The sequence below is a fragment of the Phocoena phocoena genome, chromosome 3, assembly GCF_963924675.1.
Source record: "Phocoena phocoena chromosome 3, mPhoPho1.1, whole genome shotgun sequence".
In the NCBI taxonomy this organism is placed as follows: domain Eukaryota; kingdom Metazoa; phylum Chordata; class Mammalia; order Artiodactyla; family Phocoenidae; genus Phocoena; species Phocoena phocoena.
The window spans coordinates 122,915,667-123,050,985 of NC_089221.1; the positions used below are offsets into that span (position 1 = coordinate 122,915,667).

The following is a 135,319-nucleotide window of genomic DNA, read 5'->3' on the forward strand; positions in this document are numbered from 1 at the left end:
TGAACCACCGTGTGCAGCCAAATAGAACGTTACTGTCGTAACATCCCAAGTGCAAGGCAGTTAACCAACAGCAGTCTGCTGTACTCAAAACACGCCTGAGGGCTTCCCTGGTGGCGCAGTGGTTGAGAGTCCGCCTGCCGATGCAGGGGACACGGGTTCGTGCCCCGGTCTGGGAGGATCCCACATGCCGCGGAGCGGCTGGGCCCGTGAGCCATGGCCGCTGAGCCTGCACGCCCGGAGCCTGTGCTCTGCAACGGGAGAGGCCACAACAGTGAGAGGCCCACGTACCGAAAAAAAAAAAAAAAAAAAAAAAAAAAACACGCCTGGGATTGGAGTTTGCAGACTCATATTTTACCAATTATTTTGCTACTTGGGTAATTCACTTGGTGTCTCTGAGACTCATTTTCCTCCTCTGTAAAACGGGAGCAATTTAATGAAGTTGATACATTTTGAAGTAGCTGTGTAATTCACAATTACCCCACCTAACTCTCCCCAATTTATAGAGGCGCCATTTTGTAAATGCTTCCCCAGCAGCTGTTTTCTATGAAAGTTACAGGTGATCGGACCAGTAGTAAATCTGGCCAATACTAGGCCAAATACATTACTCTTCCTCATAATATTTAGAATTGGGCCCAAAAGGGAACAATTAAACTCCTTCAGAGTGGTGGGGCCAGTAATGCGGAACCTCATACTATTAGCAACCAGAGTCCACTTGTACTGACCAGCAGAGGAAGACGATCTATGCAAAAAGATTAAAAAGTAGACACACAAAGGGGCTGAGAGGGGACAATGAGACTACTTTCCAGGCCCTTCCAGCTATAGCCCTGCTCCAGAGTTCCATGGCAAATCCCATAATTTTAAATCAGTCCTCCTAAATCCCCTTTTCTTGTTTAAGACATTTAAGTTGGTTTCTATTACTTGCAAGAAAATGATTTTAATGAATTCATAATGTCTATCTCACTGGGTGGCTGTGAGAATTAAATGAGATAAGAATGCCTTGTAAATGGAAGGTACTTATAAAAACTGGTAAGGACAATAAATATAGTGACTGACAAAGACATAGACCTGGACAAAACAAGTGTCCTGTTTTGCTAATGAAAAACAAATTATTTTGGAGAGAGGAATTTCTTGATATGGAAGGATATTTAAAATAGATCATTAATCAATACTCTGTAATAACCTATATGGGAAAAGAATCTGAAAAAGAATAGATATATGTATATGTATAACTAAATCACTTTGCTGTACACATGGAACTAACACAACATTGTAAATCAAATATACTCCAATATAAATTTTTTAATAAAATAAATAAAGAGATGTATCATTAAGCAGGTGATCAGGTTGCCAACATAGACATTACTTATATCAGAGGTTGGCAAAATTTTGTGGTAAAGGGGAAGACAGTAACTACTTTATGCTTTGGGGGCTATACAATTCCTGTCACTACACTATTGTTTCATCTAGGAGGCAGCCATAAATAGTATGCAAACAACTGAGTGTGGCTGTGTCCAAAAAGATGTTTTCATGGATGCTGAAATGTGAATTTCATGCAACTTCACATGTCACAAAATAATATTCTGTTGATTTTTTTCAACCATTAAAAAATAAAGTGTAAAATATATTCTTTGTGCACTGTACATACACAAAAACACACACGACTTTGAAAGTCCTACTTCAATAAAAACAAAAATAAACGGGACCTAATTAAACGGCAAAAGCTCTTGCACAGCAAAGGAAACAGTAAACAAAACGAAAAGACAACCCTCAGAATGGGAGAAAGTATTTGTGAACGATGCGACCAACGAGGGATTAGTCTCCAAAATTTACAAACAGCTCATGCAGCTCAATATCAAAACAACAACCCAATCAAAAAATGGGCAGAAGACTTAGACATTTCTCCAAAGAAGACATACAAATGGCCAAGAGGCACATGAAAAGATTCTCAACATCACTAATTATTAGAGAAATGCAAATCAAAACTAAAGTGAGATATCACCTCACACCAGTCATCATGGCCGTCATCAAAAAGTCTACAAACAGGGCTTCCGGGAAGATGGCGGAAGAGTAAGACGCAGAGATCACCTTCCTTCCCAAAGATATACCAGAAATACATCTACACGTGGAACAACTCCTACAGAACACCTACTGAATGCTGGCAGAAGACCTCAGACCTCCCAAAACGCAAGAACCACCCCCCCACCACCACGTTCCTGGGTAGGGCAAAAGAAAAAAAAGAATAAACAGAGAAAAAAAAGGATAGGGACGGGACCTGCACCAGTGGGAGGGAGCTATGAAGGAGGAAAGGTTTCCACACACTAGGAAGCCCCTTTGCGGGCAGAGAATGCGGTGGCAGAGGGGGAAAGATTCGGAGCCACGGAGGAGAGCACAGCAACAGGGGTGCGGGGGGCAAAGCAGAGAGATTCCCGCACAGAGGTCCGGTGACGACCAGCACTCACCAGCCCGAGAGGCTTGTCTGCTCACCTGCCGTGGTGGGCGGGGCTGGGAGCTGAGGCTCGGGCTTCGGTCGGAGCACAGGGAGAGGACTGGGGTTGGCAGCGTGAACACAGCCTGAAGGGGTTAGTGCACCACGGCTAACCGGAAGGGAGTCCGAGGAAAAAGTCTGGACCTGCCGAAGAGACAAGAGACTTTTTCTTCCCTCTTTGTTTCCTGGTGCACGAGGAGAGGGGATTAAGAGCGCTGCTTAAAGGAGCTCCAGAGACGGGTGCGAACCGCGGCTAAAAGCACGGACCCCAGAGACAGGCATGAGATGCTAAGGCTGCTGCTGCCACCACCAAGAAGCCTGTGTGCAAGCACAGGTCACTATCCACATCCCCCTTCCGGGTAGCCTGTGCAGCCCGCCACTGCCAGGGTCCCGGGATCCAGGGACAACTCCCCCGGGAGAACGCACGGCATGCCTCAGGCTGGTGCAACGTCACGCCGGCCTCTGCCACCACAGGCTCGACCCGCACGCAGTGCCCCTCCCTCCCCCCCAGCCTGAGTGAGCCAGAGCCCCCGAATCAGCGGCTCCTTTAACCCCGTCCTGTCTGAGCAAAAAACAGATGCCCTCCGGCGACCTACATGCAGAGGCGGGGCCAAATCCAAAGCTGAGCCCCTGGGAGCTGTGAGAACAAAGAAGAGAAAGGGAAATCTCTCCCAGAAGCCTCAGAAGCAGCGGATTAAAGCTCCACAATCAACTTGATGTACCCTTCATCTGTGGAATACATGAATACACAACAAATCATCCCAAATTAAGGAGGTGGACTTTGAGAGCAAGATTTATTATTTTTTCCCCTTTTCCTCTTTTTGTGAGTGTGTATGTATGCTTCTGTGAGAGATTTTGTCTGTATAGCTTTGCTTCCACCATTTGTCCTACGGTTCTATATGTCTGTTTTTTTTCCTCTTAATAATTATTTCTGTACTTTAATAACTTTATTATATTTTCTCTTACTTTATTTTATTTTCTTTCTTTTTTTCCTTACTTCCCTCCTTCCTCCCTCCCTCCCTCCCTCCTTTCTACTTCTACTAATTCTTTCTTTCTACTTTTTCTCCCTTTTGTTCTGAGCCGTGTGGATGAAAGGCTCATGGTGCTGCAGCAAGGAGTCAGTGCTGTGCCTCTGAGGTGGGAGAGCCAACTTCAGGACACTGGCCCACAAGAGACCTCCCAGCTCCACATAATATCAAATGGCGAAAATCTCCCAGAGATCTCCATCTCAACACCAGCACCCAGCTTCACTCAATGACCAGCAAGCTACAGTGCTGAACATCCTATGCCAAACAACTAGCAAGACAGGAACACAACCCCACCCATTAGCAGAGAGGCTGTCTAAAATCAAAATAAGTCCACAGACACCCCAAAACACACCACCAGACATGGACCTGCCCACCAGAAAGACAAGATCCAGCCTCATCCACCAAAACACAAGCACTAGTCCCCTCCACCAGGAAGCCTACACAACCCACTGGACCAACTTTAGCCACTGGGGACAGACACCAAAAACAACGGGAACTACGAACCTGCAGCCTGCAAAAAGGAGACGACAAACACAATAAGATAAGCAAAATGAGAAAGCAGAAAAATACACAGCAGATGGAGGAAGATAAAAACCAACCAGACCTAACACATGAAGAGAAAACAGGCAGTCTACCTGAAAAAGAATTCAGAATAATGATAGCAAAGATGATCCAAAATGTTGGAAATAGAATACACAAAATGCAAGAAACATTTAACAAGGACCTAGAAGAACTAAAGATGAAACAAACAATGATAAACAACACAATAAATGAAATGAAAAATACTCTAGATGGGATCAATAGCAGAATAACTGAGGCAGAAGAACGGATAAGTGACCTGGAAGATAAAATAGTGGAAACAACTACTGCAGAGCAGAATAAAGAAAAAAGAATGAAAAGAACTGAGGACAGTCTCAGAGACCTCTGGGACAACATTAAATGCACCAATATTCGAATTATAGGAGTCCCAGAAGAAGAAGAGAAAAAGAAAGGGACTGAGAAAATATTTGAAGAGATTATAGTTGAAAACTTCCCTAATACGGGAAAGGAAATAGTTAATCAAGTCCAGAAAGCACAGTAAATACAAAGAAAACATATTAAAAGCAGCAAGGGAGAAACAACAAATAACACACAAGGGAATCCCCATAAGGTTAACAGCTGATCTTTCAGCAGAAACTCTGCAAGCCACAAGGGACTGCCAGGACATATTTAAAGTGATGAAGGAGAAAAACCTGCAACCAAGATTACTCTACCCAGCAAGGATCTCACTCAGATTTGATGGAGAAATTAAAACCTTTACAGACAAGCAAAAGCTGAGAGAGTTCAGCACCACCAAACCAGCTCTACAACAACTGCTAAAGGAACTTCTCTAGGCAAGAAACACAAGAGAAGGAAAAGACCTACAATAACGAACACAAAACAATTAAGAAAATGGGAATAGGAACATACATATTGATAATTACCTTAAATGTAAATGGACTAAATGCTCCCACCAAAAGACACAGATTGGCTGAATGGATACAAAAACAAGACCCATATATTTGCTGTCTACAAGAGACCCACTTCAAACCTAGACACATACAGACAGAAAGTAAGGGTATGGAAAAAGATATTTCATGCAAATGGAAACCAAAAGAAAGCTGGAGTAGCAACTCTCATATCAGACAAAATAGACTTAAAAATACAGACTATTAGAAGAGACAAAGAAGGACACTACATAATGATCAAAGGATCAATCCAAGAAGAAGATATAACAATTGTAAATATTTATGCATCCAACATAGGAGCACCTCAATACATAAGGCAAATACTAACAGCCATAAAAGGGGAAATTGACAGTAACATATTTATAGTAGGGGACTTTAACACCCCACTTTCACCAATGGACAGATCATCCAAAATGAAAATAAATAAGGAAAAACAAGCTTTAAATGATGCATTAAACAAGATGGACTTAATTGATATTTATAGGACATTCCATCCAAAAACAACAGAATACACATTTTTCTCAACTGCTCATAGAACATTCTCCAGGAGAGATCATATCTTGGGTCACAAATCAAGCCTTGGTAAATTTAAGAAAACTGAAATTGTATCAAGTATCTTTTCCGACCACAATGCTATGAGACTAGATATCAACTGCAGGAAAAGATCTGTAAAAAATACAAACACATGGAGGCTAAACAATACACTACTTAATAACGAAGTGATCAGTGAAGAATTCAAAGAGGAAATAAAAAAATACCTAGAAACAAATGACAATGGAGACATGATGACCCAAAACCTATGGGATGCAGCAAAAGCAGTTCTAAGAGGGAAGTTTATAGCAATACAATCCTACCTTAAGAAACAGGAAACATCTCGAATAAACAACCTAACCTTGCACCTAAAGCAATTAGAGAAAGAAGAAAAAACAAACCCCAAAGTTAGCAGAAGGAAAGAAATCATAAAAATCAGATCAGAAATAAATGAAAAAGAAATGAAGGAAATGATAGCAAAAAATCAATAAAACTAAAAGCTGGTTCTTTGAGAAGATAAACAAAACTGATAAACCATTAGCCAGACTCATCAAGAAAAATATGGGAGAAGACTCAATAGAATTAGAAATGAAAAAGGAGAAGTAACAACTGACACTGCAGAAATACAAAAGATCATGAGAGATTACTACAAGCAAATGTATGCCAATAAAATGGACAACCTGGAAGAAATGGAAAAATTATTAGAAATGCACAACCTGCCAAGATTGAATCTGGAAGAAATAGAAAATATGAACAGACTAGTCACAAACACTGAAATTGAAACTGTGATTAAAAATCTTCCAACAAACAGAAGCCCAGGACCAGATGGCTTCACAGGCGAATTCTATCAAACATTTAGAGAAGAGCTAACACCTATCCTACTCAAACTCTTCCAAAATACAGCAGAGGGAGGAACACTCCCAAACGCATTCTACGAGTGCACCATCACCCTGATACCAAAACCAGACAAGGATGTCACAAAGAAAGAAAACTACAGGCCAATATCACTGATGAACATAGATGCAAAAATCCTCAACAAAACACTAGCAAACAGAATCCAACAGCACATTAAATGGACCATACGCCATGATCAAGCAGGGTTTATTCCAGGAATGCAAGGATTCTTCAATATATGCATATCAATCAACATGATACACCATATTAACAAACTGAAGGAGAAAAAACATATGATCATCTCAATAGATGCAGAGAAAGCTTTTGACAAAATTCAACACCCATTTATGATAAAAACCCTCCAGAAAGTAGGCACAGAGGGAACTTTCCTCAACATAATAAAGGCCATATATGACAAACTCACAGCCAACATTGTCCTCAGTGGTGAAAAACTGAAAGCATTTCCACTAAGATCAGGAACAAGACAAGGTTGCCCACTCTCACCACTCTTATTCAACATAGTTTGGGAAGTTTTAACCACAGCAATCAGAGAAGAAAAGGAGACAAAAGGAATCCAAATTGGAAAAGAAAAAGTAAAGCTGTCACTGTTTGCAGATGACATGATACTAAACAGAGAGAATCCTAAAGAGGCTATCAGAAAAGTACTACAGCTAATCAATGAATTTGATAAAGTAGCAGGATACAAAATTAATGCACAGAAATCTCTGGCATTCCTATACACTAATGATGATAAGTCTGAAAGTGAAATCAAGAAAACACTCCCATTTACAATTGCAACAAAAAGAATAAAATATCTAGGAATAAACCTACCTAAGGAGACAAAAGGCCTGTATGTAGAAAATTATAAGACACTGATGATAAAATTTAAAAATGATACAAAAAGATGGAGAGATATACCATGTTCTTGGATTGGAAGAATCAACATTGTGAAAATGACTCTACTACCCAAAGCAATCTACAGATTCAATGCAATCCCTATCAAACTACAAATGGCATTTTTCACAGAACTAGAACAAAAAATTTCACAATTTGTATGGAAGCACAAAAGTCCCCGAATAGCCAAAGCAATCTTGAGAAAGGAAAACAGAGCTGGAGGAATCAGGCTCCCTGACTTCAGACTATACTACAAAGCTACAGTCATCAAGAGAGTATGGTACTGGCCCAAAAACAGAAAGATAGATCAATGGAACAGGATAGAAAACCCAGAGATAAACCCATGCACATATGGTCACCTTATCTTTGATAAAGGAGGCAAGAATATACAGTGGAGAAAAGACAGCCTCTTCAATAAGTGGTGCTGGGAAAACTGGACAGGTACATATAAAAGTATGAGATTAGATCACTCCCTAACACCATACACAAAAATAAGCTCAAAATGGATTAAAGACCTAAATGTAAGGCCAGAAACTATCAAACTCTTAGAGGAAAACATAGGCAGGACACTCTATGACATAAATCACAGCAAGATCCTTTTTGACCCACTTCCTAGACAAACGGAAATAAAAACAAAAATAAACAAATGGGACCTAATGAAACTTCAAAGCTTCTGCACAGCAAAGGAAACCATAAACAAGACCAAAAGACAACCCTCAGAATGGGAGAAAATATTTGCAAATGAAGCAACTGACAAAGGATTAATCTCCAAAATTTACAAGCAGCTCCTGCAGCTCAATAACAAAAAAACAAACAACCCCATCCAAAAATGGGCAGAAGACCTAAATAGACATTTCTCCAAAGAAGATATACAGAATGCCAACAAACACATGAAAGAATGCTCAACATCATTAATCATTAGAGAAATGCAAATCAAAACTACAATGAGATATCATCTCACACCAGTCAGAATGGCCATCATCAAAACATCTAGAAACAATAAATGCTGGAGAGGGTGTGGAGAAAAGGGAACCCTCTTGCACTGCTGGTGGGAATGTAAATTGATACAGCCACTGTGCAGAACAGTATGGAGGTCCCTTAAAAAACTAAAAATAGAACTACCATATGACCCAGCAATCCCACTACTGGGCATATACCCTGAGAAAACCATAATTCAAAAAGAGTCATGTACCAAAATGTTCATTGCAGCTCTATTCACAATAGCCCCGAGATGGAAACAACCTAAGTGTCCATCATCGGATGAATGGATAAAGAAGACGTGGCACATATATACAATGGAATAATACTCAGCCATAAAAAGGAACGAAATTGAGCTATTTGTAATGAGGTGGATAGACCTAGATTTTGTCATACAGAGTGAAGTAAGTCAGAAAGAGAAAAAGAAATACCATATGCTAACACATATATATGGGATTTAAGGGGGAAAAAATGTCATGAAGAACGTAGGGGTAAGACAGGAATAAAGACACAGACCTACCAGAGAATGGACTTGAGGATATGGGGAGGGGTAAGGGTAAGCTGTGACAAAGCGAGAGAGAGGCATGGACATATATACACTACCAAACGTAAGGTAGATAGCTAGTGGGAAGCAGCTGCATAGCACAGGGAGATCAGCTCGGTGCTTTGTGACCGCCTGGAGGGGTGGGATAGGGAGGGTGGGAGGGAGGGAGACACAAGAGAGAAGAGATATTGGAACATATGTATTTATATAACTGATTCATTTTGTTGTAAAGCAGAAACTAACACACCATTGTGAAGCAATTATAGTCCAATAAAGATGTTTAAAACAAAAGTCTACAAAGAATAAATGCTCGAGAGGGTATAGAGAAAAGACAACCCTCTTATACTGTTGGTGGAAATATAAATTAGTACAGTTACTATGGAGAACAGTACAGAGGTTCCTTAAAAAACTAAAAATACGGCTTCTCTGGTGGCGCAGTGGTTGAGAGTCCGCCTGCTGATGCAGGGAACACAGGATCATGCCCTGGTCTGGGAATATCCCACATGCCGTGGAGCGGCTAGGCCTATAAGCCATGGCTGCTGAGCCTGCGTGTCTGGAGCCTGTGGTCTGCAATGAGCGAGGCCACAACAGTGAGAGGCCCGTGTACCACAAAAAAAAAAAAAAAAAAACTAAAAATAGAGGTTCCACATGATCCAGCAATGCTACTCCTGGACATATATCCAAAGAAAACCATAATTCGAAAAGATACATGCACCCCAATGTTCACTGCAGCACTATTTATAAGAGCTAGGACATGGCAGCAACCTAAACATCCATCGACAGGAGAATGGATAAAGAAGATGTGGTATATATATATGATGGAATATTACCCAGCCATTAAAAAGAATTAATTAACGCCATTTGCAGCAACATGGATGGACCTGGAGATTATCATACTAAGTGAAATAAGTCAGACAGAGCAAGACAAATATCATATGATAGCCCTTATGTGCAGAATCTACAAAAAACCAAAATGATACAAATGAACTTATTTACAAAACAGGAACAGATGCACAGACTTAGAGAACAAATTTATGGTTACCAGGAGGGAAGGAGTGGGGAGAGATAGATGGAGAGTTTGGGACTGACATGTACACACTGCTATATTTAAAATAGATAACCAACAAGAACCTACTGTATAGCACAGGGAGCTCTGCTCAGTATTGTGTAATAGCCTATATGGGAAAAGAATTTGGAAAAGAATAGATACATGTATATGTATAACTTAATCATTTTGCTGTACACCTGAATCTAACACATCATTGTTTTTTGTTTTTTGGGGTTTTTTTTTTTTTTGGCTGTGTTAGGTCTTCATTGCTGCACGTGGGCTTTCTCTAGTTGCAGCAAGTGGGGGCTACTCTTCATTGAGGTGCACAGGTTTCTCATTGCAGTGGCTTGTCTTATTGCAGATCATGGGCTCTAGGCACATGGGCTTCAGTAGTTGTAGCACACAGGCTCAGTAGTTGCGGCACGCGGACCCTAGAGTGCATGGGCTTCAGTAGTTGCAGCACACGGGCTCTAGGGCACTCGGGCTTCAGTAGTTGTGGCACGTGGGCTCAGCAGTTGTAGCTCGTGGGCTCTATGGCACAGGCTCAGGAGTTGTAGCACATGGGCTTAGTTGCTCCGCGGCATGTGGGATCTTCCCGGACCAGGGCTCAAACCCGTGTCCCCTGCATTGGCAAGCGGATTCTTAACCACTGTGCCACCAGGAAAGTCCTAACACAACATTGTTAATCAACTATGCTCCAATATAAAATAAAAATTTTAAATAAAAGAAAGTACTACTTCAAGCTCTTAATAGAAAAAAATGTTAACAGAATTTATTTTAAAGTGTTGAGTTTCAGGATTACTTATTTTCTTCTTTGTGATCACCTATATTTTCTATTTTTCTAGGATGGGCATACATTACTTATAAATTTATTTTTAATTTAAAAAATTTAAATTGGAAAAGAGTCATAAAATATAGTTCATGAAACATAGGTAAAGGAGGAGGCATGAGAATGGCAGGATCGGAGGCCCCCTGGAGCCCCAGCACTCTCCCTGGGAGCTAGGCTGGATGCATGTCTCACCGTGAACCCTGATTACACTGCTGGGACAAAGCAGAGAATCCTGTCTGAAAGGAGCCTCCCACATCATCACAGAGTCACCTTACCAACCACACCAGCCTCAGCTAACCTGGCCTCCAGTTCTAGAAGTTATAGTAAGAACCCCACAGCCTCGAATCATAGTGGTTTCCAGAAGGAACAAAACAAAAATTAATGGCATCACTCCTTCTTTTTGGTCCCAGATGACTGATAAGTAGTTGGTTTTGCTTATAGAAGGGAGCTCAAGGGACCATCCACCTAAACTCTCAGCCTGGCCTGAATGCCTCCACATAGCAACACTTCCCAGTTCTCAACTAGCCTCTGCCAATATGAACATCAAATGTTCAGAGGAAGCCAACATCTGTGCTTCACTTCCTACGTGCCAGGCACTGGGCTAGTCACTATTCAAAGGATGTGCTCCCTTCACCTAGAGCTGCAGGTCATGTTTTCTATGCCAGTGTTATTAGCCTTCAGTTTAATATATTTAATATAAAAGTAGCAAAAATAGTAATGGTGCTGTACTCCTGGTACCCACTATCTCATTTTAAATCTTCACTGTACCCGTGATGCATAATCACCCCAGTTGAGAAAGTGAGGCTCAGAAAGGTGAGCCTCAAGATCACCCAGCCAGTGACTGGCAAAGTCAGGATTCAATCACACGACTGACTCCAAAGTGACCAAGCATATAAAGCATATCCAGGGGCTTTGTATGCAGTTACTACTTGGAAACCTGTTGGAAATGCAGACTTTCAATCCCAACCCCCAGACCTGCTGATTCTGATTTTGCATTTTGACACAATCCCCAGGTGAGTCTTGTTCCCCATAAAGTCACTGTCCTAAGAAATTTATTCTTAGGAAAAGAATAAATTCAAAGTAGAGATTCAAAGGAAAGGGAGGAAGGAAACAAGATGTATTATGCGCCCATCTGTGGGCCAGGCACTGTGCCACTTTCATAAAATTCTTTTCCTTTTAATCACACAATGACCCTGATTTCATGCCCATTATATTAATATATAGGTAAGGAGCCTGAGGCTCAAGGAAGTTAAATCACTTGCCCAACATCCTCAGCCAGTGCAGGGCAGAGCCAGATTTGACCCCAAGGACCCCAACTCTGCTCTGTCTGCCTTTTTGCTTTGTGTTGGGGTCTAACGGGAGGTGAAGGACCATGTAGCCAACTTGCAAGAGGCTCAGTTAACCTTTGGGATTTGGGATTTACTGCTAATGCTGGAAAGAGGGTGATTTTCTAATAAGCTACATTAGGTGACAATTTCCCCCAGAAATGAGTTTTGTTTTTTTTTAACTTCTGTTATATTAGGATGTGTAGTTTCCTTACAAAATTTGTCGCAAAAATGCTAAAATGGAAGCCTTTGGAATTGACAAGTTCCTCATCCCTAATAAAAGTGGAAGCAGAAATTAGTCTCAGGGCAACGCCTAAGCCCACTGTCAGAGAAATGGATGGCTGCTAATGAACACTGAAGAATGTTGCATCTTCTCAGAACAAAGGAAGACCAAACAGTTATTCAAACCAAGTCAGAAAAAATAGGACTTGAGGGATGTTTTAGATCAACTGTTGTCCCTGATTCAAATGATAACCGGTATCTAAAACTACACAGAAGGAACAGAAAAGTCTGCCACGGGTCAGCAGAGGACAGAGCCCAGGAGAGAGAGCCTACACACGCTACACCACCCCCACTCCCTGCCACACATCCTGTCTTTTTTTTTGCCTGTTTTTGTTCAAGACTGTATGTTTTCCTTTCACCTCAAAAAGTGCCTGGCACATAGTAAACACCCAATAAATGGCTGGTGAAAAAAAATAAACGAATGAATCGTATCAAGAAATGATTATTTATTGTTTCTTGATTTTTTGATGATGGCCATTCTGACTGGCCATCATCAAAAAATCAAGAAACAATAAATGCTGGAGAGGGTGTGGAGAAAAGGGGACACTCTTGCACTGCTGGTGGGAATGTGAATTGGTTCAGCCACTGTGGAGAACAGTATGGAGGTTCCTTAAAAAACTACAAATAGAATTACCATATGACCCAGCAATCCCACTACTTGGCATATACCCTGAGAAAACCAAAATTCAAAGAGAGTCATGTACCAAAATGTTCATTGCAGCTCTATTTACAATAGCCAGGACATGGAAACAACCTAAGCGCCCATCATCGGATGAATGGATAAAGAAGATGTGGCACATATACACAATGGAATATTACTCAGCCTTAAAAAGAAATGAAATTGAGCTATTTGTAATGAGATGGATAGACCCAGAATCTGTCATACAGAGTGAAGTAAGTCAGAAAGAAAAAGACAAATACCATATGCTAACACATATATATGGAATTTAAGGGAAAAAAATGTCATGAAGAACCTAGGGGTAAGATAGGAATAAAGACGCAGACCTACTGGAGAACGGACTTAAGGATATGGGGAGGGGGAAGGGTGAGTTTTGACAGGGCGAGAGAGAGTCATGGACATATACACACTAACAAACGTAGTAAGGTAGATAGCTGGGGGGAAGCAGCCGCAAGGCACAGGGATATTAGCTCGGTGCTTTGTGACAGCCTGGAAGGGTGGGATGGGGAGAGTGGGAGGGAGGGAGACGCAAGAGGGAAGACATATGGGAACATATGTATATGTATAGCTGATTCACTTTGTTGTAAAGCAGAAACTAACACCATTGTAAAGCAATTATACCCCAATAAAGATGTTTAAAAAAAAAAAAAAAAAGAAATGATTATTACATGTATCATATGTTGCCCCAGAAAATCTGAGGCATTCTCTTGGGGTATCTCCAAAGAATTCTGAGGGTCATGGGAGGTGGGGAGAATAGACCTGCAGCTCTCCCTCCCCACCTGCTCCCATCCACCACAAACATCTTTGTTTTATATGTTGGGCTTCTAAATAAGATTTGACTAAAAAAAGAGTCTCATCACTAAAAGGGAAAAAATTAAAATTTCACAAATCCTGGTACAATAAAAACATATTAATCAAAAAAGAAGAAGTTTCTAAGTCTTCTTATTATTAGCCATGTGACCTTGAACAAGTTGCTTAACTTTTCTGAGCCCCAGTTTCATCCTTTATAAAACAGTTTGATGAGTTTAGTTTATTTCTAAGGTTGCTTCCAGCTCTAACATAATCTTATTTCATCTGTTTAATTACCATCCAATTTTTTTTTCTTCTTTGTATTTTTTCCAATTTGTTGTAATTTCTTTACAATGAGCATTTTTTTTTTTGGTAGGGAGAAAAGATTTTCAACCACAGATAAATTAAACTAAAAAAAAAAGGGACTCCCAAGTACTCCCTGCATTTGCTTTTTCTTTTTTAAACATCTTTATTGGAGTATAATTGCTTTACAATGGTGTGTTAGTTTCTGCTTTATAACAAAGTGAATCAGTTATACATATACATATGTCCCCATATCTCTTACCTCTTGTGTCTCCCTCCCTCCCACCGTCCCTATCCCACCCCTCTAGGTGGTCACAAACCACCTAACTGATCTCCCTGTGCTATGAGGCTGCTTCCCACTAGCTAGCTATTTTACATTTGGTAGTATATATATGTCCATGCCACTCTCTCACTTTGTCACAGCTTATCCTTCCCCCTCCCCATATCCTCAAGTCCAGTCTCTAGTAGGTCTGTCTTTATTCCCGTCTTACCCCTAGGTTCTTCATGACCATTGTTTGTTTTTTTTTTAGATTCCATTTAAATGTGTTAGCATACAGTATTTGTTTTTCTCTTTCTGACTTACTTCACTCTGTATGACAGACTCTAGGTCCATCCACCTCACTACAAATGACTCAATTTCGTTCCTTTTTATGGCTGAGTAATATTCCATTGTATATATGTGCCACATCTTTATCCATTCATCTGTTGATGGACACTTAGGTTGTTTCCATGTCCTGGCTATTGTAAATAGAGCTGCAATGAATATGCTGGTACCTGACTCTTTTTGAATTCTGGTTTTCTCAGGATATATGCCCAGTAGTGGGATTGCTGGGTCGTATGGTAGTTATTTTTAGTTTTTGAAGGAAATTCCATCCTGTTCTGCATAGTGGCTGTATCAGTTTACCTTCCCACCAACAGTGCAAGAGGGTTCCTTTTCTCCACACCCTCTCCAGCATTTGTTTGTAGATTTTTTGATGACGGTCATTCTGACTGGTGTGAGATGATATCTCATTGTAGTTTTGATTTGCATTTCTCTAATGATTAATGATGTTGAGCATTCTTTCATGTGTTTGTTGGCAATCTGTATATCTTCTTTGGAGAAATGTCTATTTAGGTCTTCTGCCCATTTTTCGATTGGGTTGTTTGGTTTTTTGTTATTGAGCTGCTTGTAAATTTTGGAGATTAATCCTTGGTCGGTTATTTCATTGGCAAATAGCTTCTCCCACTCTGAGGGTTGTCTTTTTGTCTTGTTTATGGTTTCCTTTGCTCTGCAAAAGCTTTGAAGTTTCATTAGGTCCCACTTGTTTATTTTTGTTTTTAGTTCCATTTCTCTAGGAGGTGGGTCAAAAAGGATCTTGCTGTGATTTATGTCATAGAGAGTTCTGCCTATGTTTTCCTCTAAGAGTTTTATAGTGTCTGGCCTTACATTTAGGTCTTTAATCCATTTTGAGTTTATTTTTCTGTATGGTGTTAGGGAGTGTTCTAATTCCATCCTTTTATGTGTAGCTGTCCAGTTTTCCCAGCACCACTTATTGAAGAGGCTGTCTTTTCTCCACTGTATATTCTTGCCTCCTTTATCAAAGATAAGGTGACCATATGTGCATGGGTCTATCTATGGGCTTTCTATCCTCTTCCATTGATCTGTATTTCTGTTTTTGTGCCAGTACCATACTGTCTTGATTACTGTAGCTTTGTAGTATAGTCTGAAGTCAGGGAGCCTGAGTCCTCCAGCTCCATTTTGCGTTCTCAACATTGCTTTGGCTATTCAGGGTCTTGGCGTTGAGATGGAGATCTCTGGGAGATTTTCGCTGTCTGATATTATGTGGAGCTGGGAGGTCTCTCGTGGATCGGTGTCCTGAACTTGGCTCTCCCACCTCAGAGGCACAGCCCTGACACCTGGCTGGAGCACCAAGAGCCTGTCATCCACACGGCTTGACAAGGCTGCCTGCCATCAGCTTCTTCTTGACCCTCCCAAGGACTGTCAGCTCCTGTTCAGTAGTGTCTTCGCCACCCTACTGTAAGCTCTACAAGACAGATTCTGTTTGGTCTTCTTCACCCTGTATCGCTGGTACTCGGCATAAAGCCTGGTGCATCACAGACATCCAATAAATATCTAGAACCAAAGAGCTTTCTGACTAAGAGCTTTCAATGTATATATGAATTTCAGCTCCAAAAAACACATCCTATCAGAGCCCCTGTGGATAGGTGTGTGGCACTTTGTAACTTGATCCTGCTTAAAAACTCAGCCAGAGAACCGCAACAGCTGGGGCCTCAAAAAACTTGGCGGCAGTCATCAGGAAAACTGTAGCTGTCTTTTTAGTATCCTCCTCAGGTTTCTCATGAGCAATGTCTGGCATCCCATTCAAGATCCGCCCTCTAGTTCCCCAGCTCCAGGGCTCCACATCCATTCAGTCCAGTCTCCACATAGAGCCTCCCTGGCTACCTGCATTTGCTTTTAACAAAAGCTAGAAGAGATGTTTTCCACATTCTCGCCTGGGGAGAACAGAATTTAAAGTCATGCTGTAAGGAGAGCTGGAGCCTTCAAAAGCAAGTGATGCTTAATCTGTTCTATTTCTGAAGCACAAATGAAACCAAACAAAAAAGGAAAATAAGCTACCGCTTCACCAGTGCCAAGTTTCCTCATGCATAAACAGAACTATCCAGAAAATCAGCTTTCTCAGTCGGGTGGGGCAAATCCTCATGTGCTTTTGTGGAAAATTTCCCAGCAAACTGGCATCAAGGACACTGTCTACAGCTGCCTCCAGGTATGGCCAGAAAAATGCACAAAGGTAGTGAGATGCCATGAGCTATGCTGGGGCAAGTGCCTGTGTGGGAAAGTTGCCCTATCTCTGATCCCATGGAATAAATATAACTGACACCTCCCAAAATAACTACAAGACCATCCTGAGCAAAACTTCTGTAGAACAGGTTTGATTTTAGACCTCCAGTCGCCATGTTTTTGGTGTCTTCTCCTGGCCCAAGAATGCCCTTCCCCCCATCCCACCCACTGTGAATCTTAGTGCTCAGTTCTGCTTCCCCATGGATCTATCATTAATCCTCTCTCCCCCTTCCTCATTAATATCTTACTCCAGAAGGGACCGTAGCCACAATCATTCAAAAATAAAACGATGTGGCTTCCTGTCATCTCTCTCATCAGGAGCAGGGGGAGCTTCTGGGTCCATCTGAAATCTCACATCAGAACTGCCTCACTATGAAAGTACAAGACAGGACCTCTTTTTCTTCTTTAGCTACACACTCCCTCTAGCTGAGCCCACCCAATCCCCTGGTTTTAAATACCACATCTGCCTTCAATAGTAAATGGTAAAAAAAAAAAAAAAAAAAAGCTATGGTACATACAATGGAGTATATTCTGGGATAAAAAAGTAAATTAGCTATTAAGCCACAAATATACATGGTAGATTCTTAAATGTATGATTTCAACTCTGTGACATTTTAGAAAGGCAAAACTATAGAGACAGTACAACTATCAATGGATGAGAGGGTTCAAGGGGAGGAAGGAAGAGCTGAGTTGGTGGAGCACAGGGCATTTTTAGGGCAGTGAAATTATTCTGTATGATTCTGTAATGATGGATACATGCTATTACACATTAGTAAAAAGCCATAGGACTGTAAAACACGAAGAGTAAATTATTCTAACTATGGAGTTTAATAATTATGTATCAATATTGGTTCATCAATTGTAACTGCACTAATGTAAGATATTAGTAACAGGAGCAACCATGTGTGGAGGAGAGGCAAATGTGGAAACTCTAATTACTATATGTGCAACTTTTCTGTAAACCTAACACTTCTCTAAAAAATGAAGTCTGTTAAGAAAACTAGACTTAATAAATAAATAAATACCACAGAAGTATTGAGGACTTCTGTATCTCTCCTGGAAATCCATATCATATAATCAAGTCTCCATTTGTCATTTCTATTTGCATATCTAATAGGAATCTTTACTACAATCAAAACAGAACTTTTTTTATTCCCCAGACAGTCTTCAGTTTTCTTCAAAGGAAATAGCATCACCACTTACTTGTTTACTCAAGCCAAAAATCTAGGAGTTGTCTTTGGCTCTTTTACTTTCTTCATGCCCCACAATTCAGGTGCAGATCCAGGTAAATGTCTTGAAAAGAACCACAACAACCATTTCTTCTCCACTGCTCCTACCCTATCCTGAGTCATCATCATCTCTTGTCCAGACCGTTGCTATACCTCCCAACTGATCTCCCTGACTCCATTCTCCCTAAAATCGATTTCCCAAAGAACAGGCAGTTAGATGTTTTTTGAAACATAGATCCAAGCAAGTCACTCTCCTACTTAAAACCGTCTAATGCTTCCCACACTTAGAATAAAATCCAAACTCCCTGCCCTAGCTTACAAAGCCCCACACGATCCGATGCTTGTCTTCCTCTCTGACCTCATTCTTCTCCCACTTTATCCACCACTATCCAGCAACACACACACTGGCCCATTTTCTGTACTGCCCACCCACCAATTTGGTTTCTGCTCTAATGCCTTCAGGTGTTGCTATTCACTCTCCTGAAATATTCCTCCCCAGAACATTCCCATGGACGGCTTCCTCTTGTCATTCAGGTCTCAACAGGTAAACTTCTCCACAGAGAAGTCCTCTTAACCACCAAACTAAAGTAGCCACCCCAGGGACTTAGCCGGTGGCACAGTGGTTAAAAATCTGCCTGCCAACACAGGGGACATGGGTTCAAGCCCTGGTCCAGGAAGATACCATATGCCGTGGAGCAACTAAGCCCATGTGCCACAACTACTGAGCCTGTGCTCTAGGGCCTGCAAGCCACAACTACTGAGCCCTTGAGCCATGACTACTGAAGCTGCATGCCTAGTGCCTATGCTCTGCAACGAGAAGCCACCACAATGGGAAGCCTGCACACCACACGAAGAGTAGCCCCCACTTGCTGCAACTAGAGAAAGCCCACACGCAGCAATGAAGACCCAATGCAGTCAAAAATAAATAAATAAATTTCTTAAAAAAAAAATAATGTAGCCACGCTGTCTAGTATCATCACATCATTGTATTTTACTTATCTGCATAGCACTTATCATTGGTATTTTCTTATTTATTTGTTGGTATAAGTCTAAGATTTTTTTTCTAATGCACAACTCAAGAACTCTCCATTGTTCAACATAGTTCACTAATGTCCATTCAGTGCCTAGAACGCCTAGCACACAGTGGGCTCTCAATAAATATCTATTGAATGGATGCATAAATGAATAACCAAGGAGATAAAGCAAAGATTTTTACAATGAAGGGAGAGAAAACCACGAGGAAGCCTTCACAAGATGATGAAAACATCATGGTGAGCTACCTTAGTCTTGACTCATTCCTGTCAGAGCCACATTGTTTTGGGTGGGGGGCCCCAGCAGGAAGATGCTTGGGAACCTCTTTCTCACTCAAGGGCAAGTCAAGATTTCTTCTTCTCTCTCCACATTTCGTATCATTTTATACTGACATAACATTTTGAAAGACATTCTGAAAACATAAAAAGGCAGCCCACAATACCATCATCATAGCAAAGCAATTCTTTCCACATATAAATATTTCCTTTGAGTTTTTATTCATAAGCAGATGTAGTTATCACAAAATTGCAACCGAAGAATATATACTATTTTACTGGGTTGCTTTTTAAACTCACTACTGTATCATAAACATTTTCTATGCTACCGAAGATCTGAATATTTCTGTAATATTAATAACAGCTACCACTTATTGAGAGTTTGCTATTTGCCAGGCATTGTTCAAAGCACTGGTATTATCTTGCTTTATCTGCACAATAAATTTTTAAGGTGGGTACTATTATTATTTTGTAGATTCCCCTGGTAGACAAAGCTCTTGTACATGTACATTACATGTATCAAAAACAAATTTCAGTATGAGATTGTTGATAATATTGACCGGCTACAACCCATATATCCATCAATAATGGAACACGAATAAACTAGGATGCATCAGGTCCGTGTATGCTATACTGCCACTAAATATAATTATGCAGAAATATATAAGATGATATGGAAAAGATACTAAGAGAAAAAAGAATCAGAATGATGTTTATTATGATCCCATTAATACTTATTTTAAAAAGTCACATGCAGCTAAGTAAAAGAAGATCGCATATTGTTTGATTCCACTTATGTGAAGTATCCAAACTACACAAATCCAATGACTGAAAATATATTAGTGGTTGTGCGAGGCTAGAGGAAGAGAGAGATGGCAAGTGACTATTAACCGCTATGAGGCTTCTTTTGGGGTGATAAAAATGATCTGGAAATAGATAGTGACAATGGTTATGTAACTTTGTGAAAATACTGAAAACCACTACATTATACACTTTACAACAGTGGAATTTATGGCATGTGAACTGTGTTTCAATAAAGAATATATTTAAAAAGTAGCTGAAGAAAAAAGTTGTGTAATAGATAAGCATATGTATTTAAATATAAAGAAACATGATGAAAGATGCACCCAAAAACTGTTGATAGTGATAGAAGGAAGGGCAGGTGGACATATGAAATAAGATAAAAGGAGGGGTTTCTATTCTGTCTAGTTCTACATCATTTGAATACGATTTGAATAATTTACAATGAAAATGTTTTAATTTATTACTTATGTAGTTTAAAATAATAAATTGTGCAATAAAAATAACAAAAAATTTTTAATTCAAATCAAGTAAGTAAAATAGACAATGTTTGATTTTTGTTAGTCAATTCACCAAGGTATTAAGATCAATAGATATCTAAAAAACTAAAAACAGAACTAACATATCATCCAGCAATCTGACTCCTGGGCATATATCTAGAAAAAACCATAATTCGAAAAGATACATGCACCCCAATGTTCACTGCAGCACTATTTACAATAGTCAAGACATGGAAGCAACCTAAATGTCCATTGACAGAGGAATGGATAAAGAAGATGTGGTACATATATACAATGGAATATTACCCAGCCATTAAAAAAGAATGAAATAATGCCATTTGCAGCAACATGGATGGACCTGGAGATTATCATACTAGGTGAAGTAAGCCAGAGAAAGACAAATATCATATGATAGCACTCATATGTGGAATCTAATTATTAAAAAGTGATATAAATGAACTTATTTTCAAAACAGAAACAGACTCAAAGATTTTGAAAACAAACCTATGGTTACGAAAGGGCAAATGTGGTGGGGGAGGGATAAATTAGGAGCTGAAGATTAACATACACACACTACTATATATAAAACAGATAACAAACAAGGACCTACTGTACAGCACAGGGAACTCTACTCAATATTCCGTAGTAATATATGGGAAAAGAACCTGAAAAAGAATGAATATATGTATATGTATAATCGAATCACTAGGCTGTATACCTGACACTAACACAACATTGTAAATCAACTACACTCCAATTAAATTAATAATAAAAAAAAGATCAGCAGGTATCATATAAATGAGAGGATTTCAGAGAAATGTTTCTCCTCCTCAGTACATGTGGTCTTCAGAGGCTGAATATTTTCTTCTCCATGATACAAAGAATGACTTTTTTGGACTCATAATGAATCTTAACATAATACTACATACACATACACATACACACACACACACACACACACACACACACACACCTACAGGTGCTGCCCCAACTCTCAAATAATCACACTGGACAGTACAGGTAAGAATAATTGAAGCTCATGTACAACAAAGAACAAACCTGACACTGCTATATTTTCTTACTTTTATTTCACCCAAGTACAAAAAAAAATGCTCAAAATGCAACAGTGAGTAGTGGAAGCATTACTTATAGATTATATATGGCTGTCTACTTAGAAAAACCAACATAATCTAAAGACAAACTACTAGAAAAAAACCAGAGAGCTTAGCCATGTTGTTGATATATGATTGACCTACAAAAATCAACAGTATTTCTCAACACCAGCAATAGCCAATAGAAAATATAATAATAAGCAACAAACATATTAAATATTTAGGAATTCAGCTAAGCAACAAATCTCAATACCTCTCTAGAAAATAATTTTAAAATCCAATAAAGGACAAAGATGAGCGGAATAAATGGAAATTATAATAATTTTTAAAATGTAAATTTTCCTATAACTAATCTATAAATTCCCCCCAAAATTTCAACTTGAACACCTTTGAGAAAGTCATCATATTTACTCTAAAATTTACATGGAAGAAGAAAGGTCAATGCATATCTAAATCAACTATAAAACAGAAAATTAAAAAGCTGGCCACCATATATAAAGACACACAATAAAGCCATAATAGCAGAAAAATAGACCAATGGAACAGAATAAATATCTTAAAAGCACAATCATGTGTATATGAATACCTCATATGAGAAAATGCAAATAAATATATTTGACAGAGTAAATATGATATAAATAAAAAGTAGAAGAGAACGGAGACGGAAAATGAAAGGAGAATAAATTCACTAATGTTGCACGAATGTGGGATTTGACCTCTCAAATCCTTGCACTTGTAAAATTTGGAAATCTCAGAAAGTTTTTATTTATTGAATTATAGGTATCAATATATCCCATATTACAAATTAAAACTGAGAAGCTATTTATTTACTTACAAATAATAATAAGCCTATTACACAGAAACATAAATAACATTTTTATGAAAAACAATGCTTTTCCCAAAAAATATAGTTAGAAGAGTGGCATCATTTCACATTTTTGCAAATCCCTTTAAGGTCTGGCTTAATAGAAGACACCTGAATTTTCATATGTGTTTCACACATTTCATTAGCTATCAAAGGGATAATATCATCACATATCATGTAGCCCCTGGAAAATGTTCATTTGCATTCATGACAGAGTGAGAGTGGAAAAGCAAAGTAAAGTCTTAGTATTATTATGAAAACAGTTTTGACATCACAGATCCTCTGAAAGGGTTTCAGGGGCCTCCAGTGCACCACACTTTGAGAATATCTGTTGTACAGATAAAAGGGAGGAGTCAAAGGATACATTAGAAACTGACACACCAGATAATAAAGGTTAACTAAGAAAACAGTAGAGAAGGGCATTTAAAAAGGTATAAGTACAGAACTTATCAATAGATACCTAATCCTAATTTTTAAAAAAATGTTTTGTTATTAAAGACCAAAGCAAACACGTCATGTAGAGAAACAGAGAAAATTTAATAAGAGGAGATAGTAATTATAATTAAAATAAACTGACAGAGACCCAACAGAACAAGTATATTAATAAATGTGAGTTAGCTTAACTTATCTTTTAAGAGAAAAATATTTCCAAAATGACTCATAAAGAAATATCGAACCTTTGGTATACAAGAGGCACACCTGAAAAAAAAAAAGTGATTCTGAAAGGCTAAACATATAAGGATGGATACAGGCACAACAGGCAAATGAAATCAATACGAAAGCAGTGTTTGCAATCCTGATATCAAAGTAGGATGCAAGCCCAAAATAAAAAACTATTAATGTGACAAGGGCACTACTAATGCTAAAAGCTGCAATTCAAAATAGAGCTATAATATTCAGAAGTGTCTACGCACCAAATAACAGAGCAATCATCTTCATAGAGCTGAAACTACAAGAGAAGCACGTAGAAGTACACAAAAATACCCTGATAATAGACCTCAGCAAACTACTGTCATTATAACACAGGTGAAGTAGACAAAAAGTTAACAGGGCTATAGAACACCTAAACAACATTCTCAATAAAATAGATCTTATGGAAACATAGAAAACATTAAACCCTGATAATGAAACATACATTTTCCTCTCAAGCAGCACAGAACATTTACAAAATTGACCACTCAACTCTTAGGTCACAAAGAAAGCATCAGTAAGTCCTATGGAGAAGAAATATTACAAACCCACTCCCTAATTATAATGCAATAAAATAAGCAATAAATTTTTCTCTTAAACAAATACTAAGTGAAAGAGGAAATACAGCTCCAAATTTCAAAATTTCTAAAATATGATAATGAAACTACTACATATTAGAATTTATGGAATACATTCAAGCAGTAATCAGAAGAAAAAGAATTGATTTATATGCTTATTGCAAACTAAAAATATATCTTTTTAGAGGGAACCCAGACATACGGAGGCCCTCCACGATATTCTGACGTTTACTCTCAAAAATTATTTTTTAAAAGAACAGTAAAGTTAACCAAAATAAAGCACAAAGAAGAAAATAATAGGTAAAAGTAAAAATTCATGTAGTAGATACCCAAAGCAATCTACAGATTCAATGCAATCCCTATCAAACTAGCAATGGCATTTTCACAGAACTAGAACAAATCATTTCACAATTTGTATGGAAACACAAAAGACAAAGATAGCCAAAGCAATCTTGAAAAAGAAAAAAGGAGCTGGAGGAATCAGGCTCCCTGACTTCAGACTATTTACAAAGCTACAGTAATAATGACAGTATGGTACTGGCACAAAAACAGAAAGATAGATCAATGGAACAGGATAGAAAACCCAGAGATAAACCCACGTACATATGGTCACCTTACCTTTGATAAAGGAGGCAAGAATATATAGTGGAGAAAAGACAGCCTCTTCAATAAGTGGTGCTGGGAAAACTGGACAGGTGCATGTAAAAGTATGAAATTAGAACACTCCCTAACACCATACAGAAAAATAAACTCAAAATGGATTAAAGACCTAAATGTAAGGCCAGACACTATCAAACTCTTAGAGGAAAACTTGGGAAGAACTCTCTATGACATAAATCACAGCAAGATCCTTTTTGACCCACCTCCTAGAGAAATGGAAATAAAAACAAAAATAAACAAATGGGACCTAATGAAACTTCAAAGCTTTTGCACAGCAAAGGAAACCATAAACAAGACAAGACAAAAAGACAAGCCTCAGAATGGGAGAAAATATTTGCAAATGAAGCAACTGACAAAGGATTAATTTCCAAAATATACAAGCAGCTCATGCAGCTCAATATCAAAAAAAAAAAAAAAACAAACAACCCAATCCAAAAATGGGCAGAAGACCTAAATAGACATTTCTCTAAAGAAGATATAGAGATAGGCAACAAACACATGAAAGGATGCTCAACATCATTAATCATTAGAAAAAGGCAGATCAACACTACAATGAGGTATCACCTCACACCAGTCAGAATGTCCATCATCAAAAAAATCTACAAACAAATTCTGGAGAGGATGTGGAGAAAAGGGAACCCTCTTGCACTGTTGGTGGGAATGTAAATTGATACAGCCACCATGGAAAACAGTAATGGAGGTTCCTTAAAAAACTAAAAATAGAATTACCATATGACCCAGCAATCCCACTACTGGGCACATACCCTGAGAAAACCATAATTCGAAAAGAGGCAGGTACCACATTGTTCATTGCAGCACTATTTACAATAGCCAGGACATGGAAGCAACCTAAGTGTCCATCAACAGATGAATGGATAAAGATGTGGCACATGTATACAATGGAATATTACTCAGCCATAAGAAGAAACGAAATTGAGTTATTTGTAGTGAGGTGGATGGACCTAGAGTCTGTCATACAGAGTGAAGTAAGTCAGAAAGAGAAAAACAAGTACTGTATGCTAACACATATATATGGAATCTAAAAAAAAAACACACAAAATTGTTCTGAAGAACCTAGGGGCAGGACAGGAATAAAGACGTAGACGTACAGAATGGACTTGAGGACACGGGGAGGGGGAAGGGTAAGCTGAGAGGAAGTGAGAGAGTGGCACTGACATATATACACTACCAAATGTAAAACAGATAGCTAGTGGGAAACGGCTGCATAGCACAGGGAGATCAGCTCGGTGCTTTGTGATCACCTAGAGGGGTGGGACAGGGAGGGTGGGAGGGAGATGCAAGAGAGAGGGAATATGGGGATATATGTATACATATAGCTGATTCACCTTGTTATACAGTAGCTACTAACACAACAATGTAAAGGAATTATACTCCAATAAAGATGTTAAAAATAAAATAAATTTAAAAGACAAAACCTTGCTGATGTTACAGACTTGTCACCCAGAACCTTTCATTACTGCCTCTGGCGTCTGGAAAATGCAAATTGAGTATCATTTTTAAAGAAAACAAGATGACAAATTAAAGTCCAGGCAGGTTCCTTTGCAATTACAACCTAACACTGCAACTGGTCCTTGTTAAAATGGTTCCATTAAATCCAACTGCTCAATTCCCTCTTTCAACGTATGGTATTTAACTGCTGCTACACAGTGAGGCCACACATTTATTATAAAAATAAAATGCCAAAAATCACAACCACTTTGACCGTTTTTTCAGAATAAAGTTTTTATCGAGTGTACAATATAGTGACAAGTGGGCTGCTCAGACCTGTTTTTTGAGAAAAACATTTTCGTTTGAATGTATGTACTGGTGAGGCAGAATAGATGCTAAGTGAATTGTGAAATGGACTGTCTTAACGTTACAACTCCCATACTCCTGAGCAAAATATTTGTTAAATGAACACTAAAAAAAGAGAGGGTGGCAGGTGGATAAGCAGCTAATGTGGAGATGTAATTCACAGAACATATGTAAATGATCAATAATAATATGAGAAAACCTCAACTGTAAGCTCCATGAGAGCAACGCCTTTGTTTTGTGAATTGTTCTACCTCTAGGGCCTTCTTCCACAGAGTTTGGAACATAATAGATGTTCAATATTTGCTGACAGGATGAATAAACTTTCCTGGTATTCAAATAAGTGCAAAATAGAACCATAGTAAGATGTCATTATTCATCTAACATAACCAAAATTTTGATTTTGTTTTTCATGATAAAACCTAATGTTGGCAAGGCACAGAAGGAGATTTCAGGTATGATTCTATTTTGCAAATTATTTGGAAGGGGGAGGTGGGAGAAAACGAGAGAGAGAAAGAGAGAAAATGGGGAGTAAAAAGGAAAAGAAGGGAGAGATGAAGGATCTCCAAGTTCATCTATTTCAACTCCCTCGTTTCACAAATGATGTCACTCATTTATTCAGGATGGGACCAAATCCCTGCCCTCAGAGCTGTCAAATGGAGGAGACAGACACTGAACAAAGTCATTAGAACGAGAAGTGCAGAGTGCTATGGGAAAGAGAAATGGAGCCCCAGCCTAGGGCGTAGACTCAAAGGGGGTTTCACAGAAATGACACTTCAGCTAAGACTTGAAAGACAGGTAGGATTGAAGTAGAGAAAGGAGCCCAATGACTTTGGACTCATAAAAAGTCAGTAGTAGTAAACTTAAACCCCTGAACAATGAACACTGGGGTGCATGTGTCTTTGAATTATGGTTTTCTCAGGGTATATGCCCAGTAGTGGGATTGCTGGGTCATATGGTAGTTCTATTTTTAGTTTTTTAAGGAACCTCCATACTGTTCTCCCTAGTGGTTGTATCAATTTACATTCCCACCAACAGTGCAAGAGGGTTCCCTTTTCTCCACACCCTCTCCAGCATTTATTGTTTCTAGATTTTTTGATGATGGCTATTCTGACTGGTATGAGGTGATACCTCATTGTAGTTTTGATCTGCATTTCTCTAACAATTCACCAGGACATGGAAGCAACCTAAATGTCCAACTACAGAGGAATGGATAAAGAAGATGTGGTACACATATACAGTGGAGTATTACTCAGCCATAATAAGGAACAAAATTGGGTCATTCGTAGAGACGTGGATCGACCTAGAGTCTGTCATACAGAGTGAAGTTAAGTCAGAAAGAGAAAAACAAATATTGCATATTAATGCATATATGTGGAATCTAGAAAAATGGTACAAATGAACTTATTTGCAGGGCAGGAATAGAGACACAGAGGTAAAGAACGGATGTGTGGACACAGGGGAGGGGGATGAATTGGGAGATTGGAAGTGACATATATACACTACCATGTGTAAAACAGAGAGCTACCGGGAACCTGCTGTATAGCACGGGGAGCTCAGCTCGGTGCTCTGTGGTGACCTACATGGGTGGGATGGGGGTGGGGATGGAGGTCCAAAGGGGAGGGGATATATGTATACATATAGCTGATTCACATCATTGTACAGCAGAAATTAATACAACATTGTAAAGCAACTATACCCCAATTAAAAAAAAAAAAAAAACCCTGAACATGACATACAAAAAAAGAATGCTATGAAAAAATGAAGTAAAGAATGCAAACCAACCAGGAAACTTGAAACCCAAATGACAACACTGCAATGAGTTTTCTAAATTCTCTCCGTGACACTCATATTTCAGACTGAGTGCTAGAGAAGCCAGCAACCTGGAAATGCCAAGAGGCACAGACAAAAACAACAAACAAAAACAATAAAAGCCTTCTCTCTCTAGGCAGAGGACCAGGAAAGGGGCAGCCTAGCAATCACTAGAAGAAAAGGCTATACAAAGAGATTCACTCAAAAACACTGTATTGATAAACCAAACACGATTTCTAAAATGTGTTTGAATAACCCCAAGGAAGGCCGCCACTCAAAAAGAACAAAGTTTTTTTTGAAAAGGAAGACTTAAGCCCTAATAAATCAATAATTACATTAAATGTAAATTATATAAATCACCAATTAAAAGAGATTGGCAAAGCAGATTAAAAAACATGACTCAACTGTATGCTATTTATAAGAAATGAACTTAAAATGTAATGTTAATAAAAAGAAATATAGGTACTCCTATTAAAGGTACTCTAGCTAAAGGAAACTTCAGGCCAAAGAAAATTATCAATGACAGAGAGCAACATTATAAAATGATAAAAAGGTTAATCCAAAAAGAAGACATAGCAACCCTAAATGTGTTACGTACCAAACAACAGAGCTACAAAATATGTAAAGCAAAAATCTATAGACATAAAAGAAGGAACAGACAAATCCACAACTGCAGTTTGAGATCTCAATACCCTTCTCTCAATAATTGATAGTACAACTAGACAGAACATCAGATAGAATACAGAAGAACTCAACACCACCATTAACCAAGAGGAGCTAATCAACATTTGCAAAACACTTTCCCCAACAATAGCAGGATATCCATTCTTTTCAAGTGCCCATGAAACATATACCAAGATAGTTTATACATCCTGGGCCAGAAAACAAACCGCGGCAGATTTAAAGAGTTGAAATCATAGAGGGTGTGTTCTCCAATCACAGTGTAAGCAGATTAAAATGAATTGCAAAAAAGACATCTATTTTTGACTTACCTCTCACTCTGTGACCAACTAGAGGGGTGGGATAGGGAAGGTGGGAGGGAGACACAAGAGGGAGGAGATAATGGGGATATATGTATGTGTATAGCTGATTCACTTTGTTGTAAAGCAGAAACTAACACACCATTGTAAAGCAATTATACTCCAATAAAGATGTTAAAAAAAAAAAAAGACATCTAGAAAATCCCCAATTGGAAGACTAAACAACACACTTCTAAATAATCCATGGGTCAAAAAGAAAGTCTTGAGAGATATTTTTTAAAAATACATTGAACTGAATGAAAATGAAAATACACCATATCAAAATTTGTAGAACACAGCTAAAGCAGTGCTAGGAGGGAAATTTATAGCACTCAATGTACACATTAGAAAAGTGGGAAAGTCTCAAAAGAATACTCTAAAGCTCCCACCTCAATACCTATAAAAGAAGAGAAAAATAAACCCAAAGCAAGCAGGAGACAGAAATAATAAAGAGCAGAAGTCCATAAAATACATCAGAAAAGCAACAGAGAAAAATCAATGAAAGAAAGAGCTGGTTCTTTGAAAAGATTGATAACATTGACAAACAGAGCTTATCATTAAAGACCAGGCAGACATCAAAAAGATAATATGAAAATACTATGAACAACTCTACACACATAAATTTGACAATTTATATAATATACACCAATTACTCGAAAAACACAAACTACCTCAACTCACCCAGTATGAAACAGAACATTCAAATAGCTCTACAACTATTCCACAGACCACATTTGTAATTAAAAATCTCCCTAAAACAAAAATCTGAGGCCTGAACACTTTCACTGGCGAATTCTACCAAATGTTTAAAGAATTAACGCCACAGTCTCTTCCAGAGATTGTTGAGTGTTTACTATGTGCCAGGCACTGTTCTATTCCAACTGTTTTTACATGTCTGGAACTCATTTAATCCTTTCAACAACCCTATAAAATAGTCCCTATTATTACTCCACCCCATATGAGGAAAACGAAGCCCAGAGAGTTTATGTACGCAGCTAGCACAGAGCATAACTAGGATTCTAGTTTAAACCTTGGGGCTATACTTGAATCCAATCACATGCTCAGATTTCTTGTATTTTAATCTAATGCCAAATTTATTGTCAAACATCACTTTTGTGAAGGGAAATTCAGATCTGACCAGGATGTGCTATTTCAACAAAAAAGCTGGGGTAATACCAAAGTTGGCATTCTCAATAGAAATATGTGTTTTGTAAACAAAAATTCCTGCTAGCAGCTGCCATACAATTTCCATCTACATGACAGTTAAAATATATCTGTAAACCAGAAAAGAGGTTTCTTATTGGAAATGATAAGAGCTTCACTAGAACAGAGCCAGTCACACCACTATAATTACAAGAATCAAAACACTGCTTCATTAATTTTTCCCTGCGTTTGTTATTTTACTTCATCAAGACTAATCACACCCCTTCCCATTGATTTTATCAAGCACCTTGGGTTAAACACTGCAGACAGCCTGGTTAGAGAAAGCTGTGGTTTATAGGTGCATCTGAACTGCCTCTGTTTAGGAGAAAACAGTATGTGAAAAACATTATATTGACAAATAAAATTTTCCTAATGTTTTCTCTGAACAAAAGTGGAAACACAGCTGCCCCCCAAAAAATTATAGTGAAAAATAATTTAAATTTTAATATTCAATAATTGCTCTTCCTACTTATGTTCTTCCTTCTCAACAACTAAGAGACATTAACTCAGCCCTCAAAATAATCTGTGATGCCCCTGAAGGCAAGGTTTACCCATTTTATATTACAAGACACTGGCAGACAAAGGCCATGCTGCTGGGAGGGAAGACCGACTCTGAGGCTCATGGGAATTCTGGGAGTTCCAGGGATTGGAGGTGGCCTACATCAGGGTTTCTCCAACTTTTCCAAAGAGGGACCTCTCCCCAGCAGAACAAGGCCCTGCAGTGTTTGAGGATGTACTAATTGCAAGTGCTTCTATCAGGCTGAGCATATGTAATTATCATCCTTTGGTATTTCCATTATATTCAACCTAATATAACACCTGCTGCGTACAATGCAGCTTTCTAAGCAGTGTCCCAAGCAAAATGTCTTCTACGTCTCCTTTTTTAAAAATTAAGAATCCCGGGCTTCGCTGGTGGCGCAGTGGTTGAGAGTCCGCCTGCCGATGCAGGGGACACGGGTTCGTGCCCCGGTCCGGGAAGATCCCACATGCCGCGGAGCGGCTCGGCCCGTGAGCCATGGCCGCTGAGCCTGCGCATCCGGAGCCTGTGCTCCGCAACGGGAGAGACCACAGCAGTGAGAGGCCCGCATACGGCAAAAAAAAAAAAAATTAAGAATCCATTCCAATCTTACCCTCTACGAAGTTATACATTTGTTTTAATAAAAATGTTTTCCCCACAAATCTTTGAGAAAAATGTTCTAAGAGGAACATTTTGCCCATCTATCTTGTGGCTTCACACCTCCCTCACATAGACAGCCATACATTCCCACTATACATAGCCTGCTTTGATTATAGCAGGTGATACCCCAGGAAGAGGTTTTAGAGGCAGATCGAGGGAAATAAATGCCTGGCTAGCACTTTGCTATTCCCCAATTCTTCTCTGCAAAATCTCTGCCTTTGATAAGGCCCAAAAACATTGTTAGCATTTATTTTTCCAGGAGGAAATGGACTCATACCACTTGACAGAACGATTAACACCTAAGGAAACAAGTTATAATGCTAGCTCTAACTTCACACAGACAAAAAGACTACTTCCCATACTGGAATCGTTCTAATTGTATTCTGAGGCATAGTTTAATCCAATTTAAACCTGCAATTAAAAATCGTAGCCATCTAGTGTCTCAGATGTGACTCCAAGTTTTCCAAAGGCTTTAAATCCAATCATCAAGATACCAAAAGAACTGTACTGAACTTTTTTCCGCTGTACCTATGGATATGTTCAGAAATATTTTTTTTAAGACATGAATTAAGGGTCTAAACTTCCATGCTATATCCCCCAACTCTGAAATGTCACTTGGGAAAGAAACTGTCAGACAGTAAAGGTTTCCTGGTAGTCACCCTAATGAGTGACAGGTATGACCTTGTACATTTCTCTCCCTCCTTGCCCCAAATTCTGTTCCCATTTACGATAATGTTACGCTGGGGTAATTCATTCATTAAAATATTTCTGGCTACTTTTGTAAACCTCTTGTCCTGAGGACCGGGGGAATTTTTTTGGACTGACTGACAAGAATGACTTTGGTTTTGACTACACTAACGACTACATCCTTAAACAAACACAAATAACAGAGGAGCTTCAGCCCAGAAAATAATTTCCCCTAAACTTCTAAAGAAACTGGCAATGGGATGATTTCAAAGTTTGAACAATTTAAGGACTTCTGAATTTAAGAAGACACCTAAACTCAAAATAGGAAAACAAAAACATACAACTGAACAGTTAGCATTTTCCTTTGTCATCGGATCTAAATGCTCATCCTGGCACCTACACGAAGAAGTAATGATTCCACCAGCAGCCTAACAGATGGCAGGCACAAAATGGCTCTAACCTTCCCTGAGAATGCCGCAGAAGAGCTCCATGAAGTTGAATTTAGCAGGAGGGGGGCTGCTATTTTCTCTCCGTTACCTCCTGCACAGCATGGCCGTCCATAGCTCAGAGCACTACATCTTAAGGTCTGGAAGTACAGTTACTCAGTTTAACCCTTTCAGACAAGTAAGGGTCTTGAGTTATTATGGAATCCTTTTTCTGCACGGGATTCTGTTCCACCAAATACAACCCAAACTTTTGATCATAACAAAGCAGGCTGAGCATGGTGAAATATTTTTAGGCTCTCTTTTCTTCTATTAGCATTTAAGAGACACTGGAGCACCTTTTTCTTAGACAGTGAATTATATTTTTCTTAAGGACTAGAGGCAAAACATTAGAAAAAAAGAGTTCTCGTATTGCAAATTCCCTCTGCCAGCTAGCTTAAGGATAACCCCTTTTGGGAGAACAAACACTACTTCTGAAGTTGACAGAATTGCTGGCCATGGCATCAGGATCACCTGGGGAGCTTGATGCATTCCTGATGCAGAGGCTGTAGCCTAGAATCTCAGGGGGTGGGATCCAAGCATCAGTATTTCTGAAGCTCCTCAGGGGGTTCCAATTGGCAGTCGAGGAATGTAAGAAATAACTGCATGTTAAAAATTAAATACTGCATTTTAAATTTCTGTCAATTGTTTCTGTAAGTTAATTTTTATTCCGAGTCCTCACCACACATTCTTAGGACTCTACCCCTCTATCTGCCTCAGTCTCTCCAAGGCTCATGTTAAGGTTCTGGCGTCTGCAGGATTAGCCAGAACTAGTTAGCATGACCACCCAGACATCAGGGAAACAAGACACTGATACTGCATCCCTGAATTCAGGGACGTCCTCAGATCAGGCTGTAATAGAACAGTCTGAAAGTAAAAGACTTTTATGCCAGAAAATCCTGCACTCTGCAGTCATTGTGCAGTGTGTGGCTCAGATGAGAAGGTGGTCTCATGCAGGGCAGCTCCACCTTTCCGTATATAAGGCTGAGGCTGGAGAGAACCCGTTATCTTCCAAAAAGGTATGAGGTGCCCCCCACTAATTCAGACATGATTACACAACCGTGCAGTCTGCTGGTGAGGCTCTGGGGCCATCAAGCTCTACATTTTGTGCTAAGCCCTCCATTATGCTATGCCTCCTTTAAGCAATCATGGTGTGATTTACCCAAGACGTAAGTGTGTCTGATCTTACCATCAATTGGTGCCCATTACTGCCCTCTGTCAGTACAATGAAGGTGCAAGCCTCTTGGAAACCCACTGGATCAAGTCAAAAGAGAAGACAAATCCTGCCTTTCTCTTGCATGCAGCAGGTGCTCAGTAAGTGCTGGATGAACCAAGGACTCTACCCCTAAAGGCTCTGAGGCTCTAACAAAAGAAAGGCATCAATAGGGCTTGGACAAGGCACTCTGGAAACCAGGCACAGAAATCCACTCGCGTACATTCAAGTAAAAGGCAGACAAATAAAAGGATAAAGGCAAATCTCACGGAAACCAAGTACAGAAGGTATAGCTGAGCCTCACAAGCAGGTCAACAAGCAGTTGCTCTGTCTCTCCCTCCCCCTTTGTGACCCCATGACTTCACGCCACTGTTTGTGCTTCATTTCTTCTTGCTCTGCATATCCTGGTCCTTTGCTCCATTAGCACATGGCCCATTCTGTCACCCAGTAAGAGCAGCTTCTGCTTAATTCTGGGAGAAACGTTAACGGCTCAACTTGGGGGAAGCGGGGAGCTAACATCATCTGGCTGGTATAACACTCTTATCTGGGGCTGCTGAAAGGACTAGAATCACTACTACAAATGATAAACACAAGCTCTGCCAGGTGATGTGATACCCTCAAGAAATTAAAATTCACACATAAATATTAGTTGTGACACCTTTATTTCAGAATGACGGCAAGATTGAATTTCACAGGTATACAACTGATTTATAGCTCTAGATCACAGTAACACTGAATCCAAAACACTTAATCCTGCACAGAAACTTGGCACAGAAACTTGGCACAGAAATGTTCACTTGTAATCTACTTACGTTTCACATTATAAAACTGGACATATAAAAACACTAACACAGCTGGGGAGACAACAGCTTACAGATCTAAGTAAATCATTTGTAGCAATATCTCGGTTATCTTGAGGTCACAGATCAGACAACTGCAGTCGAGGATGAGGAAGTAAGTTAGAGGAAGTAGCAGAGCCACTAAAATAATGTCACCAAGTCAATGGAGCAACGTTCATCCATTTCACTGCTAAAAAAATAAAAGCCTCCCAAAGACCGACTCAGCTCCTGTTTACTGTTACTTGACATACAGTATGCAATTACAGCAATTCCCAACTCCATATAGTAAAGGAGAGCAAAGTTCCTAGAGACAGGCAGAGTTAAGGAAGAGAGAAACGACAGGGAACAGTGACGGAAAAGAAGAAACTATGAAAACCATGGCAAAACTCGAAGAGCAGAGCCATTCAGTGAAGGGGCTTTAACAAACCTAAATAGAACCTGAAAGAATTCAAAGCAAATGATGACTCTGAAATGATTTCATTATCTTCAGTAGGGAAATGTATACTAAATTAGGAGGAGGCTCAAGAGGGAGGCAATATGGGGATATATGTATACGTATAGCTGATTCACTTTGTTGTACAGCAGAAACTAACACAACATTGTAAAGCATTTATACTTCAATGAAGATGTGAAAAAAAAAGAGCTCCGTGTAAATGGCAGAAATAGAGCAAAAAAGATGTGAGACTTAAAAGAATAACCTTGAGTCAGCTATACCATGCACCCACGATGTCTGATAAATGGGATATTACGACACAGGTACTGCTTATAAAATACACAAAGCAATTTACATCAAAAGAATATAGCACCTTTTTTATCCCCACGATTGAAACCATAAAAGCCCGTTCATGGTAAAAGCACTTCAACCATGTAGGGATAGCCTCAGTCAGCTTCTCTGTGCAAGAGAACTTTATATTATGTCCTGAGGGATTGATCAGTGGGCCCAGCTGACTATAAACCCTTCTTAAATGATAGAAGACACAGAGGCCACAAACACCTCCCCTAAATCACTGTTTCTCAAAATCTGGTCTGCGAAACAGCACAACCAAGACTCCTGGTGAACCTGTTTTAAAATGCAGATCCCCGAGTCCCAAATGAAATTCCATGAATCAGAATCTCTGGGGGAGGCCCTGGGAACCTGCAGTTGGGCCCACCTACCCAAGGATTTCTGGTACGAGTAGAAGCCTGGGAATCATTGTAATACATCCGCACCTTCCGTGTGTAGGTTCAGCAACCCAGTCAGGAGGAGACTGGTCAGATCTGTGAATGAACCCTTCCCACCCTTGTTCCTAATGCACCCAGTAAGGCTATACTCCCGGTTTTGACATTTTATAGATAATCAAATTACATGTGGACTTCTAAATGTTTTATCACAGGAAGAAGATTCTGACACATAATAAAGTTTAACAAGCCCTAACTAATTTTAAAAGGAGCATACGATTTCTAAGCCATATATGTAAAACCTGAAGTAATGGATGCCCGCAAGGGGTGGGGGGGCGGGGAAACTGAGGATGTGTCTGATGCAAGTTCAGAGGATTGCTTGGGAATGGGGAGGAAAATACATGTAAAAGCAGTCTTGGAGGAGAGGCAGAAAGCAGCGTACAACCAGAATAGGGAAACGCAAATCTCTTAAAAGTTGGCTGAGATGTTTAAGCTGGTCCTTAACACTCTTGAAGCAAAGGCTGGAAACTACTGACAAACGTGTTTTGTTTGGCGGGCACAATGTTTTAAACAATCCTGAATTCGTTGCCAACACATAAAAACTGGGTGATTTCTTTCTTTTTTTTAATACTATCTTTTCCTGGAAAATTGGAAATTGGAAGAACTAGAAAAACCAGCCGCTTGGCAACACTGTGCTGGAGCCGGGCAGCAGCTGCCCACCTTTCACCACAGCCACGTACTCCTGGGGTCTCCCCACTGGCCGCCAGCCTGCGGCACACATCACTTCACCTGCCAGACCCCTGCAGGCATTTGCACTGGCCACGTCAGCTTCAAGGAATTAAGGCAAAAAATCAGCCTCTCTGTGCTTCACTCTAACAATAATTCTTACTACAAAGATACTTTCCTACCTTGGAGATGTGAAGAAAGCAATCAGATAATATCTGCAAATCACCCAGAACTGTAGTGTTCGCTGGCCATTGGAATCACCTAGGGAGCTTTAAAAAATACTGCTGACTGGGTTCCACCCCCAGAGATTCTGACTTATTAGTCCCAGATGTAAGGTAGGCAGCAGGAGTGCAGAAAGCTCCCAGGTGGTTCTAATGGACAGTCAAGGTTGAGAACTGCTTTCACAGAATGCAAGTTGTTGAGTATGATGGGTTACATTCATTCTTTCTTTTTTTTTTTTGGCTGTGCCAGGAGACTTGCGGGATCCCAGTTCCCCAACCAGGGACTGAACCCAGACCCTGGCAGTGAAAAGCTTGGAGTCCTAACCATCAGGCCACCAGGGAACTCCCAGAATTACGTTTATTCTAACGTCAGCCTCCAAGTACAGATTTCTCGCCTCTCACCCCTGTGATAATTCACATCACCTTTTATTTGTGTAAATGCGCTCTTATTCCTAAAGCCTACCAACTGCCATTTACAAACTGGAAAAAGGTCAAAGTGTAAAGTGTGTTCTGGTTTCTACCATTCATTTTCCCTCCAACACAACTGAAGAATGAAACACTAAGGAAATGAAGGGAAATTATCCTAAGACACAAAACTCAGGCAGCACAAACAGCTCAAATGCAATAAGAGGAGCTCACAGTGGCAGGCTTGTATTAAAGTTTAAAAAAAGATAAAGAAAAATAAATTTAAAAAAACAATTGCTTTGAAATTCATCATTCACTAAATGGAAACTTTTTCGAATATTAAAAAAAATAATAATTTCCCCAGGACTTTCCAGTAATGGCCCAACTTGTTTTAACTTAAGACAATGAATTCCAAATTACTGCCCCTCTTCAAGCTTTTTTTTAGGTAGTGTGCATTTACATTTTGGCTTTGGATCATGGGGAATGCAAACTACCGTCACCTAATTTTCAAACAATACTACTACATTACCTTACGTTAGAAAAGTATATTTCCAAAATGGTTTCATGTACTAATAATAGTTTCTATTTACTTCTGTGTACCAGGTAGCATGCTAGACACTTTATCACATGATCTCTAGTTGTTCCAACAGCCTCATAAGGTTAACTCTATAATCCCATTTTATAAACCTAAAAAGTGAATCTAGGAAAGATCTTTAAGAAAGATTTTAAATTACATACGTAATCACCGAGCTGCTGTGTGGCCCTGCTCAGATTCAAACCGGAGTCCTTCTGACTCCCAAACCTGTGCTTTACATACCAACCTTGTTTAATCATCACAAGTAGAAAGACCTGTGCCCAATTATCCCCATTTGCCCAATGAAAAACAGAGAGGTCACATAATCTGCTCCACAACCCAGAATGAGTTAGAAGGAGCCTGTCTCCCCACTCCCCAGGTTCTTTTAAGTACCAATCACAGTTCATGTGTTATATTATAAAAGCTAGCTGATGGCAGTTATGTAGTACTGATGGGGAGAAATCAAATGCTCCTGGTTTCTGAGAATCTTCAACATTACTGTGAATATGGCTTAACTTCAACACAGGTATGGTATATTCCTGTCTTTTCCAGGCCACCGAAGAATCAGGTATCAGGTTTAAGTCCTTTATTCGCCCCAGAATCCTCTCATGAATCCTATGAGCAACGATGGAGAGAACAAACAGGCAAAAGCAGCATTTTCCATGCCTCTGGCTCATCCTTGGCTGCCCCAACACCGCCACCAGGCACTCAGCAGGACATCCTGAAGAAGGGCAGACATCACCTTCTATGGGATTTTTCCTTTATTTGTAAAACCGTAGAGATTATGCCATAAGAATCAGCCAGAAGGTCTCAGCTCCACGAGAGCCGCTATCTGAGGTCGGCTCCCAGGGGGAGTGTATCATGTCATATCCCGGCAGAAAGGTTTCCTCTTCTGTAAGCTGCCAACACCGCATTCTTATACCTGTATTTCGAAAACTGTGTCTTTGGATGCGTTGTGTCCGAGAAAAGATTCTCGAGCAAAAGTAGACACAACACAGCTTCCCTGCAAGAGAACGCAAACAGGCTTTATCACCTAATAAACATGTCTCAACAATCAATACTTATTTGCCCTCTTTTCTGAAGCAACTCTTAAGAGTCACTTGAATTCTATCACTACGGATAATTCTTGAAGAAATTGCATTTCCACCTCCTAATGATCTTCAAACGAAGCAAGCGCCTCATTTTATTAATAAACTACCAACTGCCCAGAGGAGCTGGTTCGAAGGGGAGTTAAGATATAGCTAAAATTGAGGTCTTAATCATTCCGATGTGAAAGAACTCTACTGTGTTTTCGAACCTCACCAAGCCCGGTCTCCCAACTGCCAGCAGCAAGAACAAACAGATGTCAGAGCTATTTGTTTTCTTCAAAAATGACAGGAACTCAAAAATCTATCAGATGGATGTGTCAGCAGCAACAGCCCAAGCCCACTGATTAGTGAGGTTTATGCACCTCCATTTTGGCTCAGGACAAAATCACTTTCTAAGCTTTTTAACTATCAAACGCCCACTTAGATATACAGGCCAGGGAGATCTAGGGAGCATCTTTAGTGTGAGGTACGCTACACAATGTGGTCACGTTCTATGTGACTTTAAAGTATGCAAATTTGAAATGTGGTAGAATATAAAAGTATTAAATAATGTCTCCTTAGGCACACGTGTGCAGGCCCCATGGGATGGTTTTTTAAAACATTAAGAACTGCAAAATTCCAAAGCTCAAAATTTGAGTACACTGTATACGGCACCTACACTATTGCCACATCCCGCACATGCATTGGAACTTTATGAAGCAATTTTAATGATCACTATTGCTGGTATCTTAACTTCCTTGTTGTGATTATTTTAATGTTTTTTTATGCCTTAAAATAATACCATCCAAGTGGTTATGTTGGCGCTAATGCAGAAAAAATAAACTCTTGCACTATTAACTTTGGAATAGAGGTAAGATGTGATCAAATGCTACATTAAAAAAAGGCCAAACCACCACCACGAGGCCACCTGATGTTAATGTAGGCAAACTCTAATCCCAGGGAGAGACAACTTTTTCTTAAAGGACCAGACAGTAAATATTTTAGCCTTTGTAGGCTGTAAGATCTCTGTCACAGTTCTTCACTTTTCTGTTGTAGCTGGAACATAGCCAGGAACATAGGTGTTTTCTAATAAAACTTTATTTACAAATGGAGGCCACAGGCTAGATTTGGCCCCCAGGTTACAGTTGGCTGACCTCTGCTCTACAGCTATGGAGCTAATCACCCGCCCCCCCCCCAGCCTTTTCTTTTAATGTAGCATTTTACTGCTCATAAAAGGTAGTTCCCCCATCTACAAACATTCTCCCACTTCCAGTAGATATAATTTTGAGAAAATAAAAAGTTCCATTAAAACAGGAGTATTTCAAACTTGCCAAATTTTGTAAAATCAGTCAAGAAAATGAGCTAAAAGTAATAAGCTGGCAACAGCACTGCAGCAACAGCAATGCCTCAAAATGATCCATAACATGTTTTTCGTGATGCTTACATAACTGTACATATGTGTTAAAACTTACCAAATCCTACATTGAAATTAGTCATTTTAACTGTGCACAGATGATACCTAAATGAAACTCGTTTTGAAAAAAGCTTAAAGTCTCAGCAATAGCCCCTAATTTGCAGTAATTGTAGATCCAAGTGGTAGGAGTATACACCTCTTACTTCATGTTTGCTCCTGAGAAAACTAGTCATAAATTATGACAGTTAGAACTATGTAAATCCTTCGAGAACTCCATTGCATTAAACGCACCTGTCCTGCACTAAACTCGTAGTTATCCAGACCTCAACTATTTCACTTCAGTGAGGAGGAATTGGTTGCTTTTTAGAAACAATGCAGGGACTTCCCTGGTGGTACAGTGGTTAAGAATCCACCTGCCAATGCAGGGGACACGTGTTCGATACCTGGTCCGGGAAGATCCCACATGCCGCGGAGCAACTAAGCCCATGTGCCACAACTACTAAGCCTACGTGCCTCAACTATGGAAGTCTGTGCACCTAGAGCCCGTGCTCCACAACAAGAGAAGACACAGCAATGAGAAGCCCGGCACTGCAACCAAAGTAGAGCCCACTCGCCTCAACTAGAGAAGGCCCATGCACAGCAACAAAGACCAAACACAGCCCAAAACAAATAAAATACAATAAGTTTTAAAAACAGAAAAGGAAATACAAAGCCCTGAGTTCATGACTTAGCTCTCCACCACAGTAAAAGCAAAACAAAAAAACAAAAACATGGGTCATTTAAGACAGGAGGTAATACTTGTTTAGTTTCCTCTTTCCCATTAGCAACACTTTAAATCACAAACACAAGTTGATAATTTCAAATACGAGTTGTTGTTGAATCTCAACTCTTTTCTTTTCAGTCATCTTTGCTCCGCTGTGGAGCCTGTCAACATTCAAGCAGGGGGAAGAAAAAAAGAAAAAAGGGCAAACAAGCAGAAGCAGAGATGCTAAAATCAGGGAAAGGCCCCACAAAGAAAATCATTCCTCCTCTGATTAATCTAAAGTCGATGGAATACGTGACAACAGTTTCAAAACCCCAGCTATTAGCTTTCGCGGGGCTTGCGTTTCATCTGTCTCAAACTCAGAGATGAGAACTTATTTAAAGCAATCATTCTCAAAGTGTGTTCCATGGATCAGCCTCACCAACATCACCTGGGAACTGGCTAGAAGCACAAATTCTCAGGCTCCCCTCCCTGCAGACCTAATGAATCAGAAATTCTGAGAGTGGGACTCACCAAGCTGTGTTTACCAAATTCTCCAGATGATTCTGATACTCACTAAAGTTTCCAAATCACTAACTTAAAGTCTGAAAACCGATGTACACTTGTAAGTGGAGTTTCCTCGTCCTCTCTTTTAACTTGGAGCTGACTTTAGATCCCACCCTGCAGGATAAGGTGGGCTCTGTGCTCACAAGTACTAGTGGTGCTTGGTGAGCCTCACAGGAGGCCAGCCTGGAAAAACAGGGGGATATGGCCAAGTTCTTCTCCACAGCTTTTCCACGTACAGAGATGTGGGAGCACGCCACATTTAGATTCCATGCCAACATTTTTTGAGCACCTGCCATGTTCCGGGCTTGTGCTAAATGAAATCATCTTCGTTCCAATAATAAATAAATGTATTAGTATGTGTTATGTATACAGAGGCTTGATATTAATCGGAATGGAGTCAAACCCGCAAACAAGCAGAAACCTTTATAATTCTCCAATTCTCATTCACAGGCCTGGCCAGCATGCTTTGAATGCTGAGGTCCTCGTACACAAATATTCCTTGTGCTTCCTCTTTGGTTAACTGTTCTCAAACTTTATTGTATATCAAAATTAGAGACCAAGTTGCTTATACAAAACCATGTATACTCTAGTTTTAAGCCAACATAAGGAAATCTGAGGTAATTCTGAACTACCCACAACAATGTGTGCTCTACTCAAAGGTTTTACCTTCTCTCAGACGTTAAAAAACAAAGTCCAATCAATCTTGTAAGATGCAAATCCACTATACAAATTTATTTTAGGCTTTGAGTCTCTCAGATAATTTTGTTCTGCCCTTTCCACCATGAAGACCATTGTCCTTGAGGCAGACAATAAAAACTTAAGGAATAAAAAAAGAAGTAATTCCAAAATCCCCCTGCTTATCTGTTAACACTACATCACTTGCCCTAAAAGTGCCATGTGCTACAGCACAAGTGCTATATTCTTCATCCTGTGCCCGTGGCAGACATCGCTAATCAATCATAGCACTCTCACCCAGAGCTGGAGAGTTATTCTTGTCAAGGCCTTGGAATCTTTCTCAATAGCATTTCAGGGAGCACCCCTGCCCCCAAATCGGGAGGAGTATTCATGACTGGTAAAATGTCTGTATTTCACTGGCCAATCAACATGCCCCTTTCTTGTCTTCTTTGAACAGTTGAAGCAGTTTAAAGCTGCTACAAATACAATTTTAAACCCCTCCTTTCACTGTTCTCAGGACAATAAAATTAAGCTTCAGTTAATTCTGAACTGCAGTCTCTACAAACCTACGCCACCTTGAGGGTGCTAATCATGGTGGATTGTGTTAAACAGTTTAAACAATTTGAGTGCAGTTGTAACCCAGAACGTAGTACAAAACTGCTTTGAAAATCAAAGAACCGAGTAAATAAAGGTACAGAACGGATAACAAAAACCTGTGAGGCAGTATCCCACGCATATAACGGGGAAACGTACAGCATGAATAGCCCAGGGAGGCTGATGCGTAATACTCAGGCTTATAAGCATGAAGACATGGCTTGAGTAAATAATTCTGATTTTGCTTTTGGTACTCACTGATGATTCTTTATTCAGCTAAGGGGGCACCACACTGTTCCTTTAACAGCATCTCCATTATTCTAATTCCCTATGGAGAGAAGAAAGAAAAATCAAAATGCCACATTTCACGGACAAGCACTTTTACATTTATCACAACCTTTCCCTTCAAGGAATCCAAGCCATGGCCGTATATTCTTTTCAGAAAAGGCTCGTAGTCATACTTTACATTTTTATAAAATTCTGCTCAGCAATTTCACATACATTATCTTCACGTGTGCTCAGAACTACTCAGGGAAGCAGGCAGACCAGAACTGTGAATCTTCCATTTTAAATATAAGAAAGCCATCCAAGTGATGTTAAGAACTTCCTGAAAGCGGCCCAGTTCCCGAGGGGCACTGCTAGAGCTGGAATAATCATGGTAATAGTTAATACTACAATAGTGACATTAAAAATCACAGATCACCATAACAAGTATAATGATAACGAAAAAGTTTGCAATTACTAAAACGTGACACAGAGACACAAAGTGAGCAGACGATGTTGGGAAAATAATGCCGAAAGACTTGCTTGATACAGGGTAGCCACAAACCTTGAGCTTGTAAAAAGTGCAATATCTGCGAAGTGTGCTAAAGCAAAGCATGATAAAACGAGGTATGCCTGTGCTCGCTGAACACTTACAAATGTGCTAGACTCACCGCTAAGGTCTGTATGTGCATTATCTGAGGTAGTGGGTACAGGGTGCACCACGGAGGTACCCCCGGGACTCAGGCACTCGTCCCCCTTCTGCCAGCACCATAGGCTGGTACACAGCTACCCTCAGCGAAAGGGAGATGCATTCCCTGAGGTCGTGCCCCTCTGCAGAGGTGGCCCACATCTCATGGCTGGTGGGTATAGTGTAGAAAGGCCCAGCCCCCGCCCACAATTCGGGACAACTCTGAACAACATCCCATCGCCACAGCTCCCCACGGGATCAGCTAGGACCTACATCACAACTGCATCGCAGTTCAACGTCACCTTCTACCTAATCCTGCTTGCCTCGCTCCCTTACAAGAGCTGTTTCCGAGAGCCCTCTCCAGTGACCCTCCGCATAAAAATGTCCATCTGAGTCTGTGTCCGAGAGCCGACTAGGACACCTTGTTTAATACACACAAAATCTATGAACAGGTACTATTCTTACCCCTGTTTTACTGATGAGAAAAACAGAAATTCAAAGAGAGTTAAGTAATTTTCCCAGCGTTATACAGCTATTAAGTAATAAAGCCAGGGAAGGAACAGACACTGAATTCTGGTTTCAAGGGCACCCCTTAACCTTGCAAGGCTCACTCCATGACTGTATGCATCAAGCTGACTGCCCACCCACCCCGGCCGGTCAAATTCTACCCTGGAAGAAAGAGGAAGCAGATACTCCCTCTTTCCTCCTTCAAGGACAAGTTCTGTACCAGAGGCTGAACCTTCAGACGGAAAGGCAGGATTGTGATGTAATTATGAACTGGGGTGTTAAGGAACTCAAAGCTGGAGTGTGGGGAACGGGACACGATGCTCTCAGGGACAGGAGTGTGGATGACAGGGAATAATAATGATCGACACTAACTTAAACTGCAGGTCCCCAGGCCCCGCACAGGAAGGCTTTGATTTCATAGGACTCGAGTAGGCCCCAGAGAGCTGTACCTTTAACAAGTACCAGCTGCTCGCCATGGTCAGGCAGGGCTGGGAGTCACTGAGTGGGCCTACAAGTGAAAGGCAGGGACTTCTTACCTGGAGTTTGTTCTGAGCCACGGGAGGGGATGCACCTCGAGAAGACAATAAAATATATTGAGTACCAAAGTACACTGAACAAAATCTAACGTTTCCTTGAGGTTTCTGAAGGTCCTTCAGATTCTAGCTGGCTGTCACCACAAATACTGCCACTAGCTGGAGAGGAGGAAGTATTAATTAAAGGATCTTGACAATGCCAAGGAGCACGGACTGTGGGGTGAGCCAAAACAGTAGACTGTAGGACCAGGAGCCCTGTTGTCAGAGTCAAGAGACCTGGGTTCTGGTCACAGCCCTGCCAATTATTCTGCTGGGTACCTTAGGCTAATCACTTTTACAAAGTTGTAGCTTAGACCAGAGAGCTAAGGGGCCTGGGAGGTTGACTGGATAGTGCAGGCACACAGCAGAACTACTGGGGGAACCCACAGAAGCGAATACAGATTCCCAAGCCCTACCCAGACCCATTCAACCAGAACTTCGAGGGCTGGGGCATGGAATCTGCAAACATTCCTTGTGTGGTTCTGAAGCACAACTAGCTCATATACTAGAATTTGTAAAAAGCAGCTTGATACCACCTCTGCAAGCCTGGGAATTGAGGAAAAAATTGTCCTTAATCATTTGTGAAGATACAGTATATACTCTTGTACTCTTAGAGCTACTCACCTTTTTAAGAATTAGGGGGAAAAAGAGGGGCTGGGGGATGAAACAACCGGTGGAATGAAATTTAACTTAATTCTTAACCTAAGATCTGAATTGTGCTCACTTCTGCTCTCCCTCCCTCAACCACAGAACAGTTAACAAATATTTATTGTGTACCTGCTATGTGCACTGGAGATTAAGTGGTGAACAAACCTAAGTCCCTGCATCCATGGAACTTACAGACTAATAGATTTCATTCCCCTTGTCTCAACTTCTTTTGTTTGTTTCAACAAACCCCTGAGCAATAATTAAATGCCTTCCTTCTATTTTCAGGAAGACTAAAAATAGCCATGTTACCTCACAGTTGCAAGCTTCTTTTTGCACAGTGGGCCCAGAAGTCTTGTCGGTATGTCTTTAAAACCAGAAAAGCAGACTCCTTCCTTAGGAAGTGAGCACAGGTGAGCTCTTCCCGTCTGTCTAAATTAAGAACGCCACCATCTACTGAGCTGAGTGCTAACTGACATAAGTGAAGACGCTGGGGTTTGCCTTGGGAATTGAAAGACATTATTTATTGAATCAATTATGCTCACACTGTGACAGTTGATTTTCTTTCCCTTTTTTCCCCCTCTCTCATACCACTTTAGTCTTTTTAAGCAGAACAGTTAGAAACAGAAGGTGGAGAACAGGGGCAAACCGAGAGAGACCTATAAATGAATTAAAAACAAAAAACCTACCAGGGAGGCCAAGCCATTATTTAGTCTGTCTCTTTGGTAAGGAAGGACCAAATCAAAACCCAATCGATAGAGTCCTTTTGAATAGTTTCAATGCTTAAAATTCAACCCCTAAGAGATCAGGCTTAAAGGGGCTAAATTTACACCACTTATCACACAGTGATGACTGAAATGCAGAACAAATATTACGTGGATCCACCTTTATAGATAGAGCTTAACTTAAAAGCTTTTTGGACTGACAAACCATAAACCAGCTTGATTTTATTATGTCCTTCCCCTCTGAGAACTTTTTCTCCCTGTTACCAGGCCATCTTTTTGTATTTGCCAAGGTACAGACAAGGGAGCCCTCTCAGGCTCATTTCCCTAATACCAGGGCTGTGCTGGCCAGACACGTTCTCACAGAGGAGTCCCAGAGTCACGTCTTTCAGATTCAAAACACTTCACCAATTCCCCACTCTAGAAGTATCTGAAAAGTAGCTGATTATTACAGAAAACGAAAAGCTTGCCTGAAGAGAAGGCAGAATAAGTTGGAACTAAATGTGGCTAGATCCAGACGCTATCTTTATTTTGTTATCAAACTGATGCTTCCTTAAGAAGCTCTGATTTACCCATGAGTCCCCGAAGAGGGCTGCATGAAGGGAGGACCTGCAGAAGCTGCTAGAAGATGAATGGTTTGAATAAGACCCAAGCCTGGTTATGAGTGTGACATACAGAGTGAGGGGAAGGTCCAAGCAGAGGAGAAGAGGGTAATATTAGACGTTATAAAAATTACAAAGTTCTTGGGGAGTTCCCTGGCCATCCAGTGGTTAGGACTCTGTGCTTCCACTGCCAGGGGCCTGGGTTCGATCCCTGGTTGCGGAACTAAGATCCCACAAGCTGTGCGGCACAGCCAAAAAAAAATTACAAAGTTCTAAAGCAGTTCTCAAAAGACACATATATAGGGAGCTCTTAACAAAAGAGAATTGCTCAGGTAGTTATCACAATGATAAAAGATTGGCCATAATTAGACGAAGAACAACTGTTTGTGTACTGAGTGTTTACCAGAAGCTAGGTACTGTGATAACCAGATTACGCACTGGAAGACCTCTCCTCCCGCCACTGAAAACAAGCTTTCTTTTGGATCATGGCTTTGGAATAAGTACCGGAAACAGTATCCATGCCCACTGTGTGTAAAAGACTGCACTGCTGCTGTGAGGAATGAGATGCATGTAAGACTTGATGCTTCTACTCAAGAGGGCATCATCGGTCTCTTGGGAGGAATTAGAGGAATGCAAAATAACTGAAAAACAACACAGCCTCTGAGAAACATTACCACACTTGGGGAAAAAAAAAAAGGTCAATGGAAGAAGGGAAGTAGAGACTGATCTTGCGTGAACGGAGGACCTGCTAGAAGGTGAATGGTTTGTATAAGACCCAAGCCTGGTTATGAGTGTGACATACAGAGTGAGGGGAAGGTCCAAGCAGAGGGATTAACAAAAGGCATGGGAGTGGGAACATCAGTCCACGTGCAGTTAAGCGGACTGGATGCAGCAGGAGATGAGACTATTAAACTTCCAATGTTTCCACTCCCCCGCAAACTCCCCACCTGCTCACACATACTCTTCCTCCCACCTTAGTTCTGCTCTTTCCTGGAAGAGACAACAGCACATAAAACATCTCACAAATAGCCCTGTAATTATGCAACAACACTCTTAAAAGGTTTTAGGGTTGAGTCCAAGCTAGCTGTGAAAACTTGGGCACTTAAATTCTCCAACCTTCAACTGCCTCATCTTTGAATGGAGATAATATAGTAACATGGGTTTGTGCTAAGAATTTGTCAAAATAATGTCTGATCTGGTTTCCACAGTACCTAGCCTCTGGTAAACACTCAGCAAATGGTTGTTCATCTAAATCTCTTTCATGATCATCTAATCCCACTAGAATTCAAATCCCATAAGGCTAGGGGCCACGTCTGTCTTGTTCAAGATGTAACCCCTAGGAAAACAATGCCCAGTACACAGAAGGCATGCAGTAAATGTCTACTGAATGAACAAATGAATCTATCAATCAATCATCAGCTTACAAGTCTACCACACTAGATGGTAAGGTGCTCAGAAACAGGGAACAAAAGTTACTTACGTTTGAATCCTTATTGTCTGGTGCAGAATCTGGCACAAAATACGTGCTCAATGTTGATGAATCATAAGACGGACCAACTGATACTTTTGAATGCCAGGCTGGTGAGTGTGAATTTTGGAATTATAGTGCGATCTGCCCAGTAGTTGGCATCCTAGAAAGTGTGGTGAAAGGTCAGGATAACAGAGGCTGCCACAGGAAATGAGAAAAAACCAAACAAGGAAAGAATAAAGAATGAAAGATAAAAGGAAGGGAATACTGCGGAAAGAACTGACAGCAAAGCAGGGACTTGAAATGAGTCCTGAAGAATCCTGATTAGCCGAGAGGAGTTAGAAAGTGACAACCTCAGATGCTGAAGTGTGCGTTATAAAACCACTCACCTTTTGATAAAAAGGTACACATCGAGTTTACTTTAAAAATCTCACTTCCCTTTTGAAGCTAAACTTTTTTTATTAAGTTGGTTTACATAAAACTTTCTCGGAATCTTTTCATTTACTTTATGTAGAATCATAACAGTATGAATAAATGGTAGAAAAAAGAAAATGTCGCTTCCCTGCTTCAACCCTTCAACAGTGTTCCACTGCTCTTAAAACGTTAAGGCTCTGTCTGATCTGCCTCTAGCCCACTTCAACCGCAGGGAGGGAAGAAGGGAGGAATCTGCATTCAGTTTTCTCATTAAACGATAAGAGAGGGGCTCCCCTGGTGGCGCAGTGGTTAAGAGTCTGCCTGCCGATGCAGGGGACACGGGTTTGTGCCCCGGTCCGGGAAGAACCCACATGCCGCGGAGAGGCTGTGCCCGTGAGCCATGGCCGCTGGGCCTGTGGCGTCCGGAGCCTGTGCACCGCAACGGGAGAGGCCACAACAGTGAGAGGCCCGCGTACCGCAAAAAAAAAAAAAAAAAAAAAAAAAGATAAGAGAAACACTGCTCAATGCTTCTCCAGGAAAAGATTCTTTGCCACAATAAAGTAGCTTTTAATCTGATGCTGTCCAATTCTTTTATATTTAGGATTTCTCATCTATAAAACTAGGATAACACCAAACCACAGGAGTTCAAATGTACTGGCACATACTGTGTGCCAGGAACTGTGCTGAGTACTTCATCTGCACTGGCTTATTTTACCCTCCTATCTGCCTTAGAGAGTATTTTCTTCTTTTGGATGAGACCCAAGGCTCAGAGAAATTAAGCATCTGGACCAAAATCACATAATAACCAAGAGGTAGAGCCTTGATTTGACCCAAGGCAATCTGGATTAAGAATCCAGGATCCAGGATCTTACAACACTGGGGGCTGTAGGGTTTTAATGAGATTGCATGTGTGAAGACACCTAGTATGAAGCTGGGTACACAGCAAGGGCTTTCCTTCCCTTCCCTATTGATTATGTTCAAAAAGCCTGATACATAAAGCAGGTATTTCAGCCCTACGCCCAAACTAAATGGCATGATTCTTAATATACAAATCAATATTTAATCGCATCTACAAATTATTTTAAATATAATGCTTTTCAAGTAGGAATATCCTAACAGACTGTATGACTTCAAGATAATTTTCCCACAGGGGCTAATAAACTATTGAGTAAGATTCACTTTTATTTTGATAAGTAACTCAAAATCTTTAGGTGTAACTGCAGAACATTAAACGGATACAGTAATTTAGATGTCTTTGCTTCACATTATAAAGCTTCCTCTCTCCTTAAGGAGAACATTTAATCTCACAGTTTGTAAAGGAAAAGAATATATTCCAAAATCTAAAAATTGGAAAGCACATTATATTATCTAGTCCAGATAGGAAACTCTCAGCAAAGAAATGAAAGTGGCCCATCCAGTTTAAGGAGTTGTCCTGGGGTCAAATATCACAATGGAAGATGACAAAGCCATTTCCCTATTGCCAATTTGCAAATAAACCCTGATCTGACACGAACCTTTTGTTGGCTAAAAGGCATTTAGTCACTGGTCTCCCACCCTCCAGTGTGACTCAATAAGTCTATTTCCATTTTTAGTTTTTTTAAATGTGACTTGTATATAATTTCAGTTTTTCTGACTTAGACCATGCAAAGTATGGCTTGTTCATGTGTATCTGTTGGGTATAATTATCAGTAATTTTTTTAAACATCAAAGCCAGCCTCCCATGCAGTGCCACATCCACCCATGACATTTCTGACAATTGTGATCTTGCTTAGAAACCTCCATGGATGGGATGCTTTATACTCCTTATTCCCTCTGTCTCAGGCCTAATTGTAAGACAATCTTCCTTACATTGAAGCAGCACTGGCTCGGTGCCTGGCACCAAAGGGTCCTAGTACCAAGTCTTGTACCAACTCTTATACTACCAAACAAAAAAAACCAACAAGGTTCCTATCAATTCCCTTTATTAGCCATTTTTTTCACTATTCATCAGATTTAAGCTCAGTCACAATTTTCCCTTGTTTCTTCCCTATTCTGAGAGAGAAAATGGTTAGTAGCATGCTTGTACATTTAATCAATGAATTGTCTCTAACAGAGTAAGTAAATTCAACTGATGCCTAGACAATAAACAAATCCAGTGGGTGCCCAGATAATTCTCTTTTTATCTTAAGTTCGTATATACCCTAACAGAGAGGGGACGGAGATTTAAAATCAGGTTGGGTTGACTCCAAAACAGCTTCATTATAACCACTAAACATTTGTCTATCATGTCTATCATGTCATAATGAAAAAATTAAGTTTTTGCCTATAATTTCCTTGCATTTTTCTTTTTAAATAATAGTAACAACTGGGACTTCCCTGGTGGTCCAGTGGGTAAGACTCCTCTCTCCCAATGCAGGGGGCCTGGGTTGGATCCCCAGGCAGGGAACTAGATCCCGCATGCCGCAACTAAGACCCGGCACAGCCAAATAATAAATAAATGTTTTAAAAAACAGTAACAACTGATCATTTACTGTATGCCAAGTGGGCTCCTAAGCATTTTATGTATGTAACTCATTCACTCCTCACAAGTACTCTCTGAAATGGGTTCCTGTATTATCCTCATTTTACAGATGTGACAACAGTGAGACTCAGAAAATTAAACGGCTTGCCCAAGGTCACACAGCAGGTCAGTACAGGGTACGCCGCTTTCAGAGAGCGTGAGAGCAAAAGAACATAAATGGCTCTGCTGCAAATATAATTTAAAACATTTATGTGCAGGTAATACCTACTCAAAAACATTTTATATAAAATGTTTTTTTCTTAAATTCTGCTTAAAAACGGAACAAGTCTTTTTGGGGGGAATGCGTCCTCCCCACCATCTGCTTGGGGCTCTACCTGGTGCCCCTAGTCCCACACAGTGTGGGCACACCAAGGGGTCCTTCAGCAAGAGAGGAAGTTCTACCACAGAGTGGGGATACAGAATAAGAAATGACCACTGACAGAAGGGGTGAGAATGACCAAGAGGAACAGCTGGACACCTCGGAGAGCTCAAGCGGCATTTAATTAGCATGCTCCAGGGCTTAAGCACACAACTGAAGTTTAACTATTAGATGTACCTTCAAGAAATGAAATTAGCTTTGCAATTCAAGTTGCTCTGCCCAGAATTCTGTATTAATCCCTGACCTTGTTGGTCAAACTAACTGACTTAATTTTGCGCCAAGAGCCTAGCTGAATCCAAGCCCGATCCTACAACAGATTTGATCCACCAAAGATCTGTGACTAAAACACTCTTAGTCCACACAAGCTGTGGATGCAGTCCCTATCTTTCTGCTATTTCAATGCAGCCCAGCCAGAGCTGTTTCAGTTTTCAATTCTGTGTCTGCCTTAGGTTTACGTGAGGTACGTGAAGATTTATGGTGGCCACAAATTCCTATTTTCTCATTGTCTCTGAATTTAGCACAACAAAGTACAAGAACGGGCTCAGAAAAGTAACAGACTGGTTGGAAATTCCATCCAGAACAGTGAGGAGAACATGGCTCCCAAATTTCCAAAGATTCCAGTCGGCTGTGAGCGTAAAAGAGCAACAGCAAAGCAAGTACAATACTGTACACCTCGAGTGTCTACTTCAAAGTCGTATGTGTACTAAGCTCTGTACACTGGCTGATGACACCATGCAAGTAATTTAACCTCCGTGTGCCTCCACTTCCTCATCAGGGCCTGGCTCCTGGTAAGCACTCAATAAATTATAGCTACAACTATTATTACTGTAACTGGCTTTCTCCAAATTTTCTAGAAGAGTCTGCATTTACAGAAGACATGGACTGAAAACAAGCCAACGTATCTATTATCAGGCACCAATACTCAAAGACATTTAAGAGATTTACAAATCTTTGTAATATGCGGTGTATTCAGCTCACGTGCATAGGATTTTAAAATGAAATTGGAACATCAGTACCACGTGCTTACTACCCTCTCTTGCTAATTAGTATTTTTTAAAAGCACGTGTCTGGGAATTCCCTGGCGGTTCAGTGGTGAGGACGTCGCGCTTTCACTGCCAAGGGCCCAGGTTCAATACCTGGTTGGGGAACTAAGATCCCACAAGCTGCGTGGCATGGCAAAAAAAAAATGTAAAAGTGTGCGTCTTATTTTTAAATATTTTGTTACCAACACCTCAACCCTTGACCATCTACTTGTTACGTGAATTATCTCTGATGCTCTTGGATCCATACTTAGCTTCAACTCCTGAATTTTTATGCAGACTTCAAGACTTTGTCAGACAAATTTAAAAATATTTTTTAACATCTTTTTCAGAGTATAATTGCTTTACAATGCTGTGTTAGTTTCTGCTGTATAACAAAGTGAATCAGCCATATACATACACATGTCCCCACATCCCCTCCCTCTTGAGCCTCCCTCCCATCCTCCCTATCCCACCCCTCTAGGTCATCGCAAAGCACAGAGCAGATCTCCCTGTGCTATGCGGCTGCTTCCCACCAGCCAACTATTTTACATTCGGTAGTGCATGTACGTCGATGCTACTCTCACTTCGCCCCAGCTTCACCATCCCACCCCATGTCATCAAGTCCATTCTCTATGTCTACCTCTTTATTCCTGCCCTGCAACTAGGTTCATCAGTACCTTTTTTTTTTTCTTTTGGTTCCATATACTTGCATTAGCATATGGTATTTGTTTTTCTCTTTCTGACTTTCTTCACTCTGTATGACAGACTCTAGGTCCATCCACCTCACTACAAATAACTCAATTTCATTTCTTTTTATGGCTGAGTAATATTCCATTGTATATATGTGCCACATCTCCTTTATCCATTCATCTGTCGATGGACATTTGGGTTGGTTCCATGTCCTGGCTATCGTAAATAGCGCTGCCATGAACATTGTGGTGCATGTCTCTTTTTGAATTATGGTTTTCTCAGGGTATATGCCCAGTAGTGGGATTGCTGGGTCATATGGTAGTTCTACTTTTAGTTTTTTAAGGAACCTCCATACTGTTTTCCATAGTGGTTGTATCAATTTACATTCCCACCAACAGTATAGGAAGGTTCCCTTTACATCACACCCATGCCAGCATTTATTGTTTCTAGCTATTTTGATAACGGCATTCTGAGGTGATACCTCATTGTAGTTTTGATTTGCATTTCTCTAATGATTAGTGATGTTGAGCATCTTTTCATGTGCCTCTTGGCCATCTGTATGTCTTCCTTGGTGAAATGTCCATTTAGGTCTTCTGCCCATTTTTTAACTGGATTGTTTTTTTGATATTGAGCTCCATGAGCTGTTTGTATATTTTGAAGATTAATCCTTTGTCTGTTGTTTCATTTGCAAATATTTTCTCCTATTCTGAGGGTTGTCTTTTTGTCTTAGTTATGGTTTCCTTTGCTGTGCAAAAGCTTTTAAGTTTCATTAGGTCTCATTTGTTCATTTTTATTTCCATTTCTTTAGGAGGTGGGTCAAAAAGGATCTTGCTGTGATTTATGTCCTAGAGTGTTCTGCCTACATTTTCCTCTAAGAGTTTTATAGTGTCTGGCCTTATATTTTGGTCTTTAATCCATTTTGAGTTTGTGTATGGTGTTAGGGAGCGTTCTACTTTCATTCTTTTACATGTAGCTGTCCAGTTTTCCCAGCACCATTTACTGAAGACACTGTCTTTTCTCCATTGTATACTCTTGCCTCCTTTATCAAAAATAAGGTGACCATATGTGTGTGCGTTTTTCTCTGGGTTTTCTATCCTGCTCCATTGATCTATATTTCTGTTTTTGTGCCAGTACCATGCTGTCTTGATTACTGTAGCTTTGTAGTCCAGGAGCCTGATTCCTCCAGCTCCGTTTTTATTTCTCAAGATTGCTTTGGCTATTCGGGGTCTTTTGTGTTTCAATACAAATTGTGAAATTTTTTGTTCTAGTTCTGTGAAAAATGCCATTGGTGATTTGATAGGGATTGCACTGAATCTGCAGATTGCTTTGGATAATACAGTCACTTTCACAATGTTGATTCTTCCAATCCAAGAACATGGTGTATCTCTCCATCTGTTTGTATCATCTTTAATTTCTTTCATCAGTGTCTTATAGTTTTCTGCATACAGGTCTTTTGTCTCCTTAGGTAGGTTTATTCCTAGGTATTTTATTCTTTTTGTTGCAGTGGTAAATGGGAGTGTTTCCTTAATTTCTCTTTCAGATTTTCCATCATTAGTGTATAGGAATGCAAGAGATTTCTGTGCATTAATTTTGTATCTTGCAACTTTACCAAATTCATTGATTAGCTCTAGTAGTTTTCTGGTAGCATCTTTAGGATTCTCTATGTATAGTATCCTGTCATCTGCAAACAGTGACAGTTTTGCTTCTTTTCCGATTTGGATTCCTTTTATTTCTTTTTCTTCTCTGATTGCTGTCACTAAAACTTCCAAAACTGTGTTGAATAAGAGTGGTGAGAGTGGGCATCCTTGTCTTGTTACTGATCTTAGTGGAAATGGTTTCAGTTTTTCACCATTGAGAACGATGTTGGCTGTGGCTTCGTCATATATGGCCTTTATTATGTTGAGGTAAGTTCCCTCTATGCCTACTTTCTGGAGAGTTTTTATCATAAATCGGTGTTGAATTTTGTCTAAAGCTTTTTCTGCATCTACTGAGATTACCATATGGGTTTTATCCTTCAGTTTGTTAATATGGTGTATCACATTGATTGAGTTGTGTATATTGAAGAATCCTTGCATTCCTGGGATAAACTCCACTTCATCCTGGTGTATGATCCTTTTAATGTGCTGTTGGATTCTGTTTGCTAGTATTCTGTTGAGGATTTCTGCATCTATGTTCATCAGTGATATTGGCCTGTAGTTTTCTTTGTTTGTGACATCCTTGTCTGGTTTTGGTATCAGGGTGATGGTGGCCTCATAGAATGAGTTGGGAGTGTTCCTCCCTTTGCTATATTTTGGAAGAATCTGAGAAGCATAGGTGTTAGCTCTGCTCTAAATGTTTGATAGAATTCGCCTGTGAAGCCACCTGGTCCTGGGCTTTTGTTTGTTGGAAGATTTTTAATCACAGTTAAAAATCTTGGTATCTACCCATTGGGGGAAAGCAGGGTGGTTTCGGAAAAAAAAAAAAAAATCACAGAATGTCAGAATTGAAAATGACCTCCTAGTCTAATCCCTGATTTTACAAAAAATGATAGTGAAGTTGAGAATAACTAGTCCAAGCACCTTGGCCAGGAGAGTACAGCCAAGGCAGGGCCAGAGCTCAGATCTCCTGATTCCTGGCCCCTGTGCGGCACAGTCCACTGTGCGGGGACGTGGCTTCTGATCACTATGCAAATAATGGTAGAGACCCATCTCAAGCTCAGGAAACCACTTTCTATCATTTCGGGAAAGAGCTTAACTTCCCAGGTTTCATCTAGTTTCATAGAAGATAATACCCCAGAATTTCAGCTGGCTGACTTAAGGGATTCCCAGAAGCTTTACCGCTGAGTATTCTATCACAACCATCATGAATTCAAATGAGCCATTGAGGGGTTTTGGATTCCTGAGTCTCACAGTCAAGGTAAAGGCATGGATTTAAACTTCGTGGAAGGAACAAAAACTGTTATCACTTGCAGAATACTCATTTTCACTAAGATGTTTTCACTGCAAAGGTTGTATTTCTCGGGACTAAAAACTCTAGAGATAAGAGCAGGCTGAGATGAGTTGATGGGGAGTGATGGATATGCAAAAAGAGAGCAGCTACTATTACTTAACTGATCTAGAAATAAGTTGTTAAAAATCAGAATCCTGGTAATATTCTCATGGCATCTAATGAATAAACATCAAGTAAATCAATCTATTTGAGCACTCAAGAGTGGGATTAAAAAGTATTATCAACAGATTTAAATTGAAAGCTGGGAAATAAGAGGGACAGAACATATTTCATCAGTTCTTCAAGTGATTCAAGTAATGAAAAGAATCTTGAAAGAATTCACATAATCAAGCAGGAAATAGAAGTCTCTAATATATAGTCAGCAGAACATTACACTAGTGTTCTTTTTTTTTTTTTCTTTGCGGTACACGGACCTCTCACTGTTGTGTCCTCTCCCGTTGCGGTGCACAGGCTCTGGACGCTCAGGCTCAGCAGCCATGGCTCACGGGCCCAGCCGGTCCGTGGCATGTGGGATCTTCCTGGACCAGGGCACGAACCCATGTGCCTTGCATCGGCAGGCGGACTCTCAACCACTGCGCCACCAGGGAAGCCCCTACACTAGTGTTCTTATGTCATCTTTGTTTATTCTTTTGAATAACAGTTTTATTTGCTCTTTTCCCCTACCTTGGAATTATTACTGGGTTTTGAAATGTCCACTCTTTTTAGGGCTGTGACTGCGATGCCTATGTGGACACTATATAGTCAATTCATAGATAAGGAATTGAGCAGTTCAGGGCAACTAGCCCAAGGTAACACAATTAAAACCTTGGAGGAGGACTGAGGTCACACAACTAGTTAATGACAGAAGCATTAACTTTCACTGTCTTTGGAGTAAGAATCAGAAGACTGGAGCTAACAACTTCATTTCTTCTTCACAACAATCCCATGAGGATGGACTAATTAGCCCTGCTTTCCTAGTGACAAATGCAAGTTCCTAAGAGGTTGTGATTCATTCAAGTCATACAGCAAGAAAGCTGATAATACCCAGAGCCAGCTGGTGGTGGAAGCTACAAATGGGTAGAATTCTTCTGGAAGTAAATTGGCGTTACACATCAAAGTTCTTTAAAATGTGCACACTCGTTAGCCTAGGAAGTGATCAGAAATATACACAAATATTTACATTCATGGATTTACTATAATATTATCTATAATAGTGAAAAAATAGAAAACAACAATAAGAGCTATCATGCCAGTGGAATATTATGAAAGCATCAAAAATCATGTTTTCAAGGAATGTGTAATGACACAGAAAAATGTTCACAGTATGTCCATAAATGACAAGGTCGGGCTAAATAAACAGAACAATTCCAATTTTGTTATTCAAAAAAAAAAATACACATACATACATATGCAAACATACACAAGGACATATGGAAGGATCTATATCAAAATGTTAAATGCAGATACAACAAGTAATAAAATTATGGACCTAAAACATGATTAGAAAAATAATTTTTAAAGAAACGAAACCTTACCCATACTGCTGCTATGTAAAATTTTTGTTTGGATAAATATTTAAAAGCCTATTTACTTAAAAAGTATACTTCTTATTAGAGAATTTCTCTTAATACTAGTGCTTATTTAAGTTTTTCTATGTGCCAGGCATATTTCATATATATGCCCTCACATAACCCTTAAAATAACCCTGTGAAAGATTATTATCACTCCATTTTAGAGGTGAGAAATGTGAGGGTCCAAGATGTGAGACGTGACATCTGGGAAATAAGAAAACCAGATCATGTACCAAGGGGCACTTCTCTAAAGCTTCACATTTGTTAAGCACACAGGCAAAACCTCGTTTCACACCGAATAATCTTTCTAAAGGCAGAACATACGAGGCCTTTAGTTCAGGAGTTGGCATGTGGAAGATGATGAACAGGACGTCTATAACTTGCTTCCAAGTATTTCAGCGTGCGCAGCATGTTATGGTGCGTGTGTTAGCTCAAGTTATACACCGGGTAGTAAGTTGCCCTAATGTAGGCTTCACGCTCCAGGCGTTGGCTATGAGCATTGTAATCAGCAATCTTCACTCTACAGAAACCTCAGTTGTCTTTATCAGCAACCACCAGAGGCTTTGATAATTAGCATAAGTAATGTTAAAATAGTGAATTTTCACTGGCTTGCTCACTAGCATAATGGATATTAGGAATGGACTCTCATTACCTCAATTAGGAGAACTTAAGATATGGAGATTAGCTCAAAATTCTAGAGTGACGCTCATCCTTGCAATGAGGATTTAAGACTAGTTAGCAATGCCTTCACCTGCCAACTTTAGGGAAGGCACCCACAGTTTATGACTAAATAGCCCTGTAGCCAGACACTGGACTGAAGATTCTGGCTACCTGATGCTATCTGTAAAATAGCTGAATCTTGCCTTTGGAATATCATCAGCTCTGCCTGCAGAGAACGAAGCACCCAGAAGGACGGAGATGTAATCAAACTTACAGAACAGGAAGCTACTTTGGGTGTCCTTGTAAATGATTAACAAAGCATCTGTATGTGTTGCAGAACTTTTTCATAAGCTGGTAGTGAGGTTATGAGGATGCAGCTGACCCTCACCATTCCCAATAGGTACCAAAAAGACGTTAACAGCTCTACATACGACCTGGCATATACCCATCTGCTTAGGTCAGTACGACGGGCAATTCCGACACTGCTCCTAGTATTCCTGACCTCTTGGTATTTATGCCCTTGTGTAACCCCTTCCCTTGACTGTGGGCTACACCTGGTGACTTGCTCCTAATGAACAGAATACAGAAAATAAAGGGATGTCACTGCTGTGATTAGGAAACAAAAAAACTACGGCTTTTGCCCTGCTTGCACCCTCTTGCCCTCCCTCTTGCTTGCTGCCATGTTGTGAGATGCTGTATAGAAAGGCCCACATGGCAAGGAACCAAGGGAGGCCAGCAGAGTCCTACCAGCAACGACGTGAGTGTTTGGAACTGAATCCTCTCCATTGAGCCTTCAGATGAGATCGCAGCCCCAGCCAACAACTTGATTACATCCTTGTGCAACCATAAGGCTGAGCACCCAACTAAGCCATGCCAGACTCCTGACCCACAGAAACTGAGAGATGATGAACGTGTGCTGTTGCAAGCTGTGGAGTGTTGGGGTAGTCTGTTACACAGCAACAGATAACTAATACAGTTAGTTTAAAAAAATGATGCAACAGATTTTTCCAATGCCCATTTGGACTACATATATAGTACCTGAATATACTATACTATATACATATAGCATATAGTGTGTATGTGTGTATATATCCATATATCCACATACATCCAATATATATACACACACACAACATACATATATATACACTAGTACACATATATACATACTAGTATATATACAAGAGCAGTATCTTCTGCCTCAAAGAATTATCTTCCACTATTAAAATGGATTTCATAAGGCTCAAATAAGCACACACCCTAAGGAAGCAGCATATTCAGATCTCTTTAGCCATAACATGTCTAGGCCAGACCTTCTTTAAAAAGATGCACGAGTTGTTTGACTTGCCCACATTGTTTCAGTGACAAATATTTCACATGCTGTTGAATTCAATCTCTTTCTGCTTCAGCCTCCCAATCAACACAATAAGAATAATGATGGAACCAATAATGGGGCCTTGCCAGGAGAGTGGCTGAAATAACAAATTATTTTATCACACATTGAAAATGTATTTCATAAACTTAAAAAAAAAATATCTCTGTGTGAGTACATAATGAAGGCCCTGCATTTCCACAGCATTTGTAGTCATCCCGAAGTACTCAGACAACTGGACTAAAAAAAGAACACTTGCATGACAAGACTGTTATCACCCATATTATCTCCTGCACCTCTCCCAGAAAAGTAAAATGTGGGATTTACAAGAACCACATGGGAGTTCACCAAATAGTTCTTTTGATTTTTGTTTGGAATTTGGGGGGTGGTAGGGGAGTGGGGGATGAACTGGTGATTGTTTTGTTTTGATTTGGAGAGATGGAGACAAAAGCTACAAAAGACAGTTACACCCAATGCAGTATAAAGCACGCTTTCTCAGTGGGGACAATACTGAAACCAGATGACAATTTGTTCATGGAAGTGAAAAATACCTTGCACTTTTTATGTATATAGCAAAGATATAATACAGTGTATAAACAGATAATTAGGATATTTATCATAATTATAGGATAATACTATAGGATATCAGTATTAACATTGGGTGGGGGGGACAATTAGGAAAAAAGTCTACAAAGGATCCTTAGTTGGGGGGTGATAATGGAAAAAAGACTAAGAAACGCTGGCCTGAGGGTTGCCTTCCCAGAATTGGGGAGCACCTGCAGAGCCATGTCTGCCCCAGGTAATATCCTGATCTCTGTTTCCTGTTCTGAGGATCCCTGAGGTTAGACTTGGCTGGTGTGGGTTACAACCAGCTCTGCTTCACAGTTGCTGGCCATTCCCCTAGGCTGCAGAAATGTGTATGAAGCCTTACATGTTTCCCAGATTTCCACCAATCCCTATTTTCCTTCAGATCTTCCTCTGTTTCCTTAGTCAGTTTTTTGAGTGCTTGCTTACCTGGAGGCATATGTATCTGTATGTATATGGCAAAATATGTATTTGACAACTAGCATACTACTTGTCCACAGTAGGAGAAAAATACACAGTAATGATACTGTCCATTGCTGTCATGGACAAAGATAGACAGCTATCTCAAAAAGAAACTTTTAGGAAGTTTCCTTGAAAAATTAAACACAGAATTACCATATAATCCAGCAAAGAACTGAAAGCAGAGATTTAAACAGATATTTATTCACCTTTGTTCGCAGTAGCAATGTTTTGTGTCAGAAAGGCCCCCGAATTGCAAGTCACCTCAAAGTGGTAAAGGGAAAAGAGAAAAGCAGTTGAACAAGCCCCCAGAGGAACAAAATCAGAAGTGATCCTGAAACAGGAGGGAAGGGGGCAGGGCACAACCTTTAAAAGAATGACAGCCGTAGGACATGACAAAAACTGGTGAGAACTAACTAGGTCCAAGATGGCAGAAGATTCGACTTCCAGTAGACCTTGAGCCTCAGGATACGCTCACTGTAACACATCAGCACGTTAAATGACAAACCCACAGGCGCCATGACAATTCCAAGGTCGACCATAAAAGGTCAAAAAGTGGGCCATGGTCCAATTCCCCACTCCTTCCCCATAACAGCTGAAATACTCCTACCACTCATTAGCCTATGAAATTATCCACCCCTATAAACACTGACAACCCCGTACCCTGGTCCCTCTCACCTTCTGAGACGGCCCACACTCTGTCTGTGGAGCACGTTTCTCTCAAATAAATCCACTTCTTACCTATCACTTTGTCTCTCACTGAATTCTTTCTGTGACAAGAATCAAGAACCTGAGTTTCATTAAGTCCTGAGACCAGGTGTGCGATCTCAATTAAAAGACCGTGGGTTCAACGTTCATTGCAGCTCTACTTACAATAGCCAGGACATGGAAGCAACCTAAGTGCCCATCGACAGATGAATGGATAAAGATGTGGCACGTATATACAATGGAATATTACTCAGCCATAAAAAGAAACAAAATTGAGTCATTTGTAGTGAGGTGGATGGACCTAGAGTCTGTCATACAGAGTAAGTCAGAAAGAGAAAAACAAATACCGTATGCTAACACATATATATGGAATCTAAAGAAAAAAAAAAGTATGACAAACCTAGGGGCAGGACAGGAATAAAGACACAGACGTAGAGAATGGACTTGAGGACATGGGGAGGGGGAAGGGTAAGCTAGGAAGAAGTAAGAGGGTGGCATGGACATATATACACTACCAAATGTAAAACAGATAGCTAGTGGGAAGCAGCCACATAGCACAGGGAGATCAGCTCGGTGCTTTGTGATCACCTAGAGGGGTGGACTAGGGAGGGTGGCAGGGAGATGCAAGAGGGAGGAGATATGGGGATATATGTATATGTATAACTGATTCACTTTGTTATACAGCAGAAACTAACACACCATTGTAAAGCAATTATACTCCAATAAAGATGTTTAAAAAATAAATAAATAAGAAGGCATTCCATAACATCTCAAGATTAATCTCCTTCTCTCCCATGGTCACATAGGGCACAATTAAAGTCATTAAAGTAGAATGCATATATCCAAAAAAAAAAAAAATGACCGTGGGTTCAAGTCCCAGTCTGGGTTGCACACTTTCAATCTCACCTTGGGGGTCCACATCTAGGACTAGGTTTTAATTTATACACACAGATATAGATATATAGATATATATAGATAGATAGATATGTACTTAGTGAGCACCTAGTTTTTCTTTTTCTGGGAAAAAAAACAGCTCCCACCTTCACCACTGTTACCATGACTATTAGCCTCAAGCTCTAACCTGCCCTCTTCCTGGAAGGAAGGGAAGTGTTATATTGTCTTACAGGAAACCGCCAGAACAGAAAAACAAGAAGCCACCAGAATCGGTTAGAACGAATCAAATCCAAGAAGGTGGAAGACCTGACCTCCAGCAGACCCTGAGCCTCATTATATGCTCATGATAACAATATCATGCTGAATGACACACCTACCAGTGCCATGACAGGAAGTACCGGACCACAGAAGGAAGAAAAAGAAGTGGCACCCAGTTGCAGGAAGAACCCTGCCTTTTCCCAGAAAACCAATGCATATGTACCCACCACCACCATTAACCCTGCCTTTAAAAATCTCACCTTGATCAACTCCCCACCCCCAGAAGTTGATTTGCGAACTGATTTCCTGCTTCTCCAGTCTCTGGCCATTGAATAAAATTTGTGCTGTTTCAGTCACAGCATCGTTTCATTATTGGCTGTCTGAATCCAAATGGAAAAAGAACCTTCGCCACCACCGAGGCAGGGGGCTTCTGCTGAGCTATGGTCCAACGATCAATCTGGTAACATCCCCACTAAAGAGCCTCAGGGATAAAGTTCTAAACTGAAAATAAAGTCACCTAAAACACTCTAATGATGACTTCTACAGAAACCACTTAATCAGGCTCAGCTGTGAAGGTTTATCAGGAAGTCAGGCCGATACCGGAAAACATCACCACTTGGGTAAAAGATAAAAGATACTTAAGCATGAGTGGCTGCTAAAATTGAAAAGCTAACTAATTAAGCCTCTTTAAAAAAAAAAAAAAGTAAAGTCAGAAAAGGCAAAAGGTAGCAGGAAAAATATTTTCTTCCTTCTGAGCATAAATAAGTGGGAATTCAGAGGAATCACTGGATTACTCACTTTAAAAATTTAGTCACTTGATGATTTCCAGATAAGTCACCAGAACCAGCTGTGGACCTTGCTGTGCATTCTATTTCCTTTTTACTCATGTCCACGTTACGTACTGAGCACTGTCCTAGGTACTATGGTTGGGGGGACTGGGTGTAAGATGAATGAAACTGTCACTCTGTCATCAAGAGCCTAGTACTACTGTTAAGACCATGCCAGAAAACTTTAGGAGTATTTACCCATTCTACCACCCCTTTCCCTGGGAACTAACACCCTAACACTGATCCACGTAGTTGTGACATAGGATTAGCCATATTTACACAACCTGGCTTCACCCTTCCTGGCCATGTTTGACCTATGGAAGGCCACTGAGAGTTCCTTCCAGAGAATTTGGAAAGGAAGAAATAAGCAGTCTCCCTGTTGGCCAGAAATCTACATAACGGTACACTTGGACTGCGGAGGCCCACGTCGCACTATACAGCCTGTGAAGCAGAGAAAGCCAGACTGCATAAGAAGAGAATAAAGCCGATGCATATTCGTATGGACAAGTGCTAAAGAAGGAATACCACCTGGGTTCCTGGCAGCTCTCAGTTCCAGGGCAGACCACTCTGAAGTCTGCCAGTCTCACCACCCTCGTAGCTCTGTATCAAGCTAGCCTAAGGTAGTTTCTGTTATTTGCCACCAGAGAGCCCTAGTAAATACAGAGAGAGTAGGACCACAACACAAATCCATCTAAAGCACAACACGATGCTGAGCTGGCTAGCATTCTGCTTCATTCACCTGAACACATCTTGAACAGTGAGTGGCACAGTAAGTGATCAAAGATGGGGGTGTGAGTCCAGTCTCCACCCTTTGCCAGTCCTGTGACCTTGAGTAAATCCATTTAGCCCACACTCAACACAGTGCCTCCCACAAAGCGGGTACTCAAAATATACCTGCAAGAGGAAGGACTCTGGGCAAGTAGCCACCTACAGACTGGGTGCACTTACCTCTTCAAGACATTTCTCATCAATAAAATGGGAATAATAGTGTCTCTTTATGTATCTCACAGAATCAGAATGTACACGATCACTGTGTGATTAAAAGTCACTAAAAGGTTCAGAATGATGGGCAGGTCAGAGACCCACTCGGATTAAACAAACAATATTTATTTATCTAAAGCAAGGGCTGGCAAGCTATAGCCCACAGGCCAAATCCAGCCACCACCTGTGTTTGTATGGTCCACAAGATAACAATGGTTTTTACAAATGAACATTCGCAACCAATATGATGGTAGGGAATACTAATTTTTAACCCCAACTCAGGTAAATGTTATCTCCCCCCAAAAAAGAATTCCGCTCTTTTAAGAATTATATACTTAGTAGACTTTTATTGTAAAAACTATACTCAGTAACTATTCTTATAATTTTAATTTTGTCAGTAAAAAATGTGTGCACACTTGGTTCTCTCTTGTTACAAAGCACCTACACAGTATCTTGATTTTGCCTATTGGCCCACAAAGTCTAACAAATTTACTATCTGGCTCTTTACCGAAAAACTTTGCCACTTTTAATCTCAACAATGTCCCTGGGAATTCCCTGGTGGTCCAGTGGTTAGGACTCTGACGTCCACTGCAAAGATTACAGTTCAATCCCTGGTTGGGGTACTAGGATCCTGCAAGCCACGTGGTACACCCATAAATAAATAAATAAACAAACAAACAATGTCCAAGAAGTCAACTCAGTCAGGGACATAGAACCAAAGTTACCTTCTCATCAGCACTATTATTTTTAGAGTGCAATTTTGCAGATGGGGCTGTTTACAAATGCATATTTTGCAAGATAGCAGGGTAAACCCGCAATAATGTCTGAGTAAGTGACAGTCACATCAGACCTTGCAGAAGCTCAACTATCCACTTCAAGCCCGGGCTTACACAGGCAGGGCCAGCCTGGTGATGTGCTCACCAGGGTCAGGAACACATCATCAATCTAGACAGTATGTCTATGGAGTACAGTACAGTACCAAATATTCATCCATCACCCTCAGCCTCCCAGATTAACACACTGTGGTCGAGGTTCATTCTTGAACCTAGATCTGTAAAACGAGAACCAATGTCTATTACCCATAAAATCTCTAAGGTCATAACGATAGTTCTTTAGACCAGCCATTAAGCCTGTCCCACAAAACAAAACTAGGTAACATGCATCATACCTGAGTAAACCCTGGAAATAAGTGATTATGTTCACCAACATAATTAATAACAATAATAATGACAAATAATTTTTAAATATAATAAATAAAACAAATACTAATAAAATAATTTAAAAATATTTTGGAACACCTACAATAGGCATATAAAGGTGCATAAGAAATGGACTTTCCTAGGCAAGAAAACAGGATATATGAGTCTCTTATGTAATACTATATAAAACAGATGAAAAAAAGAATAGCACTACTTAAAACACAGGGTTAACACAGGACCTTAGAACTTCAAGGTGGCCTCTGAATAACACTCATGGAAGCCTAAGCTCCCACAAGTATAGAGCTTGAAAACCACAATAAAAGATAATCAGCAGCTCCAGAGCTCTGTGTCTTCTTTGTCCAGAATATCAGGACAACAATAACAGCTATTTCCAAGGTTTGTGAGCATTAAATGAATTGATGATTAAATATTCTTTTTAGTGAGTAGCACATGGTAAGTGCTACTCCATAAATATTAGCTATTAGTATCTTTTTTACTAAATAGCTGTCATCACATTGTATATACAGTAAATATAATTATTCATTCTGATTATTTCTCTTTATTAGACTATACGTATTCCCATATTATCACATATTCTTCATTGGCATGCTTTTAACTTAATGAGCCACAAATGGCACTTTAGTTTTACTTTGATTTGGATTTATGTAATAATTAGTGAGGGTAATTATCTTTGCATATATTTATTAATTGTATATTTTTCTTGTTTTGTCTGTTTATGAGCCTTGTTCAAGAACCCAGTGGGAATCTCCATGGTTTCTTAAAATTAATGTTGGTTCAAAGTGAAAAGAAGCTTACCTTCTGGGCACCCTGTCTTAAAAATGTGCTGGCAAAAGTTTCCAAAACGCAGTTGAGAAAACCAGCCCCTGTGATTGAAATCCTGCCTTTTTGAATGAACTCTGTCCTGCAAAAAACAAAAATATACATCTTTGTAACACAACATTGTAAAGCAACTATACTCCAATAAAAATTAAAAAATATATATATATATATACACACACACACACACACACACACACACACGTTTGGTGTCATTGGTGTCACCTTTGGTGTCATTCTATATTTGAATATTTAAATTATAGGGATTTCCAACAGCATTATTACCACTTATAATCAACACAAAATAATATCCATAATAATTCAATAATTGCCTATTACAACAAAGATTTTATCAAAAGGAGACTTCCAGTTTATATAATATAAGCAATGTATTATATTCAAATTAAAGGCTATTCATTTCAAGTTGCTAAGAAAGTAGATTTTAAAAGTTCTCACCACACACACAAACTGTAACTATGTGAGGTAACGGATGTGTTAAATAACCTTATTGTAATAATTATTTTACAATATATACATATATCAAATCATTACACTGTACATCTTAAACTCACACAATATTACATGTCACTTACATCTCAATAAAGCTGGAAAGAAGAGAAAACACATGGGTACATTATGCTGATTATAAAAACTGCAGAACACAGAATTTTTATTTATACCTAACAAATAATTCAATGATCAAACTGTAATAGGACAGTCAACAAACTTTAAGAATCTCTACCTGACCCAAAATAAATAAATTTAACTTATTCTAAGTAATATATATATATATATATATATATTTATATATATATATTTCTCATTCCATGCTACAAAATGTCTTGTTAAAATTGAGTATAAGACAATAATCAGCTGTACGACCTCAGGTAAATTACTTAGATTCTCTTAACTCAGTTTCTTCCCATGAAAATTGGGAATAATTATAGTATCTTCCTTTTACAACTAGTGTCAGAAGTAAATGAATTAACACATACAACAGGAACATGAACAGTTCCTGACACAAAGTAAGGAACTTATTATATGTTAGCCACCATTACTAAAGAGAGATAGACAGAGACAGGAAAGAAGCCTGGAATGACTTCTTTAATCTTTGATTAGAAAAGGAGGTGAGACAGATTATATGTGCCACTAACCTATTTAAAGTTCTACCAATATTGGGACTTCCCTGGTGGCACAGTGGTTAAGAATCTGCCTGCCAGTGAAGGGGACACGGGTTTGAGCCCTGGTCCGGGAAGATTCCACATGCCATGGAGCAACTAAGCCTGTGTGCCACAACTACTGAGCCTGCGCTCTAGAGCCCGCGAGCCACAACTACTGAAGCCCGTGTGCCACAACTACAGAAGCCCATGCGCCTAGAGCCCATGCTCCATAACAAGAGAAGCCACCTCAATGAGAAGCCAGTGCACCACAATGAAGAGCAGTCCCCACTCACTGCAACTAGAGAAAGCCCGCACACAGCAACGAAGACCCAACACAGCCAAAAATAAATAAATAAATATATAAATACATTTATTAAAAATAAAAAAAGTTCTACCAATATTAATTATCTCCATTTCATAAAGCAAAGATTTGAATAACACTTGAGAGTGATGTCATAAATATGGCAGGATAGGAAGCCCCAGGCCCTCATTCCCCCACAGAGATCCCAACTTATGGGCCAAGTTGCCTTTATGAGAAGTGCATAAACCGGCTAAGAGACTGCAGCACCCCAGGCGAGTACAAAGCCAAGCAGAGCCACACTGAAGTGAACAAAAATGTTTGCTGCATTTACCTGCCACAGTCCCCATCCACCCAGCACAGGGCACCACAATCAGGAAAAAAACCCTGTCTCCTGGCTTCTCCTTGAAAGGAAAGAAAAGAGCGGAATGTACAGCTAAAATTCTGACTTTACAGTGGGCTGTCCAAGGAACTGGTTTCTGTCTTGCCTGACTCAGAAGGCTGAAGGGAACAGCAGCATACTTTGGATGTCTGGGGGCTGCTAAGAACAAAAGCAAGCATGGTGGCTTGTTATAGCACCAAAGAATCTGCAGTACCACAAACAGACACCAGGGAGAGCAAGAGAATATGAGCTCTTCATAACAGGGGCAAACCTTCTAACTGGAAAATTACACACACAAGCCCCAAAGGGAAACATCCTCACAAAAGACATGAGGGCCACCCCCCCCAAAATCTCTACCCAGGCTGATGGGTGAAGGTCTTCCCCTGCACAAAGCCAGACTGCAGAGGTGGGGAGAGGTGGCTGTCTTTTCAAATGCTCAAGTCTCAATAAAAGATCACAAAGTAAACAAAGAAACAAGGAATCAAGGCCCAACCAAAATAACAAGATAAATCTCTGGAAACCAATCCTAAAGAAATAGCAATCTATTAATTACCTGACAAAGAATTCAAAAGAACCACCTGAAAGATGGTCAATGAGTTAAAAGAGAACAGAGGTAGACAACTAAATGAAATCAGGAAAATGAGGCATGAACAAAATAAGAATATCAACAAAGAGACAGAAACTAATTTTAAGAAAAAAAAAAAACAGTAATCCAGGAACCGAAGAATAAAATATAAAAACTGAAAAATTCACTAGAAGGGTTAAACACCAGATTTGATCAAGCAGCAGAAAGAATCAGTGAACTTGAAGACAAGTCATTTAAAATTACTGAGTCAGAGGAGAATGAAAAACGAAAAAGAAAAAGGAATGAAGAAAAGTTAAGATGGCCTGATGGACTTACAGGACATCATGAAGTGGTCAATGTACACATAACGGGAGTGCCAGAAGGAGAGGAGAGAAAGAAAGAAGCAAAAAGCCTATTTGAAGAAATAAGGGCAGAAAACTTCCCGAATTTGAGGAAGAAAATGGACATCCAAATTCAAGAAGCTCAATGATTCCAAAGAGGATAAATCCTAAAGAGACCCACATCAAGACTTTTATAATCAAATCATCAAGTCGCAGACAATGAGAGAGAATCTTGAAAGCAGCAAGAAAAAAAGCAACTTGTCACATACAAGGGAGCCCACATAAAATTTTTCAGCGATTTCTCAGGAGAAATGTAGTAGTTCACAAAAAATTGGTATGATATATTAAAAGTGCTAAAGAAAAAAAAAACTGTAAACCAAGAATGCTGTATTTGTTAAAACTATCCTTCAACAATGAAGGTGAGCTCTTTGTTTCCTGGTGCACGAGGAGAAGGGATTAAGAGCACTGCTTATAGGAGGTCGAGAGACGGGCACGAGCCACAGCTAACAGCGCGGACCCCAGAGACAAGCATGAGACGCTAAGGCTGCTGCTGCCACCACCAAGAAGCCTGTGTGTGAGCACAGGTCACTCTCCACACTTCCCTTCCAGGGAGCCTGTGCAGCCAGCCAATGCCAGGGTCCCGCGATCCAGGGACAACTTCCCTGGGAGAACGCACAGCGCTCCTCAGGCTGGTGCAACATCACGCCGGCCTCTGCCGCCACAGGCTCGCCCCATACTCCGTGCCCCTCCCTCCCCCTGGCCTGAGTGAGCTGGAGCCCCTTTAACCCCGTCCTGTCTCAGCGAAGAACAGATGCCCTCCGGCAACCTACAAGCAGAGGCAGGGCCAAATCCAAGGCTGAGCCCCTGTGAGCTGTGAGAACAAAGAAGAGAAAGGGAAATCTCTCCCAACAGCCTCAGGAGCAGCGGATTAAATCTTCACAATCATCTTGATGTACCCTGCATCTGTGGAATTCCTGAATAGACAATGAATCATCCCAAATTGAGGAGGTAGACTGTGAGAGCAAGATTTACTATTTTTTCCCCTTTTCCTCTTTTTGAGAGTGTGTATGTATATGCTTCTGTGTGAGATTTTGTCTGTATAGCTTTGCTTCCAACATTTGTCCTAGGGTTTCTTCTGTCCGTTTTTCTTTTGTTTTTTATACTTTTTAAAAAACTTTTTTTCTTAATAATTATTTTTTATTTTAATAACTGTACTTTGTTTTACCTTATGTTATTTTATTTTGTTTTATCCTCTTTCTTTCCTTCTTTCTTTCTTTCTTTCTTTCTTTCTTTCTTTCTTTCTTTCTTTCTTTCTTTCTTTCTACTTTATCTCCCTTTTATTCTGAGGCATGTGGATGAAAGGCTCTTGGTGCTGCAGCTAGGAGTCAGTGCTCTGCCTCTGAGGTGCGAGAGCCAACTTCAGGACACTGGTCCACAAGAGACCACCCAACTCCACGTAATATCAAATGGTGAAAATCTCCCAGAGATCGCCATCTCAACATCAACACCCAGCTTCACTCAACGACCAGCAAGCTACAGTGCTGGACACCCTATGCCAAACAACTAGCAGGACAGGAACACAACCCCACCCATTAGCAGAGAGGCTGTCTAAAATCATAATAAGTCCACAGACACCCCAAAACACACCACCAGACATGGACCTGCCCACCAGAAAGACAAGATCCAGCCTCATCCACCAAAACACAAGCACTAGTCTCCTCCACCAGGAAGCCTACACAACCCACTGAACCAACTTTAGCCACTGGGAACAGAAACAAAAAACAACGGGAACCACGAACCTGCAGCCTGAAAAAAGGAGACGACAAACACGGTAAGATAAGCAAAAAGAGAAGACAGAAAAACACACAGCAGATGAAGGAGCAAGATAAAAACCCACCAGACCTAACAAATGAAGAGGAAATAGGAAGTCTACCTGAAAAAGAATTCAAAATAATGATAGTAAAGATGATCCAAGATCTTGGAAATAGAATAGACAAAATGCAAGAAACATTTAACAAGGACCTAGAAGAACTAAAGATGAAACAAGCAACAATGAACAACACAATAAATGAAATTAAAAATACTCTAGATAGGATCAATAGCAGAATCACTGAGCCAGAAGAACAGATAAGTGACCTGGAAGATAAAACAGTGGAAATAACTACTGCAGAGCAGAATAAAGAAAAAAGAATGAAAAGAACTGAGGACAGTCTCAGAGACCTCTGGGACAACACTAAACACACCAACATTCAAATTATAGGGGTTCCAGAAGAAGAAGAGGAAAAGAAAAGGACTGAGAAAATATTTGAAGAGATTATAGTTGAAAACTTCCCTAATATGGGAAAGGAAATAGTTAATCAAGTCCAGGAAGCACACAAAGTCCCATACAGGATAAATCCAAGGAGAAATACTCCAAGACACATATTAATCAAACTGTCAAAAATTAAACAATTAAGAAAATGGGAATAGGAACATACATATGGATAATTACCTTAAATGTAAATCGACTAAATGCTCCCACCAAAAGACACAGATTGGCTAAATGGATACAAAAACAAGACCCATATATATGCTGTCTACTAGAGACCCACTTCAGACCTAGGGACACATACAGACTGAAAGTAAGGGGATGGAAAAAGATATTCCATGCAAATGGAAACCAAAAGAAAGCTGGAGTAGCAATTCTCATATCAGACAAAATACACTTTACAATAAAGACTATTAGAAGAGACAAAGAAGGACACTACATAATGATTAAGGGATAGATCCAAGAAGAATATATAACAATTTTAAATATTTATGCACCCAACATATGAGCACCTCAATACATAAGGCAAATACTAACAGCCATAAAAGGAGAAATTGACAGTAACACATTTATAGTAGGGGACTTTAATACCCCACTTTCACCAATGGACAGATCATTCAAAATGAAAATAAAAAAGGAAACACAAGCTTTAAATGATACATTAAACAAGATGGACTTAATTGATATTTATAGGACACTCCATCCAAAAATAACAGAATACACATTTTTCTCAAGTGCTCATGGAACATTCTGCAGGATAGATCATATCTGGGTCACAAATCAAGCCTTGGTAAATTTAAGAAAATTGAAATTGTATCAAGTAACTTTTCCGACCACAACGCTGAGACTACATATCAATTACAGGAAAAGGTCTATAAAAAATACAAACACATGGAGGCTAAACAATACACTACTTAATAACGAAGTGATCACTGAAGAAATCAAAGAGGAAATTAAAAACTACCGAGAAACAAATGACAATGGAGACACGAGGACCCCAAACCTATGGGAAGCAGCAAAAGCAGTTCTAAGAGGGAAGTTTATAATAATACAATCCTACCTTAAGAAACAGGAAACATCTCAAATAAACAACCTAACCTTGTACCTAAAGCAATTAGAGAAAGAAGAACAAAAAAACCCCAAAGTTAGGAGAAAGAAAGAAATCATAAAGATCAGATCAGAAATAAATGAAACAGAAATGAAGGAAATGATAGCAAAGATCAATACAACTAAAAGCTGGTTCTTTGAGAAGATAAACAAAGTTGATAAACCATTAGCAAGACATATCAAGAGAAAAAAGGAGAAGACTCAAATCAATAGAATTAGAAATGAAAAAGGAGAAGTAACAACTGACACTGCAGAAATACAAAAGATCATGAGAGATTACTACAAGCAACTTATGCCAATAAAATGGACAACCTGGAAGAAATGGACAAATTCTTAGAAATGCACAACCTGCCAAGATTGAATCTGGAAGAAATAGAAAATATGAACAGACCAATCACAAGCACTGAAATTGAAACTGTGATTAAAAATCTTCCAACAAACAAAACTCCAGGACCAGATGGCTTCACAGGCGAATCCTATCAAACATTTAGAGAAGAGCTAACACCTATCCTTCTCAAACTCTTCCAAAATATAGCAGAGGGAGTAACACTCCCAAACTCATTCTACAAGGCCACCATCACCTTGATACCAAAACCAGACAAGGATGTCACAAAGAAAGAAAACTACAGGTCAATATCACTGATGAACATAGATGTAAAAATCCTCAACAGAATACTAGCAAACAGAATCCAACAGCACATTAAAAGGATCATACACCATGATCAAGTGGGGTTTATTCCAGGAATGCAAGGATTCTTCAATATACGGAAATCAATCAATGTGATACACCATATTAACAAATTGAAGGAGAAAAACCATGATCATCTCAATAGATGCAGAGAAAGCTTTTGACAAAATTCAACACCCATATATGGTAAAAAACCCTCCAGAAAGTAGGCATAGAGGGAACTTTCCTCAACATAATAAAGGACATATATGACAAATCCACAGCCAACATCGTCCTCAATGGTGAAAAACTGAAAGCATTTCCACTAATAACAGGAACAAAACAAGGCTGCCCACTCTCACCACTCTTATTCAACATAGTTTTGGAAGTTTTAGCCACAGCAATCAGAGAAGAAAAGGAAATAAAACGAATCCAAATCAGAAAAGAAGAAGTAAAGCTGTCACTGTTTCCAGATGACATGATACCATACATAGAGAATCCTAAAGATGCTACCAGAAAACTACTAGAGCAAATCAATGAATTTGATAAAGTAGCAGGATACAAAATGAATGCACAGAAATCTCTGGCATTCCTATACACTAATGATGAAAAATCTGAAACTGAAATCAAGAAAACACTCCCATTTACCACTGCAACAAAAAGAATAAAATATCTAGGAATAAACCTCCCTAAGGAGACAAAAGACCTGTATGCAGAAAATTATAAGACACTGATGAAAGAAGTTAAAGATAATACAAAAAGATGGAGAGATATACCATGTTCTTGGATTAGAAGAATCAACATTGTGAAAATGACTCTACTACCCAAAGCAATCTACAGATTCAATGCAATCCCTATCAAACCAAAACTGACATTTTTCACAGAACTAGAGCAAAAAATTTCACAATTTGTAGGGAAACACAAAAGACCCCGATAGCCAAAGCAATCTTGAGAACGAAAAACGGAGCTGGAGGAATCAGGCTCCATGACTTCAGACTATACTACAAAGCTGCAGTAATCAAGACAGTATGGTACTGGCACAAAAACAGAAAGATCAAAGGAACAGGATAGAAAGCTCAGAGATAAACCCACACACATATGGTCACCTTATCTTTGATAAAGGAGGCAGGAATATACAGTGGAGAAAGGACAGCCTCTTCAATAAGTGGTGCTGGGAAAACTGGACAGATACATGTAAAAGTATGAGATTAGATCACTCCCTAACACCATACACAAAAATAAGCTCAAAATGGATTAAAGACCTAAATGTAAGGCCAGAAACTATCAAACTCTTAGAAGAAAACATAGGCAGAACACTCTATGACATAAATCACAGCAAGATTCTTTTTGACCCACCTCCTAGAGAAATGGAAATAAAAACAAAAATAAACAAGTGGGACCTAATGAAACTTCAAAACTTTTGCACAGCAAAGCAAACCATAAACAAGACCAAAAGACAACCCTCAGAATGGGAGAAAATATTTGCAAATGAAGCAACTGACAAAGGATTAATCTCCAAAATTTACAAGCAGCTCATGCAGCTCAATAACAAAAAAACAAACAACCCAATCCAAAACTGGGCAGAAGACCTAAATAGACATTTCTCCAAAGAAGATATACAGACTGCCAACAAACACATGAAAGAATGCTCAACATCATTAATCATTAGAGAAATGCAAATGAAAACTACAATGAGATATCATCTCACAGCAGTCAGAATGTCCATCATCAAAAAATCTAGAAACAATAAATGCTGGAGTGGGTGTGGAGAAAAGGGAACCCTCTTGCACTGCTGGTGGGAATGTGAATTGGTACAGCCACTATGGAGAACAGTATGGAGCTTCCTTAAAAAACTACAAATAGAACTACCATATGACCCAGCAATCCCACTACTGGGCATATACCCTGAGAAAACCATAATTCAAAAAGAGTCATGTACCAAAATGTTCATTGCAGCTCTATTTACAATAGCCCAGAGATGGAAACAACCTAAGTGTCCATCATCGGATGAATGGATAAAGAAGACGTGGCACATATATACAATGGAATATTACTCAGCCTTAAAAAGAAATGAAATTGAGCTATTTGTAATGAGGTGGATGGACCCAGAGTCTGTCATACAGAGTGAAGTAAGTCAGAAAGAGAAAAACAAATACTGTATGCTAACACATATATATGGAATTTAAGAAAAAAAAGTCATGAAGAACCTAGAGGTAAGACAGGAATAAAGACACAGACCTACTAGAGAATGGACTTGAGGATATGGGGAGGGGGAAGGGTAAGCTGGGACAAAGTGAGAGAGTGGCATGGACATATATACACTACCAAACGTAAAATAGATAGCTAGTGGGAAGCAGCCGCATAGCACAGGGAGATCAGCTCGGTCCTCTGTGACCACCTAGAGGGGTGGGATAGGGAGGGTGGGAGGGAGGGAGACGCAGGAGGGCGGCAGACGCAGGAGGGAAGAGATATGGGAAGGTATGTATATGTATAACTGATTCACTTTGTTATAAAGCAGAAACTAACACACCACTGTAAAGCAATTATACTCCAATAAAAATGTAAAAATATAATAATAATGAAGGTGAAATTAAGGCTTCCCAGATAAACAATGCTGAGGGAGTTCATCACCACAAGATACTGAGCTTTGCCTCATTTATTCGTGTTCAATACATACTGACTGGGTGGCTACTATCCCCTAAGCACCTTACTGGGTGCAAGAGCCCCACAGGCAAAGACAGTTTCTGTCCTCTGGTATCTCACTGACTAGTGGGAAAGACACATAGACAAGAGGGTGAATGTCACACCAGCAAATGCAGGCAAAGCATTCTACCAGAGGAAAACCACAAGGCCTCAGACAAGAAGGTGTGTGAAGGAGCAGAGAATGTCTGAAGAGCAGCCAGTTATCTGAAAATACCCAATACTTAGTAAGGGGCTTGATCAATTTTTTCCCATAAAAATGACTAGAGTATAAGGTGGGTGTGGGAGATGTTAGGAGATAAGGCTGGAAGGACAGATGGAGACCAGATTGCAAATGGTATTCCCAGACTGAGGAGTTTAGACTTTACCCTGAAAGCAAGAAGGACTTCGCCTCTGAGGCCACCAAGTAACAGGTACAGATGAACAGTTACATGTGCACCATTGACTAAAAGGCTTGTTGCCATTCCTTAATGCTTTTAGATGACTTCCTCTCCCCCATTTTCGGCACAGTGCCTGCATTCTATGAGTTCAATGAGTATTTGTTAAACGGATAAATTAAATTTCTTTACAATCAAAAATATTCCGCAACAACAAAAAACTTCCCCCTACCTTCTTCTATCTCTAAGGAAAGGAAATGGGAGCCAAACCTCCCATAGGTGTGTTTGTACATGTATATATGAGCACATTCACTAACACTAAGAAATATATTGAGAAAACTATGAATTCAAAAAGCTGTGTTTTTGGTAAAAATAGCTACTATAACCTCTTAATTAGACCTTGTCTCTAATTCTCTAATAGCAGTAGCCTCTACATTTAGATCATGCATATAGTGAAAGGAAGCCTTCAGAATACTTCTCTCTCCCTCTCCCTCACCCTCTCCTGTCTACTCTCTCCTCTCTCCCCTCTCCCCTCCCCCCCCACACAGTTATCTTAGCCAATATGACATAAATAGTCTAGGCAACTAGTCAGTCTAAGCAAAGCAGCTTCCACCTTAGACTTAAGCCTATTTTAAATGATTTGCTCATGTAAAACTACAACCTGGTGACACTAATCTTTCCTGTCTTTGTTCCAGATTAGTCAGAGTAGAAATTTACAGTGATTTTAATATTTCAGAATGAAAAGTTGAGCAGTCTTACACTCTTACACTCTTAGGAGAAATGTACTCTTCAGTCTGCAAGGAAAACGTAGGTGAGAGATTAATAAAAGTCTCACATCATATTCTAACCAACATTTCTTTCTGCCACTTTTGGGAGAAGCAAGTGCTCAGAAAAGCACTCTCGGGCTTGGCCCACATATAAGAGAATAACAGGGCGTTAAAGCAGGGTCAGGCCCTTGCCATCAATGAGATGAGAGTTTATCCTACTATATTTTAAGACTGCCAGAGAAGGAACTGCTGTGCTTTCTCTCAGTAACTCATTGACAAAGCACACCAGACATTTTCTTCTTAATACACATAGCTAACCTAAATCCCTCATGCTAGATAAGCCTCCATTTAAGTTCCTACACAAAACACAGCAGCTTACACAACAATTTACAGGTTTAATTTCAGCTCTTTTTTATTTTTTAATTTCTTTGTTTATTTTTTGGGTGCATTGGGTTTTTCGTTGCTGGGTGCAGGCTTTCTCTAGTTATGGCGAGCAGGGGCTACTCTTCATTGCACTGCGTGGGCTTCTCATTGCAGTGGTCTCTCTTGCTGCAGAGCATGGGCTCTAGGCACACAGGCTTCAGTAGTCGTGGCACACAGGATCAGTAGTTGTGGCTTGCGGGCTCCAGAGCGCAGGCTCAGTAGTTGTGGCACACGGGCCTAGCTGCTCCGCAGCATGTGGGATCCTCCCAGACCAGGGCTCGAACCCGTGTCCCCTGCATTGGCAGGCAGATTCTCAACCACTGCACCACCAGGGAAGTCCTCAGGTCTTTTTTTAAAAAAGAGAGAGAAAAAGATGGATGGATGGATGGATGGACGGACGGACAGACAGAAAAATGGACAGAGCTGAAATATGAACAGACTCTCCGGGCATGAGAATTATAGGTGTTATTTATTTACTTTGTTCTTATTTACTAGTTTCTGTAATAAAGATGTATTACTTGGCAATCACCAAAAAACATCACTAATAAATCCTTGAGGATCATTTATATATAAATAAAAAGTTATTCTTTAAAAGGCTCTGTGCTACCAAGAACCATTTTCAGCAAAGGGACTTGCTAACTTTTTTTTAAATGTGTAACCTGCCACTTTTTTTAAATTTTATTTATTTATTTATTTTTGGCTACGTTGGGTCTTCATTGCTGCACGTGGGCTTTCCTCTAGTTGCAGCGAGCAGGCTTCTCATTGCGGTAGCTTCTCTTTGTTGAGGAGCACGGCCTCTAAGTGTATGGGCTTCAGTAGTTGTGGTACACGGGCTCAGTAGTTGTGGCTTGAGGGATCTAGAGCACAGGATCAGTAGTTGTGGTGCACGGGCTTCGTTGCTCTGTGGCACGTGGGATCTTCCCAGACTAGGGCTCGAACCCATGTCCCCTGAATTGGCAGGTGGATTCTTTACCACTGTGCCAACAGGGAAGGCCCGGGACATGTTAACTCCGGACTTATCCTTCATTTAAAGTCTCATTAAATCACCTCTTGGACTTATCCTTCATTTAAAGTCTCATTAAACCACCTCTTGGCTTTCCTTTTCTCACACTATGTAATTCCATTTCTTTGTGTCTTTTTTTTTTTTTTTTTTTCCCTCTCCTGTTGCAGAGCACAGGCTCCGGACGCGCAGGCTCAGCGGCCATGGCTCACGCGCCCAGCCGCTCCGCGGCATGTGGGATCTTCCCGGACCGGGGCACGAACCCGCGTCCCCTGCATCGGCAGGCGGACTCTCAACCACTGCGCCACCAGGGAAGCCTGCCCTGTCAGCTTTCTAAGTACACCCTGATCTTGTCACTGTTCACTAAGGCACAGGGAATTAAACCTGCATGCTCAGTGGAGATTCACCCATACTGTTGCATGAACCTGTTGTTTGTTAGTTTTCATTGCTGCATACTGTTCTATTGCTTGAAAATACTCCATATTATTTATCCACTCTACTGAAGATGGACATTTATTGTGGATTCAGTTTGGGGCTACTAATAGTTCTGTAAAGTAAATATCTATAATGCATCCAGCTACATATGTGCACAAGTGTCTCTAGAGTGTCTAGTGGTCAAATATCTGGGTCACAGGACATGCACAGTTTCAACTTTTAAAAAATGCCGGGACTTCCCTGGCGGTCCAGTGGTTAAGACTCTGCACTTCCACTGCAGGGGCGCACAGGTTCGATCCCTGGTCAGGGAACTAATATCCAGCATACCGTGCAGCGTGGCCAAAAAAAAAAAAAGAAACCGGGGGAAAACATGCTGAATGTTTTTCTAAATGGTTGTACCTATATATTTTTTCTTCATTGAATCACTTCCAATTGTAATGACTTAGCACGTGGTAAGAAATCAATAATGCATTAGGGGCAGAAGGATGGAGAGAGGAGGGAGGGGAGGGGAGAAGCAAAAGAAGAGAAATTTATGGTACATTTCAATACTTCTGTCAGGGAAATTGAACCAAATGTCTCAGGAGGTCACTTGCTAGTGTCAGTAGGGGGCAGCCTTCACCTGGCTGAGAGATAAGCCAGCACAGTATCTGGAAACGTGTTCAAAGAGGAGGCTCACTCACTCACATGGTGCCTATACCTGAGTCACATCTATCGCTTTGTCCGAGGGCGGACAGAATTCAACACAGAACACAATGGAATCATGACAGAGCGTGCAGCTCTAAGCTAGGGACACCTTTGTGACAGTGAACGACAGCTTATACCATCAGTCTCCTACTCTGGGGTCATTTAAAAATGTGTTTCCTTCTGAATTTGGGGAAATAAAAAAGTTCAGAGGAAACACGGATCAGGAATTAATCCCCAGAGCACACAGCCACCAGCTCTGAATCCTCAAAACAGCAGTTTCCAGAAAGCAAAAGCTCTTAATGAGATCCTGTCCCTGAGTTAATGACTGGTTGGGTATGGCAAATCTTGCCCAATTGTTTTCACGATGGGAATTTAATTAAAGTGTCTTTGAGAAGGAAAGATGGTTCCACGGATATGCTTGTTGTGATGACATCTCAGTTCTAGTCAGGCTGTTTTCGGCATTCTCCTGTCACCACACAGAGGGGTGGCCCAAGGGACAGGCAGGGCCCAACACTGCTGCGGAGACCGCCCTGCCCGTGCGTGCACTTCACCACGCCAGGACACGCAGTCCCTCCCCCCAGCTTACCAGACCCACTTACAGAACTGTGCTTCCTCAGAGACCTAATTCAATTTACAGGGCCCTCCGTCAGCACTAAGCACTTTTTAGCCTTAACACGAACACACATAATTATACATGCGCTTCTTGTATTTTATATATCTGTATTAAATATATATATCTTTACAGGACGTGATTAGGCATATGGTTCCTGGAGTCAGATGGCTTGGACTCACATCTCCTCTCTAACACGGAATGGGGACCCACCCACATAGGCAAGTTCCTGAAGCCCAGTCTCCTCTGTAAAATGGGGTTAATCATACCTACTCAAACTTTGTTCCAAACGTGAATAAGGTAAGGTGTGAAGCACTCAAGGTGATATGCGTAAGCATTCGATGCCTGTTAGTTAATCATACTAACACTGGTAGTAATAATGCTATTTACTACTACCATCATTATGATTCCCATCTGCAGAAAGAAGGGCACGGTGTCTGGGAAGTTGAATGCCCACAGTACAAATCCAGCTCCAGTAAACGCCAAAGTATTTCCACTTCACTGGGATCTAGATGGCACTCAATCCCCATAAACTACTTGGCAAGGAGTCCCTCCCTCCCCATGCTGGCATTCAAGGCCCTCGGAGCTCCAGAACCCTCCATCTTCCCAGCCTTCCCTCCCTCCCTGCTATCATATGTTACACACCCAGCACAGCGGCCACAGAGACCAAACACGCTGCTGGTCTCTATAACCTTCACTCCTAAAGCCCTTCCCCTCTGAGCGGCTCTCCTTTAACCCATCCCAGGAACCACTGGGTTGCGGCCTAAATGATTAACCAGAAGCAGGAACAGGGAGTAAGTAAACGGTGGATCTCAGGAGCCTAGCAGTCCAATGTGGGTAAACATTACAGGGCAGGGTGGCTCAGTCTCTTAAAACATAGCGTTCATTCTCACAATCTATCTTATTAACAGCCTATCGTGCAGAAGCACTGTAGTAAGTCTTTTACATACACCTTCCAGTTAATTCTCACTGTCTATCTTATGAGGTAGATAACGCTAACCTCATTTTACAGATGAAGAAACTGAGGTTCCGAGTGGCAAATCTGCTCAGGTCACCCAAAAGTAACTGGCATGACCACTTTTTGAATCCACACAGGTAACATCAGCTCCTGTGCCCCTTCCCACAATCCTGCCTCCTAGAAATGTGCCTATTCAGTGCAAGCTTACTGACATCCTAAGTGGTGGACAAAGCTTCAAAATACACAAGTCTGTGAACTGGTCCAACTGGAGGCTTGTCTTGGGATATCGGGCCCACCAGCGCGTGTATCCTATTCAGGCTGGCTTCAAGGATGTATGTTCTACGGGGTGGCACAGGGCTCAGCTATCAGAAGGGCTACACACTCAGTTGAATGCTCCACTGTCCCTGTTTCAAAATTCTTATCTATTTATTTTTGCGGTACGCGGGCCTCTCACTGCTGTGGCCTCTCCCGTTGCGGAGCACAGGCTCCGGACGCGCAGGCTCAGCGGCCATGGCTCACGGGCCCAACCACTCCATGGCACGTGGGATCTTCCAGGACTGGGACACGAACCCGTGTCCCCTGCATCGGCAGGCGGACTCTCAACCACTGCGCCACCAGGGAAGTCCTTCCCATATTTTTTAACAGGGACTCTGCATTTTCCTTTTGCACTGGCTGCTGCAAATTATGTAGCTGTTCCCGATCCCATTTCAACCATAAGTCTATATAACACTGCCAACTGCCAGGTCCCTGGGAAGTTTTATGAGATGCTTAGGAATACATACTTCAGTTTAGCAATACCTAATAAAAGCCTCAAATACGTGCAAACCCTTGGACCCATAACATCTACCTCTAACAATGGGTTCTGAGCAAAAAATCTTAGATGAGGGCATAGACTAGCCTACAAACATATTCATCACACCGCTATCTATAATGCAATGCCCAATAATTAAACACACTTGAATAATTTTATCCAATAAATACATTTTTAAAAATCATTTTAAAATGACACATTCAATAAGGAAAGACAGTCCCAAATGCAATGTTAAATTGTAAAAGTCAAAATACCATGTACAGTATGATTCCGAGTCTGTCAAAATTCTGCACAATGAGTAAATAAACTGTAGCAACCGCAGTATGCTCCTACCATGGAAGGCTACGCAGCAACGGGAAAAGAACAAACTAAACGGCTGATACACACAAGATGAAGCTCCTAGACACGATGCCGAACAAAAAAATGACGACAAAAAACTAATACGACAGAATACATACTATACGATTCCATTCCACGTGAAGAGCAACAAGAGACAAAACTAATCTATAAAGATGGATGTCAGAATACTGGTTCCCTCTGGGGTCACTGCCTAGAAAGAGCACTGACCTGAAGAGGGCATGAATATATTGGTTTTTTCTTATATGTATCTTGTAACTGTCCTACAATGAACATGTAATACTTGTGAAAAAAAGAGGAAACGTTATTTTTAAACATGATAATAAAGAATACTTGGAACAAGACTCATCCAAACAGGACGTATGTGAGGGCCAGAAGGTTTTCCTACCTTCAGAAAAGAGGCTGCTGGGTCTTCCCAGAGCAGAGCAGAGAATAAAACAGAACAAGCTAGGAATTACCACTTAGATTCCTCTCAAGACTACACCTCTCTTGAGGCCAGACACATAGGAAATGGAACAGCCTCCACCTCCAGCACAGAAAATGTCTCAAACTGTAGCTGTGAATTCAAACCAGGAAAACGAACTCAGCTGGTCAATTTTTTTCCCATCTCTTTGCTTAGCTACCAATACTAGCCTTGATTAAAAAGAGGGTGAACAGCTCCCAGGCACTGACCTGCAACCTGATGGAGGAGGCAGACCCTTACACTGGGAGGACAGTCATCAGGCTCCTGGCTACTGTCCCAGGGCCGTTAGGGTTTCTGCATGGCATCGATTCTTGGTTGGTAAAACATTCTAATTTTTAATGCCCTAACTTTTTATTTACCTGAGATGGATGGAGGAAGAGAAGGAAAGGGGAGGGTGGAGGGGAGGGGAGGGAGAAAGTAGAAAGGAAAAAAAAAAGAGAAAGAGAGGAAGGAAGGGAGGGAGGGAAGGAGGGAGGGAGGGAGGGAAGAAAGGAAGAAAGGAAGGAAGGAAGGAAGGAAGGAAGGGAGGAAGGAAGGAAGGGAGGAAGGAAGGAAGGAAGGAAATTAAACTGGCCTCTCTGCTCCATAAGAGATTCCAGAAGAGTTAATCCAAATTTTGCTAAACTTTCCAGCAGGGTGTTTCTGCCAAGAAGTGTTTACTGTTTGTTGGAGAGTCAGATGATCAACTGGTCATGCTTTATAAGATCAACAGGAACTTTGCACAAAACAGAGCTCCAAAAGGGGTGCCAGCGGTATGTCTGCTTTCCACTGTAAACACAGGATACTAACTAGTTATCAAGGGTTCCCAAATCTGGAGGCTCAACAGATTCACCGGGAAAACTTTAAATATATTGACTCCCAGGAGCCAGCCCAAGCCGACAAAAATAGAATCACCACAATGAACCAACACATTTAAACTCCCCCCAACCCTTCACTAATACACAACTGAAAACCAAAGGGCAAAGGAGGATGGGAGAGGAAAAAAAAAAAATCAATAGGCATTCACTAATATATTTCAAAAGCTCTTACTTGTAAATGGCACAGAATGCTCTCTTGGCTAAACATCATTGTTTCCAGTTCAATCATCACCTCCATTTTCAATAAAACAGCTTACTCCACTTGTCAAAGTTAGTTACCTTTAAGGAAACACAGCACTTTGAAAACAGCATTTATTCACCATTAGTTCCAACAACAATCTACATTATCTAGTGCTTTATACTCCCCAAGTGTAGGGCATTTATTATCTTATTAAATCTTCACACCACTCTGTGAGGGATCTCAGGCCAGCTTTATCCCTTCTCCCAGAGTCCAACAGCATGTAAGCGACCAAGCAGCAAAAACCAGCAGAGAAGTATCCATATTACTGGGTTCAAGAGTCCCTCTACACCGAATTTCCTACCAAATCCTATCAGACTTCCCCAATCTGCATGTGCCCTTTCTGCCAGTCCCCTTTTCAGCCCATAAGAAGCATAATCTGCTATTCATTCAACACACGGCCACGGAGCCTCCTCTGTGAGCCCAGCACTGTGCCAGATGCAGGGGTGCAACAGGATGGAAAAGCAGAGAAGGCCCTGATTATATGGACACAAACGTATCTTTGTAGGGCACTCTGACTGAGTGGAAAATAAGGCTCTTGCCCAGACACCTGCCATATTTACAGAAAAGGCACTGGTGCTCCGTGCTCTATAACTGGCAGTACGTTCTGCTAATTATCTCATCACCCACTAGTGCATGGGAAATGAAGGTCAATATAAGCACAGGGCATCCTGTTTGGGGATGAATACAGTGGTTTTTATTCAGGATATTAGATAACAACACCCTCAAGACCTTTATCATCATGATCGAGGCTTAGGAATCATTCCTAAGTAAAGTTGACAAAGCCAGAATATTTTAATACCTCAGTGAAAACAAGCTTGGAGGTCAACTAAAAAGGCTACTGCCAAATGCATGCAAGTCACCAAACTATCAAATTTGCTCCTGGGAAAAAAATACATCAGAGTACGGAAAAAACAAATACCAACAAAAAATGCCCAACAATTAGTCCCTCGAAACATGCAAATTATACTATTTGTGAATCATCAAATTAATACTTGAGACTTGGGATGTTTTAATCCAGAAATTTAAAAATTAAAAATATTATATACCTTATCTAACAGAACAAAGAATATTCATATGAGTCACTTCAGTGATAACGAAAACTTACTTTAATCTGTGTGTAAAGTTTGATTTTGGCTATTTTGTTTCTTTTACTATATTGCAGGTAGGATTTTTTTTGATATCTTATAAATGTTGAGTCAACATAACCAATGTTATTAACACACATTCTACTAGGCTGAACATCTCCAAATCTCAGAAATAAGGTTGGCAAGCCTCAATGGATAAGCAGAAGCTCTTAGACACGGAAAGGTGAAGACATGAGCCATAATGATGCTCAGTGCTGAGTATGGGATTATGGTCTTGTCACTCAGAAGCAAAACCCAGCTCTGTACCCTCATGAACAGCATGAGTCTCCAGTGACAGTGATAACTTAAATCCTGCTTCAAGATAACAGCTTTTATTTACCACCAAAACAGACACAGTTATGGTGAAAGAGCAAAGCTCAAGAAAATACTTTTACAAGATGATTATCTTTTAAAATTACATTACTTGGATACAGTAAACGTTATTAAAACCAAATCCAGTGCATATCAATTACATTCCCACATAGTACAATAAAAATCTATTTATTAGGACAGAACCAGGACTGATAGATAAATACATTTTAAAGTCTAGAAGCAGGAGGAGCTTCAAGATGGAGGAGTAAGATGTGGAGATCACCTTCCTCCCCACAGACACATCAGAAATACATCTACATGTGGAACAGCTCCTACAGAATACCTGCTGAACGCTGGCAGAAGACCTCAGACCTCCCAAAAGTCAAGAAACTCCCCCACGTACCTGGGTAGGCAAAAGAAAAAAGAAAAAACAGAGACAAAAGAATAGGGATGGGACCTGCACCAGTTTGAGGGAGCTGTGAAGGAGGAAAGGTTTCCACACACTAGGAAGCCCCTTCGCGGGCGGAGACTGTGGGTGGCAGACGGGGGGAGCTTCGGAGCCACGGAGGACAGCTCAACAACAGGGGTGCGGGGGACAAAGCGGAGAGATTCCCGCACAGAGGATCAGGGGCGACCGGCACTCACCAACCCCAGAGACTTGTCTGCTCACCCGCGGGGGCGGGCGGGGGCTGGGAGCTGAGGCTCGGGCTTCGGAGGTCAGATCCAAGGGCAAGAACTGGGGTTGGCTGCGTGAACACAGAATGAAGGGGGCTAGTTCGCCACAACTAGCCGTGAGGGAGTCTGGGAAAAACTCTGGAACTGGCTAAGAGGCAAGAGACCATTGTTTCAGTGTGCGAGAGGAGAGGGGATTCAGAGCACCGCCTAAACGAGCTCCAGGGATGGGCGCGAGCCACGGCTATGAGAGTGGACCACAGAGACGGGCGTGAAACACTAAGGCTGCTGCTGCCGCCACCAAGAAGCCTGTGTGCGAGCACAGGTCACTGTCCACATCTCCCCTCCCGGTAGCCTGTGCAGCCCGCCACTGCCAGGGTCCCCTGATCCAGGGACAACTTCCCGGGAGAACGCACGGCGCGCCTCAGGCTGGTGCAACGTCATGCCGGCCTCTGCCGCCGCAGGCCCGCCCCGCACTCCGTGCCCCTCCCTCACCCCCGGCCTGAGTGAGCCAGAGCCCCCGAAGCAGCTTTTCCTTTAACCCCGTCCTGTCTGAGCAGAGAACAGACGCCCTCAGGCGACCTACACGCAGAGGCGGGGCCAAATCCAAAACTGAAACCCTGGAGCTGGGCGAACAAAGAAGAGAAAGGGAAATCTCTCCCAGCAGCCTCAGGAGCAGCGGATTAAATCTCCACAATCAACTTGATGTACCCTGCATCTGTGGAATACCTGAATAGACAGCGAATCATCCCAAATTGAGGCAGTGGACTTTGGGAGCAATGATATATTTTTTTTTTCCTTTTTCTCTTTTTGTGAGGGTGTATGTGTATGCTTCTGTGTGTGATTTTGTCTGTACAGCTTTGCTTTTACCATTTGTCCTAGGGTTCTGTCTGTCCGTGTTTTTCTTTTTTTTTTTTTTGGATTTTTTTTTAGGATAGTTTTTAGTGCTTGTTATCATTGGTGGATTTGTTTTTTGGTTTGGTTGCTCTCTTCTTTCTTTCTCTTTTTTTATGACTTTTCAACTTTTATTTATTTATTTATTTATTTTTGCAGTACGCAGGCCTCTCACTGCTGTGGCCTCTCCCGTTGCGGAGCACAGGCTCCGGACGCGCAGGCTCAGCGGCCATGGCTCACGGGCCCAGCCGCTCCGCGGCATGTGGGATCTTCCCAGATGGGGGCACGAACCCGCGTCCCCTGCATCGGCAGGCGGACTCTCAACCACTGCACCACGGGGGAAGCCCTCAACTTTTATTTTTAATAATTATTTTTTAATTTAATAACTTTATTTTATTTTACTCTCTTTCTTCTTTCTTCCTCCCTCCCTCCCTTCCTTCCTTCCTTCCTTCTTCCTTTTATTCTGAGCCATGTAGATGACAGGGTCTTGCTGCTCCGGCTGGGCGTCACACCTGTGCCCCTGAGGTGGGAGAGCTGAGTTCAGGACACTGGGCCACCAGAGACCTCCCTGCTCCACGTAATATCAAATGGCGAAAATCTCCCAGATATCGCCATCTCAACAGCAAGACCCAGCTCCCCTCGACGACCAGCAAGCTACAGTGCTGGACATCCTATGCCAAACAACTAGCAAGACAGGAACACAACCCCACCCATTAGCAGAGAGGCTGCCTAAAATCATAATAAGGCCACAGACACCCCAAAACACACCACTGGACGCAGACCTGCCCACCAGAAAGACAAGATCCAGCCTCATCCACCAGAACAAAGGCACCAGTCCCCTCCACCAGGAAGCCTACACAACCCACTGAACCAACCCTAGCCACTGGGGACAGACACCAAAAGCAACGGGAACTACGAACCTGCAGGCTGTGGAAAGGAGACCCCAAACACTAGTAAGTTAAGCAAAATGAGAAAACAGAGAAACACACAGCAGATGAAGGAACAAGGTAAATACCCACCAGACCTAACAAATGAAGAGGAAATAGTCTACCTGAAACAGAATTCAGAGTAATGATAGTAAAGATGATCCAAAAATCGTGGAAATAGAATGGAGAAAATATAAGAAACGTTTAAAAAGGACCTAGAAAAACTAAAGAGCAAACAAACAATGATAAACGACACAGTAAATGCACTTAAAAATTCTCTGGAAGGAATCAATAGCAGAATAACTGAGGCTGGAGAATGGATAAGTGACCTGGAGGATAAATTAGCGGAAATAACTAGCGCAGAGCAGAAGAAAGAAAAAAGAATGAAAAGAACTGAGGACAGTCTCAGAGACCTCTGGGACAACATTACACACAACAAGATTCAAATTATAGGGGTCCCAGAAGAAGAAGGGAAAAAGAAAGGGACTGAGAAAATATTTGAAGAGATTATAGTTGAAAACTTCCCTAATATGGGAAAGGAAATAGTTAATCAAGCCCAGGAAGCACAGAGTCCCATACAGGGATAAATCCAAGAAGAAACACGCCAAGACACATTAATCAAGCTATCAAAAATTAAATACAAAGAAAAAATATTAAAAGCAACAAGGGAAAAACAACAAATAACATACAAGGGAATCCCCATAAGGTTAACAGCTGACCTTGCAGCAGAAACTGCAAGCAAGAAGGGAGCGGCAGGACATACTTAAAGTGATGAAAGGGAAAAACCTACAACCAAGATTACTCTACCCAGCAAGGATCTCATTCAGATTTGATGGAGAAATTAAAAGCTTTACAGACAAGCAAAAGCTAAGAGAATTCAGCACCTCCAAACCAGCTTTACAACAAATGCCTAAGGAACTTCCTTAGGCAGGAAACACAAGAGAAGGAAAAGACCTACAAAAACAAACACAAAACAAGTAAATGGTAATAGGAACATACATATCAATAATTACCTTAAATGTAAATGGATTAAGTGGTCCAACCGAAAGACACAGACTGGCTGAATGAATACAAAAACAAGACCTGTATATATGTTGGTCTTGTTTCAGACCCAGGGACACATACAGACTGAAAGTGAGGGGATGGAAAAAGATATTCCATGCAAATAGAAATCAAAAGAAAGCTGGAGTAGCAATTCTCATATCAGACAAATAGACTTTGTTACAAAGACTATTACAAGAGACAAAGAAGGACACTACATAATGATCAAGGGATCAATCCAAGAATCAAGAAGAAGATATAACAATTGTAAATATTTATGCACCCAACATAAGAGCACCTCGATACATAAGGCAAATGCTAACGGCCATAAAAGGGGAAATTGACAGTAATGCAAGGTGGAAATTGACAGTAACATAATCATAGTAGGGGACTTTAACACCCCACTTTCACCAATGGACAGATCATCCAAAATGAAAATAAATAACGAAACACAAGCTTTAAAAGATATATTAAACAAGATGGACTTAATTGATATTTATAGGACATTCCATCCAAAAACAACAGAATACACTTTCTTCTCAAGTGCTCATGGAATATTCTCCAGGATAGATCATATCTTGGGTCACAAATCAAGCCTTGGTAAATTTAAGAAAACTGAGATCATATCATATGAAGTATCCTTTCTGACCACAACACTATGACACTAGATATCAATCACAGGAAAAAATCTGTAAAAAATACAAACACATGGAGGCTAAACAATACACTACTTAATAACCAAGAGATCACTGCAGAAACCCAAGAGGAAATCAAAAAAATACCTAGAAACAAATGACAATGAAAACACGACGACCCAAAACCTATGGGATGCAGCAAAGGCAGTTCTAAGAGGGAAGTTTATAGCAATAGAATCCTACCTTAAGAAACAAGAAACATCTCAAATAAACAAACTAACTTTACACCTAAAGCAATTAGAGAAAGAACAAAACAACGCTAAAGTTAGCAGAAGGAAGAAATCATAAAGATCACATCAGAAATAAATGAAAAAGAAATGAAGGAAACGAGAGCAAACATCAATAAAATTAAAATCTGGTTCTTTAAGAAGATAAACAAAATTGGTAAACCACTAGCCTGACTCATCAAGAAAAAAAGGGAGAAGACTCAAACCAATAGAATTAGAAATGAAAAAGGAGAAGTAACAACTGACACTGCAGAAATACAAAGGATCATGAGAGATTACTACAAGCAGCTATATTCAAATAAAATGGACAGCCTGGAAGAAATGGACAAATTCTTAAAAAGTACAACCTTCCAAGACTGAACCAGGAAGAAATAGAAAATATAAACAGACCAATCACAAGCACTGAAATTGAAACTGTGATTAAAAATCTTCCAACATGGGACTTCCCTGGTGGCGCAGTGGTTGAGAGTCTGCCTGCCGATGCAGGGGACACGGGTTCGTGCCCCAGTCCAGGAAGATCCCACATGCCGCAGAGCGTTTGGGCCCGTGAGCCATGGCCGCTGGGCCTGCGCGTCCGGAGCCTGTGCTCTGCAACGGAAGAGGCCACAACAGTGAGAGGCCCGCATACCGCAAAAAAAAAAAAAAAAAAAAAAAAAATCTTCCAACAAACAAAAGCTCGGGAACAGATGGCTTAACAGGTGAATTTTATCAAACATTTAGAGAAGAGCTAACACATATCCTTCTCAAACTCTTCCAAAATATAGCAGAGGGAGTAACACTCCCAAACTCATTCTACAAGGCCACCATCACCTTGATACCAAAACCAGACAAGGATGTCACAAAGAAAGAAAACTACAGGTCAATATCACTGATGAACATAGATGTAAAAATCCTCAACAGAATACTAGCAAACAGAATCCAACAGCACATTAAAAGGATCATACACCATGATCAAGTGGGGTTTATCCCAGGAATGCAATGATTCTTCAATATACGGAAATCAATCAATGTGATAAACCATATTAACAAATTGAAGGAGAAAAACCACATGATCATCTCAGTAGATGCAGAAAAAGTTGTGGACAAAATTCAACACCCATTTATGATAAAAACTCTCCAGAAAGTAGGGATAGAGAGAACTTACCTGAACATAATAAAGACCATGTATGACAAACCCACAGCCAACATCGCCCTCAATGGTGAAAAACTGAAACCATTTCCACTAAGATCAGGAACACGACAAGGTTGCCCACTCTCACCACTCTTATTCAACATAGTTTTGGAAGTTTTAGCCACAGCAATCAGAGAAGAAAAAGAAATAAAAGGAATCCAAATGGGAAAAGAAGAAGTAAAGCTGTCACTGTTTGCAGATGACATGATACTATACATAGAGAATCCTAAAGATGCTACCAGAGAACTACTAGAGTTAATCAATGAATTTGGTAAAGTAGCAGGATACAAAATTAATGCACAGAAATCCCTTGCATTCCTATACACTAATGATGAAATATCTGAAAGTGAAATCAAGAAAACACTCCCATTTACCATTGCAACAAAAAGAATAAAATACGTAGGAATAAACTTACCTAAGGAGACAAAAGACCAAAACTTACCTAAGGAGACAGAAAACTATAAGATAGTGATGAAAGAAATTAAAGATGATACAAACAGATGGAGAGATATACCATGTTCTTGGATCGGAAGAATCAACATTGTGAAAATGACTCTACTACCCAAAGCAATCTACAGATTCAATGCAATCCCTATCAAACTAAAAATGGCATTTTTCACAGAACTAGAACAAAAAATTTCACAATTTGTATGGAAACACAGAAGACCCCGAATAGCCAAAGCAATCTTGAGAAAGGAAAACGGAGCTGGAGGAATCAAGCTCCCTGACTTCAGACTATACTACAAAGCTACAGTAATCAAGACAGTATGGTACTGGCACAAAAACAGAAATACAGATCAATGGAACAGGATAGAAAGCCCAGAGGTAAACCCACACACATATGGTCAACCTATTTTTGATTAAGGAGGCAAGAATATACAATGGAGTAAAGATAGCCTCTTCAATAACTGGTGCCGGGAAAACTGGACAGCTACATGTAAAAGAATGAAATTAGAGCCCTCCCTAACACCATACACAGAAATAAACTCAAAATGGATTAAAGACCTAAATATAAGGCCAGACACTATAAAAGTCTTACAGGAAAACACAGGCAGAACTCTCTATGACATAAATCACAGCAAGATCCTTTTTGACCCACCTCCTAGAGAAATGGAAATAAAAACAAAAATAAACAAATGGGACCTAATGAAACTTAAAAACTTTTGCACAGCAAAGGAAACCATAAACAAGACGAAAAGACAATCCTCAAAATGGGAGAAGCTATTTGCAAATGAAGCAACTGACTAAGGATTAATCTCCAAAATCTACAAACAGCTCATGCAGCTCAATATCAACGAAACAGACAACCCCATCTAAAAATGGGCAGAAGACCTAAATAGATATTTCTCCAAAGAAGATATACAGATTGCCAATAAACACATGAAAGAATGCTCAACATCATTAATCATTAGAGAAATGCAAATCAAACTACAATGAGATATCACCTCACACCAGTCCGAATGACCATCATCAAAAAATCTACAAACAATAAATGCTGGAGAGGATGTGGAGAAAAGCGAACCCTCTTGCACTGTTGGTGGGAATGTAAATTGATACAGCCACTATGGAGAACAGTATGGAGGTTCCTTAAAAAACTAAAATAGAACTACCATACCACCCAGCAATCCCACTACTGGGCATATACCCTGAGAAAACTATAATTCAAAAAGAGTCATGTACCACAATATTCACTGCAGCTCTATTTACAACAGCCAGGACATGGAAGCAACCTAAGTGTCCATCAACAGATGAATGGAAAAAGAAGATGTGGCACATATATACAATGGAATATTACTCAGCCATATAAAGAAACGAAACTGAGTTATTTATAGTGAGGTGGATGGACCTAGAGTCTGTCATACAGAGTGAAGAAAGTCAGAAAGAGAAAAACAAACACCATATGCTAACATATATATATGGAATCCAAAAAAAAAAAAAAAAGTGGTCATGAAGAACCTAGAGGCAGGATGGGAATAAAGATGCAGAATTACTAGAGAACGGACTTGAGGACACAGGGAGGGGGAAGGGTAAGCTGGGACGAAGTGAGAGAGTGACATGGACATATATACACTACCAAATGTAAAACCGATTGCTAGTGGGAAGCAGCCGCATAGCACAGGGATATCAGCTCAGTGCTTTGTGATCCCCTAGATGGGTGGGATAGGGAGGGTGGGAGGGAGGGAGACAAAACAGGGAAGAGATATGGGGATATATGTATATGTAGAGCTGACTCACTTTGTTATAAAGAAGAAACTAACACACCATTGTAAAGCAATTATACTCCAAGAAAGATGTTTAAAATTTTTTTTAAATTAAGAAGTCTAGTAGCAAATGCAAAAGCATAAGAAATTAATATGCTTATCTTGGAAAGTAATGTTTCAGAGGGCAGAAATCATGACTTTTCATTCTGAAAAATCTAAAATAGTGCACTCCTTTCCCCACTTCCAAGAGTAAATACCTGTATCCTACTCTACATAATAAACAAAGCACAGGATTTCCCTTGCAGTCCATTGGTTAAGACTCATTGCTCCCAATGCAGGGGACTGGGGTTCGATCCCTGGTTGGGGAAGATCCCGCAGGCCATGTGGCACAGCCAAAAACATAAATAAATAAAGAAAAATAAAGCACGTTCCCCCGAGAGCTGACTTCTGATTTTTTTTAGTTCAGATTAAGATTCATTTTTCTATTCTCTGATTTGGCCCAAGTGTCCCAAGGCCAAGCTGTGCCTTGCCCCCAGCATCTCTGACTCTGGAAACCCAGTCAGCTCCTCAGAGCACTGCATGTGACAGTCCTGGGTCTACAGCAGCCGTGGTCATAGCAGGCGCCGAGAACCCCAAATCCAGGAGAATTCAATCCATGCCAAATGCTTGCCCTGACCCCTGCATGCTACGCTCTCCAGAGCTTCAATCTCACTCTGGAACTAACAGAGAAGTGTTCCTACTCCCATGACTCTCGAACTGAGGAGCTCATATCCCCAGTGACGGTGAACCAGGGGAATGCAAAATCACAACGTGGAACATCTCCCCGTGGCGTGATGGAAATAACCATAAACACTGTTTCTGTATTAAAATAGTACATGCTTAGGATTAGAATCAAAAGTCATGTGAATTTTTAAGAAGATGAGGATGACAGCAACAATAACAGTCACGATGTTGAGCACTAACATTTATTGACCACTACGGGCAGGTGCTGCTCTAAGCTCTCTGCGGGCACCAACTCATTTGATTCTCACAGCAGCCCTCCAAGGTAGGGATATCATCCCCATCATACAGATGAGGACACTGAGGCTTAGAGAAGCGGAATAAATTGTGCCAGGGCATATAATTTTAGTGTCAGAGGTGGTTTCTAACCCCAGAATCTAGTCAGTTACCATGACACAGGACAGGAGAGACCCTGCACGGGCCTGGAGGAGCCAGGCTGGCTGTGTAATGAAGTAGATCTGTATTTTGGACAATTGAGCCAGATATGGAAAGACAAGAGACTGTGAGGCTGCCTTAGTTCCTGGTTCCTGTCCCTTGGGAGGCCCGATGACTGGTACAGAGATATCCCTGTGTTCACTTGCTGTAGTGTTTATCACTTCCAAAGCATAACAAAGACAATGGGTACCATGTTGAAGAGGAAAACCAGTATGCAGTGGTCCTTACTATACTCTAGTGGTGTTTGTGTCCAGGTGCCCATCCCTCTCCCATGCAGCCCATGTGTTTCAGAGGGAAGGGATCCCACCGCCAGCTCTAGGGGCAGATCCTGACTGGTGAGGGCCAGTCAGCCGGTATCAGCCTCTGATCACTCTTACTGGTCCACGAGGTAGCAGGTGATTGAGGCTGATGCAAAGAGATTCAGGGAAAGGCCTTTTCCCTCTTGGTTGGGATGGGTTCTCTCACTCTCACAGGTCTCTTTCCCTCACTAAATGAGGACAAGTATGTGTGCTACCCTAGTTGCTGCTGGCAGCCATGAGCTAAACAAACTTGGAAAAAAAAATTGGATACACAGGGAAAGGTAGAGCCGAAAGAACAACTATGAAACTGTACCCCACTTGGTTATGAGATAATAGAGCTCCTTACTAAGAGGAAGGACAGCATCATTGCCAGCAGCATAGATTCTGCAGCCAAACCACCTGGGGTTTGAATCTGACTCTGACACTTACTGGCCATCTTAGCTAGTATAAGTTACTTACCTTCTCTAAGCCTCAAGTTGTAAAATGGGCATAATCATAGTTCCAACCTCATAGGGTTGCTATGAGAATTAAATGAATTTATATATATAAACTCATATATACACAAATACATACATATATCAAGCACTTAGAACAGAGGCTGGCACCTAGTAAACATAAATAAGTGATGGCTGGAATCACCTGAGTCAGGGTGTCTGTAATTTGCTGTGGAAGGCGGCCTGATGGGTATAGGAGAAGGGACAGAACTAGTATAGGAGGACGTCTCTGAGGCATGGAGTGCCAAAGCTGGACTCTGGAAAATTTGAGATGAGCGCAAAACATCACATCACTCTAGCTTCTGAAAAGGATGTAAACTCCATTCCATACAAACTGCAGAGAAAAAATGTCCAATGAAGTTAATAAAGGAAGAAAGCACATTAGAAATACCCAGCTGTGTGATACACAGAGAAAGACCGAAGGAGCTCTTGCCCAGGAAGGTGCCACAACTGCAGAGACGTCAGCAGAAAGCCAAAACTGGATCTATGTAAAGAGACACAGATCAAGACTTGGCCAGATTCTACAGGAAACCCATTTCAGGCCATCCCTGCATTGAGCCGACAGGCCATGCGCAGGGACAGAATGACATCTGGTTTCCCGTCACACATCCACACCTGCTAACCAACACACAGCTTGAAGGTCTAATTTTAGACTCAGCAGCTGTGACAGCATTTTTTTTTTCTTTAAAAAAAGATTGTCCATATTTCCTCTTCTGGGTGCAGTGGATAGCCCTTACTCTCACATTCCCTGCAAAGGAGGGGAATGGAAATAATAATGGGTCCTTTCTTTCATGTCCCCCCAAGATTCCCCACTCATTTAGAATGTCCACCTAAAATGCCTTTCTAAATCCATGTCAAGACCTAAGAAAACGTAAGTTTCCCAGAGCCTAAATCACAGCTGTCATTACATCATCCCCTGCTCAGAAACCTTTGTGTGACTGCTTGTTGCCAGAAGAACAAAACCCATTCTCCATAACCTGGAATCCAAAGCAACCTACAGCTTGAGATTCAGTCCATCCTTTAAAAATGTCCATATTCCTGTGTCACCACTTTGCTCAAGGTGGGGTCACATATCGGGTAAGTTATTTAACCTTAGCTTCAAAACACCTCAGGTGAAGGATCTAGCTTTGACCTTGACATAATAGGAGTCAATAAATACTGGCCTGCTGTGTCAATCATTAAAAAGAGAGTGTTTTGCAGAGGACAGGAACATAACAAACCAAAGAAAGGAAAAGGTGCAGTTGGTGGAACTTTTTTACAGAGGAATCTGGTAATATGTATCAAAATATAAAATGCACATAACCTTTGAATTGACCCAGAAATCCCACATGTCCCATCGACCTTAAAAGGTCATTGAATAAGTGAGGAAATACGTAATCATAGGGATTTCATCACAGCATTGTTCATAATAGCGAAAAATTCAGAAACAATCTAAATGCCATTAGGATTGGACCAAGAAACTTATGTAAACAGACACTATTGTTAGATGATGAAAACTGCTTATTTTTTCCCTGAATTTAGTATTTTTTACAAGATACATGTAACATTTTTTTCCAAAATCAGAATGACTATTTAAAAAATAAGTTTTAAAAACACACAATGGAAAAAGGTCCTGCAGGACATTTTCTTGGATTCTCCAGGACAGTTATTATTTTACAAAGAACTGATGAAGGTTTAGTACTGTTTTTCAGACCAGCCGACAGCCCAGGTAGCTGATAAAATGAGGTTAAAATGAGGTATATGAAAGACTTCTGTGCTTTTTGCATAAAATCAGCCAATTCTGTCCTTTTACTACTTCTACAAAAAAAGAAGAAGAAAAGCTCTATTCTTTACCCACAACTTTTATAGTTAATCCTAAACATCTATGTTCTATGTGAAGCTCTTGACATGAGGGAGACTAAGAAGAAAAAAGCTAGTGGGTGGTTCAGAGCAAGTCCACCTCAGACGCTAATAAGACTTGGCATTCATACTCACCCAGTGTGCTGCTGGAGCATTCTAGAATTATCACTATAGGACCAAAATTATGGGGAGCAGAAAGGATTTGAACAAGTGATGGGGCTTCAGACGGATTTTAGATTTCTGATTTTTAGTTATTTGGGTTTGAGGGCTTATATTTCCCTTAAAATGACAGGTAAATAAAAATCTCAAACCATATAGAACAGAAAAACATACAGTAAATTATCCTCTGAAATCACAGTTCACAGCAATAATCACTATCAACACGTTATAGTTTGCTTGTTATAGTTTGCTTTTGTTTGTAAACCTATTTCAAAGGAATTAATCATTTCTCACCCATTATACCGGCAAAAATAAAAACGTATGTTAATATTAAGTCCTGGCAATATTGTAGGAAATGAGCTTTCATGGGCTGCTGCTGACAGTGTAAATTAACTTATTAATATATTGGTGACAGAATCTGTATAAACTTAAAAGATGCATGTCCTGAGAACCAGCCACATAACTTTCTTTTATCGAGGAATAATTCATATACCATGAAATTCACCCCTTTAAGGTATACAGTTCAGTGGTTTTAGTATTTTCAGAGGTGTGCAACCATCAACGCTGGTTCCAGGATATTTTCATCACCCCAAAGAGAAATTCCATACCCATCGGCAGCTCACTCCCTCTTCTCCTGTCCTCCTTGCCCATGGCAACCACTAATCTACTTTCTGTTCCTATGGATCTGCCTGTTACAGACATTTCAAATCAACTGACTGGTCTTTTGTAACTGGCTTCTTTCACTGAAAACAGTGTGTTCAAGCTTCATCCACGTTGTAACATGAATCATTACTCCATTTCTTTTTATGGCTGAATAATATTCCATTGTATAGATATACCACATTTGGTTATCTATTCATCAGATGAAGGACATTTGGCTGGTTTCCACATTCTGCCTGTTACAAATAATGGGGCTATGAACATTCCTGCAAATTTTTGTGGATTTTGTCAATACAATGTAGAATTGCCGGGTCAAGTGGTAACTCTACATTTAACTGAGGCACTGAAAAACCGTTTCCCACAGCAGCTGCACCATTTACATTCCCACCAGCAGTGTGGAGGGTTCCAATTTCTCCACATCCTTTCCAACACTTGTTACTGTGTCTCTTTTTAATTATAGCCATCCTAGCAGGTTTGAAGCGGTATCTCAATGTGGTTTTAATTTGCATTTTCCTAAACACTAAAGATGTTGAGTATCTTTTCATGTACTTGTTGGTCATCTGTATACCTTTCTGGATAAATATCTACCCAAATGCCTTGCCCATTTATTAATTGGGTTGTCTTTTTATTACTGAGTTGTAACAGTCCTTTACATATGCTGGGTACTAAACGCTTATCAGTTATACAGTTTGCAAATAGTTTCTCCCATTTGTTGGGCTGTCTTTTCACCTTCTGGACAGTGTCCTTTGAAGCACAGAAGCTTTTAATTTTGATGAAGTCAATTTTACCTATTTTTTTCTTTTGTTGCTTGGGCTTTTGGTGTCATATCTAAGAAACTACCGCCTTATCCAAGATCACATAGATCTACACCTATGTTTTTTCCTAAGAGTTTTATAGTCTTAACTCTTTCATTTAGTTCTTTGATCCATTTTGAGTTAATTTTGTATTTGGTGTGAGACAGAGGTCCATCTTCGTTCTTTTGAATGTGGATATCCAGTTGTGCCAGCACCATTTGTTGAAAAGAATACTCCTTCCGCATGGAATTATCTTGGCATATAGCTCTTTAAAATCTATCTGAAGTGTTCTGTAGCTTGATTGTGGCAATGGTTACAGAACTGTATATGTGTGTGTTTGCCAAAACTCATTGAATTGTACACTAAGAAGAATAAATTTTGTATGTAAATAATAACTCAATAAACCTGACAACTAAAAATTCTCCTTTAACGTAATACTGTATGTCAACTACATTTCAATAACAAAATCAATTCTCCTTTAGAGAAACATTCACACATAGAATATACAAGGATCGTATGCTTCACAAATATTACAGTACTGTATATAGATAAGAGTAACTAGAAACCATCTGAACATCTGTCCAAAAGGAAAAAAGCCAAATAGAATGTAGTATAATGATAGCATTGAACACTATGCAGCAGTTCAAAGGAATAAGCTAGATTTTACAGACATCAACTGGATAAAGTTTAGAAACATTCTACTAAACGAAAAAGGTAAGTGCACAATGATTTACACAGAATGAAAGCATGTATGGAAAAAAGAAAATCAAAGCCATACTATACAGGTTCTATGAGTATCTGAAGGTATCTCTTAAAGGTCTGGAAGAATACTCAATACACTGATAACACTCACTGCCTCTGGAGAAGGCAGAAAGGCACCAAATTGGATAGGACAGTCAGAAAGGAGTTGAGCTGTCATTTTTCCCCCAAAGGGAAATCTATTTACTGATTACTTGTGTGATTAAAAATTAATAGTATATAATTTATGTGAGTTGTAAACAGAGGTTATAAGTATGGAATCATAGCTTTTTAATATGCATGCTCATTTGTGCTTCCCCACACCCAACCTACATGCACACACACACACACACACACACACACACTCACACACACACACACACACACACACACACACACACAGGTGATCTTACCAATTTGGATTTTCTATACTTTCCCGGAAGACAGACTCTTCCTTCATGGATGCATATTGTGTCCACGTAAGGCAGTGACTCCTTATAGCCATGTTCCTTTCCTGAGGATTGAACCATGATTCCTCTTCTAACTGGACATTAGGTACCTTTAAAATGTTCACCTGTCCAAAAGACAGAAGATGGTTTTCTGAATTTAGGAGGAACAAGCTACATAAGGACTGTGTCCAGAGTTGCTTTTAGTCTTAGGGAATTAAGAGGACAAGTGATCCTGATATATGGATGATGGCTCACCAGTGGCTGTAAGTCCTTGATAATCAAACATACTATGACCTTACTAAATGCTGGTAAGGACATGCAGATGGCCCAGGATTTACACAGCCTGTATAGTCCCTGGCCTGATTTCCCTAACTGCTAAACACTAAGCAAAGTATCAGCCTCCTTCGTGTCTCCTCTAGGGCTGGTTACGGCCTTCTTAAATTGACGGATTCTAATTGGGCCCACTTATGGGCTCACATGCAGGACAGTATCAGATAAAATATTTTCTTCATTTTAAACTCTGCCCAATATCTAGAAATGTATGCTTTCCTAGGTGGAGGAAACATGCAAAGCTACAAAGGCAGAATTGTACAAGTCAGGGTGTTCTTAAATTATTTAAGAATGGAGATACAGACAAAGTTGAATGCCTTTTTAAATAATAGATGCAAAGCATGTATACAGGGCAAAGGCAGGGTACACACTCTGGGGAAAAAGCCAGCAATAATTTGCTACACATACTGCAACATATTATTATCTGGAAAATAAAAGAAAGTTCATTTTCATTGTCATATCAGCCTTCTTTCCACTAAAGAAAGCAACAGAGTCTTAATCCATGATAAGAAAGTGATGGAAGCTGCCATGTTTTCTACATACAGCACAGCAAAGCAATTTGCAAGCTAACCGGCAGGAGCCCCGCTGGGTTTTATATCACACACGGGATCACTTCCAGGTTGAAAAGACGGAGACATTTTTAAAAGTACGCAGCAAGACACTCTCCTCTATTTCCTAATGATTCTAAAAGGACTCTTGTCAATAATCCCTCTACGGTTAAAGCAATGTGATTAAAAATTTCACTCACCTTCTTCCAACAATCACCAGAGTGCTCAAGGATTTCAAAGAGAGAAAACAATTTGCTATCATGAAGATTTCATCATCAATACCATTACTTTACAGAAACACACACAAAAAGACTTACAGAGGGTGCTGAAAACACTATACTCTCAAAACCATTCTTACTGACAATAAAATGGAAACTGAAGCTTTTCTCTTCCTTACTGAAGATTACACTTAATACTTACCATCTGCCCACTTCTGATCATTCTTACCTAAGAGTCATATCTAACCATGGACAGATTAGAAAAGATGGCCACTTCATGCAAAATGTCCAAAGTATCTTTTAAAATAATTGTTGCCCATCTCTATGTACACTAAGAGCCCTCCACAAAAGAGACAAAACAGACAGGAAAAAAACTCTCTCTGGTAGCACCTGTCAAAACTGAGGTTGGACAGGAGACAGATTTCTTCCTTAGAAGGGCTCTGAGGTAGGAGAACTGGGGAAGTTCTAACACTCCTTCACATCAGAAAATGCTATCTCTTTCCATGACTATTTGGGAAACACCCAACGTTACACCAAATCTGATTAAATTTTGAAATGAATTTACCTTCCTTAAAATTTCTGGAACCACATTTTGACAGACTGCAATCCTCTTTCTATAGATGATCCCTGTTGACACATCTAGAAACAGAAAATTTTTACACTCAAAAAAGAACCGACGGAAATGTATTCTTGTTTTAATGTCAATAAAACTTTTAATGTCAATCTCAATTTTCTATATGTAGAATTCCCAGAGAAAATATTTAACTCAAAACCCAGCATCCCTGACCACTTTTCTGGGCCAAATCCCTCCAAATATCTGTGAGCAAGGAATAAGGATAAAATAGCTAGCCACTCACACTGCACATTCTAAATTCAAGGACGAAAGAATCGTAAATCGTTCACTGCTCAGGACTATCAATGTCAACACTCCAATGGCCATGGCCAATGAGCCCCCTGCTCAGCTCCAACGAAGAGAATGTTTTAACAAAACGATGGAGAATCTGATTATGCCACCTTCTGCACCAAACATGTTTTCAAGCACAGGTTTCTGGCTACAAATTTAAACTTTTTTTTTTTTTTTTACATATTTATTGGAGTATAATTGCTTTACAATGGTGTGTTAGTTTCTGCTTTATAACAAAGTGAATCAGCTATACATATACATATGTTCCCATATCTCCTCCCTCTTGCGTCTCCCTCCCTCCCACCCTCCCTATCCCACCCCTCCAGGTGGTCACAAAGCACCGAGCTGATCTCCCTGTGCTATGTGGCTGCTTCCCACCAGCTATCTATTTTACGTTTGGTAGTGTATATATGTCCATGCTTCTCTCTAGCTTTGTCACAGCTTCCCCTTCCCGCTCCCTATCCTCAAGTCCATTCTCTAGTAGGTCTGTGTCTTTATTCCTGCCTTATCCCTAGGTTCTTCATGACATTTTTGTTTCTTAAATTCCATATATACGTGTTAGCATACGGTATTTGTCTTTCTCTTTCTGACTTACTTCACTCTGTATGACAGACTCTAGGTCCATCCACCTCACTACAAATAACTCAATTTCGTTTCTTTTTATGGCTGAGTAATATTCCATTGTATATATGTGCCACATCTTCTTTATCCATTCATCCGATGATGGACACTTAGGTTGTTTCCATCTCCGGGTTACTGTAAATAAAGCTGCAATGAACATTTTGGTACATGACTCTTTTTGAATAAACCTCTTATTAATTATATTGGGCATACTCTTTTCTCGTAGGGGAGCAGACCCCCTGTGGCTGGAACTATTCTGTTTTGGAAAGAAGTTTACAGAATAGCACTAGGGACGTAAAAAAAAAAAACACAATAAATGTGAGTTGAGAAAAAAAGGAAACCAAATCAGAGAAAAATATAAACTCTGAAGTGTTGTCTTTTGCTCTGTGAATTACTGTGACTCAGCATGTTCCTACAGTTTCTCAAAGCTCTGGCTATAACAGCCCTGAACCTTGGTGCAAACACCCTGAGTGCCCAGAAGCTGTTGGTAGGGTGAGAAATGGGTTCACCTCCTCTGCCTACTGGCATGCCTTTGGCCATCTCATCCAATGTCTGCAGTACACGTAGTGAAAATGGATGAGCCACTCCCGGAGGCAAAGATGCCCCTGTCAGTGGTAGAAATTATAATTAACCACTTAGAAATATGCACATTGTTCTATCATTTGATCTTCTCAACAACCTAAAGGCAGTCTGTTATTATTTTCCCATTTAACAGATGAAGAAATAGAGCCTCCAAGAAGTTAGTTCATGTAGATAGTAACAAAATCAGGACCTGAAATCAGATTTTTCTAATGCCATATAAAACCTTTCTCCTACGAGTGCAGGGACCTGAGAAAACGGCTTTTAATCATATTTACAGAGTTATGGAAGTGCAGGAAATACCCTCGCAAAGACAGTTCTCTCTTCACCAAACAGAGAGAATGGCTCAGGGTCACGAAATGAACATCTCATACGTTTTCTCAGAAGGTTCAAGAGCATGGTAGACCGAGCCTGGGTGTCTTCAAAGGTTTACACATTGATGACGTGCATCTTTATAGCTTCCTTCATTGCCAGCTCTCGAGTTCAAACACTGACAGTGAAAACGCTTCTACCGGAGATGTAAATGACAGAGAACAGGAAAGACTCCTACACTCCAGTCCAAGGATCAGTAAACATCTTCCGTAAAGCGCCAGATGGTAAATATTAATATTTTAGGTTTTGTGGGCCATACAGTCTCTGTTACCACAACTCTATTGTTGTGATAAGGAAGTAAGCACAGATAATACATAAACAAATGGGCATAGCTGTGTGCCAGTAAAACTTTATTTACAACAACAGGCAACACAAGCATAATTTGTCAAGCCCTACTCTAGTCAATACTGAACCATATTGTTAAGCACTGTTGATTCCATAATCCAATCGCTTTACAGTCACATCTCATATACATGCTATTAGTCGTATCTATTTTGCCATCTATAAAATGATATACGAATATATCAAGAGACATAGCCATGTGACCTCATTGTTCTGAGGATTAAGTTAATAAAAGTAAGAGTGCCTGGCACACATTAAGTGTTCAAAACTGTAAACTGTCACAGCTGTCATCAATTCTTAACGGAGAAAGTGACAAGAGCATAAGGCAAGCCTTCTACTGCTGGAAATGCCGGGTGCTCTTTTCTATCAGTCGCCTCGAATACAGAACTATACCTGTTAATATACCTGTTTAAAATATAACAGGCCAGGGCTTCCCTGGTGGCGCAGTGGTTGAGAGTCCGCCTGCCGATGCAGGGGACACGAGTTCGTGCCCCGGTCCGGGAAGATCCCACATGCCGCGGAGCGGCTGGGCCCGTGAGCCAGGGCCGCTGAGCCTGCGCGTCCGGAGCCTGTGATCCGCAACGGGAGAGGCCACAACAGCGAGAGGCCCGTGTACCGCAAAAAAATATATATATATGTAACAGGCCACACACACACACAAAGACACACATCTTTACAAAGATCAGTACCACTTACCTTTTTTTTCCTCCACAATTTTTACAGAGATGACATTTTTATCCATGGGGTTTGGATACTAAATGAAAACACATAAAGAAAAATTACCATTCTTTTTTTTACCAAAGTGAATTACTCCACAGTAACCAGTTATTTGCAGAAACAGTAAATATTATCCAAGCAATCTCTAAGGCCAGTTTTCAATCAAGAGTCTTAATTTTACTAGTTTGGAATAGGTAAGTAGATGCTGTCATCAACTGGACATGTATGAAATCAGGAGAAACCTTCTTTGGAGTCAACCTAGCTCTGGATGGAGAGGGGGAGGTTAGGTTAAGCTAATTAATAAATAATACTATTAATATTGAACCAGCCTTACATAGATGAAGCGTGTTCTTTGTACGAGGCACTGTGTTGAATGCTTTACTTGCATGATCTTTTCTAAAATCAGCCTCTCTGTTGTGATTGGGTCATGGGATATCATTATCCCATCTTTCAGAAACTAAATGGAAACTAAATAAAATCAGAAAGCTTAGGGTCACCCAGCTGGTTAGTGGTAGAGCCACAAAATTAAATCAGGTCTAGTATCAATACATAGTGAATTCCTTCACTATTGTCCTGTACTATTGCCTGGTGGCTGGGTCAGCATCACAGGAGTATAATCACAGGAGTCTATGCCAGGTGCTCAATAGTTTATTTATGTATATATGTGTATGGCTGAGTCACTTTGCTGTACAGAAGAAACTGGCACAGCCCTGTAAATCAACTATATTTCAATAAAGAAAAAAATACAAAAAAATAGTTTATTTATTGATTAAATTCCCCTGAAACACAATTTCATGTTAATAAAAAGCTGACAGGGCTTCCCTGGTGGCACAGTGGTTAAGAATCCGCCTGCCAGGGCTTCCCCGGTGGCGCAGTGGTTAGGAATCCACCTGCCAATGCAGGGGACACGGGTTCGAGCCCTCGTTCAGGAAGATCCCACATGCTGCAGAGCAGCTAGGCCCGTGCGCCACAACTACCGAGCCTGCACTCTAGAGCCCACGCGCCTAGAGCCGGTGCTCCGCAACAAGAGAGGCCACCGCAATGAGAGGCCCGCGCATGGCAATGACAAGTGGCCCCCGCTCACTGCAACTAAAAAGAAAGCCTGCACGCAGCAACGAAGACCCAATGCAGCCAAAAATAAATTAATTAATTAATAAGAAAGGAAAAAAGAAAACAATGCAGGGGACATGGGTTTGAGCCCTGGTCCAGGAAGATCCCACATGCCACGGAGCAACTAAGCCCATGCGCCACAACTACTGAGCCCGCACGCCTAGAGCCCATGCTCAAAAACAAGAGAAGCCACCGCAGTGAGAAGCCCGCGCGTGCACCACAACGAAGAGTAGCCCCTGCTCGCCACAACTAGAAAGGTCGCGCGCAGCAACGAAGACCCAACACAGCCAAAAATAAATTTATGGAAAAAAAAAACTGATAATAGCTACCATTTTTGTCCTAGGCAGTTTAATATATTATTTCAGTTTAATTCTCAAAACTATTCCATGAGTTACATTCTGGGTTGTTTTTTTTTTTCCCTTTCACTTGTGAGAAATTAAGCTTGGATAAACTAAGTCATTTGCTCAAAATCCCCCAGCTAATGAGCATCAAGACTGTAATTTAGCCACAGATACTTTCTTTTGCCTTCAAGGCCTGCCCACCTAACCTACCCTCAAACACCTCAGTCACTCAAACCCCACCCTTTGCACTGCTCAGATGCAAAAAGAGACTCAGACAGTAGAAGTCCTCAAAGCCAGAGGACAAGCAGGCTGATGACCAGGCCTGCTGAGCGCCTGTCAGGCTCTATTCCCAGAGGTTTACTGCTTCATCATGCGATCTAATACGAAAGGAAAATCACAGGGAAGTCTTACCCAAAACACCGTAAGGTGCTGAGGGGGAGATGAGAGCAGCGAACAGGCTTGGGGCGGGGGGCAGGGGACAGGGCCCTCCACTTGGTAAGCTTGAGCTTTAAGCCTTCTGAACCCAGGAAATGGTCTACAAAACTCAGTGAGCAGGGCTCTTCCCCACCCCACGGCAGCTCTGTGTCTGCATGCATCAGTTTGTATAAGAGGTTGACAGAGTGACTGATTTTTCAGGGAAAAGGATCCATCATTTTTACATATTGTTACAGATATCTGTGGCCCCAAAAGACCTGGGATAAGAACACAGACTCTGCAAGAGCAGGAAGTCTGTATCTCCACCAGCCAGCTCAGTGTCTGGCACAGAGCAGGCACTCAACGAATATTTGCCGAATGAATGAACAATCTGGAAGATAAACCTTGCTGACCTCCGGGACCAATGTGGAAACTAAACCTTACTCCCTTCGAGGACCAGGGGAACCAATCTATGAAGCGAGCAGTGGGCTCAGTCCTTGGCATCCCCAACACCACATCACACCCCATGCCGTAAACTCTGCCAGTCACACTCCCATCCGGGCAGCTGCAATCTTGATAACAAATCAACAACTTGTCTTTTTGTTTGTTTGTTTGTGGCCACACGCTCGGCTTTTAGGATCTTAGTTCCCCGACCAGGGATCAAACCCAGGCCCCGGCAGTGAAAGCACCAAGTCCTAACCACTGGACTGCCAAGGAATTTCCCAACATGGCTGTTTAAATATTTATGTATTCATCCATACATGTTCGCTCCAGAAAAAAATGCTCAAAATTACAATGCTTGTTTTCTTGAAGTTTAACCTTCAGTATTTTTTTGAAGATAATGTCCATCACACGGGGTCAGGTTTAGCTGTTCTGTCCCTCAGCAAGGGGGCTTCACTTACACAACACCCTTGAAGTGAGGGAGATATCTGAGACTCACACAGATGCCCTTAATTTTTAGTGTGTGTGTGTGTGTATATAAATCAGAACTTTTATACTAAGGTAAAATGAGAGTATGAGAATATTGCCTCTACTACAGTTCTATTTTACTCATTTTATCATATTCATCAATACATCCTGACTGACTGAATATTATAAATACACTGTAAGCTGTAGGAAGATGACTGAACTAAATTATGAAAGAGGTTGGAAACATAATCACCAGAGAGGGCTAATGATAAAAAGTTCCCAAGCTCTGATTACTTCACAAAGTTATCAGTGAAATTCCTAAAGATTATAAACTCAAATGCTTTACTCACGCTTTTATATAACTTTAATATCTGCTTATTAGGGTGAAGGGTATCGATTTAAATAATAGTGACACTATTCTTCACTTAACAGTTTTCCGACTACCTAGGCACTCTTCCAGGCACTAGGGACAGAGTAATGAAACAAACAAAATTGTAGCCTCTTAGAGAGTTCACATGTTAGTCAGAAAAACAAAAAATAAAATATATAAGGCGAAAATAAATCAGACGAAGGGATAACAGGGGCTTGGGAAATCATGAAGAGGAGCCATTGTAAAATACTTAAGGGTCACTCATTAGACAATTCTTGCAAATTACAAAGTAAAATGGAAGTTGCCTCAGCCAAACACAAGAAATCCTAAGCTACTCACTCTAGTAAACTCATTTGCAAGATTCAAGGCATTTTCCTATGCAACTACTTTCGGAGTTGAAGAGACGTGAGCCTCGAGTCTCCTTCCATACGAGAATGGAAAAAGAAATCAGAGGTTAATTTACAATAGCTAAATACCATGACATGAAAGGCATATATTGTAACTTTTTTTAAAATAAAGATTTATTGTGCTGAGGTGCCCCCTACCTGGCATTACTCAAAATTTTCTGACACCATATTGTGGTAACTTGAATATTCATGATTGAATTCACAAAAATGTATCTGAAGTCAGCTAACAAGGGGTCGAGAGAGGGAAGGCTGCTCAGAGAGGGTCACCACCAGGAAGGCCAATTGGGAAGACAGGAAGCAGGTGACCAGGTTTTTCTGGACACCTGTACAAACACAGTGTGACAGTGGAAAGGGTTAAGCTAGATCAGGATCAAGCCCATCAAAGACTTAACTGCGCATCTATTTTGCCCGCGCAGAGTGCCGTATTAGAGGTCACCATATGTATTACCTCATTTTGTCCTCCTCAAAATGAGTAGATCTCTTAACAAGTGTTAAGATAAGGAGTCTCCATGTTAAAAACATAATGGCATAAGACCTGCACACGAGCAGGGCAACCCTGGGATCTTCCGGTCCCCGCTCCACACTAGTGACTTTCACGGAAGCAAAGTGGACTGATGACCCAAATATCTACCAAAAACCCTTGCCATCCTTGGACCTCAATTAGTGGACCACAAACCGCAGTGGCTAATAATTACTGCACAGGGCTCTGCACATTTGCCATACTTTCTGGGTGACACAAGGGATTTTTCAAGGTATATTTGAGTTCATTCTGAATTTACTTATAATTTTTACATTCTTCAGAGAACGTATAAACTAATCCCTTCCCTTTCCCCAAGATATAAATGTGTTGCAAATATCACTGCTTATATTATATGTATGTAACAGTCTAACAAGGGTAAAACGTAGACTCTCCTACACTGTCATATACCTTGCTTTCATGTGTTTTACATATTAAAAGGCAAGAGGCCATAATTTTCAAAATAATGGGTAAAAAACAAAATACACATTAAAACAAATACATAGCTATGAAGAGTGAGAGGTCAAGAAATAGAGTCCATCTAACTACAGGAATAACATTCAGTATATTTCTGGGAGTAGATCCATGAAGATAGGGTATATTTACATTTCTTATTTACAGGGGGAAAATATAATAAGCTTTCATAAAGACGACTCTTAAGAGAGTAAGGAGTTATTAACATATCAACTTTCCAGGACTTCGGTGGTCCAGTGGTTAAGACTCCAAACTCCCTATGCAAGGGGCCAGGGTTCGATCCCTGGTCAGGGAACTAGATCCCACATGCATGCCGCAACTATGACCTCGTGCAGTCAAATAAATAATTAATTAATTTTTAAAAAAAAAGAAAGGGGCTTCCCTTGTGGCGCAGTGGTTAAGAGTCCGCCTGCCGATGCAGGGGACACGGGTTCCTGCCCCGGTCCGGGAAGATCCCACATGCCGCGTAGCGGCTGGGCTCGTGAGCCATGGCCGCTGAGCCTGCGCGTCCGGAGCCTGTGCTCTGCAACGGGAGAGGCCACAACAGTGAGAGGCCCGCGTATCGCAAAAAAAAAAGAAAAGAAAGAAACAACTTTCCAAAAAGCTCAGAAGTCGATGCCTGCCTTTTATAATACTCCCACCAAAAAAGTCAACGACATCCAAAGAAGCCATTGTTTACCAACTTCCAACTGGCATTATCCAAGAGAGCACGAGGAAGCAGTTAAGCTGATATATCTGTATTAGTCCTTCAAAGAAGGCTAAGGAGACCTAAAGTGAGTCTGGTATATTAACATATCAGTTTTATAAGCATTAAGGGAATCTCTGCTACCCAGGCTGTTGCCAAACATATACACACAAAGGGATGGAGCTATTGAAAAGAGATATGGCGTTTAACTACACAAAGAAATCACTGCGAGCTGTGCCAAATTCCCTTTATGAGCTACATACTATTGTCTATCTTAAAAGAAAAGCAAAGTTGACTTTATACCAAGACCAAATGATTAGTCAAAATGTCAAAGACTAAACACATTTAAGTCAACAGACATTTTGAATGGCTGTTCGTTGGCCTTCGCAGTAGGAGGGTGAAGTAGAAGAAACAAAGGACAAGGAGGCAAGATGTGCAGACTGTGATGCTGCCATCTGTGAAGCCCGGGTGGTAGACCACCAGATGATCCTCAAAGGCCCTTCCGGTGGGACAAGTTATGATTCTAAACAAAGGCCAACCAACGTCACTTCACGCTCATTCATACCAAAATGTCCCAATAAGTGGCAATGACATAATGAAGTTTATTAAAAAGAATCATTCATACAACTGTGACACCAAGGAAAATCCTCTTCCCTAAACATTAAATGCAGCACTATTTACAATAGCCAAGACATGGAACCAACCTAAACGTCCAACGACAGATGAATGGATAAAGACGTGGCACATATATACAGTGGAATATTAGCCATAAAAAGAAAGGAAACTGAGTTATTTGTAGTGAGATGGATGGACCTAGAGTCTGTCATACAGAGTGAAGTAAGTCAGGAAGAGAAAAACAAATACTGTATGCTAACACATATATATGGAATCTTAAAAAAATAAATAAATGATACTGATGAGCACAGTTGAAGGGCAGGAATAAAGACGTAGACATAGAGAATGGACTTGAGGACACGGGGGCAGGGAGGGGGAAGCTGGGGTAAAGTGAGAGTAGCATGGACATATGTACACTACTGAATGTAAAATAGCTAGTGGGAAGCAGCAGCACAGCTCAGGGAGATCAGCTCGGTGCTCTGCGATAACTTAGAGGGGTGGGACAGGGAGGATGGGAGGGAGGCTCAAGAAGGAGGGCATATGGGGACATATGTATGCGTATGGCTGATTCACTCTGGTGTGCAACAGAAACTAACACAGTATTGTAAAACAATTATATTCCAATAAAGATCTATTTTTTTAAAAAAATGCATACACAAACCCAATGCATTTAAAGTTACAAAGTAACTAATCAGTACTCTTGGAAAGCACCATGGTCCAGAAAGCACTAAGGAACTGACGAGGAGACTAAGATACAACAACTAAATGTATTGTGGGATCCTGGATTGAATCCTAGACTGAAAAAAATCGTATTAGTAAACAAGTGCCAAAATTTGAATAATGTTTATAGGACAGTTAACACCGTACCAGTGTTAATTCCCTGATTTTAAAAATTATATAGTGGTTTGAGGAAGTTAAGGACACGAATTTTCTGTCTGTTTTTGCAACATTTTGTAAGTCAAATTATTTCTAAATGAAAAGTTAAGAAATAAATGAAAGTAAAATAAAGACAGTCTGGGAAACAGAATGAGTTTTAGAATCTAAGAGACCTCAGTTGAAGCCCACCTATGGGAGTCTCTGGCAAATTATCTCAGTCAGTCACAGTTTTCTCATCTGTAAAATTAGAAAAACAAAAACAAAACAAAACAAAACAATCTACCTCAAAGAGTTGTTATAGGAATTCAAGGAAATAATTTTATGTAAAGTGTAACACCTGGCACCTTACTGGTTTTGCTACTAAAAATGACTCAATATTTTTGAAAACTTACTTTCAAGACTTCAGTCTTTATCTTGTAACTTACTGTGGTGTCATATTAAGTATACTATTAGTGTCCATTTGCAATCCAGATATATTTAAATGATTACTCAAAAATTACTAAAAGATATTTCTTATTTTCCTAGACTAGTAAAACCTCACAAGCTCATGCTTTACCATTGCAGAATTTGTAGAAGATACGACAAGGACTCCTTGACACATCCCTGCCCACTAGCATTAGGGAAAGCGCCACACTGGAGAAGAGAATAGAGAGAATACTTACTTTTAAAAAAGGCAACAAACTCTAAGTACTCTAAAAGCTCTTACAGATTTATAATTAAAACATGAGAATCTTGCACCACACTGTATGTCTGTGATACGCCCCTGAGAAGGCACTTATCACAAAAATTAATTTATTTCCCTTTGTCCCCTTTGACAGTGAGCTCCTTGAGGCCAGGGCTATGTTTTATTTAGCTTTTCATCTCCCTGGGGCCAAATGATACACAGACCTATTGTGGATTTCTATTAGGAGACATATAATGAATGTTTAACTACTATACTTTGATAGTTAAAATTTTCCTATCTTTCAGGCACTGATTAAGCCACAATCTCTACTAGGTAACTAAGTATGCTTTAATATTATTTAAATGACATTTTAAAAATAAGTCATAATTCGGGGCTTCCCTGGTGGCACAGTGGTTGAGAGTCCGCCTGCTGATGCAGGGGACACAGGTTCGTGCCCCGGTCCGGGAAGATCCCACATGCCACGGAGCGGCTGGGCCTGTGAGCCATGGCCGCTGAGCCTGCGCGTCCGGAGCCTGTGCTCCGCAACGGGAGAGGCCACGACAGTGAGAGGCCCGCGTACCGCAAAAAAAAAAAAAAAAAAGTCATAATTCAAATATGCACCTTTATTCATGCTTACTCTCCCTTTAATTACTCCAAGTTAAAAAGATTTCTGCAGACTACTTCTCTCAGCTTTTTATTTTCAAGTTCATGGATTTACATGTCATAAATTATTTCTGTTAGTATTACTATAACGATTTTTAACAAGTACTTTAAAAGTACTTGTTTTAAACAAGTACGAAAGCACCTACTGTGTGGTGACATTAAACTATGTATATTGTATGCAACTGTGTGCGTTATCCAACTTACTTTCGCCCAACAACTCCAGAAGATATTATTAATATTATGCAGATGATAAAACTGAGGCATAGAAAAATGAACTGACTAGCCCAAACTCACACAGCTAGAAGCACCCCGACACCTGGCTGATGTCAGAGTCCACGCTCTTCCTGTCTTCACCTTCTTCCCGTTGCGCCTAATTTTCTAGTAGAACTGAGGATAGGAAGATAAAAGTGAAGAAAGACTATTATAGTGTGAACAAAAAGATAAATAACCATTATGCTAACCCAGGCCTATCCTTTTCAAATCACTTATTTTGGAAATACGGGTCCACTCCCAATATTTCAGGAGCTCTGTAGGGAGAGATGTTCCACACATGTGTCAGATACGCAAGGAAGAAAAAATAAGATCAGAAATGGAAACATTACTAATTACCCAATCAACTTTCTACTCTAAATGGAAATAGCCATTCATAAATCCCCTTTCTGAGTTCAAGGGTAAACATTCAAACCATTTTGTTCACAACATCAAGCTCCTGGCTAGAATAAATAAAATCCGAGGCCACTGTGTTGAAGCAAAGAAATTATTTTAATCTGTCCCTTTGATTACAGTACCCAGAGTAAGGACATGTTACTGAATCCACAAGGGCTTCGATCTGAAATTACATAAGGCTAAATCCTGAAGACAGTATTTCACTCATTCATTCAATAAGGATTTGCTGAGTCCCTACTATGTTCCAGGATCTCTTTGGATACTTGAGATACATCAGGAACAGATGATAAAATCTGTACCCATGAAGCTTACACTCTATTCACAGTGACTCTTTTACCTACAGCATAACAAGAAAATCAACCTGAGCAACTCTATGCTAAGAAAAACTGTAGCTTCTCTGGCCTCATTTAAGAATAAACAAGAAAAATCCAAGCCACATAATGGCCTTTTGTATGACTTTAAATTTCAGGTAGACAAAATTTAGGAAGAAATTTTTAGGAAATCTAGGAATCCAGCTCATGCAAGGCAAGCCCATTAAACGGACCCATGTTAGCTTCCAGAGATGAGTAAGCCTATCAGCTGCTATATCCATCTATGCAACAGTGTGTTCTCTTTGCAGATGGTTTTAAGTAAAAGGAAGGAAACAGCTATAAACGATGAGAACTAGAAAGCTAAGAGTCATTCAAAGAAAGAAACCAAAACACACTGTCAAGAGCACTGACACTGTAGTTCATGGAAAGTACAGTTTAGCATCGTATGAATAAACCATTTTGGTTTTCACAGCACTCCTCCATGAAGAGTTCAACGAGAAACATTGCACTCCACGAACAAAGAGTATTGTGGTGTTTGCTTTCAAGGTGCCACTTAGCTTTGAAAGCATGTAGCTAATATTTTGCCTGTAGTATCCAACAGGCAGGTGTAAGAAGAGCAAACATTCCTCAGGTTTTAAAAATAGCAGGATATTATATCTTGGAAGGCAAGCCCTAACATACCAAAAGCCAGAGATCAGTAGACTCCATTTAAAATAGAACTTCCTCAGTGCTGTAGCACCTTCAAACATACCATTGTGCAAAATCAGATTAAATGCTTCCCAGAGATCCTATGATTGTCCCTTCTGCCAAGTGCTTTCCTTTGAATAAAAAAAAAATACAAAAAGACTAAAAGAAAAATAAAAGGTATTTTGCCAAAAGGATCATTCTTACTACCTTATGCTTTAAAAGAAACATATGCTTGTCAAACTGTTACACATCTGATCCTCACAACAATCCTGGGAGACTGGTGGGGTACACAGCATATCATTTCACAGATGAGAAATTAAGACAGTAGGGTTGTCTCATAAGGTTGTGCATGTTGCTCACTGCACAAGGTTTTCCAGTCAAGCAGGCCATTGGGCACCTAGAAGGAGGAGCACATTTTTCTAACTTGCATAAGTAGCCCCATACACCTCCCACTAGCCCCATTTACTGTGAGCTTATGGATGTAGACCACCTAGATGATGCCCCTTTCTAATTTGCTCAAGGGCACACTATAGGCTGGTGAAAACTTTCCCAAGGCCACCTCAAAACTGCTTTTAATGAAGGAAGCACAATGACTGGAATCCAGGTGTACTGACTTCGAGTTCATGGCTTTAAATAATGTAAGGTGGGGACCTCCCTGGCGGTCCAGTGGTTAAGACTCCTCGCTTCTACTGCAGGGGGCACAGGTTCGATCCCTGGTCAGGGAACTAAGATCCCGCATGCCGCGCAGCCAAAAAAGAAAAAGAGAGAGAGAAAAGAAAAGAAAAATGAATGAATAATGTAAAATAAGGTGAAAATTCTCAGAGCAACTGAATTTACCGACATCCTAGAGACAGTCACATAGCCCCATCCAGGGATCTCTGAAGGACTGCCTTGTGAATAGAAAGAATGCAAGTGTAATGTCCATAGAGATAACACTGTCCCACCCCTAGACCTTTTCTGCAAATGTTCTCCTCCACTTTCCCTAGCCTTACCTTCCAAAATGTCCTCCTCAGTTTTTACTTACTATGTGCCAGGCACTTTGCTAAGTATTGTATAAGAACTCTTCCAGGGCTTCCCTGGTGGCGCAGTGGTTGAGAGTCCGCCTGCCGATGCAGGGGACACGGGTTCGTGCCCCGGTCTGGGAAGATCCCACATGCCGCGTAGTGGCTGGGCCCGTGAGCCATGGCCGCTGAGTCTGCGCGTCCGGAGCCTGTGCTCCGCAACAGGAGAGACCACAAGAGTGAGAGGCCCGCGTACCGCCAAAAAAAAAAAAAAAAAAAAGAACTCTTCCAGATCCTAACTGAACCCAGCTAGAGAAGCGACCTCAGCTATAACACATGGCACCTAAAAATTGCCCACCTGAGCCCAGTCAACTCGTAGAAATGTGAGAATTAAAAGCTTTCCATCAAAAGCTTACCATTGGTTTAGGCCACTAAATCACCAGGGTGATCTGTTACACAGCAGATAACCAAAACAATGCATTTTCTCACCCTCGCACCTTCAAAGCTATACCCTTAGACCAGGCACAACCGGTCGGAGATGAATAGACCCTGAGAGAAGACTGCAGGCAATAGGAAACTGAGACTGGATGAAGAGCACACAAAGCAGAGTCTACAGCACTGTGTTCCTTCAGTGTTTATCTGAGTGTCTATTATGTGCAAGGCACCACAGCCTGGTGATTCGGGGGTGTGAGCTTGGAGTCAGATGTGTTGAAATCCTGGCTCTCCCACTTGCTAGCTGTGGGAACTTGGAATCTGAACCGCAGTTTCTCCAGACCATGGAATGGAAGTCAATCATAACTACTTCCTGAAGCTGCTGGGAGGAGTAAAAACGATAACGTATGACAGCACTTCCTCCCCCGCCCCGCTGGCCTAGGAAACTCATCTCACGTTTCAGCCATCACTTCACAAATGTCACTTTCTCAAAGAAGTCTTCCCTAATGCCACCCTCCGGGACTTCACAACACTGTGAACTTTCCCTGTGTAAATACACATCATCAGCTGGAGTTACGTGTTCACTTGTTAATCATTTATTAATGTCAGTCTCACCCACCAGAGACCATCAGCTCCATGAGAAGAGAGTCTGTCTGTGGTGCCCTACACCCAGCACGGAGCCTGGCACACAAAGTGTCTCTAAACACCTGCTGAATGAAAGAAAAGCATGTAGCCCAGAAGCTTGACACATGCCAAGTACTCTCTAAATGAGAGCTTGGCACTGTGCTATGTGCTTCTTCAGGAGTGAGATCTACCCCGAGGAAGGTTAGAGTCTAATGAGGGAAAAGACACATGCAGTAGTAACTACCCAACACTGTAGAAGACGGTCACTGAGGCCCAAAGTGTCCCTCCAGCTCTGACAAGGCAGAGATTGCCTCCTGATGAGGACAATCCAGAAAGGCTTTCCAAAGGGGCAGTGACACTGGAGAATCCACACTCCAAAGTGCCAGCCCTAAAACAAAAATGGGGTGTTGGCTTTTTCTCTTTAGGGCCCAGAAGCCTAGCCTAAGGCAAAGTCTACAGCACATCTGTAATTCATTTATTCATTCATTTATTCAATCATCATTCATCAGATTTGTACTGAGCACCTAGTAGGTACCAGGTACTACATACAGGAGATAATTAACAATATTAACCAGCTGACATTCCCCCGCCCAAAAGGCCTCCATGGCAACATCATGTTAGCCAGGGTCCTACTCACTCCTTTGTGACCTGGGCCCCCAAGTGCATCCTCTAATGGAGGTCAGGTCTTATCACTTAAAAAAATCCATCTCCCGGCTTCCAGGTGGCACACCGGGAGCACTGCCGGTGGCAGCTGTCCAAGGCAAATTACAATTCTTGCAAATCTTCCTCAAGATCGTGAAAGCCGAAAGAAGATCTGATATAACACTCATCTGTGGACAAAAAATGTCACCTGCCATTTCAGTGAACAAACGATGTTGTGGCCATAAGTCCTTCAGCCTCTGCAGCCATCCCCAGCGGTGCACCCTGAGGGGATTCAGGACAGAGAAAAACAGGATACAGGTCCTAGATAGTTAAGGCACTTATCAAAGGAATTTCAATGAGCCCATACTCTTGCATTGTTCCATACACAGAAAAATACTAATTTCATTAACTTGAGATGTCCCGTTTTCTTTAATTAGCAGTAATCTTTGTATGGTCAACTATCCTTTTTTGTGTTTGAACTCCTATATATCCTGGCCCCTCCCTTACCTCCTCAGACCAGCCCCAAGGAGCTATCTCAGAGGCTGTATCCAGGCTTAAGTCCTCAGCAAGTCTGCCCAATAAAACATAATTCTCAACTTTTAGGTTGTGCATTTTTTTTAAGTGGACACATCTTAGATGCAGAAACTGAAGCCTAGAGAGAAAATGACCCTTGACCAAGGCCATCAAGTGAACTAACTAAAGGCAGAACCAGACTAGAAAGAAATTTCCCATTCTACTGTCACGAGCCACAGTCCCAGGAGCAGCCCTTGAGATAAAGAGGGCCACTGAATATTGAGGCTAGGGTGCACAGTTATGGTAGCACAAACAACAACAATATATTTTAAAGAACTTAGCAAGCATCAGTCACTGTGATAAGCACTTTACGGGAATGATTTCACTTGAATCCTCACAACTCCTGAGTTGTTACTATTATTTTTCCCATTTTACATATTACAAAACTAAGGCATGGGGACTGCCCAAAGTCCCAAGCTGTTAATGAAAGAGACAGTGGTGAGGTGGGAGATGACGGCTTCAACAGCCTCCACTATCTTTGAAGGAGTCAATGATGTACTAGAGAGATCGAGAAGCCCTGTGCAGCCTCACCGGGGCGCCAGAACTTGGGTTCCCCGCGACTCTCCCTACAGCTGGGGCAGGGTGTGAACGTGTTGCCGCGCACGGAGCCTTTCCCTCATCCTGGTGGGGGAGCTCTCAAGGAAATCCACCCCCGCCCTCGCCCAGCACATCCCAGAGGGGAAACCCGCAGTTGGAAGGGGAGACCGACCGTGGGTGTGGACCTCCGAGCGGGCAGAGGGGTGCAGAGTGGAGGTGAGGGGAGCTGCGGGCGCCCGCTGTCCGGAGCGCATACCGCTGGGCCACCGGGGCACCGCGGGAGAATGCGAGCCCCGGCCGAGACGGAGCGGGGCGAATACCTTTCGGAGGAAGCTGGCGACCACCTGCTCGAAGGGGTACTTGAACACCTCGTGCACGTCCACGGTGACCCCCATTCCGGCGCGCCTGCCACGCCTCCGCGAGCACACTGCTGCTGGAGCTCTGTATGTGCCGGGCCGCAGGCGTCCGCGCCAGGGGAGCCGAAGGGGCGTGGGAGGTTTTTTCTCCTCCTTCTTCAAACTTTCTAAACTTTATTGTCCAGAGAACCAAACAGTCGGTCACGCCCCCGCCCCCTTCCGCCAGCGTCCCGTCGGGCGGCGGGCGCGGGAGGTGCCGGGGCCCCTGGCGGTGTTGGCTGGAGGCGCCTGGAGCAGCCCGGCCCCGGCCCCGCCCTTCCCCGCGCCGGTCACGCCTCGTCCTGGCCACGCCACGCCCCCGACCACGCCTATGGACCCAAGTATACGCCCGGGAGCCGCGGCGCAGTTCCTTGGAGGCTTGGACCTTGCTACTGGGGCTTTTGTCATCACCTCTCCTGGAGCCTTAAGCCGCTGTGGGAAGCACTAAAAAAAAGTAATAATAAATACATAAACTACCCTCCCTCCAAGTTTAGGGATTGTAATATAACCCCCCTCGTGTTGCCGAGTCCTGTGTGACAAAGACCAGCAACCGCATTACTCACACTACCCGGGCAGCTGCCTCTGAGGCTTTAGGTTGCATCTCAGGTACTTAAAAATGGCCTGTATCTGCATCTGACTCCGTAAGGAAATCCTACGCTCATGAAAGGTTAAACACCATGGAGCAAGCAAGTGAATCCATTAATCCAATAATTTATCCAACATGTTACTTCCCGAGCACCTACTATGTGCCAAGCACTGTGGTAGGCACTGGATTCCGCAGTAAGGAAAGCACAGTGCCTGCTGTCAGATGATTTAACACCCAATAAACAAAATAGAAAAAGAAGCAGGATAATAGGTCAAAGTTACAGGCGGCATGATTTTAGCTCGGATAAATAAGGGAGGTCTTTGAGGTGGTGGCCTTTTCATTTATAATTTTATAATCTCACTTACACATAGTCATACTGGACTGGCAAAACCCTAGCCTTGGATAAATCCAGCTCTCCACTTACTCACTGCCTCACCCAAGCCACTGAAAGGGCCTGGAGGAAAACTATACACCCAGGCCTCTCTTTAGATTCATAACCACCAACCTCAAGGGGCCTTTTTAATGGTGCTTAGACAAAAACACTGCATTTCTCTAACCCACTTACTGTCCCAGGCTCCTCTCTCTTCAAACCTCCAACACCTCCCTCCCCAGCCTTATTCTCAGGTGATTACCTTGCTTCCTTTTTCCCTTAGTAAATAGGAAACATCTCTCTACCACACCTATCTACCCACCTGTCCAAATGCCCTGCCTTCGCTCCTGTTCTTGTGGACAAACTGTTGCCACTTAGTTGAGGGCCAATCTCTCCACTTATCCACCAAATCCAGGCATGGACTGCAGACGGTTAACAAACAGCTCTCCTTTAAAAAACTAACCAAAACAAGGCCCTGACGTCTAATGCTGGAATTTTTGTGGTGTAAATACTCCCACCACGGCCAATTTGAAATGACCAGCATGGTGTCATTTCCACCACCCACTCACAATAGACATAACTGCAAGAACACAGACCATGGTAAAGGTAGTAATGAAGTTAGGAAGGGAAGCTTTTTGGATATCTATTACCTTTTAAAATATTGTTTATTTAATAGTAAATTTATATAATTTAATATTTAATTACAGTTGTGTTTAACAACCAGCTGATGAGGTTCAGAACACAGTATCCCAAAACATGCACCTTAGCATATAGGATATTTTAAGCTGAAGGAGTCTGAGAAAACAGCAGAAGCAGGAAGATCTCTCTGGCTGTCCCCCACCCTTCTCCCCTGAAGCAGGTCAGACCCTCTTCTAACAGGTGCCCCTCTATACCCGGAGGAAAGAAGCATCTCCAGGATGAAGGATCACCAGGAAGAATCCGAACAAACAGGCCTTGCCCAGTTTCCCCCAGTTTGCTACACTTACCTCGTACCCTTTGTCCTATCACATTTCTCCACAACTGCCCACTCTTCATCAAACCTAGAATAAAAACACTTAGGTTTAACCGTTTCTTCAGGTCTTCATTTCCTGATGAAGGCTCCCATGTCACTTATAAAACTTACAGTAAGTAAATGTGTATGCTTTTCTCCTGTTAATCTGTCTTTGTCAGTTTAATTTTCACATCTAGCCAGGGACCCTAAGAGGGTCAAGGAAAACTTTTTCCTCCCCTACACAGCTCTACCACATCCGTAAAAGTTCTTTGTCCTCTTTCTGGTTCAAGGACATCTCAAGCCATAACCACTCCCTCTTTTTTGAATCATCAGTTTTGCCTCTACTGGATCATTACAACAGGCATACAAGTACACTGTGATTTCTTCCATCTTAAAAAAAAAATCTACTCTTAACCCCATATCTTCTTCCAGCTCTATTTCAACTCTCTGCTCCATTTTTTTCCTATAATCTCTTGAACCCACTCCAGCCAGTTCAGGCCCCTGGCACTCCACCGAACTTACTGCTGTCAAGGTCACCAAGGACCAAATTGCTAAACCCAGTAGTTAATTCTTAATCCCCACCTTACTAAACCTATGGGCTGCATTACCTTGAAATACTGAATGAGAAGTGGGGTGGAGAGTTAGGCACCAAAGCCATTACATGTTGAATGTATGTATAAAGCAACTCTACTATATCACCAACCCATCCTTACAGGAAAAGAACAAACACCAATGTCCCTGGGGAATTACACAGGCCTACAAAGGAGAGATAATTTACTTGTGGAGTTGATGGTGTCTCTAATCTCCCCCTGCAACCAGACAGCAGCTGGATACTGGGTGTGAAAGAGAAGCTCCTACCAGACTGGACCCTGTGCCCACGCTCCACCCGGACCACCGATTTCTTCCAGAATGTATCCTTGGACAGCTGCTCACCCACTCCTGATTAACCAGCCACAAAAGGCCAAGGTTGTGTCCTGAAAGATTAAAGGACCCAGCACCTGTTGGCTCTACTTGGGCTGGCTGGCCAACTGCCTTGTGTAAGAACAAACGCTACCTGCCCGTTCCAAGGACATCAGAGCACTCGGAAGCTGAAAAGGGGTGCCAGGCTTGACAAGGGAGGCCACCTCCAAGCAGTCTTGTGGCTCAGAATCACAGCCAGTTTGCACAACTTACTCACTGTGTCCCAAGGAAGAGAAAGGGGCTGTGAAACAAATTTCCTTTGCTTTGAAATTGAGTGGCTTAACCAGTCAGGGACTTGAGTTTGGAAAGTTGGGGGCCAACCTCACAAGTTCATGACCTTATTTGACCTTTAAGATACCAGACTCATCTTTGTATCTTCAAGGCAAGGCCCGGTAGAAGAACATCCAATACATTTGGGTGGAAAGAATGGATGATTGGCCCTTTATAAATACTGTGAGATTTAAGTGGATGGAGAGCTTCAGCCCTGACCTTCTCTCCTTGCCCTCTCACCTCTGTGCCGTTCTCACCCTTTTCATACCGACCGCCTCTCTCTCTCATTGATCTTTTTTTTTTTTAATAGGGTTTTGTTTTTTGTGTTTTTTTTTTGTGGTATGCGGGCCTCTCACTGCTGTGGCCTCTCCCGTTGCGGAGCACAGGCTCCGGACACGCAGGCTCAGTGGCCATGGCTCACGGGCCCAGCCGCTCCGCGGCATGTGGGATCTTCCCGGACCGGGGCAGGAACCCGTGTCCCCTGCATCGGCAGGCGGACTCTCAACCACTGCGCCACCAGGGAAGCCCTCACTGATCTTTTTTATCCAGTCTTGTAATTGTCTGTTTATGTGAATTCTCCATTGAACTGTGAGGTTGTCCAGACTGGAAAGAACTGTGTCTTATTCACTCTTCCCTATTCAGTGCTGAGCAGGAAAAACCTCAGTCCGCCTCTTGTGTTTCTTTTATTCTCACATAACTACCACACTCACACTTCTGACACTAGATGCGTAGGGGTTTCCCTCACATCAGGCAATTCTGTGACACCTGGGTGCCACACTGGGTGTCCTCCAATTTAACACAATTCTGACACGATCTATCTGGAGATAGCTTCAGACCCCACAGGATAAGGGCTCACTCCCACAAGACTGCCCCTCCCTCCAGATGTCAAGCCCATGTCGAGGTGATTACCTGATGGGCTATAAATCAGAGGTTCCCATGGTTCAATTAATTTGCTAGAGCAGCTTCCAGAACTCAGGGAAACAGTTTACTTACTGCTTACCGGTTTATTATAAAAGGATATGACAAAGGTTAGAGATGAACATCCAGATGGAAGAGTTGCATAGGACTAGGTAGGAAGGGGCATCGAGCTTCCATTCCCTCTCCGGCCATCCCACTCCCCCAGCACTTCCACATGTTCAGCAACCTGGAAGCTCTCCAAGCCCCATACTTTGGGGATTTTTATGAAGGCTTCATCACACATAGGCAGGATCAATCATTAACTCCACTTCCAGTCCATTTCCCGTCTCTGGAGCATGGGGGATGCGGCTGAAAATTCCAAGTTTCTAATCCTGGTTTGGTCTTTCTGGTGATCAGCCCCCATCCAGCAGCCTAGCCAGAGTTGCCTCATTAGAGCAAAAGACACTCCTATCACCCAGAAATTTCCAGGGGATTTAGGAGCTGGGTGTCAGGAACAGAGTCAAAGACCAAATATTAGAAAAAAATATGCTCCTAGTGCTTTTATCACTTAGGATATGACAAGGGTTTTAGGAGCTCTGTGCCAGGAGGAGTTTAAGAGGTGGGAGAGCGGAGTGAAGCGGGGAGGGGGGCAGAGACCAATATATATTTTTTCTATTATTCTACAAGTGCCTAGCACATAGTATATATTGAATAAATTCATAAATGTACTTAACATAGAATATGACCTTGAGCGAGTTCCTTCCCGCCCCTGCACCTCAGTTTCACCATCAACAAAATGACCACATGGGCCAGTTTTATCTCTGAATTCCCTTCTAGCTCCCTGAGATTTCAGATATGGACAAGAGACTCAGGGCAGGCAACTTGGATACAAGGGCACAAAGCAGAAATCTGCAGGGAAAACAAGGCAAAATCTCAGAACAAGTTCACAATGTCAGGGTAAGTTAGACTCATGGCATCATTGAACCAGACTTCTCTTTCCCCAATTGACTAAGGATGACACTGAGGAGACAGAGTGTATGGTCAGGTCACTCAGAATAGCGGTTCTCTTGCTCTCTGTACACCCCCTGCTTTAACTACACCTACTCACATGACTGACCTTCCCTCTAAATCATAGAGCCTAATTGGTAAATGCCTACATACTTGCCCCTAGCCCCAACTAGTGACTGTTCTAATCTTTAGATCAAAACTATCTCCACTATGATAATTTATCAAAGGGGTGTGTCCCTCTGCTGGTTTCCCTGGTAACCTGACTTCAATTCCCTCTGCAACTGGTAACACATACACATTCCTCCCCAGCCAAAGACTTCTGCCATGCCCTGTCCTCCATCTACAGACGGTGGGGTGACAGTGGGGTGTAGCTCCAGGTCCTTGCTTTAGACGTGTAAGCTCTCCCATCCATTAAACCGGTGATGTCTCTGTCCCTGACCTGGGCTCTTTCTTCAGTCTTAAGGCTGGGCAAGTAAAGGGCTTGCAGGCCTGAGGGGTGTAGCTCAACACAAAGGAAGTTCAAGAATTTTAATCAGGCAGAGAAGAAATGTTCCAGGGCCAGGAGCCAGCTGGTCATCATACCATCCACGTGTTATAGAGAACCTAGAAGGTATTCAACTTCCAACGCAGAGCAAAACAAATATGTAAAATATCTGGTATTACACAAGTATGTGTGCTAAGGAGAAAAAGTGGAGAAGAAGGGTGATAAATGGGGGCAGGGCAGAAGGGAAGACTTCCCAGACAAAGTGACATTTAAGTAGAAGATTTGAAAGAAGAGAGGGAGCAAGTCACGTTCATACTTGAAGGATGATCATTCCAGGCAGAGGGAGCAGCAAGTTCAAAGGCCCTAAGACAGCGCTCCTTTGCCTGGTGTATTTGAGAACTGAGGCCAGTGTGGCTGGAGCAGAGTCCTGGGAGAAAAGGTCAAAAAAGTAATAAGGATGTAGGTCACATAGAGTCTTCTAGGCCATTGGTGAAGATTTTGGCTTTATCTCTGTGTGAAATGGGAAGTTACTGAAAACTTTGAGCTGGGGAGGGACATGGTAGGAACTATTGCTATCATGAAAATCCTGGTGGGTAAATTTTTATCAGCACGTTTCATTGCTTTTTTAGAACAGAGTCCTTGAAGGGTAGTTACAGGGTAAAAAGATAGGACTTTTGTTTGAGGACCATTTTAACCCTGTCAACATCTTGATCTTAGACTTCCAGCCACCAGAACTGTAAGGAAATAAATTTCTTTTTTTATTTTTCTTGGCCATGCCACGCAGCCTGTGGGATCTTAGTTCCCTGACCAGGGATTGAACCCGGGCCCTCGGCAGTAAGAGCACAGAGTCCTAACCCTGGACCTCCAGGGAATTCTCAGGAAATAAATTTATATTGTCTGAGCCATGCAGTCTGTAGTACTTTGTTATGGCAACCCCAACAAACTAACACATCATCTTAATTTGCTCATCTGTTAAAATTCTCTTTCCAAATAAGGTATTCACAGGTACTGGGCATTAGGACTTCAATACCTTTTAGAGGACAAAGGTATCAACCCACAACACCAGACACAAACAAGCAGAGATCAAAGATGAAAAGAGAGGCCGGTGGAACCAGATTTCAAGGTCTGGTCCCTGAACCCCATGAGCTGCCGTTTCCTGCAGCTCCTTGAGTTTTCTGAGTTTCTCCAGAATCCTTCTAGTAAATCGCCTTTTCTGCTTAACTTAATCTGAGTTTTCTAACACTTTCAGCTGAGACTCCTGCCTAATATAATGTGGGAGAAAAATTAAGCTGTTATGAGTTCATATGCCAGGAAAAAAAGAAAAGAGAAAAGAACCCCTTATTGCCTGCCAGGCCTTATTCCATCTGCAAATCAACCCAACTCTTGATACCTTTGAAAGTTGAGCTGCCTTTCACATTTACACTTTCAACTCTCTCTTTTTACTTTTTCCACCTTGATTGTTTAGAAACCCACTGAGAATTTTATTCATTTTGTTTGGTAAAACTGCTAATAGTGGTAGCAATTAATGGCATGAATTTTAAAAGAATCTAAGATACTTCCTGTCTGAGAAGACCAATTTTAAAAGAGTGATCTCACACCAGACTGAAAACCAGAAATTACGGAAGGGCAGTTGTGGTCATAATACAGGGAACAATAATAATACGACAAAAGGCACACAGAGAGAATTTCAAAAGAAGTGTAACTTAGAAAGCTAAGGGGTAACATGTTCAGCCTCAATGAGAATAAGTTTACCAGGTCTTTTCCCTTCCCACCTATCTTTCTAGGGCAAGAAGGTGTGAGCAGTAAGGAACTGGAGGGCTGGAACTGTTGGAGGGGAAAGAGGCAACCATGAAGAGCCCCAGAGCAAAAGAAGAGTGAGTTTAGGGACAAATAACAAACTTAAGACAACTTAACTTTGCCTTGAGTTAGTTATTACTTTTCTCAAAGGACTATCTGATTGATGAGATCAGGCAGAAATGTGAATGTCATCAGTCAATGACGTACAGGAAGATTGGGGGTGCTTTGGGAGATACAACCACCGGTAGTGAAGAATGCAAGATTAGGCAAAGAGATAATCTAACCCAAAATATGGTTCCAACTGAGTCTCAGCCAACCCTATAGGAAGAGAAGCTCTGGTTCTGGGTGAGTCCCACTGAGGCGAGGGGCTAGGGGAGGCAATTCCCTTGCAGTGCAGGACAATTCCCAGTGAGGAGCACGGCTTTGGGTTGGGGGTTGGAGGAAGCATAGGTCCTGAAGAGGGGATCCGGGTAGAGTACCACATCCATTATCATTCCTATCCACAGTTTACAGATGAATAAACTGAAGCTTGCAGAGGTTAACTCATCCAAAGGGAGCAGAATCCAGTCTCCCCAAATTTTTCTCTGCAGAGTTGTAAACTAATAGACACAAAGTCACTGGAAGAAAACTGGAATGATTTGAAGGCAGAACACAAAAGAGCGTTTAGATTAAAGGCATTCATAATTCCGAAGAAAGAATAAGCCAATCAAAAGAGGTATTGGTGACTCATGAAAGCATGAGAAAATAAAATTCGAGGTAAACATAAATATTAGAGAAAGTACCCCTAGAAATAGACGATTCATGCAAGGACTTTGAATAATTCTTTCCTCTTTGGAAAAAAAGATTCTTTTCCGAGAACGGTCACATCAAGATTAACTTAAGCCATCAAGCAGCGGCCTTTGTTTGCTCACCAAGAAGGCTGATCTTACCAGTAAGAGCATATCTAATTAATGTGGTAGTGATGTCTCAGAATAAAGCGGCTCCTGACTTTGTTTTTAGCTCCCCAAAAGCTTAAATGACTATTGTAGATGATATTATGCAGTGGTTGTGTGTACTTGGTTACCCCATGTCTACCCCTAAAATATGGATGCTGTCTTAGTTAGAGATGAGATAAAAGAGATGCTGAGCATGCAAGTCAAAGGGTTAATTCCAGGGATGTAACACATTTACCAATGTCACATGTACCTAACATTATTCTTACTTGTGACCAGGCATTAGACTTGCTTTTCTTTTTTTTTTTTTTACTATAGTTGTTACCATTGTCATTACACATGATGACTTGGAGGCTAGGCCGGGCTGTTTTTTCTGCATGAAGCAACGTTCCAGTGAGACTCAGTGTCTCTCTGGGACAACCGATTAAACAACAGTTTAAGGATGGGGAGATCATTCTGAGTCCTCCTAAGATGCTAACTAGTCCATCAACATCTGCTTCCCTAACCTCAGAGCTAGAATAAACAGGGAGCTTAAATGGCAATTTCTCTGGGCACAAACCTTAGAAGATTGACTCATCTACCATGACATACGATACCAACCAGCCAAAAGATGCCCCATGACCTGGGAATGAATGAGGAACATCACAACTTATAATTAATCAACGATGGGGCTCCAGAAGGAAGGGTCGATCCAGACCTCCCCTCCAGCACTACTGGGACTAGATGGAACCCATGGGTATATTGCTAAGGGAAAAGGCAATTAAACAAGAAAGAACTGGTCATGCTAGTTCCTGGGACAAGCGTTTCTAGGACACAGGAGGCTTATGTAAGGTGAATAAATCATTCTTCCTGGGTCTATTCACTACCCAGCCTTTCTGCTAGTATTTATTAAGCACCTTCTGTGCAGCTGGCACAGAACGTGTTAGAACATAAAGAAAAGGAAGATACAGTTCCCCCTTCGAAGGGTAGGCTGGGAATTGTTGGTCGTTTACTCTGCTCTCATCCTGCCCTCTGTCTTCAGGATAGAACCCTGTTTTTCTTCAGGTGTTCACTCGACCCCTAGCTTCAGTGGTGGGCCTTACTGGCCTAGGAAAGATCTTCATTACCACTGATTGGCAGTAGAATGGGCATCTGACCCAGTCTGGACCTCTGAGACATAAAGAGACGTTTACTCGGGCCACAGCCTTGGTTTGATGCCATCCCTGTGATGACAGGAAACAACAGATAGGAAATTCTAGGCCTTTTTTTCTTTTTTTCTTTTTTTTTTTTTTTTTGCCACACCGCACAGCTTGTGGGATCTTAGTTCCCTGACCAGAGATTGAACCCATGCTCCCTGCAATGGAAGCGTGGAGTCCTAACCACTGGACTGCCAGGGAATTCCCAGTCTTTTTTTATTTTTTTAATCTTGGCCTTAAAGTGAACACTATGGAACCCCTCACCAATTACACCACACTATTTTCATTGCCCCATACATGGGCTAACAAATCCACTTTGTAGTCCAAGACAGTCTGAGCTGGCTTCTCTTACTTGCAACCTAGAGAATCCTAATTGGTAAAAAGCTGACAGTCCAAATTTAGCTCCCTTGGAGCGGTATTTTCTAAAAGCAAGCCATAGGGTAAAGTACTTTGCTGGAACTCAATTGCATATTTCTCAAAGATGGGACTGGGTCTTACGTTTCTTTGTATCTCTGGCACCCTGCAAACACTAGGTGCTGAATCTTTCATGCAATTCAGATAAGGTGATGTATAAATAAGTTCTCTGATAGAGGAAATTGCTATTCAGATAAAATAATAAAGGAACTAAAGCACGAATACAAGCTTTTCGTAATAATAGGTAACATTTCTTGGGCACTTAATATGAGTCAGGCACTGTTCTTTGTGTAATTGCTTTGAGTAATTTGCATGTGTTAACTTATTTCATCCTCACCACAATAGCCAGGAACTGTTATATCCACAGTTTACAGACAAAGAAGGTGAGGCCCAACACACCTACTCAGATACTTATAAGAAAGTTTAAGATGAAAATTCTCAGTAGTTAACTAATGACTAATAAAAAGAAAACCTTAAATTCTCCATACTTCAACCAATAGGACTTACCTAAGCCAGTTCATAACAGGATTGTGTTTTCATCTTCTTGACAGGATGAGAGGTTGAAAAATACAGATTTGCTTAGTTTTTTACAACACTTTAATATGCTATGTTGATTTATAGATTCTTGGAAACCCTTTTTTCTCATTTTGCTGCAGTCTAAAAGTTATTGTAGAAGCATTTGATAATCCATGCTATTAGTGCAATCTGTTAGCTGTACTGTCTTACTAAAATGCAACTTCTTGGACTTCCCTGGTGGCGCAGTGGTTAAGAATCCACCTGCCAATGCAGGGGACACGGGTTTGATCTCTGGTCCAGGAAGATCGCACGTGCTGCAGAGCAACTAAGCCTGTGTGCCACAACTACTGAGCCCGCACGCCGAGAACCCATGCTCCGCAACAAGAGAATCCACTGCGATGAGAAGCCCGCGCACCGCAATGAAGAGTAGCCCCTGCTTGCCACAACTGGAGAAAGCCCTTGCACAGCAACGAAGACCCAACGCAGCCAAAAATTAATTAATTAATTAATTTTTTAAAAAAAACTGCATCTCCTTGTTAACCTAGACATACTAGGCCATGTATCTTTGAGGCAAAATCCCCAAAATTCTGTTCCATGTCTTTATCTTAAAATCTGTAAGTATCCAATGGGTAGTGTTTGCTGTTATTTCTTTCAATAAATATTTTTGGGGGAGCCATCACATACGGGCAGTTTTCCAGACGCTGAGGAAACATCAATAAACCAAATAGATATACAGTTGACCCTTGAACAACACAGGTTTGAATTGCATGGGTCCACTTATAGGTGGATTTTTTCCAATAAATTAGTATCTATATTTTCATTTTACAGATCTTTAAATCAGCTAAATATGGGGGGAAGTTTGTGTTCTATTAGAGATCACAGTATGAGGAATCAAAAAAGTTAGGGCTTGAGTTCTGAGTGGTGAAAAATAAAAGATAAAGCATTCCAGTGAACAACTCATGTGAAGGGAAGAAACTGAATTGGAGGTTGAAAATGGGGAAGACGTGTTTTGAGGTTACTTCAGTGATCCAGGTAGGAGGTGATGTTGACTGGACTATGGTGATGGTATGGAATATGGAAAAGAATGGAGAGATTCAAAATATATTTTAGAGATAGAAAATGATAGGAAATAATTTTTCTCTGCTAAGACCCCTTGCTTTCTCATTTTGACTTTATGTTTAACAGCCCAGGGGCAGCATTAAAAAATTAATGAACTGAGAGTTAGAAGACCCCAAATCTGAGGTTAAGTCAGTTAAGTAGGATGTGACTTTGGACAAGTCCTTTGCCTTTTCAGACCTTCACTTCTCATCTCTATAAAACAAGGGGGGAGTCAGGGTATCTCTGCTTTTTCCTTTAAGCCCTGTCATTCTATGGAGCCTGAACAGAGGAAACTACCATATCAAAATATTTGAATGGGATAAGTATCCCCGACTCAATTAAGGAAAGAAAGAATGAAAACTCAGAAGATTTTGCCATAGTATAGTCACTTTGTGAATAGTGAAGGTAAAATAACACCCAGTGGCATAAGAAGGGCTGGAACCTTTTGATTATGATTTCATAATGATAGTTTATTTAACACAAGTATCTGAAAAATGACCCAGATGGCATATGTGCTACATTGTCAATATGACTCACTCTGATCTGGATTCAGACAGACTCTTCTACATTAAATGTGTTCCTCCAAATGTAACAAATAAATTGAGATGCAGGGAAGGTACCCAAGAAATATTGGACAAGGTGAACTTCACAGGCACTTTATCGTAACACTGTTCACTATAGCAGCATTTCCCAAAAGTTGTACTTAGATGCTTTAACTCGATACATGGACAAACATGTATTTTTAGTAGTTATTTCCCCTGACTTTGTGTTTTATTTACAGAAATATCCATCAGCTTAATGTTCCCTGGCCCCTCTCTGCTCCCTTACTCATTCCTGCCTGATTGGTGAGTTTGGAGAAAAAACTAAGTATGGTAGCTCAGTCTTTCTCTCCTTACTGTTTGAATCTGTCTCCTTCAGGGAGGACAACTTCTGTGCTGTCCTTGGCTGTGAGGAAAATGGGGCCACACTGCAGGTCAAGCCTGTCGGTGGATGTGTCTGTCCAAGCCTGGGGTCCACTCTAAGGGAGCCCATAATCATCGAGCTCCTAAGCAACACCCCCAGTGCAGCCTTTATTAGTAATGAACCTCATATTTTGAGCTCTTTTTTCCTGATCTTTGTCTACCTTTCAGGTGGTGTTAAACTTGAGTGAGAAAGATGACATTTATTGAGTCGCCTCAAATTCCAACACTCACATCCATCTTAATAGATACTGGAAAAAATATATGGCCCATTAATGAAACCTTATATTTCCACAGATATTATTGCCTAATAATGAATATCATTCTTTTAAGGGGGTCACTTTAATGTTGATTAAACAAAAATATTAAGACAATAATATAAATGATACAAAATTATAAACTTAGCAAATTTGTAGAAAAAAATTTAGGAATTATGTGACTGACAGAAGTTTGGGAATTACTGTACCAAAGAGCAGAATGTGATGTAAAGCATGTCTTGGTTCCATTCAGGAGCTTCATCAGACCAAAAAGATTGTCAATTCAGGAGAAAGGCTTGTACCTGATGAAACCTTATATAATACAAGAAAAGTATGGAATAGCAATACCGTAAGTTAAATTGGAAATACCGGTGTGAAATAATAACCTTAATAAGGATGTTTTCAGCTCTCAGTGACCCAGTAGCAACAGCAATGCATTCTTGCTCCCCACACATTTCCATGTGCATCCCCAGAGCCCAGCTCCTGGTCTTTAGAATTATTTCCTATTAAAAGAAAACAGAATCCTTTGGAAGGTAGCTAATTTCATGATTTATGATGGAAAAAAAAAATTTCAGAACATCTCTCCAACATCCTATTGTTGCCAAAAAAGCAAGAGAGTTTTCAAGAATATTAGGGGCAGTGTATAAAGGATAAAGGAGTCAACATAAAGGGCCCCCCAGTGACCATACGGTGACAGTTTTTTAAATAAAATTACTATTATACAAATAGAGCAGATATAACACACACACACACTCAAGTCAAATGTTTGCCCAGGTCAAAAAATAGAACTTTGCCACCTATTCCATAAGTTCCTACCATGACCCTCACTCTGATCACAATCCCTTCCCCTTCCTCATATCCTCACTTTTATAATAATAACTTTCTTGTTTTTTTGATTTTATCACCCAAATGTGCATCCTTAAACACTACAGTTTACTCTTACCCATTTAAAAGAAGATGCGGGCTTCCCTGGTGGCGCAGTGGTTGAGAGTCCGCCTGCTGATGCAGGGGACACGGGTTCGTGCCCCGGTTCGGGAAGATCCCACATGCCGCGGAGCGGCTGGGCCCGTGAGCCATGGCCGCTGAGCCTGCGCGTTCGGAGCCTGTGCTCCGCAACGGGAGAGGCCACGGCAGTGAGAGGCCCGCGTACCGCAAAAAAAAAAAAAAAAAGAAGATGCATCTCTTAGGATGAAGTTACAATTTGAGCATCAAAAGCACCGTCACCATCATCATCACCATCACCATCATAATCATCATCATGGTTTACAGGACAAGATGAGTTTTGTGAAAGACCATGAATTCAAAATGACTCAAAATAGAAAAGTTATTATGAAGTTTGCCTGAAAGATTACTGTAATAGAATGTAGTGACTATAATAGATCATGTTTATTTTTTATTGATTTTAATAATTAAGAGGGTTTGATATTTCTTCTATGAATCTTGTATGTTTATAAAGCACAGTCATATGTCTACTTTATCTGTTAAGAATAAACACTGGACGGTGTAAGTCAAATAGCCCCAGAAAATGTAGATGCCAAGAACAAGAAGGACTATTCAGTTTGGGTGGGCACCCACAATAACCAACCAGAAAGGGGGTTCCACAGTGTTTGCCAGATGACCTACAGAGGAACACTAACTACACAGACTTAATCTCTCAACCCCTAGGAGATTAAATCTCAATGCTAATAAGGGAGATGTAACTTTTTAATGCTAAGAGACAAAAATCAATATTTGATTATGACAAGATAATAGGTTATATATAACAATGGCCAAGTGATTTTTTTTAATCAGAGATAAATACTAAGTTGCAAAATTAAAACCCTAGGCATAAGATAAGATACACCTGGAATTAACAGGTGTAATTTAACTATAGAAAATTATAGTTAATTTTTATAGTTAAGCTTTCATAGAAAAGCTTAATATAGAAAGGTAGTTTGGGTTAGAATCACCTTGAGAGAAACAAACAAGTACAATCAAGAATTAGTCAGTCAATAAACCAAAGTTCTGCAATCTAGGCAATTCTGATAAGGTAATCTTTTCTTCAGGATCTGCTAAGAATTTTATGACCCAAGGAAAGGAATAAAATTAATAATGCTGAAACTCTGAGGGTATCTAAAAACACATATAGAAAAATAAGAAGAGAAATAAGAAAGACATTAAACCTATGATATTGATGTTTTAGAGGAAATTTAAGTGAAACTATAACAATAAGTTCTGTAGCCTTTGTTTTATATGTTTGTGAATTATGGTTTCAAAGTGTTTAAAAGGATCAGCTGTTCTAAATATATAATTACAGTTAGTTTAAACTGTTTAAAATGATATGTTTAATAAATCTGTAATCAATATTTAAAGGCCCCAAGAAAAAATTCATTTTCAGTTTGGGGTATTAGATTCATGAGTTTAATAAATTGAACATTAAACGAAGAACAAATGATTCTGTGTATTTCTCTCCATGGGAAAACCTTTTGGATTTAAATGATCTGTCAAAAACAAAACAAAACAAAACAAAAGAAATGATCTCTCAATAAAGACCTAGAGAGAAGGTGGTCTTACATTGTGTTAGTTATCTATCCCTATGTAGCTAATGGTCCCCAAACTTACTGGCTTAAAACAACATTTATTATCTCAAAGTTCAGCATCCCACAGGCCAGAGATCCGGGCAGGGCTTAACTGGGTGGCTGTGGCCCCAGGTCCCTCACAAGGCTGCAATTAAGAGGTCAACTCTGGTTGAGTCTCAAGCTCACCTAGGGAAGGAGCCTCTTCCAAGCTCACACATGTGGTTGTCGGCAGAATTTAGTTCCTAGTGGTTGCTGGACTGAGGACCTCCATTCCTCCTTGGCTGTTGGCCAGGAGCCACCCTCTGTTCGTGGCCATGTGACCTCTCTATAACGCAGCTCACAGCATGGTAGCTGGCTTCATCAGGTGAGAAAGCAAGAAAAGCCAGAGAAAGAGTCATAGTCTTTTATAATCTATTCTCAGAGATGGCATCCCATCATTTTTGCCATAGCCTACTGTTTGAAGCAAATCACTCAGTCCAGGTCACACTCAAGGGGATGATTGCACGGGATGATTACCAGAAGGTGGGGATCATTGGGAGCCATTTTAGAAGCTGTCTACATGTGAAATTTCCCAAGGCACTGGCCCATACGGCAATACACTGGGGGCCATGTGTGTGCAACCAAATGTCATGTCTCTGCAAACACCAAATCACCAGTCATTTACTGAGCACCTTCTATGCACCAGGCTTTGTAGGAGATGCTGGGGATACAGTGATAGATGAGGCACACTTCCTGCCCTTAAGGAGCTCATAGCTCAATGAAAGAGACCCACAATTCAAGGAGAGTTAGCCACTCTCTCTTCTCTTCCTCTCCTATGGCAAACATAATTTTATTTTGCAAATATTTATTTAAATCTCTGGTTCCCTGTGAGACTATAATGTCCCAGAGAGAAGCTACTATGTCTGTTTCATCTTCTGGCTCCTCGTGTCTTGCACATGGCCTGACTCATAGGAGGCCTTCAACAGCATAACACTTTGAACCTAAAAAGCAGCCATGGTCAATAATCTACTAGCCATTCACACCTAAATGTGAATTAACGGCCTCAGTCTTCTGAGAATTAATCATTAATAGGGAAAGAAGGACTTGGGAGCTGGACAAAAGTGATGCTAAGGGAAATATACAAAGAGGAATCTCATCATGTTAAAGGAGATACAGGTTGACTCTAATTTTGTCAAGGTCTGATTTAAC

The 135,319-nt window shown here is 40.9% G+C and overlaps 1 protein-coding gene across 2 annotated transcripts; it reads right to left on the reverse strand.

Moving 5' to 3' along the window:
• Positions 1–43,332: 43,332 nt before the first annotated feature.
• PRELID2 (PRELI domain containing 2) lies at positions 43,333–118,859 on the reverse strand. 2 transcript variants are annotated; one of them, XM_065875309.1, is made up of 6 exons: positions 118,785–118,859; positions 104,926–104,983; positions 101,977–102,050; positions 100,280–100,440; positions 66,874–66,979; positions 43,333–43,392 (listed from the first exon to the last, which is right to left on the reverse strand). In XM_065875309.1, the coding sequence occupies exons 1-6, from the start codon at positions 118,857–118,859 to the stop codon at positions 43,333–43,335; spliced, it is 534 nt and encodes a 177-aa protein (XP_065731381.1). The 2 variants fall into 2 exon arrangements, with proteins under 2 accessions (XP_065731381.1, XP_065731380.1); XM_065875308.1 differs by having other exon boundaries at positions 100,280–100,497.
• Between the last annotated feature and the right edge of the window lie 16,460 nt (positions 118,860–135,319).

Excerpts from the sequence above, each read along its gene's own strand:
- PRELID2 (XM_065875308.1), bottom strand. The coding sequence starts at position 118,859 with ATGGGGGTCACCGTGGACGTGCACGAGGTGTTCAAGTACCCCTTCGAG. Across the intron at positions 102,051-104,925 it reads AATTGTGGAGGAAAAAAAAG|ATGTGTCAACAGGGATCATC; the intron begins GTAAGTGGTACT and ends TTCTGTTTCTAG. Across the intron at positions 43,393-66,873 it reads TAAGACAGGGTGCCCAGAAG|GGAATTAGAATAATGGAGAT; the intron begins GTAAGCTTCTTT and ends TTCTCTCCATAG.